At 53.6% G+C, this 113,441-nt stretch overlaps 2 protein-coding genes across 10 annotated transcripts; both read left to right on the top strand.

The window, feature by feature from the left end:
- The first annotated feature begins 4,470 nt into the window (after positions 1-4,470).
- CTR9 (CTR9 component of Paf1/RNA polymerase II complex) lies at positions 4,471-30,791 on the top strand. 2 transcript variants are annotated; one of them, XM_032958355.2, is made up of 27 exons: positions 4,471-4,621; positions 6,219-6,317; positions 6,963-7,202; positions 7,815-7,932; positions 8,080-8,169; positions 8,453-8,601; positions 10,284-10,391; positions 11,012-11,119; positions 11,947-12,183; positions 13,065-13,154; positions 13,797-13,925; positions 14,402-14,585; positions 14,951-15,039; positions 15,767-15,952; positions 16,234-16,321; positions 17,405-17,553; positions 18,035-18,151; positions 18,322-18,467; positions 19,558-19,629; positions 20,153-20,288; positions 22,787-22,936; positions 23,415-23,563; positions 24,897-24,929; positions 26,604-26,679; positions 27,134-27,249; positions 27,596-27,742; positions 28,121-30,791. In XM_032958355.2, the coding sequence occupies exons 1-27, from the start codon at positions 4,577-4,579 to the stop codon at positions 28,395-28,397; spliced, it is 3,528 nt and encodes a 1,175-aa protein (XP_032814246.2). In that variant the 5' UTR covers positions 4,471-4,576; the 3' UTR covers positions 28,398-30,791. The 2 variants fall into 2 exon arrangements, with proteins under 2 accessions (XP_032814246.2, XP_032814247.2); XM_032958356.2 differs by lacking the exon at positions 24,897-24,929.
- A 14,641-nt stretch (positions 30,792-45,432) lies between these two features.
- LOC116944627 (liprin-alpha-2-like) lies at positions 45,433-109,684 on the top strand. 8 transcript variants are annotated; one of them, XM_076068549.1, is made up of 36 exons: positions 45,440-45,503; positions 45,736-45,784; positions 61,807-61,897; positions 63,720-63,839; positions 65,404-66,051; positions 66,811-67,134; positions 68,186-68,275; positions 75,829-75,930; positions 77,937-78,101; positions 78,367-78,441; positions 79,324-79,422; positions 79,767-79,991; positions 81,106-81,252; positions 81,976-82,110; positions 83,279-83,362; positions 84,323-84,454; positions 85,024-85,086; positions 85,887-85,978; positions 87,193-87,328; positions 87,725-88,056; positions 88,337-88,631; positions 89,421-89,450; positions 90,086-90,219; positions 92,241-92,380; positions 93,648-93,741; positions 94,417-94,498; positions 95,558-95,758; positions 96,113-96,175; positions 98,670-98,696; positions 99,501-99,676; positions 101,316-101,413; positions 102,394-102,569; positions 103,126-103,194; positions 104,007-104,172; positions 104,927-104,995; positions 105,992-109,684. In XM_076068549.1, the coding sequence occupies exons 5-35, from the start codon at positions 65,962-65,964 to the stop codon at positions 104,983-104,985; spliced, it is 4,101 nt and encodes a 1,366-aa protein (XP_075924664.1). In that variant the 5' UTR covers positions 45,440-45,503; positions 45,736-45,784; positions 61,807-61,897; positions 63,720-63,839; positions 65,404-65,961; the 3' UTR covers positions 104,986-104,995; positions 105,992-109,684. The 8 variants fall into 8 exon arrangements, with proteins under 8 accessions (XP_032814253.2, XP_075924663.1, XP_075924664.1 ...); XM_076068551.1 differs by lacking the exon at positions 61,807-61,897; XM_032958362.2 differs by lacking the exons at positions 61,807-61,897; positions 63,720-63,839 and having other exon boundaries at positions 45,433-45,503; positions 81,118-81,252.
- Positions 109,685-113,441: the final 3,757 nt, after the last annotated feature.

Below are 113,441 nucleotides of genomic sequence, written 5' to 3'. Positions count from 1 at the left end.
GGCTGGATTAAAAAAAAACACAGTCGTTGAGACCTTCGACTTAACAAGTATTTTTTTTTTTATAAAACATAAAGAAATACTTTGTATTTATTCGCCCGGATGAAACCCGTTCGAGTAGTAAACTAAGACGCGTCGCATGGATATGAGTGAACAGGAAAAAAAAATCCGCATTTTAAAATTTAATAATCGTTACCACGGAAACGCATTCGCGTTGCCACGGCAACGGGCATTTAAAAATAAGGAAAACAAAAAATTCCAGCAAGGCCGTTATCGCTAAGAGCAACGACCTGCAACTGGATACGTCAAACAAACCATCGTGTTCATTTTGATTTAAAGCTTTCGTGACTGCAGTAATTCATATTCTTAGCTCTTTCGGTAAAGTTACGTAGAAGGGAAACAATAAAATAATCGACTGCAGTCGAAACGTCGTGTTTTATATTTGTATTTGTTTCCCTTCTACGTGACTTTACCGAAAGAACCAAGAATATGAATGCCTGCAGTCACGAAAGCTTTAAATCAAAATTTAAACCATCGTGTTGTCCATGCACACCACACCATAACACACTTTTATAACATTTTTGTTATATTCATAGTTTTTTCGGTATTTTGTTGTTTCTCTTCAACGTGACTTTACCGAAAAAACTATGAATATGAATTACTGTAGTCACGAAAGCTTTAAATCAAAACATTTTTGTTGTTTCGAGATTAAACTAGTTTTTTAATCGCGTTATTCCTCAATTATCCACGGTCTGCTCCCCTCTGTCAAAGGATTTGTCGAATCATGGCTGACCAACGCAGAGAAAACAAAACTCAAATAGCTTATTGAGGCACGCAAGGAGGAGACCTGACTTTGAAAAAAACTGTCATCATCACCGGTGAGGATTTATCCACTGCTGGATGAAGGCCTCCCGAAATCCGTGGCCGTCTCTCATGGTCTCTTGCACATGAGCTGCACTACGGGATTGCTGTTACTTCAATAATAATGTCAACTTGTAACGCGACGCCGCACCACAGTATTCACTCACTCTTGTAGAGAGAGAGGATGACTCAGAGGTGTGATGAGGAATCAGAATCTTTATTTTTATTGGAGGAATCCGAAGAGCTATAAAGCTCTTTTTCACAGGTGTCCAGTAAGAGCGTGTCAGAACGATAGAACAATAACACAGACGAGCGGGAAACGCAGCAGCCACGCGATGAGCCTGCGTCCAATCCCCCTTCCCTACAAGCTCTGCAGTCCTCGATGTATGAAGGTGTTATCGGCCAATTCATTGCACATGGGAGGTAACCGGGGTAACCGCAGAAAGCCCACGTGTGCGAGGGGGTAACACTCGATCACATACAGATCAAACAGGTGAAGTCCACATATTTGCTGTACCGCCTTTTGGCGAGCCAGGGTATAAGACATTCTCCTGCGGAGGGAGCTGGTAGGAACGTTGGGTTGCTCGGTCAATGGCCAGGGTCAACGGCGGCACCACGTGGTGTATTCCGCAAATATGCCCGGCTGTGAGGGCGGGCACAAGCCGGCGTGAAGGGTGGGGACCGTGTGGGGACCTGGGATGGTGGAGAGGAAAAAAAAGCTGTTCCTCAAAAAAAAGAGTACAATACCCACGACTTGGCGGCTTATAATGTAGAGATTGGAAGCAGCCGCATACTCCAAACGCATGTTGTTGATTCTCCACGTGGAGGGAAAAATGTCGTGAAGATGGCCGGACGTAGTTGGTGGCCACCAACCCCCACGTGGTGTGCCGTGGCTACTTTACCCACCCAGCCCCTCCCTCCCCACCCAGCCCCTCCCTCCCCACCCTCCCCTCTCCACCCAGCCCCTCCCTCCCCACTCAGCCCCTCCCCTCCCCACCCAGCCCCTCCCCACCCCCCCTCTCCACCCAGCCCCACCCCTCCCATTTTTGGATGCACGACGGACGGACACAATAACCCCCTGTGGGCTGGTGGAACCAGGAGGTTCCTACCAGTAAGATTCCTTCCTCCTAGACCCCCACGGGAAGGGAGTTTCACAATATTTGTGTGATCCAACAACCCTGACCTCCACAGTTCTGGATTACAGGCGTAGCCACCACCGCTGATTACTGATGGCCTCAAGTAATCAGTCATCCGACTAAATTTTGATTTAAAGCTTTCGTGACTGCAGGGATTCATATTCTTGGTTCTTTCCGTAAAGTCACGTAGAAGGGAAACAATAAGATAATAAAATATTGTTTTATATTTTTATTATTTTACAATTTTTTTTATATTTTTATTGTTTTATTGTTTCCCTTCTATGTGACTTTACCGAAAGAACCAAGAATAGTCATCCGACTGTTTACATTTCATGATTGGTTTTGTTTAATCGATTTAAGGAACCTGAATGTCAGTAAATCCTTATTGACCCAAAATGTAATTGATTTGTTAATTATGTGAGAGCCCATTGGGATTAATTCCGTTGTGAGCTGAGATTAAATGCCTTGCACAGGTTGAATTTATACAGCGTCCAAATGCCACCGCTCTCGTTCAGTAGATGCTGTACAAAAACAGTGGGTGTGTTTATTTTGCAGAGAAAGAGAAGCAAGTCAGTCATAGGCAGAGGGAAAAGGGAAATAATTGAGTCTGGATTTGAACAGCGGCAGGGCACCGACATCACGGTCTGATTGAAGTAAGGATCTTTTTTTATATACAACAGGGAGGGCAGCAGAAGAGAATGGGCCATCTCCCACTGAGCAATGGTTGTCTGGGTTTCTTTGTACGTGTCTGTCTATCGATATAACATTATTCATGCTTCTCAATGCGTGGAGGGGAGTAGAGTGAGATGAGAGAGGTAGGAGAGTGCGTGGAGGGGAGTGAGATGAGAGGGGAGAGGTAGGAGAGTGTGTGGAGGGGAGTGGAGTGAGATGAGAGGGGAGAGGTAGGAGATTGAGTGGAGGGGAGTGGAGTGAGATGAGAGGGGAGAGGTAGGAGAGTGCGTGGAGGGGAGTGGAGTGAGATGAGAGGGGAGAGGTAGGAGAGTGCGTGGAGGGGAGTGGAGTGAGATGAGAGACCAGCAGGTGGCAATACTTGCCCAGGCACTCCATATCTCCAAAGCCTGCTGCAAATGCTTGTGTTGAACCAATCCTGTTGAAACGATGCACTCCCAAGAAGGTCGTTGTGGCCGATGGCATGGGTTGAAATGTACTTTCATAATCTTGTTTTAGTTTTAATGACATGGAGCAAGAGGCGGGTTCTGTCTGCCGATGCAAATTCGTTAAGCCACTTCGTTGAGCTATCATTTGTGGCCAGGTCGCTTCTGATTTAGAGATATACTGTATAGCTCATAGACCTTTACCTTATAAAATATAAAAAAAATAGTTTAGTTCAGGGTGTTAAATAACAATGACGGTTGCCAGTGGGCCTTACCTGGTAAGATAAAAGTAGTTGTTTTATTTATATATTTTTTTCTGAAGATAGTTGTATATATTTCCTATACATTGCACTATCGTGCGTGTTTGTATTGTTGTTGTAACGGTTCTGACCACGTGCTCCTTAACGCACATCTGTGAAAGATGGGGGGAAAAAAGATCTTGAAAGCTCATCGGATTTCCTCCTGCAGTCTGATGTCGCCTGAAGCTATTTGTAATTACTGGCGAAACGTCGATCTCGGATTGCAAATTTTTGTGGATTTGCTCTCCAACACGCCGACGTTTGCTGTACCAGTAACGAATTGGCACATTCTGTTTACGTGACAAACCCCTTAATTGGGTGTGTCGGGTTGTGGCGGGTTCAACGACACATTTAACGCGATCTCTCACACAACAACACCTCTATTGCGAATACAGGGTGTTTAAAAAAAATGTTAACACTTCCGAGAATTTGCAACAACACCACAATAAATGTGTTGGAGAACACCTGCAGAAGATTCCAGACAATGATCGCGAACAAGTGGGAGACTAAATTTTTATTTAAAGCTTTCGTGACTGCAGTAATTCATATTCTTAGTTTTTTCGGTAAAGTCACGTTGAAGGGAAACAACAAAATAATAAAATATATATAAAACAATAAAAAATTCTCACGACGTTTCGACCATAACTCAAACGGTCATCTTCAGGTGTGTTGGTTTGCATAAAATAAATGCGCCGTTTAAAAATAAATTTATGCAAACCAACACACCTGAAGATGACCGTTTGAGTTATGGTCGAAACGTCGTGAGAATTTTTTATTGTTTTATATATATTTTATTATTTTGTTGTTTCCCTTCAACGTGACTTTACCGAAAAAACTAAGAATAAGTGGGAGACTCTTTGACTTTCTGAAGCTATCAACACACAATTGTTATCACGTTACAGCGTATCTTATCCGTTATTTTCATCAATTAAAAACGATAGTCCCATATAAGTATTAAAAACTTTTTTGTTATTGAAGGACCTTCTCTCTGTCTGTATTGGCCGAGAAAGCCTCGCGCTGCCCCTACGTAAGATGGCCGGCGGTATTGGGACGGCCGAGTGACGTCACATCCGGCCCACGTGACCTGCGCTGTGCTGCCACCCCCACCAACCTCGTCCTACCCACACGGCACCGCGCCAGCCTCGGGCCCGCACTTAGACGTCTCGAGATGTCGCGCGGCTCCATCGAGATCCCGCTCAGGGACACGGACGAGGTGAGCGGTGCGGTGCGTTGCCTTGTGAGGAAACTAAAACATCGAAGAGGGTTTTTGTTTATGTTAATGCGCGTGTGTACCCACCGCCACCCTCACGCCCCTCATCGCGCGGGATACATTCGGGAGAGGGCTCAGCGGGTGGCGACTGTAAAAGTGGACGCGCTGCGTCCGCGTTGTCTTCACGTGCTGGCGGCTGGCGGTGGACGGGGCGGGTGGGGGGGGGCGCCTTTCGCCCGATTTTAATTTCGTAGCTCCGATAAGAGGGGGAACGCGCTCGGGTCGTTGGCGGCCCGCCGGGATTGGCGAAAGCCGCGCGCACGTGGTCGCCTTGTGGGCCAATGGGAGGCTGGCGTTTGGGCACGCGTTCGCTTATGCAGACTAGGTAATCCAGTTTGCTCCCGAGGGTTGGGGGGGGGACTTGACATCGGAATCTGATGAGCTGTAAAGCTCTTTGTGGTGTTTTTTTCACGCAGAGGTCTAGTAACAACTACAACTACAAAATAGACGATAAGAGTGCAAAGTATAGGAAAGGTAAACAAATCGCTCATGATACCAAGTGTTTGTGGGTTAGATCGCGGTAATATAAATGTTGTGTCGTTAAATCCGCCACCACCCGACGCAGACAAATTGCTAAGGTTTGTCACGTAAACAGAACGTGCCTATTCGTTGCTAGTACAGCACACCGGCGTGTTGGAGAGCAAATTCACAACGTTTACAAACATATTGCTTACAAGAAATATATTACATACCAAACAAAACAAATGTTTGTTTATCTTGCCAGGTGAAGCCCACTGAGCTATTAACTTATTTTGCGAAAGCGACCTGGCCGCAAATGATAATGGTTTATTATTGCCGCGTGTCTTATCCTGGATTATAAGACGCTCCGGCAAGTAAGACTCTCCCCCAAACCAGGGCGATGACATAGGATTCAAAAACATGGACATTGAATGCTTGGAATTGCATTGATAGACAGAGAAATAGGGAAAGTCACGGACTCGAGAATGTGGGCATTGGACACCGCACCTCAACAGGAGGATGGTTGTGACGGGACACAACACGAGAAGGGATTATGGCCAATGGCTGAGACTAATTCCTGCCCACGGTCAACATCAGTGGCACGTCCTGTCACGAACTTGCCCTGGACCGTGTAAACAGCGGCACAGAGACATGATCCGGTGTGCGTGGTGCTAGTCACACTGCCACCTCGAGTGCTGACCCTAATCGGTGTTTCGCTAACAGCATTATCTCCGCAGTCTAGAATCCTAAACGTCTCGGTCGAAGAATAGAACCGGACGCCGCAGGTGAATTGCTGCGTGTGGGAAAGTTCATGAGCGCATTGTTCAATACAGGTTGGAGTTCTGGAAGAGGCTGCCCATACATCTTGTGAACATTGGATCACGGGGACTTCATGAAAAGCCTTAATGAGACGAGACAATGCATCTGCTACAAACAACCGAGAACTGATTTTTGTGTTTAGTTTGTTGTCTTGCCCCCACACCTCCGATTAGCACGGTTGTCTACGTACGGTGCGAAAGAAGTACAACATACATAGATAGACTGAATGACCCCCGTTCTCGTGTGTGTGTGTGTGCTGCAGGTGATAGAGCTCGACTTTGATCAGCTGCCGGAGGGTGACGAAGTCATCAGCATTCTCAAGCAGGAGCACACGCAGCTGCACATATGGATCGCGCTCGCTGTGAGACAAGGGCTAGACCTGGGGCTTCGCCATTAGCCACCTGCGTTGTCTTCTCCCACCCCGCGCGACTGTGCCCGTGACTCGTCTGTGTGAATGTGTGTGTGTGTGTGATTTGTGTTTAAGCATATACAGGTATCTGTCCATTTGTATGAGAAGCTGGTGAACTAACCTGCCGGTCACACAGGACGACTTTGTTTTTTGTATAGGTGTGTGCATCTGTATGCGCGTTTATGTGAAGGATTGTGATAGTATGTGGCTAGTGGGGTGGGGAATTGTACATCTTGGCACAGTATGAGGTTACAGCTGGTGCATCTAAGAATTATCTGAGTCAGCCAACCCATGGCACCTGCTGGGTCTGTCCTGTGACCTCGACCTGTCAGCGAGCCTTCGACACTTCACGTGGCCTCAAAAGTGCATCTGGCCTGGCACAGGCGCCATGGTGACGTCACTGTCACTTAGTGGCAAATGGCGGGTGTTGGGGAGTGTAGTGGTTAGCGCATTGTGCTACCAACCCGGCGACCCGAGTTCAATTCCCACTCGCGGCCACGACCAGTGACGATTGTGCCAGCCTTCATAGGTGCTCGGTAACCGCACTTGCCCCAACGGTCCACTAAGGCTATACTGGGAATCTTTGCCTTTGTGCAGTTGGAGTACTACCGGCAGGGCAAGCCGGAGGACTTTGTGAAACTGCTGGAGGCGGCGCGCGTGGACGGTACGCTGGACTACCGCGACCACGAGAAGGACCAGATGACGTGCCTCGACACGCTGGCCGCCTACTACGTGCAGCAGGCGCGGCGCGAGAAAAACAAGGATGTCAAGAAGGAGCTGCTCACCCAGGCCACGCTCCTCTACACCATGGCCGATAAGATCATCATGTACGACCAGGTGAGTCGTCCCCCCCCTGCCATGCTCCATACGGACGCTGGGCACCCGCCGTAGATTAGGGGTGAGGAACCCATTGTTCATGGGCCAGATGAAGCCCGCGACCTCATCTCAAGTGGCCCACGACTTCCTTGTCTCTTTACATATTCGTGCAATAGTCACCCAGTTTTTGTTCAACGTTGCTGTAGCATAATTGTCATTGTACTCTGCTCAGTCTGGAAATGATCTACCAAAGCGGTGTTACACTACACGTAATTTATTATTGTACACTGTTTAATGTTCCTGCAGTGTTTTCAACTTATCATGTGGCAGGTATTTTTGCTGCTTGATTGCTGTACTTCATTTGTTATTATTTGGTCTCCCAGATCACTCTTGCAAATACGAATTATCCTGGTCTCTTGAGTTGTCACCTTGTTCACCAAAACAACTTGACTTTATTTTTTCAAATCCACTCCACACAGCCAGTCTTTCTCTCCATGTCGCTTGTTCATCTGGCTTTGTATCGTTCACCATCGTGGACGCTCTTCGCCCCTCGCTAACCCGTCGCGGCGAGTCCTCCGCGCTAACGTCGCGACGCCACGGTCGCCTCTCCCTCTCGCCCTCTCCGCGCGATAGAACCATTTGCTCGGCCGAGCCTGCTACTGCCTCCTCGAGGGAGAGAAGATGGAGCAGGCGGACGCACAGTTCCACTTTGTGCTCAACCAGTCGCCCAGCAACATCCCCGCGCTGCTCGGTGAGGACTCTCAGCTGTGAGCGAGTATGTATGTATGTATGCGGAACTTCTTTTTGCACGGTATCGGAGGGTAGGGACGACTGCGGGTAGGAATGACTGCGAGAGTGTTTTAATTCCTGCTGAGATCGTTGGTGTCCCCGTGCGCAGGCAAAGCGTGCATCGCGTTCAACAAGAAGGATTTCCGCGGGGCACTCGCCTACTACAAGAAGGCGTTACGCACTAACCCCAACTGCCCAGGTAGGTCGCCCTCTTCACGTGATTGCCGTGTGGGCGCAATCACTCGGGTCGGTCACGTGATGAGTACAGATTAAATCAGGTTGCTAACACAGCAGCTGTATGGAGAACTGAGGAAGGGAACCCGCACACAAGGTGATTTGGTAAGATAAACGCTTGATAGATAAATGCGGCAGTGACATCGATCGCTGGCTAACGTTAGCGCTCCGCAGGCCACGGCCCTTGCACCAGCAGTCTGTTGAAGGCTACATGGGTGGGGGTGGCATCTCCGTGTGTGAACCGACAGCGGAGGTTCGTCTGGGCATGGGCCACTGCTTCGTGAAGCTGAGCAAGCCGGAGAAGGCGCAGCTCGCGTTCATGCGCGCGCTGGAGCTCAACCCCAAGTGCGTGGGCGCCCTCGTCGGCCTCGCCATCCTCGAGCTCAACAAGAAGGAGGTAGAGAGAGAGAGAGAGAGACGGGCGACGACGTGTGCCGGGTGTCCGCCGGGGCCCACATGCCGGAGGGGCCCATGCGCCAGGCTTAAGAAGTAGGGTTGTTAAATTCGGGGTTTTTTTTTCTTCGCATTATCGTTAACGACTTGAAAAAAGGGTATACGTGGAAATGTTGAGTTAAAGAGGACCTTGTCTCGTTCTCATGTTGGGTTTGGGCACCTTGTTGAAGCGTTGCCGGCTTTGTGGCATCACGTCCCTCACGTGAGAGAGGCTGGAGTCGCTGATCACGCATTACTCGTGTCACTGACCACGTGTTACTCGTGTCACTGACCACGTGTTACTCGTGTCACTGACCACGTGTTACTCGTGTCGCTGACCGCACGTTACTCGTGTCACTGACCACGTGTTACTCGTGTCACTGACCACGTGTTACTCGTGTCACTGACCACGTGTTACTCGTGTCACTGACCACGTGTTACTCGTGTCACTGACCACGTGTTACTCGTGTCGCTGTCCACGTGTTACTCGTGTCACTGACCACGTGTTACTCGTGTCACTGACCACGTGTTACTCGTGTCACTGTCCACGTGTTACTCGTGTCACTGACCACGTGTTACTCGTGTCACTGACCACGTGTTACTCGTGTCACTGACCACGTGTTACTCGTGTCACTGACCACGTGTTACTCGTGTCGCTGTCCACGTGTTACCCGTGTCACTGTCCACGTGTTACTCGTGTCACTGACCACGTGTTACTCGTGTCACTGTCCACGTGTTACTCGTGTCACTGACCACGTGTTACTCGTGTCACTGACCACGTGTTACTCGTGTCACTGTCCACGTGTTACTCGTGTCACTGACCACGTGTTACTCGTGTCACTGACCACGTGTTACTCGTGTCACTGACCACGTGTTACTCGTGTCGCTGACCACGTGTTACTCGTGTCACTGTCCACGTGTTACTCGTGTCACTGACCACGTGTTACTCGTGTCACTGTCCACGTGTTACTCGTGTCACTGACCACGTGTTACTCGTGTCACTGACCACGTGTTACTCGTGTCGCTGACCACGTGTTACCCGTGTCACTGTCCACGTGTTACTCGTGTCACTGACCACGTGTTACTCGTGTTGCTGACCACGTGTTACTCGTGTCACTGACCACGTGTTACTCGTGTCACTGACCACGTGTTACTCGTGTCGCTGACCACGCTACTCGTGTTGCTGACCACGTGTTACTCGTGTCACTGACCACGTGTTACTCGTGTCGCTGACCACGTGTTACCCGTGTCACTGTCCACGTGTTACTCGTGTCACTGACCACGTGTTACTCGTGTTGCTGACCACGTGTTACTCGTGTTGCTGACCACGTGTTACTCGTGTCACTGTCCACGTGTTACTCGTGTCACTGACCACGCTACTCGTGTTGCTGACCACGTGTTACTTGTGTCACTGACCACGTGTTACCCGTGTCACTGACCACGTGTTACTCGTGTCGCTGACCACGTGTTACCCGTGTCACTGTCCACGTGTTACTCGTGTCACTGACCACGTGTTACTCGTGTTGCTGACCACGTGTTACTCGTGTCACTGACCACGTGTTACTCGTGTCACTGACCACGTGTTACTCGTGTCGCTGACCGCACGCTAATCGTGTCGTTGACCACACGTTACTCGTGTCGCCGCAGGCTGACTCCATCAAGAACGGCGTGCAGCTGTTGTCCAAGGCCTACACCATTGATAGCAGCAACCCCATGGTCCTCAACCACCTGGCCAATCACTTCTTCTTCAAGAAGGTCCGTCACCGAGACAGTGTTGTATTAACGAGAGAGGTTATCCTTCGTCGGTGGCACGGGAGGGGAGTGGGGGGTGGGGGGAACCAGTGTGACACAGTGGTAGCACTCGTGACTCACGGCAAGAAGGGCCTTGGTTCGATTCCTGACTAGGGGGCCTTTCTGTGTTGAGTTTGTATGTGCCCCCCCCCTGTTGTGCGTGGGTTTCTTTACGATTCTCCAGTTTCCTCCCAAAGCAAAAAAAAATATCACCGGTATTGACCAAGCATCCCCATGCTGAAAAATGACGTGCAAATTACTCAATTGGGAATGCAGACAGCAAAACACCTCCCCCCCCCCCCCCTTATTGCGAAAACTTGACAGGACCCTCCTGAAAAGGATCTTAAGACATGGTAAGGCTTTCTGAAATCAACAAGCATAATAACAACAATCAAGCATAAATAATAATGAACTCGTCCCGCACCCTTCACTCAGTCTTAAATACATATCTGGTGCGATGTGTAAACATGACCAACGGGGCGACGAAGGTCGTGGTGCGAGCATCACTCGTTTTTCCTCCATAGGTGCTCGTTAACAGTATTTTGTCCGCTAAGGCTATAGGGGAAATGTGTGTGCGCGTGCAGGATTACAGCAAAGTGCAGCACCTGGCACTGCACGCGTTCCACAACACGGACGTGGAGGCGATGCAGGCCGAGAGCTGCTACCAACTGGCACGCTCGTTCCACGTGCAGGTACCACCGCCGCCGCCGCCTCGGTACAGCGCTAGCGGGTGGGGGATTGGGTGGGCGGGCGGGCGTACAGGCGGGTGGGCAGGCGGGTGGGTGTGCAAAAGGGCGAGTTTGTGGGCAAGTGGGCGGGCGGCAGGCGGGTGGATGGGTGGGCAGGTGAGTGGGCAGGCAGGTGGGCAGGCGAGCGAGCTGCCCGGCTACAGACTTCCTGTTGGATCCCAACGCGAGTCTCCGCAAGCCTCTTAACAAGAGTAGACGTTTTTATTTAAAGCTTTCGTGACTGCAGTAATTCATATTCTTAGCTCTTTCGGTAAAGTCACGTTGTTGGGATAGGCCTTGACTTTACCGAAAGAGCTAAGAATAAGTGTAGACGTGTTTACGATTATAACCAAGTATCACTGGGCAGGTAGCTCCGGAGTAGAGCGAGCAGCTCACATTGGAAAATTTGTGAGGTCAAATCCCTCTGGGGCTGATATAATTGAGTAATACTTTCTTCTAGTCATTGGGCCAGAGTATTGATGATCAAATCCCTCGCCCATATGCTGACAATTAATAAAATCGCTGGGTGGATGTTACAGGGGTAATGGTAAATCGTTAAACGCTTCCTTGGTGTCCTTCCGATCGTTTTGAGTAGATATCGCTGACCACGACATTCGTCAACCTTCCTCGATGTTGGCTCATGGAGCTGACAAATCGCTCGTTAAAAATCCTTACCGTCAAATCATTGGGTCGTTGTGGTTGTGAATTGTTACCTTTCTTCCTCGCGACGCCTCCCGGTCGTTTGATTGAGTCGACGTCTACTCTCGCCCGTGCCAAACTCTCCGTCCCAGGGGGACTACGACCAGGCCTTCCAGTACTACTACCAGGCGACCCAGTTCGCCTCGCCCAACTTCCTGCTGCCCTACTTCGGCCTGGGCCAGATGTACATCTACCGCGGCGACCGGGACAACGCGGCCGGCTGCTTCGAGAAGGTGCTCAAGGCCTACCCCAACAACTACGAGACCATGAAGATCCTGGGCTCGCTCTACGCCACCAGCAACGACCAGGAGAAGAGAGAGACCGCCAAGGTAACCGAGCGTTGTTGCTCAATTTTCTCACACGGTTACAGAGTCCTTGAAGAGCTGCGGTTTGGAGTAGGGATTATCGGCATGTACGGCCACGACCGCTACATTCCTCTCGATTTGATGTCAGGTTGCTCAGCGGTTGAGCGAGTGGCTTGGAATCGGAAGGTTGCGAGTTCTAATCCTTTTTGGTGGATTAACTTAGCCCAACATCTCTCTGGGGTCGATAAAATGAATAATACTTTGTGAAAAAGTCAACAGCGGTTATCCTATGTATAGACTCGCCCCTGCCATAGGAATGTGGAATTTCCCTCACTGGCTCATGGCTGTAAACTGAAGATGTTCGTTTGAGCAGGAAATCACTTGAACCTTTTTCAAATATATTCCTAAGATCCCAAGATGACATAAATAGTATAATGCAGACACAAAGACAGGGGAGATTGAAATAGCATGGCAAAATATAATAAATCCCAGAAGAGCGTTCCGGACTGTCCGGACTAAAATTCACAATTAGGGTACGAGGCCTCGTGCGTGTAAGGGGCAGCGTTCAATGTATTTTATTCAGAGCTGGGCTGTAAATTGATTAGTAATTGTGTGTGCCGCTGGACTGGAGTTGATGGGCTAGGCTTGGTGACATCATTGGTCTTACCAGTCGTGCCAGGCTTGCCTCGTAGTGGGTTTCCCTCCTTTGCGAGGCAGGGTATCTGGGCGGCTGTCATTTTTAAAAGGACCAGAGGCAACGATTAAAAGTTCAAGTCAATTGACTCTATCGACTTATCCTCCCTCCTGGGTCGAATGAATAGGTGCTCCCTAACAGCACTTGCCCACATGGTCTCTAAGGTGGCATCATTGTTGTCTCTGTTTTATGTGTTGTGTGCGGTTCATAGGGTCACCTCAAGAAGGTCACGGAGCAGTACCCCGATGATGTGGAAGCCTGGATTGAATTGGCTCAGATCCTTGAGCAATCCGACATACAGGTTCGTCAGTTTCATATTAATCATAATTTACATTTGTAAGGTGCATTTCATCCGTATATCCCAATGGTCCCCCCTGTATGGAAAGCAAATAAATAGAACCAGGATAAACTTCCAGAATTAGGAGCAAATGTTCAGTTAACAGAGGTGAGATTTCAAGACAGACTTAAATAACGATTGTCTTGTTAGCAAAGGCAAAGCTTTCCAAAGCTTGGGATCTGCATATAAGCAAAAGCCCAATGACCCCAGGAAGCGAGGCTTGACCTCCGAGTACTCAGATTAAGGCGATCCGAAGATCTGGGGGCCCTGGTTGGTGTATAAAGATGGATAAGTTCCTGTAAATATTGCAGTCAGCAGCAGCGACAGGTGTTTTATAGTTGGCCTATGAATTACAATCAAGGCTGCAGAAGCATATACGGTTAGCTACGTATGGTGCAAAATACGTTAACATACATGCTTACATACGTGCGTGTTTGTGTGTGATGGCCCACAGTGCTGTCGCACCCCACCTCCCTCGTGCGCCGTGCTGTCCTTAATAGGTGCAACTCGCCAACAGCGCTTGCGCCAATGGTCTGTCGAAAGGCTACACGTGGGGTTTGACTTTGTGACGGCCGCGTGCGTCTCCCCCCTGCTCCCCAACCCCAGGGCGCCCTGTCGGCTTACGGCACAGCAACCCGCATCCTGCAGGAGAAGGTGCAGGCCGACGTTCCCCCCGAGATCCTCAACAACGTCGCCGCGCTGCACTTCCGCCTGGGAAACCTCGGGGAGGCTAAGGTGCCGCCAGAGTCATCGTCGTCACCTTCATTGCAGTGACGGCACGGTCATCGTCATTGTTACGATCGTCGTCGTTGTTACGATCATTGCTGCCACCGTTTGTTCATTGACACAGTCGCCGTTATCGTCGTCATCGACGCTGTCAAATCGTCATCATTGTCGTCATCATAATATCGTCATTGTTATCTTCCTTGTTATGAATGTCGTTATCATTGCCAATGTTATCGTCATTGTCTCTGTATAGGACGGATATTAAGGGGTTAAATTGCTTGGCAGTCTGCCTGTGTGTGGACGCCTGTAGGTGTACACACTTGTGCTGTGTGTGTGCGTGCGTACACTTCTGCTCTTGCGCATACCCTTCTGCGTGCACACAATGTGTGTTTGGGTACACGTGCGTGTGTGCCTGTGTCCACGTATCCTCGTGTATGCACACACACTCAAACGTGTTGCACGTGCTCGCGTGTGCGCGCGAGCAGAAGTACTACGCGGCGTCGCTGGACAGGGCGAAGGCCGAGGCTCAGCATGACGAGCACTACTACAACGCCATTTCGGTGACGAGCACGTACAACCTGGCGCGCCTGCACGAGTCCACGTGCAACTACCACGGCGCGGAGCAGCACTACAAGAACATCCTACGCGAGCATCCCAACTACGTCGACTGTGAGTCCTCCCCCCCCCCACCCCCCCCCCCCCCTGTGCGTCCACCCAGTAATTTCTCTGCCCATCCGTCTGTCTGTCCCATCCATTGAGTTTGTTGTTCTCTGCGTTTGTATGTTCGAGAAATTGACTCAGCCCATCATCCCTCCAGGGTTCATAAAACTCGCGTCCGCTGTAACAATGTGCTCTTTCCACCACTGGCCTAGGGGCTGTAGACGGATGAAAAGCACCACCTCAATGCTCGTTAAATCCTAACCGCGAAACGCAGCACCTTCGTGACAGCCCTACGCAATAAGAAATGGGGCGAAGGCCAAATGTACGAACAGATTTGATTTGAACTGGAAATCCACCCTGACTTTGCCGCACAGGCTACCTGCGTCTCGGCTGCATGGCGAGAGACAAGGGGAACTTCTACGAGGCCTCCGACTGGTTTAAGGAGGCCCTGCAGATCAACCAGGTGACCCGTCGCGAGATGCTGTTCAGTTTATCGGCCGATAGCATCGTATTCTCCAGATTTGACTTATCACCCTTTCCCGTTCTGAGACGACTGCCAGTTGCCGGGTTGGTCCCGTTCACCGCTGAATCTCGGAACGCGCAAGCGTTTCGGCGTTAATTTTATTTACAGAGGCGTAGCGCCTTTGTTTTCAAAGACATCTTACTTACCGCAGAGAACTGTAGTGATATGACTGCACTCTATGATAGCTGGTGCCAAACTGTACTACACGCCCTCCCGCATGGCCTTGTGGGAACCTCGGTACCGATAACGTTTTTTTTATTAATGTTTTTCTTCTGGTTCCATTCATTGGTTTCTGGGTTAGGCCACGTAATGGCCTAAAGAATCCTCCACCACCCGACACAGCCAAACTAATTAAATTGCCCCATTTAACGACGCCAGTTATTATTGTTTCAGCTCACTCATTGGTAAATTGAAGAATAGTTCTCACAGATAGATTTGGCAATTATATACATGATGTTTCAATTGAAACAGCATCAGCCATCGTCAGGAGAAGGTCCAGGAAGTCAGGCATATTGGATGTTTATGAGCAGCACACACCCATTGAGCGTTTTGGTTAGTGGTCTAGACAAGGCTGAGAGCAATGTACACGCCTGCTACGCATGCCACGCGTGCACGGCATGGTGATGGTGATCGAGCACGCCTGTGCGTGCGGTTATTTTCCATGCAGGACCACCCAGACGCCTGGTCCCTCATCGGGAACCTGCATCTCGCCAAGCAGGAGTGGCAGCCGGGGCAGAAAAAGTTTGAGCGAATCCTGAAGCAGCCGGCGACGCAGAACGACGCCTACTCGATGCTGGCGTTGGGCAACGTGTGGCTGCAGACGCTGCACCAGCCCACACGGGACAAGGAGAAGGCGAGAGAGAGAGAGAGATGGATTGATGTTGATGCCTCGTGAACACGTGGTTCTTTTTGGTTTATGGCCATAGGAAAGTGGAATGTCCATCTAAATCTAAGGCCGCCTCGAGCTACAAGCACAATCGCACACTCGCTCTTTTGACTTTTGTCTTTGAACCTGTGTGTAGTGTGTACGTTTAACTCGGCTTATGCTTGTGGTGTACGTTTTAATGTGCTAGTTAAATGAAAAGTCAAATTAAGTAACAAGTCTGTGCGAATATTTGGCTGTCGTTTTTCCAGGAAAAACGTCATCAGGATCGTGCTTTGGCCATCTACAAACAGGTTCTGAGGAACGACCCCAAAAACCTGTACGCGGCTAATGGAATCGGTGAGACCATGGTTTAATCGTGGGCGGCCGAATCCAGATCCGAAGCCGGGACCTCAGTGGTGCTCTCTCCCTGATCTGACGTGGCCCTGATTAGGGCGTCACGGTGGTGTGATGTTAAATACCTCGCCTAGTATCCAGGAGGTCGTGGATTCGATCCCGACCCTGACTCCTGTATATTTGGAGTTTGCTGTGTCCCTCCCCCACTGTGCTCACGTGGATTTTTCTTCGGGTCCTCCGCTTTTTTCCCCTCCACATTTAGAATAAACATGTGGTTATAGTATTTGGCTGCTGTAAATTTCCACGTGATTATATGCCACTTCGTTGACCTATCATTCGTGGCCAGGTCGCTTCTGAAAAAGAGCTATATATATAGCTCTGTGGGCCTTACCTGGTAAAATAAATATAGTTTAGCTTAATTAACATATCCGAGCCGAGCCACCTTCATCACACCACGGGGTGGTTGTCCATTGGGCTATTTGCCAAGCCATTCCCCTCCGAACCAAACCGCTCGTTATGCTGGCCTCGCAAGAAGACGTCTCAATCTGGCTTGGGGCTAAGCCGGGCAAGGTGTGTGGGGAAAGCGACGCATTCGTTGCGCGTGGCGTCGGCGAGTTCTCTGCGAGGACTCGGGCGTCGCCGCGTCATTCGCACGCATCTGGACCCGTTCGCTGCGTGCGATTGCATGCCAGTGGCGCGGCTCGACTTCTGCGGAAGGAAAACAGCCTGGCAGGGGCCTCCTAAAGGCACGTGGGGCTGGCTTGGCGTAGGCCCGGCGCGGCTCGGTTGTACGGTGCACCGACGGACGTCGCACGCAGTGAACATTCCATTAGCCCTGTCCCCTGCTTGGCACTGAGCCAGCTTCAGATGTCTTGTAAGGCCAGCGTATTATGGTTCAGTTCTGACTCGGCACGGCATGTAACCAGTGGGAAACTACACATAACTACACTCGGGTTCTGGCTCGGCACAGAAGGTAGCCGGTGGAAAACCCACCTGTACGGTAAGGGCCCCGTGCCGGCTTCGCTCAGACGTGCCAGTGACAGGGAGGCGTGACGTGGCCATCGCGTGTGCGTGCGCATGTCGCAGGCGCCGTGCTGGCCCACAAGGGCTGCATCCGCGAGGCTCGGGACGTGTTCGCCCAGGTGCGCGAGGCCACGGCGGACGTGTGCGATGTGTGGCTCAACCTGGCGCACATCTACGTGGAGCAGAAGCAGTTCATCAGCGCCGTGCAAATGGTGCGGTGTGCGTGCGTGTGCACGTTCGTGCGTGTGTATGTGCGTGCGTGCGTACGTGTGAGTGTGTGCTAGCGAGTGACTGTGTACGTGTGTGGGGAACAGTATTACCTAGTACGGTGTATCAACATCAGCACTGGGGAGATCAGAATATTTATCCTGGAGGAATCTGATAAGCCGTAAAGCTCTTTTTCACAGATGTCCAGTCGGGGGGGGGCGGGTAAAAACATTACAACAACAAACAATACAAAAACATGATCGATGAAGGCAGCCGGCCGTGGTCCCGGCCACGCCAACACCTATTGCGCCTTCACAGCTGCTCGCTAGCAGCACCTGCCCCAACAGCGGGTGCAAGTGTCGATGTCGTGTGTGTATTTGCATCCTTTTCCGTCGTTATCACAGAGCTGAGAACCGCTCCGCATTCACCTGCGCACAACGGCGCTGCTGCCCTTGGTTGACCGTTCTTCGCGATTGATATCCGCAGTACGAGAACTGCCTCAAGAAGTTCTTCAAGTGTCAGAACACGGAGGTCCTCCTGTTCCTGGCGCGGGCGTACTTCAAGTGCGGCAAACTGGCCGAGTGCAAGCAAACCCTTCTGAAGGCAAGAGCACGCGTGCCCACACGCGCGCACGCACGCGGGAGGGTCCGCTGAGCTTTCCAGTGGCGACTCTTGACGTTCTTCTTCTCCTTGCTGCGTTCCCCCCCCACCACCGCTTCCCCCCCTCCCACCGCCCCCCCCCCCCCACCCGCTGACCCCGCCGACCCCACTAGGCGCGGCACGTGGCGCCCAGCGACAGCGTGCTAATGTTTAACGTGGCGCTGGTGCTGCAGCGTCTCGCCACGTCGGTGCTGCGTGACGAGAAGAGCAACCTCAAGGCCGTACTGAGCGCCGTCAAGGAGCTCGAGCTGGCGCAGAGGTGGGGGGGGGTGGAGCGGGGAGGGGCGGGGGGGGGGGGTGCGTTGGGGGGAGGCGGGGGCAGAGTTGTGGGTTTAATACGAGGTCTGGAAATGACGCAATAAGACAACTGTGTTATGCTTCCAGGATTGTATTTTGGCCACCTGGTTTCTGATCTGAAGATGCTTGGCTGGAGCAGTCTTAAACGGAGCGCCGTATCTCATTGTTAAATTCGGTAGCGGGAATTGTTCCTTCGCGAAACCGATAGGCGAGCTACAATAGTTATTATTAACGTGTTTTGGCAATGTCGGGTGGTGGAGGGGCTTAACAACAAACATTTGGTTGGATCGTTCTGCGGCCTAACTCAAAAATGTATTTGGAATCAGTATTGGTTCATGTTTGTGCACTGTTGTTCACTTCTGTAACAGGATTGTTTTTGCTCTTGTTTCTACTTAAGTGATTTGTTGTACATACTTAATCTTTATGTTTTTACCTTTGGCATTTCGGTGATCTAGGCCATTCTTGCAAATTAGACTCCTAACCTGGTCTCTTTAGTTCTCTCACCTGGTTTAAACAGTAATCTCGGCACTCAACAACTTGTTTAGAATCATTCGTACAGCACGAGCGGTCATTGCCCCCGCCCCTTGGGTCTCCGTGTGGACCAACCCTCCCTGGTCTCGGTGGGTCCCATTTGGCACGGGCTGCACGCTTTCCACCGCCTGATGAGTTTCCCCTCGCTTACTTAATGTGTCAGAATCGCTTTGAATCGCCCTGAATGTGACTGTTCCCTCTCGGATCTCTGAAGCTAAGGAAATGTTAAGCCCGGTTACTGCTATCGATGGGTGAGCACCAGGGCTTGCCGGGTGTGGTAGGCGTGGGGCTGTGAGGTGTGGTCAGGAGATAACGCTGTCGAACATTGTCCCCCCGTACGCGCGGTGGGTGTTATCCGGGCTCTCCCGAGTTTTCCTCCCACACAAAACCAAACTCTCAAAAACGTAGCAGGGAAACCCCCCCCCCCCCCTCCTTGTCACTCCTTGATATTTTCTTGGGTAAAATAATTCACATCGTTCTCTCACCTGGCTGCAAGCGGTGTGCGCGTTGTTGTGTTGCAGGTACTTCAGCTACCTGAGCAAGTCTGGCGACCGCATGAAGTTCGACTTGGCCCAGGCGGCAGCTGAAGCCAGGTCAGAGCTGAATTAATCACGTGTGTGTGTGTAGTGTGTGTGAGGTCGTGTGTCGATTGTGGATTGACAGCGTAGCGGTTAGCGCACTCCGCTACGGATCCGACGACCAAAGTTTGATGCCCGCTCATTGCCATAATTTTTGACGGATACCGGGACTATTCCTGGGCCTCTCAAATAAGTATTTGATGCGATGCTTAAACATCAAAACTACGGGAGATGAATGCGGCCGAACGTGCTTCTGGCCGCACCAGCCCATCATGAGCTGCATTGGCCTTCATCGGTGATCTTTGCTTACAGCACTTGCCCAGCCGCATGGTGAAGGCTATACGGGGGACTTGCCTTCGTCTTCCAATACTTTTGCGCATTCACTCCAAGCTACTTCCACACGAACGAACACAATAAACAACCCCTCGTGTACGCGTGGCATTGACCCCACCGTCACTCGCCCACGCCCTCCTGCAACCGCTCGACACCGTCATAACGGGCGCTCGCTAACACCCTGCGTTCGTGCGTGGGCGTGCAGGCAGTGCGCCGACCTGCTGAGCCAAGCGCAGTACCACGTGTCTCGAGCGAGGAAGCTGGATGAGGAGGAACGCTCTCAGCGCGCCAAGCAGGAGAAGGAGAAAGAGGAGCTCAAGCTGAAGCTCATGCAGGAGCAGGTGCCGCTCGCCGTCGCTTCCTCGCGCTTGCCAGCGCGCGTTGGAGGCGTTTTAAAAAATTCTGAGAACTGCTTTTTACGTTCAGTTTGTTGTCCTTCACCTACGTACGGTGTGAAAGAAGATCGACGTGCATGTTTTTCCAGAAGAACGTGTGGTTATTGCAGACTTGATGCCTTGCAAAAGGTATCTGTTGGGTGTATGAACATCTTAACACCTGTTTTGTTGCCATTTACGGTAAACCTATTGTTATTTCATCACACATAAGTTTACGCTGTCTGTCGGCCTTAGAAGCTGGGACAAGATTGTTGCTTATGGAGACTGCTGTAGATGTGAACAGGAAAGGTGGTGGTGTGCAGGGTGTAGGGGAGGAGGTCACTGAAACAGGCATAGCATTGGCACCCAGAGGTTAGCGACCATGGGGAAAACCTAAAGCCAGATGCGTGTGGTGGAGATGAGACTGTAAGAGTGGTCCTTGAGTCAATTCTTGTAACAGGGGAAGACCTCGAGTCAGATGTCGGTGGTGGCGGCGGGACGTTAAGAGGTCAGGCGTGAATCGTGCAATAGTTGTATGATTCGACAGAAGGACGGAAGCGAGGGGTGGCGGCATCAACGGCATTGACCGTGATGACCGTCTACTCGATCTTCACAAGGCGATGTGAACGTGACGACGTCGACGCTCTCGGTTTCCACGCTCTCACAGTGGCCGCCTGCTGAGCCCCCTGTGAATCTGTTATAGTTCTCGCACGTGAAGCAGCCCTGGTGGCTCGGAGGTCAGAGCCCTGAGCCGTCACCGCTGAGAGCCTGGGTTCGAATCCAGGGCTGTGACTAAACAGTTCTCAAGTCGAGCGAGTTTAGAATCTTTATCTTCGTTCGTTTTTCAATCCGCTTGCTTTTGTGAGGGTTGCGGCGGCAGCATATTGAGTAGGGGGGCGGTCCAGACCTCCCTTTCCCTGGCGACAGACTCTCGCTCTTCCTGGGGAATTTCCAGGTGTTCCCAGGCCAGCGACATAGTCTCGCCAGCTTGTCCTGGGCCGGCCCCGGGGTCTTTGCCTAGTGGGACGTGCTGCCCGGTAGAGTTCTAGGGGGAGTCTACTAGGGGCATCCTTCCCAGCCGCCCGAACCACCTCAACTGGCTTTATTTATTCTCGGGATCTTTATTTATCCTCGAGAAATCCGATAAGCTCTGAAGCTTTTTTTCCACGAATGTCCAGCATGGGCGGGTCAGTCCAGTAGGGGCGGGGTCAGTTGATGGTGTCAAGCGGGCCACCAATTTAATGTGGTTTGGCACCGTATGTGGCTGAGGTCCAGCTCTGGGAATTTGAGCTTTGGTTTGACTGTCATGCGGAGAACGTCACTGTCATCATATGCAGAGCGAGTGGGAAAGTACCGCCCTCGGCTGTGTGTGCGCGCATGCAGCAGAGGTCACTTGAAGGGATCTCTCAAGAAGTAGCTCTGTAACATCTGCTTCCGTGGGTTCCATTGTCTAACACGAAGGCTCGCGCCGCCCTGCGAGAGGTCCCATTGGACACTTCATCTCATAGAATATTTTTATTTTATTCACACTCGCCCACATTCTGCAGTTCCCATAATTATATTAATATTATTGATCTGCTTGTCGACCCGCACCTCCTATTAACACAGTTGGCTACATATGGTGCAAATAAGTTTCCACGTACATACAGTGCATTACCCGGAAGAGCCTTTCCGAGTCTCAAAACTCATTTTCAGGGAGGGTCCTGCCAAGTGTTCGCAGTAGTAGAGGGGGAGGGGGGTCGGTGTTGTCGTGTGTGTGACCCCAATTGTATCATGTGCAGTGTGAATCTTTTCGGCGCGGGGATGTTTGGCCAACACCGGTTACAGTGCGTGCTGTTTTTAATGACGACATCATTGTCTACGGCGGCAGGGGCCACACCACATCCGCTCGGCGCAGGCACTCGGAGACATCCCCGATCAATATTTTACTTTTTAATGAGATCGGCCGACCGACCAGCTCCTGAGTGGGCACAGTGGTGTCGGTAAAAAAAAAAATGCGTGCAAAATGAAACCAAATTCTGTGAAAGAGCGGCCAGGATTAGTTTGGGAATGGATAACCATGTTTCCCATTCGTCTGCCGAGTCCTTATCGCCTGACGGTGGTGTTGGTTGTGCTGCACGTGGCTGCCTGTAGCGCAGCACTGTAGGCGGTACAGCAGCAATGTGGACTCGTGACTAGAACGGACGGTGGCCGATGGTCAAAACTGCTAATGGAGTGATAGTCAAGGAATGGAACGCGTCCAAACGGACGTCAGCTGTAGAGATGGAGGAATGAACGATTCCACGTGCAGGTGACCGGGTGGATTGTTGCATCACGGAGTTTGCAAGAGGGGGGTGGCGGCTTTGGGGTGGGTGTTGGGGAGGCTTTCATCCAGCAGTTGATCCACCATGGCTGACTTAATAATGATGATTGATGGTGATGATGAATTTGATATTTTCTAAAGTGTTTTTTAATTTCACTCGCAGGAAGAAAAGCGGCGCCGGCTCTCGGAGGAGCAGCGCAAGCTCCTGGAGACGCGAGCGCAGTTTGTGGAGAAGACCAAGGGCCTGCTGGTGTTCAGCGAGCGCCCCGAGTCCCAGCGCGAGAAACGCAAGGGCGGAGGGGGCGGCGGCAAGGTGGGGGAAAGTGGCACTGCCCCTTATGGCGCCAGAATTGGGACCCGCGTGGTGCCCGCGTGGTGCCCGCGTGGTGCCCGCGTGGTGTCCGCGTGGCGCCCGGCGAGCGTCTTGCTCAACCCATAACCCCGCGACTACTTGCCAGCAGCGGGAGCCTTCCCGCGCTTCGCGTGATGGCTTCAAAGTGCACCTAGCCTGGCGCGAGCGCCGTGGTAAAGCTGCCGCCTCCAAACAGTGGCAAATGCCGTCTGTTGTTGGTTTTTGCTGCGCACCTGTGTCTGTGCGTGTCACGTCTTTGTGTGTAACATTGTCTTTGTGTGGGAAGTCAGAATAGCCGCGTGACCCGACTTGACTTCTCACTTGGGTCATTTACACGTCCTTGACCGGAACGCGGTTATGAATTGTGGTGTCGCGGGCGTAAACCTGTTTCGCGGGCGTCCTCAAACAGAACCTTGAGAGTCGGGGTCGTGTTCCGCAGAGGCGCAAGGGCGCCGACTACGAAGACTTTGTGAACGACGGCTCGGAGGACGACCTGCCGACGGCGCGCAAGAAGAAGCAGCGGCGAGCGAGCAGTAGCGAGGGGGAGGGCGGTGACGGCACCGACGGAGAGAGGAGGCGCAAGCGAGGGTCAGTGTCTGTGGGAGAGAGCGGGGCTCTGTGTCTGAGAGACGGTGGTGATGTGTGTGAGAGACAGCGGCCGTGTGTGTGTGTGAGAGAGAGAGAGAGAGGAGCGGTGCGTAAGAGGTAGAGGTTGTGTGTGTGTGTGAGAGTCTGGCCCTGTGTGTGTGTGTGAGAGAGTGGTAATATGTGTGAGAGACGGTCTGTGGGGAGCGGTGGTGTAGCGGTTAGCGCGCTGCGCTATTAACCTGGCAACCGATTCCCGCTCACGGCCAACACCAGTGACGATTATCTGAACCGGTCCTGGGCCTCCCCTAGGTCGACTCAGCCTGAAATGACTACCTGGTGCAATGTGCAAACATCGCCACTAGGGAGACAAAGGCGGCCGGGCGTGGTGTTGGTCACTCACCCGCTCGTGTGTTGTGCCGGCCTTTATAGGTACTCGCTAACAGCACTTGCCCCTACAGTCTGTTAAGGCTACACGTGGGGGTCTTTATCTTTGTCTTGTGTCTGAGAGACGGGGGCTGTGTGTGTGCGTGAGGGAGAGACTGGTGCTGTGTGTAAGAGGTAGAGGTTGTGTGTGTGAGGGGCTGTGTGTGTGAGAGTCTGGCGCTGTGCGTGAGAGGCGGGGGTTGCATGTGTGTATGTATGTTGAACTTATTTCGCACTGCGTAGCCAGCCGTGCTAATTGGAGGTGCGTGTGTGTGTGTGAGAGGGGCTGCGTGTGTGTGAGCGGTAGTGTAGTGGATAGCGCGTTGGCCTACGAATGCTGGCGACTCAAGTTCGATTCTCGCTCACGGCCAACATCAGTGATGATTATCTAAACTGGTCCTGGACCTCCCCTACGTCGACTCGGCCTCAATTAGTATCTGGTGCAGTGTGTACAAACATTGCCACTAGGGAGACAAAGGCGGCCGGGCGTGGTGTTAGCCACCCACCCCCTCGTGTGCCGTGCCAGCCTTCACAGGTACTCGCTAACAGCTCTTGCCCCAACAGTCTGTTAAGGCTAGTCTTTGTGTGTGTGTGTGAGAGTGGTGATGTGTTTGAGAAATGGGGGCTGTGTGTGTGTGTGAGAGAGGGGCTGCGTGTGGCAGAGACACTGCCCATGGTGGACACTGCCAGTGGTGGGTACTGGGGGAGCGGTTTTCCACCCCAGATGGCATCGACCAACCCCCTTGGCCTCTGGGCTAGTGTTGACGACGAAGGTGGTGGGTCTGTTATTACTTTGGTGCTGGCACAGACAGCTGCCTCTACAGCCATGCAATGTGACGCTCGCACTAATGGCGTGGTCTCTGTGTGTGGCGTGCGTGCGTGCGTCCGTGCGATGTTTTCCCATCCACAGTGGTCGTAAGGCCAGGAGCCGCCACCAGAGTGGGTAATCTGATTTGTTAACTTTTATTTTCATTTCTCCCCTGCACGTCTGTTTTTTTTCACCCGTTTGAAAGCCCCGTTCAGGTCAGAGAACTTCCCTTCGATACGATCGGTGCTGGCAGAACCTCACCTATTCCTGTCGGCAGTCTTTAACTATATCGGGGTGCGACTGCGCGTGCCACTTAGTCACCTGTTGTTGTTCTTGTTCGAGTCGCTCTCCTTCCACTTGGGCTCCCTGCCGACCGACAACACGCAAGCAGGGGACTGGGGGGGGGGGGTAGAAAGAGGGCGACTTGAGCAACAACTGACCAGAGTCACAGTCGCCCCTTGAATAAAGTTAAAACGTGAATTCTAATCAAGGTTGCGGAAATGTCAAATTCACCGAGGAGTCCTCGCCGATTGCAGAAAAACGTTTCGTAGAAGAAAAAAAGAGGATCTATAACAGTGTTTTAATTATATATGGCACCTCGAGATTCATTTGCAGTTAGACGCTCAAAATTACTCATTTGGGATTACACAGCACGGCAATCATTGCCCCCCCCCCCCCCCCCCCCCTACTGCGAAAGTTTTTCAGGACCCTCCTGAAAAAGAGGTCACAAGACTCAGTGAGGCTTTCCTGGGTGATCAAGCGGAATGCATAATAATAAAATAATAATGAGATGCTGTACGCCTTCTCTTTGTAATTGTAATTCCAGATACGCAACATGCTCTGCAACAGCGTGAAGCAAATTGCCAGTGCTGTCGTCGTAGGGTTTGTGAAGGGTCGGGGTGTGTGCGAGTCAGTCGGTCGCGTTGGCTCAAATTCATTTTGATGTCGATCGATCACGTAAAAACGAAGGGGGGGGGGGGGCGTGGGGGGACCACAGTGCACTTTTTCAGGAAGCAGCCGATGGTTTTTGCTCACAATGCGCAGAGGCCGGGCGCTGTTTTTTCCACGTTGCCGTGCGTCGTCCGAAACCACTTGAAATGACGTTTTTTTTTTTATGCGGGTTGCAGGCACCCGCGATTAAACCCAGGTGCTCAAGTGACGGCGAGGTGACGCCACAGCCGGGAATGTAATTTGCAGGGGAGAAAAATAATTCTAGTAATTCACAGTTGGCGGAGTCGATCTGAGAATTTTTTTTTTATCTCACAAATTTGCCTCACGAGTGCATTGTGGTGCGCACATTAACGCCGAGCTCAAATGTTCTAGGGACCCAAACGCTCTGCTCCGGTTATGTAAAAAACACTCGATGTGTCCGTTGCCATGAAGGAGGGCTGTTGCCCGAAACGTCACCTATTGTATATTTTTGACCTTTTAAGGCCACACGGTGTTTTTGACGAACGTGCCGAGTTCTTTTCATAATTAATTGTGCTCGCGCAAGCACTAAATAGTCCGGCAGGTAATTTGATTGGTTGGTCAGCTGCCTGGCTAAGTTGGTTCAATGTTAGGTTTCTTAGGCACGCATCGGTGGTGTTTGGTGGTGTTGGTGGTGGCCGTAGGTAGTTGGGGCACGGCACCGTCATGGGGGGGGGGGGGGGGGGGGTGAGTGGTGGCGGTACACGCTCGGGGACGCGGGGCCAGGCCGCGCTGCCACGTGGTTCCGCGTTGGTGCGCGTGCGTGTTGGGGGGTGAAACGCTTGAGCGTGCGTTAATCGTAGCGTGCACGTGTGTGTTTGCGCGCACGCGCGTGTGCAGGGGCCAGGATGATGGGGCTCCCCGTTCCAAGAAACCTCGCAAGCAGCCGCAGAAGAAGGAGCGGCAGCGCAAAGAGGCGAGGCGCAAAATGCGTAGACTGAAAAAGATTAATAATTGGTGGGGGGGGGATGGGCTGCGGGCAGCAGTGTTGGAGCAGCGGTTGGCGCGTGCCGCGCTATGAACCCAGCCACCGGGCTTTGATTCCTGGCCACGGCTGACGCGCGCGGTGGCTTGGCACGATAGCCGAACCGGTGCCGAGGTGGCACGCCTGCAGAGGTTCGTGGTTCGGCCGCGGCAGGCCGCCCCGGTTAATACTGCGATGGGCGTATCGACCGTGGGACGCCACGCGCCGTCTTCTTCACGGTGGACGTTCAGAATTTCGAAGACGTTGCGGGCCGGCCGTCATGCCCCGCGTTTGCCGAATTTTCTGGATTGGGATCACACCTAACATGTAGACCATAAGAACAGAGGGAAGTAGTATTTGCACATTACTATTATATAAAAATAACAATATTGTTGTCACTTGGCAGGAGGCGAAGGGCGAGCGCTTGTCGGCCGCCATGATGAAGAAGGTGAAGTCGAAGGCCATCATCTCGTCGAGCGACGACTCCTCGGACGACGACGCCCTCAAGATCGCCGACGAGGGGTCCGTGTCCAACCCTGTCCACCCGCTCGTTCACTCGCTCACCCACTCCTCCCGCTCCACCTGCTCACCCGGCCGTGACCTTACAGCCCCGTCCACCTCGTCACATGTGTAACTCTCCCTGTGTCTCTTTTTGGTGACGTCGCCGCCACTCGGTGGCGAATGGCGGCTGTTGCCGTGTTGTTGTTGCCTCTCCTCGTTTGTGTCTTTTTTCCTTGTCTCTCTCGGTGTCCCTGTCTCCCTGTAACATTCTCCCCACTCTCTTATCTTCTCTCCCCCTTGTTCCTCGCTCCTCATCCCTCTCCCCGTGTTCCCCCTCTCCATCTCCGTCCCCCTCTGCCACTGACAGGGGCAAGGCGAGCGGCTCCGCCTCGGACTCCGACGGGGATGAGGCTCCCAAGCAGCAGCGCCAACGCCTCGTGTCGGACAGCGAATCGGACGGCGGCGGCGGGCAGAGCCCCCGCGCGCCCAGCGACGCCGGCAGCCGTCGCTCGCGGTGAGACGGCGCCTCCGGCCAATCCGGGGCACTGACCGCGCTCCAGCATTGTCATTCACGAATGGAAGTAGAGATTTACGGATATATGTCTATGTTGGTAATAGAATTGGATGGCCCGACCGACCATCCAGAGCGACATGAGAGGTAGGAGAGTGCGTGAAGGGGATGCAGAGTGTGATCGTTGAGCTATCGTTTGTGGCCAGGTCCCTTCTGAAAAAGAGCCATGTAGCTTAGTGAAACAAAGAAAGAGAGTGAGGTGAGAGGGGAGAGGCAGGAGAGCACTTGGAGGAGGGGAGTAGAGTGCGATGAGAGTTGTGGACTAACCCCATTGTCGCGGCAGTTGAGAATTCTGACGATGGCAGCCTCTGTGTCACTCAGATCCGCCCACTCCTCATCGGAGGATGAGGGAGGACGCGCCGGCCGTGACGACGATGACGACGACGACGGTGGGAGACGCGGGGGCGGCAACTCCGATGAGGACGAGGAGGATGCGGTGGGGGGTGCCCCGGCAGGGCGGCGTCGCCGTGGCAACGTCGACGACGAGGAGGAGGAGGAGGAGGCGGCGGTGTCGGGCTCTGAGCGAGACGGCTCGGGCAGCCCCCCGGCCTCCGTCAGGTCGGCCTCGCCCGTCGACTCGGCCGACGACAGCCAGTGACCCTTTGATCTCGGGCTTTGACCTTGACCGTGAGCCAGCGACCCTCATCGCCACTCTCGCTCTGCCACCGAGAAGCCGAGCACGGGGCGCCGACTCGGACCCCAAACGCGACCCACGAGCCCCTGGCTCAGCGGCGCTGACCCCCCCCTCACCGCTGTCTGGTGTGAGCTTGACTCCTCACTCACATGGCAGCCACCGACTACTGACCCTCACCCTGACCTTGAAACATTGGGCTCGACCGTATCCCTGGGTCATGATACGAGCCCCAGCTGACGCTGACACTTGCCGATCTTGGCCGTCACCCCCCAAGACTTACCCTGGCACTGGTCCTCACTGAAACCGTGATCCTACCCTCTTTCGTTAGTCTTGACTGTGACACTTGGCTGACTTAGGGGGCATTCGCGAGGCCTTGACCCTGACCCTAATCCAGACAACCCCCGCATCTGACGCAGGTTCTCGTTGTGACGCTGACAGTGACCGTGATACCAGGGGTTGGATTTCTTGCATGACTGGGCCATTGCGTGAAGAGGCGATGAAAGACCGGCTACCGTCATTCAGCCACGCACGTTAGGAACTTCTCTTGTATCGGTGGTGTGTCCACTCCACCCAAGTACTGTGATCCACTCTGGTGGACCCCAACGGTCCCCACGATCCCCCACAAGAAAGCTATGACCAACAAACATTACCCCGACACAGTTAGCCATGTTATATACTACAGACATTAAGTACTCGCACCATCCATTGGAATAAGTAAATAAATGTAGGAATTCTTTGTCAGGGATTTTTATTTGCCTTTAGCGAAAGTTAAAATTTTGTGCGTATGTCATTGTTTTGGTTTTGATTTGTCCTGAGATCTACAACAAAAAACGCAGATCGCCCTTCCACGTATTAGCTACCGCTGGACAAGAGCAATGAACGTAACTTTTTTTGTTTACTGAGAAACGACGGGAGCTGCCGCAGTGGAGCAACGATGATCACAACGGACCCGCAACCCAGAGGTCGCCGCTCAGATTCCATCTCCCGGCGCAGCGGTCGGAAACAACGCGGCGAGTTTTTTTAAAATCCCCCACCGCCTCTGGTCCACCCAGCGGTGTTTAAATGGCTCCGGCACAGTCCGATCGGCAAGGTCGAGGTGTGGTGGGCAAAAGTGCGCGGGGGCCTACGTTCACGTCTCCAAGACGCCTGGTCGGCGTGGAAGAGTCGGACCGAATGCCCCTCGGCAGCTGCCTCTTGGCGGAGGCGCCGTCCGCCAGCGGTGGCGTGAGTGAGCCCAGGCGAAGCAGTTGCAGGCCCGCGCCGTTTTCCTTTGAATTGGGTGGTGCGGGTGAATGTACCGCAACGGTGACTTACGCTGCCGTGCGGTTCGTCGATTGGCTCGTGCCAATCGGTGCGTTCGTGACGACTAACATTACACCGGAATCCATGTACCGGTCGCTGGCTTTTGTAATCGGTAAGCGATTCGCATCCTGACCCTTACCCTGTCCCCCGACTAAACTATCCACTTGATGCTCGGCGAGTGACGCTGTGACCCTAAGCCCGACTCGAATCCGCACGCTGCCTCCAATCCTCGCCCTCGCTCAGAGCCACACGGACACAGCGCATCCTCTCTGTGTGGGCTTTTAGACTGTTTGGGCAAGTGCTGTTAGCGGACACCTATTAAGGCCAGCACGACACGCAAGAGGATTGGCGTGGCCATCACGGCGCCTGGTCCGCCTTTGTCTCCCTAGTGCTGACGGTGTTCACAATACCTCACTAAGTACTCTTTTTCAGCCTGAGTCTGCCTTGGGGAGGCCGAATGCAGGTTCACTTAACGATTGCCACCGTGGGCAGGAATCGGATCCAGGTTCGCCGGGTTCACGGAACCACGCAGCGAGCGCTACGCCACTGCTCCCAACACTTGTACAGAAAAAAAATCGCCGGACACGCACAGGTGGTACTTTGCGTACTTTTTTTATTTGTAGGCGTTGGATAAACGTATGGATTGGTGTAAAACGAGAAATAGTATTGTAAGCTTTCCATAAAACTAAATTCCCGGTCCTCTCCGGCTCGACCCTCACGCCACGCTCTTGTCCAACGCAATTGTTTATCAATGATGGTACGGTCATCGTCGTCGTCGTCATCCTCATCGTCATCTTGTGCTGAATCCACTGCCGGATGAAGGCCTCCCCCAAGGCGCCGCAACAATCCACACCTCGGGCGGCTGCACGGTGGTGGTGGGTTGTCGATAATAGGAAGCTGCGCGCCCCCCCTGTCTATAAAGACAGTTACCGATAAACTGTCTCCAGCTGTAAAACACGACGTCCGCCTACACGTTTTTACAGTTCCTGCATCGGTGACCATGCACAAGTGTACCGAGTGAAATCATTATTAAAAGAGTTATGTTTTTCTTCTAAATCAGTGGTGGAATTCCTCACTTGGAACCCCCGGACCGTATGCATGTGGAATTTCCACACTCCAAAACTTGAACATTCCGTCCCGAAGCGCGGGACTCTCGGGAATGGATTTAAATTTGTATTTTTGTTGTGTGTGTGTGTGTGGGGCGCACGAGCGAGAGCCGCCGTTGCATTTTGTCTACTGGAGCCTTGGCTGGCACGTTGCAGGTTTTCGCAGGCTCGGCTCAGTATCCCTAGTCCGGGCTCGGCCCAGGCTTGCCTCCGGCTCAAGTGAAGCCGGCTTAACTAAAATTAAGCTAAACTACTTTTTATTTTATTTTACCAGGTAAGGTCCACTGAGCTATATAGTTTTTTTTTTTCTTTCCAGAAGCTACCTGGCCACAAACGATAGCTCAACGAGAAGTGGCTTATCACGTGGACGTTTTTAGCAGCCAAATACTCGGAAACGTACGTTTCTAAATGTGGAGGGAAAAACCCGGAGAAAATTACACGCGACCACGGGTGAGAACAGGCGTCGGGGTCGGGATCGAACCCGCGTCTTCCGGTACACCAGGTGAGGTAGTTAACATCTTGACTTTGCGCCGACTCTTAAGCGAGCCTGAGCCAAGCCAGGACTGAGCCACTCGTACGGCTTTGGGAACCCAACTGAGCATCGTTTTAAGCCAGTCCAGAGCCAAGCCGCGACTGGGAAGACGGCCCCGAGTCGCAGAGGCCAGGACACTGCAGCGATTCGCACGGTTGGCTACGTACGGTGTGAAAGAAGTTCAGCACAGTACATGCAACCGCACAAGGGGCCCACAAGCTGGAGGGGGAACCCATGCGCCCTGGACTGCCGAAGAAGAGGGAGGAAAATTGGACACCTTTAATGTTTCATCATTTGACCTCCTTTGCCAGTACCAAAATGTAATAATAGGGGTTTTCCCCTTTTTTCTGGCAAGAAAACTGTACGCCTTTTGGCGTCATCTGGTCGAGCACCAATTGGGCCGAGGCTCAAAAGAAAGCCGTCCCTTGGTGTGGACCAATCAGTTTCAAGGACAATGCATATATTATCATAGTATGTTTTTTGTTTGCATTTTGACTGCAAGTATTGTGGTTAATGCGGACATGAATCCTTGTAAAAAAAGGTTTCAGTTTTGTTGCCAGAAAAAAAGGGGAAAAACCCTATTATTACCTTTAATGTTGTGCACCAGGCCCCATGGCAACCAGCGTGATGCCACCGACACTGGAGATTGTCAGATGGCGGTGGCCATGGATTGATCCTGTCCGCTTACCGCGTCTCGAGTGAGAATGTGAAGGACGCAGGATGGGTCACGATCCCCGCTTGCTGTCCTGCCGCCGCCACAACGCGACCCGGCGTGTTTGGGAGTCTTGGAACCACGCGGTGATCGCGTCGTGATTGGCCGAGACCATCTTCATGCCACTGCCAAAGCTGCGTCGTGCGAGGCTTATGGTTGAGTGATCAAAATAGCCAACAGGTTGTCGTTTTGGTCACGCGATAAATCGGATAACACAAACGTCGTCGGGGCAAAAAGAGTCTCGCGTTTGTTTCTTGCGCCGCTCCACGTGAGGGAGGTGACAGAGTGGGTCTTTGTGACGTCATAGGCATCAGCCACGTGGCTTGTAAGGGGGTTTCCCGCCATCGGGCTGCTCGTAATGGCGGAGCCAGGATTTTCAGGTGGAGGGGGGGGCAACCCCTCCAGCAATGAAAAATGATATAGGAGTTGTTAGTAAGTAAGGAGTTGTTAGTGAGTAAGGAGTTAAATTTTGATTTAAAGCTTTCGTGACTGCAGTAATTCATATTCTTAGTTCTTTCGGTAAAGTCACGTTGAAGGGAAACAACAAAATAATTTTTATTGTTTTATATATATTTTTATTGTTTTATATATATTTTATTATTTTGTTGTTTCCCTTCAACGTGACTTTACCGAAAGAACTAAGAATATGAGTAAGGAGTTGTTAGTAAGGACTTGTTAGTATGTGAAGAGTTAGTAAGTAGTTGTTAGTGGGTAAGGAGTTGTTAGTAAGTAAGGACTTGTCCCCTGCTTTTTGTTCGAGGCGTGTGCGGCGATGGCGCAGACGTCGATCGAGGGGTCGACTTCGAACCGCGTGGTGTGATCGGCATCGCGCTCGCTCAAGGTGCTGATGCCTTCAGGGAAGTCGTGGACTCTGTATACGCAACTGCGCACAATTCTGAGTCACTTATCACTGCTTTGCCGTTACTTATTGTCAATTATTGACTCAGACTATTGCCCTATCATCTCATAGAGTCCCTGACGCACAATATGTTACACAGTGGCAGTGTGGGTCGCAAAATGCCGATTTATTACGAATAAACCCCAATGATCCGATCGAAATTAGGGATTTCGATCGGATCATTGCGGGGGCACGTGCCACCCCCCCTCCCCCCCCCCCCCCCCCCCCCCCACTGCTCATAATAATAGTGATAAATATGAACGGACTCGTGAGTAATCGGCTACAGGAAAGACAAAAAAAGTTTTTTACAACTTTGCGTCAACCCAAATGACTCGGTCATCTGTCTGATCGCCCCAACTCTTGGCAAGGCTATGCACGTAGAATATTGTCTCTCTCTCTATCTAAACAAAACAAAAACCCCCTTGATTTATTTACAAAACTATAAAGGTGTTTAGGGGTACCGGGTTAACTTCTGCACCACGTGAATGTGACGTCACGCGCACGCTTGTGCCGAGTTGCATTGTGACGTCAGTGATTCGCTTCCCCACCCCACCCCCCCGTCTTACCCCCCCACCTCTCTCCCCCCGCGCGTGCGTTCCAGGGCAATGTTGAGTGAAGGAGCAGAGAGAGGGAGGGGGGTGGGCCGGGTTTAATACCCCCCCCCCTTACCCCGCCTCCCACCCCCCTATCTCTCTCAGACGGTTGCGGTGACCTCTGCAGAAGCCGTTGCTTTACTGCAGGCGGCAACGTTGAGCGAGGGAGGTCCTTAGACGCGAGTGGAAATTCCACATTCCCAATACGAGGGCCAGTCTCTCCGTAGGATGGTGACTTTAAAAAAATTTTTGAGCCATAACGCCAAGCGGCCAGCAACAGACAGCGCCGTTAAAAGTTGTAGTAGAGTTAATAATAAATAAATATGCAAGTTTATTATTGGAAGAGTTCGATAAAAATTAGACGTTGATCGGAGGATGAAATTCCGAAGTGGAGCAGTGCGAGGAAAGAAACTAAAAGAGACGATTTGTGATCTGAAGTGTGGCGAGTGGGTGAGTGAATGAGCGAGTAGGTAAGTGAGTGGGTGAATTAATGAGCGAGTGGGTGGGTGAATGGGTGAGTGGGTGAGTGAATGAGCGAGTGAGTGGGTGAGTGGATGGGTGAATGGGTGAGTTAATGAGCGAGTGGGTGAGTGAGTGGGTGGGTGAATGGGTGAGTGGGTGAGTGAATGAGCGAGCGAGTGGGTGAGTGAATGGGTGAGTGATTGGGTGAGTTAATGAGCAAGTGAGTGGGTGAGTGAATGAGCGAGTGGGTGAATGAGTGGGTGGCTGAGTGAGTGGGTGAGTGAGTGGGTGAGTGAGTGAGTGAGTGAAAGAGCGAGAGGGTGGATGAGTGAGTGTGTGGGTGTGTGGGGTGATTGAGCATTGCTTTGAGTGTGAGTTGTGACCGAACAACAACTGTACGATGGTTGAATTCGGTATGGATGAGACGAAGCGATCAGTGTGTGAGTGGATTCTTGCATCTATCTTTGCGGAGCTTGTGAGCGTCACCCCCCCTCCCCCTCGAATACAGCGTGGTGCTGGGTTTTCTCCGGGTTTCTCTCCCACGCGAAAGCCACGCTCTCATTTCTGATGGCATTCACGTTCCACGCATCCCAATGTAGCAGGACCATCCTGCTAAAAAAAATAAAACAAATGTACATTTTGAAACTCGGTGGGGCTTTTCCTGGATTAAACACGATGTGCAGGAGTGTATATATCCTACTTGCGGGCCAAAGGGAAGATCATATCACGCTCAGTGGGTTCCACCCGTTTCTAAATAAAGAATTCCATTGATTCCATCGATTTCGAAAGTCTTGGAAGGCGTCTGGCTGTGAGGACTTAATCTTGGCTGGGTCCCACACTAATGGAACGTGCACCCCGAAGCTTCCTCAGATTTCTGTATTCCACGTGACTCCCTTAACCGTCCTCTCTTAGATTCCATTCATTAAGCTGAGTGAGTACAGGAAATAATAACAGCACTCCATCGTTCTTTATCAATCTACTGCTGGATGAAGGCCTCCCCACAGGCCGAGTGGGTCCAGGTATTATTTTTGCCATACTTCACCACACTGGTCAATGCGGGTTGGTGAAGGGGGTTGGGGGGGTGCACCCGTTATTGGTTCGGACATTTCTGATGCCAGTAGTCGCCCAGGGATCGAACTAAGGACGCAGGGACCGGAGCACAGTGCGCTAACCGCTGCGCCTCCACTCTGCCAGGTCGATTCCATCGCTCCGTCTCCCGGGCGGTTTCGTCCTCTCGGTCGCCCCTCCGTTGTTAGTCTCGAAACATAGTCAGCTGTGCCCCCCCCCCCCAACCTTCGGGGCCATGGCGCGTCTTGACTAAGGCCCCCCCCCCGCTCACTTCTCTCAACCGATTCTAAGACGGCAACAGCGCAAGTCACCGTCATTATGTTTGGCATTCGCGCTCCGACTCACTCACAGACGAAGGAAGGCGCCGGGGCAGAGCTGCACGATCGTAGAACCGGCAAAATCGTCGATCAAGAGATTTGACCTCGATCGTCAGTGGAGATGAATTGCGTCCATTCCCACTCAGTCGACCCATACAGTGAGGGAAAAAAGTATTTGATCCCCTGCTGATTTTGTACGTTTGCCCACTGACAAATAAATGATCAGTCTATAATTTTAATGGTAGGTTTATTTGAACAGTGAGAGAGAATAACAAATAAATCCAGAAAAATGCATGTCAAAAACGTTATAAATTGATTTGCATTTTAATGAGGGAAATAAGTATTTGACCCCTCTGCAAAACATGACTTAGTACTTGGTGGCAAAACCCTTGTTGGCAATCACAGAGGTCAGACGTTTCTTGTAGTTGGCCACCAGATTTGCACACATCTCAGGAGGGATTTTGTCCCACTCCTCTTTGCAGATCTTCTCCAAGTCATTAAGATTTCGAGGCTGACGTTTGGCAACTCGAACCTTCAGCTCCCTCCACAGATTTTTTATGGGATTAAGGTCTGGAGACTGGCTAGGCCACTCCAGGACCTTAATGTGCTTCTTCTTGAGCCACTCCTTTGTTGCCTTGGCCGTGTGTTTTGGGTCATTGTCATGCTGGAATACCCATCCACGACCCATTTTCAATGCCCTGGCTGAGGGAAGGAGGTTCTCACCCAAGATTTGACGTTACATGGCCCCGTCCATCGTCCCTTTGATGCGGTGAAGTTGTCCTGTCCCCTTAGCAGAAAAACACCCCCAACGCATAATGTTTCCACCTCCATGTTTGACAGTGGGGATGGTGTTCTTGGGGTCATAGGCAGCATTTCTCCTCCTCCAAACACGGCGAGTTAAGTTGATGCCAAAGAGCTCCATTTTGGTCTCATCTGACCACAACACTTTCACCCAGTTGTCCTCTGAATCATTCAGATGTTCATTGGCAAACTTCAAACGGTCATGTATATGTGCTTTCTTGAGCAGGGGGGCCTTGTGGGCGCTGCAGGATTTCAGTCCTTCACGGCGTAGTGTGTTACCAATTGTTTTCTTGGTGACTATGGTCCCAGCTGCCTTGAGATCATTGACAAGATCCTCCCGTGAAGTTCTGGGCTGATTCCTCACCGTTCTCATGATCATTGCAACTCCACGAGGTGAGATCTTGCATGAAGCCCCAGGCCGAGGGAGATTGATAGTTCTTTTGTGTTTCTTCCATTTGCGAATAATCGCACCAACTGTTGTCACCTTCTCATCAAGCTGCTTGGCAATGGTCTTGTAGCCCATTCCAGCCTTGTGTAGGTCTACAATCTTGTCCCTGACATCCTTGGAGAGCTCTTTGGTCTTGGCCATGGTGGAGAGTTTGGAATCTGATTGATTGATTGCTTCTGTGGACAGGTGTCTTTTATACAGGTAACAAGCTGAGATTAGGAGCACTCCTTTTAAGAGTGTGCTCCTAATCTCAGCTCGTTACCTGTATAAAAGACACCTGGGAGCCAGAAATCTTTCTGTTTGAGAGGGGGTCAAATACTTATTTCCCTCATTAAAATGCAAATCAATTTATAACATTTTTGACATGCGTTTTTCTGGATTTTGTTGTTATTCTGTCTCTCACTGTTCAAATAAACCTACCATTAAAATTATAGACTGATCATTTATTTGTCAGTGGGCAAACGTACAAAATCAGCAGGGGATCAAATACTTTTTTCCCTCACTGTATAATAAACGAACGTCGAAAAATAACCGGGGGGGGGGGTTAATAATTATATCATTCGCGGGTTAATCACCGCGTCGATTAATGGCCCATCGATCCATGGATCGAGTAATGATGTGACCCCCCCCCACCCCTTCATTTCATTGGCTAAAATCAGCGAGATCGGTGATTCCGTCAGAGTCCGCTTCCATTGCTACCACGACGCCCGCTGTGTTTATGCGGACACGGACTGCGATTGGTTCCGAGGTAGCTGAGGGTGGTCGTGTTGCGTGCTGCTCGGCCTGTCGTCCCAAATGAGCGACAATTTTACGATGTAAATGTTGGTGAAATTTGGCAATAAAAAAATGTTGACTGTGACGCCGATACACACGCATACATAGCGGCCTACACTCTCCCCCCCCCCCGCCCCCCTTCAATCGACGTCCACGGGACTCTTTAAACGGCCACCGCAAAGCAGAGGGCGCGTTGTGAAAAATTGGTTAACCAGGGAGGCCTACAGGATTCGAACCGACCTGAGGATTGTTCTCTAATCCGTGTGTTCTTCTCTCGCTTTCTCTCTCTCTATGTCTCTCCGTGTAACTCCACGGACGCATCTCTCAGTGAGTTTCAGCAAATGGGGTGACCGTAACATTAGCAAAAACAACAACATTTAGTTTTTTCATTTCTTTCATTTCATTTTGTTTGGTATAGCCCTGTGAGCCATTCTGTGCAACCGCAACAAACAAAAAAACAAAAACATGAAGAAGAAAACATCTTAAAGTGACTATGTGCCTTCGTGCAAACAGAAAATCCAAGAAAAGACAGCAAAATATTGCAGGAAAAGCACCGTACACCAGGTCTCCCTTGCAGTGATAAATAACAAATCTCAAATGGGCTCACGCCTAGTTAAATAAAGACCGTGAATTGCAATGATCCCATAAATATTAAACAGGAAGAGCCACACCGATGGCTTTGCATGTCTGCCGGATAAGGCACGCATGGCACCAAAATGATGTCACGTTTGAGTGTAAACTCACGCACGTGTGAAAAGACAACTCAATACAGATAATAAAAAAAAATGATTGGTTAAGTCCTCCGTTTCAACTGAACCTCGAGACTCTTTCTCTCTCAGGAGGGTCGAGTGATCGAACTGATAATCGGCAGAGTAATCGATTGCTTGAATAATCGGATGGCCCAGCGTAACAATAGTGTTCGAATAATAATGTGTAAAGGCGCAGCCCTGTAATTGCTCGCTGGCAAACACTGCTGGGGGAAGGGACTCCAGCTAGAGGGAACTTGTGTTGATATATTGTGAGCGTCCTTGCCTACAGACGCCTGGTTGTTCACCAACATTGCTTGCCCGCATCTCCGATTAACATGGTTGGCCGCGTACGGTGCGAAATAATACAGGTTTTGTGGGTTAGATCGCGTAAGTATATAAAAGTGCCGTTAAACCCGCCACCACCCGACACAGCCAATTAGTAAGGTTTGTCACGTAAACAGAACGTGGCCAATTCGTTACTAGTACAGCACACCGGTGTGTTGGAGAGCAAAGCCTCAAACATTTACAATCTCAGTTTGTCGGGTGGTGGCGGGTTTAACGACGCTTTTATATATTTACGCGATCTAAAACACCCAAAAAAAACCCCTGTATTATGGATGATGTTGGTCGCGAAAGCCCACGTGTTAAACTGTTGGTGCGAAAGAAGTTCAACATACACACAGACACACGCGCACGCACATTCATACCGCTGAATGAACAGAGGCGGTGGAGTTGCATTTACGAAAATCGCCTTCATCGTTTTCGACTGCCGCACCGGATTAATCGAATCGAACTGGCGACCTCGGCATCAGCAGGCCCAGTTCGATGCCCATCGTCAATAACCCAACCGATCGGTGGCCTCTCGTGTGGAAGCGTGGCGACTCGAGACGGTGATGTTGGCAGTCGCGGAAGACTCAGGAAGGCGGTGAGTCATGACGAGCAGACTTTGGCTTGTGTGTCGGAACAAGCATCCGTCTTTCAATGTATCCCTCGAGTCTCAAGTCTCGTTGCTCGGAGGCTTCTGGCTTTGGGATGCTTGGCCATGCTATTGATATACTCGCCTCTCTATTTGCCTCGTGTGTGTGTGTGTGAGGAAACTGGTGTGCCCGGGGAAAACCCCACCTCCGCATACGTGGGGATACCACCCGCAGGTCCAAACAAACGGGTTCGCGGACTCGCCTTCTGTACTTGCATGTATTTGATCACCCTTTTAGTGCCCCCCCTCCCCCCAGCGGGTGTGGGTAGTGTACACAAATCTCCGCGTGATCCACCAACCCTTGCCCCTCCAAAGCAAGCTGTCATGGGTCGACTGACTGAGATGACTGGCCGATGCACCACATGTACCCCTACTACGCCAACTTGCTGTGCTTTCGCCAACCGGCGCTCCGCTCGTTGTTGTGAGCGTCGCTCCTCTGCCCTCCGTTGTTGCTGGAGGGCGACTGCCTCCAACTGCTCAGTAGCAGCAGCAGCAGCGTCCTTCACGAGCCTCCTCCACAAAACAAAACAACCCCCTGCCTCCTCGTTGGTGCCAGACGTGAAAGCTGTGGTGAGCAGTGCCACGTGGTGGAGGACCAATTTTAATTGGCCATTCCCCTCATGGCGTTTGTAGCCACCACGGTGGCCAAAGAGGGCTCTGGACGGGTGCGAGGGGACTGGTAACCCCGTCCACCTTTAACCCAAGGACCACCAAGGCACGTGAAAAGAGGCGCTCACACACACGCGTGCGCATTGGTAACGCGGGGCTGGACGAGAGCTGTTCGTGCACGCTGCTGGAGCCGCCCTCTCGTGTGATCTTCCAGGGCCGTTCCCCTAAATCTTCTCAAGAACATTGCGCGTGTGTGGCCTTAAAAGGGACATTAATGGGCGATGTGTTTAGGGATATTGCCCCTCGTCGTAGCACGTAAATTGTTATAAAAGGCACCGTTAATTGTGGTTGTCTTGAGGAACGTGCATCGTAAATAATGTACAGTTTTGCATTAAAAGCAAAAATGGAGGGGTGTTGCTCGAAACGTCGCCTATGAAATAATTTTCCTTTCAAGCCCACAGTGATGATAGGCAACTTTTCGGGCAATGGTCCTACATCACAACACATACTATATTTTTTTCAATACATTTCATGCGCTTTGAATAAGGGTAATATCCCGAAACGTCGCCTATTTCCTATATATAATTTCATTTTTCTTACGGCAACAATGTCAATGACGTAATGTGTTGAGTTGTCGTGTTGTTGGTACAATAATTGTGTTTCAACAACCACTCCCCAACGCAGCAGCAGCATCAACACAACATTTAGTTCAACGTGTCGCTTAAATGTAGGCTACTAGTTCCGTTACGGCCCTCCCCCATAGTATATACACAAAGACAAAGATCTCCCGTATAGCCTTAACAGACCTTCTGGGGCAAGTGTTGTTAGCGAGCACCCATGAAGGTCGGCACGGCACACGACAGGGTTGGTGGTTGACCAGCACCACGCCACCAGGTCGTCATTTGAGACTGAGTCAACCTAGAGGAGGACCCCAGGACCGGGACCGGTTTAGATATTCGTCTCTAGTGTGGGTGGCTGTGAGCGGGAATCGAACTCGGGTCGCCGGGTTTCACTACCGCTCCCCACATAGACACACACACACATACACCGGGGGGGGGGAGGGGGACTCACTATAATTTATCATTTAACAAGTATGCTGTGTGTGTGTGTGCGTTTGTGATGTTATGCGTTTACAATTATTTATTCCTGCCAGCCGGGGCCCTAGCTAATGGGCGGTCGCTGTCCATTTCAGCACCCACCACTTCCACCCACCACCAGCACCACCCCCGCGCACTCCTCACTCGCCATTGCTGCCGCATTCAAGACCCTGACGTCACCCTCTCTTTACACAAAATGCAAGTGATGGGGGGGGGGGGGTGTTCGGAGGGGGTGAGGGTGGGTGGATTGTGTGGGGCGGGGGGTGTCAGGGAATCGAGTCCTAGAATCGCTGTGATTCAATGGGTGATTCCCTCCCTTTTTTTTGTAATCGATGCTGCGATTCGGAGAGCGCCGCGTGTGTGTTTAATCCGCGTCTTATCGATTCCCTCTTATTGCAACAGCAACATCTAACGGTGGCTGTCTTGCGGAATATGTATTTAAAATTGTTTCTACGAGTATGGCGAATTTATGTGGCAAATCTTATGTTTACCTCGACTGTTGTTAGATGTGTATTTCTTTATTGTTGTTGTTGTTGCGAGCACACTATTTGTATTCGGCTACATGATTAACTTAACGTAATTATTTGGTGATGTTGATTTGAGGCTTTCGTGACTGCAGGAATTCATACTCTTTGGTTCTTTCGGTAAAGTAACGTAGATGGAAAAAAATAGATCACATGATTATTTTTATTTTATTCATTTTTATTTTCCATCTACGTGACTTTACTGAAAGAACCAAAGAGTATTTGGTGATGCTGCTGCTGCGTTGGGGCACAATTAACAACAACAAAAACACTCAACCCCGCTTTAGTCAACGCTACTGTGGCCCAGAAAAGGAAAACATTTACAGGAATAGGCGACGTTTTGGGCAATGATACTACGTCATAGCCCATGGTGTTCAATGAAGGAAACGTCGCCAATTTTCTTTTTACTTTTAGGGCCAGAGTGCTATTGACGAAGGTGATACTTTTTTTTTTAAATCAAACTGAGTGGCTGGTTATCTTAATGACATCAGTGATTCGTGAATGATTCGCCCTGCTGATGATTCAGAAAAAACCAAAGACGTCTGCTTGTAATACAGGACTCCCATTGTTTTTGGTTTGTGAGGTCACGCATTGCTGATGATTCACAATCAGTCCAAGCTGCGTTTACCACCAATGCATCTAGTGACATCCGTCAGTGTGGCTATGGCCTGCTGATGAGTAATAACAAGTGTGGAAGACTCCTGCTCGTAGCATCAACGTACCTATTTGGTGTTTAAGAGGCTAGGGTTTGCTGATGATACCTAATTAAGTCACAACCCGTGACGTCCATGCCCACAGTAAACACATTCCTACGGAGGGAGCTGGTAGGAACGTTGGGTTGCTCGGTCAATGGCCAGGGTCAACGGCGGCACGTGGTGTATTCCGCAAATATGCCCGATTGTGAGGGCGGGCACAAGCCGGCGTGAGTAGGTTAAACGTTGAGATTTATAAGGGCACCACGGGATGACCAGCCCCTCCCCACCCAGCTCCACCCCTCCCACCCCCCACCCAGCCCCTCCCCACCCTCCCCACCCAGCCCCTCCCCACCCAGCCCCTCCCCACCCTCCCCTCTCCACCCAGCCCCACCCCTCCCATTTCTGGATGCACGACGGACGGACGGACCCAATAATCCCCTGTGGGCTGGTGGTGTAACCAGGAGGTTCCTACCAGTATCAAGTCAAGTGGCATTGGTTAATTAGACCACGCTTTGCCGATGAGTCATGAGAAATGTAAAATATATTACATTTAGGCATCTAATGTCATTGGTTTACAAGACCTCAACTTGCTCATGAGCCTAAATAAGGTCAAAGCGTCTCCCTACTCAGAAGAACGTATCTCCACTAGTGGCCTCGGTCGGGTAGGTTTTGGAAAATCCACATTATCATGACGAGGGCCTGTCCAAGTTAACAACGGAGCAACTGTTGGAATACCCAGGAGGCGGTGCTCATTTTATCGACCCCGCAGAAATGGTGTGATGATGATGGGCTGAGCCGACCCTCCTCGATCCGTGATCCTGTAATCGAGTTGACGAACCGAATCGAGCCCTCCTCGGAACAGATCAGCTTGCGGTACTTGCTGTGTAGAGTGTTGCCCAGTTGCAGGAATGATCATTTGAACAATTAAAATGTGAGAGACGCCACAGTAATTATGCGGTGGCATTTGCAGCGGCAGTGATGATTACTCGCTGAATCATACGTGCGATGAGCATAATTTGAAGACAGTGTTACTGTTGAACTGTACTTAATAATAATAAGCCAACTTGTAAGGCGGCAGTGCCGTGTTTCACTCGCTATCGTAGAGAGAGTTCGACTCAGTAGCTCGAGGAGGAATCGCAGACGAGCGGAAAGGCGGCAGCAGCAGCTGCAGCCACACGGCCGGAGCCGGCGCTACCGACGATTATTGCCCGAGCTCTGCGCTCCTCTAAGGCTTTCGAGTGTGATCCGCCAATTAACGATGAGATGTTTATGCGTGCGGGAGGAAACCGGAGCGCCAGGAGAAACTCTCTCTCTCGTACAGACGTAAGAAGGTGGAATCCACATTTTTTTGCAAATTGAATATTTGGAGCAGGAGGGGGAAGGGGTCAATTTACGTCACATGGGGCCGTTACCTGGGCAACGAATAAAAAAATATATGGCTGCCTTAACAACGTGATGGCATTTGAATAGAAAATAACTTAATCCTTGTAAGTGTTCACTCATAATTGTTTTTTTTTTATTTTTTAACGACGGAACTGTTTGAGTTATAGAGTTATAATCGATGACATTTGACGACGGATTTTTGATAGGATATTATTATTCTTTACTGTTCAGCGTGGTGAAGTATGGTCAAGCATCTCCCATAGCCAATACTGCCTGGATTGGGAAGGAATTCACCCAGCAGTGGACTGAGCGAGGGTTGTCATTTAAATCATTTTTGTTGAGTTGTGTCATTGCCAATACGAGTCACGGTCACCGGCCCTTCTCCACCCTGCACACCGCGCGTCCCACCCATCACTACCTCCTCCTCCTCCACGCGTCCCACCCATCACCACCTACTCCTCCTCCACGCGTCCCACCCATCACCACCTACTCCTCCTCCACGCGTCCCACCCATCACCACCTACTCCTCCTCCACGCGTCCTACCCATCACTACCTCCTCCTCCTCCACGCGTCCCACCCATCACTACCTCCTCGTCCTCCTCCACGCGTCCCACCCATCACTACCTCCTCCTCCACGCGTCCCACCCATCACCACCTACTCCTCCTCCTCCACGCGTCCCACCCATCACCACCTACTCCTCCTCCACGCGTCCCACCCATCACTACCTCCTCCTCCTCCTCCACGCGTCCCACCCATCACTACCTCCTCCTCCACGCGTACCACCCATCACTACCTCCTCATCCTAACAACATCCAAAACGATACAGTATGTATACGCCACGTTCTAGTACTATTATAATAATAATAATCTATAATGATGTTACTGTACCGTTAGTTTAAATACATACTCTAATTATTATTAATAATTATTTTTTCTACCTACGTGACTTTACCGAAAGAACCAAAGAGTATGGATTCCTGCAGTCACGAAAGCTTCAAATCAAGTTTAAATAATAATTTTTTTCTAAACATCTTACTTCAATATATATCTTAATCTCAGCAAATGAGCCTCACTAATAAGTTTCAAGACGGTCCTGCATATGACGCTTGGCCAATTCCTTAAGGTTTATAATCGAGCGTATTTGACGCTTCTTTCCGATTTGTGGTCCAATTAATCGCATTGCCACGGATAATACTGTGCACACGTGCGCAATCTCAATAGGCGCTCGCAAACGACATCCATCCGGAGAGTAAATTCCCTCGAATTCGCGTGCTCCTCATTCTCTCGCTCTCAATGCAATTCCAGGCGCCAATCTCACGGAGCCGAGAGGGAACGGCGCCCGCCCTGGAATCGTACAATGGAGTTAAACAACAACAACGAGTCAATGAGAGAACACACGCGGGCTAGAGTGAGAGTGAGTGGGGTTTTGGTCGAGGCTATGTGCGGAGTGGCAGCGTCTGAGATGGCCCAATCACCCGCCTGGAGGGAGATTGAGCGATGCGTGTAAGAGCAAAGGCTTCGGGGAAGGAGAGGTCTTCATTCAGCAGTGAATAGCTGCTGCTGCTGCTGATGATGCTGCTGATGCATCATTAGAGAGTCGTTGTGGATAACATTGGTAGCAACGTAAACCAGCAGACAGTACACCTCATTCCCGTCCCGTAAACTATCCCTATGCATTAAAACCACACGTGTATACTGTACGTAATATTTTTGTACACATCTCATCAGGCACGTATTCCTGAAATGCTACGACATCCCCCACCTCCCCATCAGTATTCGGTGTCTCATCACCCTGACTATGTTGTTGCTGCTGCTGATGATGATGCTGTTGCTGCTGCTGATGATGATGATTAGATTTTGGGGTAATGCCTTGGGGGGTGGGTGGGTGGATGTGAGGGGGGGGGGGTAGTCCCCCCCCCTCATCTCCCCATCTCATATAAAAGAATCTACACGGAGGAATCGATGTTGGTTTGAATCGTCGGAGCGTGGAATCGATCCGGACCCAACAGCGCCGGCTCGGTGGTGAGAGCCAACCCGCTGCACAGATTTCATGCATTGTGTTGTTAAATAATAATAATCTTATTCTTACCATCATCACCATCATTGTCGTCGTACCCCCATCGGCTATCAATCGTCTACCAATGCTGTTCTGTAATAATAACAATATGATGTTTATTCATATGACGGCTGCGATTCTAATTGTGGCGATGCGGTGGTGAATGGCGTGTGTGTGGTGGTGGTGGTGGTGCCCCAGCCTGTCTGCCGGAACGAGGAGCAGCAGGAGGAGGAGAGAGAGAGGGCAGGTGAGTGAGAAAGAGAGAGAGAGAGAGGGCAGGTGAGTGAGAGAGAGAGAGGGCAGGTGAGTGAGAGAGAGAGAGGGCAGGTGAGTGAGAGAGAGAGAGGGCAGGTGAGTGAGAGAGAGAGGGAGAGAGAGGGCAGGTGAGTGAGAGAGAGAGAGGGCAGGTGAGTGAGAGAGAGAGAGAGGGCAGGTGAGTGAGAGAGAGAGAGAGGGCAGGTGAGTGAGAGAGAGAGAGGGCAGGTGAGTGAGAGAGAGAGAGGGGGTGAGAGAGAGAGAGAGGGCAGGTGAGTGAGAGAGAGGGCAGGTGAGTGAGAGAGAGGGGGTGAGAGAGAGAGAGGGCAGGTGAGTGAGAGAGAGAGAGGAATTGTCTCATGCCACCCGGCGTGCATGTGTGTGTGTCTGCACGTATTACGCGCCTGTGTGTGTGTGCAGAGAGGTGCACGTTTTTATATATGCATTTGTGTATGTGCGTACATTTGCCTTTGTGTATGTGTGCATACATGTGTGCGCATGTGTGTGTGTGTGCACAGAGGTTTGTGCATGTGTGTATGAATGTTGGACTTCTTTCGCACCGTACGTAGCCAACCGTGCTAATCGGAGGTGCGATATGTGTGTGTGTGTGTGCATGCTAACAGCACTTGCTTCAACAGTCTGACAAGGCTATACGGGGCATATTTGTCTTTTGACAGTATGTGTATGTATGTACATGTGTGTATATGTGTGTGTGCATTGATGTATGTAGGTACGTGTGTGTGTATACCTTTGCATTGTATACGTGTCAAAATGTGTGTGTGTATATGCCCATATGCTAATGTGTGTGCGTGTGTGTGCACGGGTGTATACTAGGCGCTCGTTCACAGCACTTGCCCCAACAGCCTGTTAAAGGCTATACGGGGGACCTGTGTCTTTGTGCATAGCTGTGGGTCAATATTGCGTACAGTACGTGATTGCACTGTGTATGTGTGTGTACATGAGTAGTGTATGATGTTTACATTCAGAGTATTTTACAATGTATGTATTTCACAATGTATGTATTTCACAATGTATATGTATTTTACAATGTATGTATTTTACAATGTATGTATTTTATAATGTATGTATTTTACAATGTATGTATTTTACAATGTATGTATTTTACAATTGATGTATTTTACAATTGATGTATTTCACACTTTAAGGATTTGTGTTTTGTTCTTGTGTATTTTCTTGATTACTGTATTTGCATGCCAATCCACCGTTGGGAGGGGGGGGGGGGTTACCATACTTCACCACACTGGTCCATCGCGGCTTTGAAGGCAGGTGGCGTACATTGAAGTACAGCACAACATTGCCTTTGGCTGCACTGCCCGCTGCCTTGTTCACTTCGCAGCCTATAGCACATGTTATGCGTGCGAGGGTTGACCATCAAAGCGTTCGATCCAGGCTCAACAATTGCTTAGCTTGCCGACCGCTGATTAAATCAACATGTTGGCTGTAGTTTTGGGCGGGGGGGGGGTTAAATGATAAATAAATGTGCATCTTTAAGATTGTGTATTTTTTTAATTATAAGCCACAAATCTCAATTATGGATGTGCCAGATTTAGGCTTTGTTTGTCCCCTTCTAGGAAATAAACTAGACTAAAAAATTTAACTTTTAATTCATTTTATCAGGTCAGAGCCCACTGAGCTATATAGCTCTCTTTTTCAGAAGCGACTTGTCCACAAATGATAGCTCAAAGGAGTGGCTGAACACGTGGAAATGTGCAGCAGCGAAATACTCTAAACGCGCGACGTTGATTCTAAACACGGAGGGAAAACCCCGGGAGGACCCGGAGAAAAAAAATCCACGGGACCGCGGGGAAAGAGGGAAAGAGACACGCAAACTCCAAAATACACAACGCACGACCTCCTGAACACCGGGCGAGGGAGTCAACATGTCGCCATTTGCGGCAGTCACTCATGGGGAGAGAGAGAAAGAAGGGGGGGGGGGGGGGTGCTGCGCATGTCTGGAATTATTACAATCGAGGGGACAGAACGAGAGGAGACTCCCACGTGGAGTCAGAGAACAAGCGCCGGTTCGAGACCTCGTGGTTTATTTGACCGCTCAGGTGACCACGTGGACTCGAGCAGGACACCTCCTCGCTGCGGAATGAATGAATGGATGGGTGGTGGTGGTGGTTGGTGGTGGCGGTAGCTCCCGGTGGTCAAGACTAGCGGTGGAGTGGCAGCCAAGGGAGGGAATGTATCCTCTGGCGACAAGAGCACTTCACTTAAGCCACGAGGAGGTTGGGGGGGGGCTATCGTAGCGCGCAGAGGGAAATTGTAACAACAGCAAGAATCATTACAGTACAGTACTGAATGTCATTATGTTTGTTAATTTTTTATTATTTAATGTGCGGAATATGATTGCATTATGGTAGTGTTAGCAAAAAAATTATATTATTATACTGTACTTTTATGCTACCACGTCTCTACTACACCACCTTTCACTTTCAACAACTCACAACTGACCATCCCTGGTTGAAGTATGGTCAAGTAGCCTACCTGGTTGAAGTATGGTCAAGTAGCCTACCTGGTTGAAGTATGGTCAAGTAGCCTACCTGGTTGAATTATGGTCAAGTAGCCACCCTGGTTGAAGTATGGTCAAGTAGCCTACCTGGTTGAAGTATGGTCAAATAGCCTACCTGGTTGAAGTATGGTCAAGTAGCTTACCAGGTTGAATTATGGTCAAGTAGCCACCCTGGTTGAAGTATGGTCAAGTAACCTACCTGGTTGAAGTATGGTCAAGTAGCCTACCTGGTTGAATTATGGTCAAGTAGCCTACCTGGTTGAAGCATGGTCAAGTAGCCACCCTGGTAGAAGTATGGTCAAGTAGCCTACCTGGTTGAAGTGTGGTCAAGTAGCCTACCTGGTTGAAGTATGGTCAAGTAGCCTCCCTGGTTCAAGTATGGTCAAGTAGCCACCCTGGTTGAAGTATGGTCAAGTAACCTACCTGGTTGAAGTATGGTCAAGTAGCCTACTTGGTTGAAGTGTGGTCAAGTAGCCTACCTGGTTGAAGCATGGTCAAGTAGCCTACCTGGTCGAAGTATGGTCAAGTAGCCACCCTGCTTGAAGTATGGTCAAGTAGCCACCCTGGTTGAAGTCTGGTCAAGTAGCCTACCTGGTTGAAGCATGGTCAAGTAGCCTACCTGGTCGAAGTATGGTCAAGTAGCCACCCTGGTTGAAGTATGGTCAAGTAGCCACCCTGGTTGAAGTCTGGTCAAGTAGCCTACCTGGTTGAAGCATGGTCAAGTAGCCACCCTGGTTGAAGTATGGTCAAGTAGCCACCCTGGTTGAAGTATGGTCAAGTAACCTACCTGGTTGAAGTATGGTCAAGTAGCCACCCTGGTTGAAGTATGGTCAAGTAGCCACCCTGGTTGAAGTATGGTCAAGTAGCCTACCTGGTTGAAGTATGGTCAAGTTACCACCCTGGTTGAGGTATGGTCAAGTAGCCTACCTGGTTGAAGTATGGTCAAGTAGCCACCCTGGTTGAAGTATGGTCAAGTATCCTAACTGGTTGAAGTATGGTCAAGCAGCCTACCTGGTTGAAGTATGGTCAAGTAGCCTACCTGGTTGAAGTATGGTCAAGTAGCCTACCTGGTTGAAGTATGGTCAAGTAGCCACCCTGGTAGAAGTATGGTCAAGTATCCTAACTGGTTGAAGTATGGTCAAGTAGCCTACCTGGTTGAAGTATGGTCAAGTAGCCACCCTGGTAGAAGTATGGTCAAGTATCCTAACTGGTTGAAGTATGGTCAAGCAGCCTACCTGGTTGAAGTATGGTCAAGTAGCCTACCTGGTTGAAGTATGGTCAAGTAGCCTACCTGGTTGAAGTGTGGTCAAGTAGCCTACCTGGTTGAAGTATGGTCAAGTAGCCTACCTGGTTGAAGTATGGTCAAGTAGCCACCCTGGTTGAAGTATGGTCAAGTAGCCTACCTGGTTGAAGTATGGTCAAGTAACCTACCTGGTTGAAGTATGGTCAAGTAGCCTACCTGGTTGAAGTATGGTCAAGTAGCCTACCTGGTTGAAGTATGGTCAAGTAGCCACCCTGGTTGAAGTATGGTCAAGTAGCCTACCTGGTTGAAGTATGGTCAAGTAACCTACCTGGTTGAAGTATGGTCAAGTAGCCTACCTGGTTGAAGTATGGTCAAGTAGCCAGCCTGGTTGAAGTATGGTCAAGTAGCCACCCTGGTTGAAGTATGGTCAAGTAACCTACCTGGTTAAAGTATGGTCAAGTAGCCTGGTTGAATTATGGTCAAGTAGCCTACCTGGTTGAAGCATGGTCAAGTAGCCACCCTGGCTGTAGTATGGTCAAGTAGCCTACCTGGTTGAAGTATGGTCAAGTAACCACCCTGGTTGAGGTATGGTCAAGTAGCCTACCTGGTTGAAGTATGGTCAAGTAGCCTACCTGGTTGAAGTATGGTCAGTAGCCACCCTGGTAGAAGTATGGTCAAGTAGCCTAACTGGTTGAAGTATGGTCAAGCAGCCTACCTGGTTGAAGTATGGTCAAGTAGCCTACCTGGTTGAAGTATGGTCAAGTAGCCTACCTGGTTGAAGTGTGGTCAAGTAGCCTACCTGGTTGAAGTATGGTCGAGTAGCCTACCTGGTTGAAGTATGGTCAAGTAGCCACCCTGGTTGAAGTATGGTCAAGTAGCCTACCTGGTTGAAGTATGGTCAAGTAACCTACCTGGTTGAAGTATGGTCAAGTAGCCTACCTGGTTGAAGTATGGTCAAGTAGCCACCCTGGTTGAAGTATGGTCAAGTAGCCTACCTGGTTGAAGTATGGTCAAGTAGCCTACCTGGTTGAAGTCTGGTCAAGTAGCCTACCTGGTTGAAGTATGGTCAAGTAGCCTACCTGGTTGAGGTATGGTCAAGTAACCTACCTGGTTGAAGTCTGGTCAAGTAACCACCCTGGTTGAAGTCTGGTCAAGTAGCCTACCTGGTTGAAGTATGGTCAAGTCGCCACCCTGGTTGAAGTATGGTCAAATTGCCCCCCCCCCCACCACGATTCGTGTGGGGTAGGGAGCTCCCCTCATTCAGCAGTGGGCTCTGCATACAACCGCCATTCGCCACGAGGTGGTGGTGACGTCACCCCGGCGCTTGTGCCAGGCTAAGTACACTTTAGCGCACGCGCGCTATGCACGCGTTTGTGGCGCGTCCGTCAGCCGTCTCGGTCAGTCGACCCCTGGCACCTGGGTCTGTGCCGTAACTCACCGTGGCCCTTCTTCAGGGTGCACCGAGCCTGGCACGAGCGCCGTGGTGACATCACCGACACTTCGCATTGATACCTCTTTTTTTAGTTTTGTCCCCGTGAGATGCGATTTTGCGTACGCGCGTGATTGCGTAGATGCGTGCGTACACGCACGCTGTGTGATGATGATGATGAAGATGATGATGTCCGTAGGCGCGTGGTTAGCTACGTACGAATGTGCCAGCGCTCTTCACACGTACCCTATGGGCGTTCATCAGTCCCGTTTTACACGTTGGCAAACGTGCAGAATTGATGTCTCGCCATTCCACTTGTTTGTGGACCACTGCCGTTCTAGAGTTGTACGTGCATTTTTATGTAGGGTGTCCCATAAGTCTGGAATCATAAGAAAAATAATACAAAAAGGCAATAATAACGCTTTCATTCACAGAACCTGCTCAATGAGTCCACCATTGTTCCTGAGTCATTTTTCCCTATGATTCCAGACTTATGGGACACAGTCTAGTATGTATACTATTATATCGGATTGTAGAGTACGTGGTATTTGCACATGGATCACATAAACCACTCTGAAATTGCAACAAATTGCAACTTTATAGTGTTCCAAAGATGAGCGTTTCAAGGCGCGGGCCGTGTCCGTGCGGATGTGTTGGGTCAGCCAATCCGGGGTTCGACAAAAGGCAAATTTAGAGGCTTCACCTTTGGCCTCTGTGTGCAGGTGACTCCCCGGGATTTCGTGGCGGCAGAATTGTGGTGGGGGGGGGGGGGGACTTGATGGAAGTTCAGCAGCAAGTGCCGTCCGCCGTCGCCGTCGCGAGAGATGGGAAGGTTGCCCTTGACGGGGGAGGGGGGGGGCAGGATAGGAGGAAGAACGTGGAAGTCGGGAACAGCGTTGTTCCATGTCGGCGTCATCATCGTAGATCAAGAAGGGGAGGAGGAGGTTGTGGTGGACAGAGAGACACGCGCTGTGCCAGGGTAATTGGAGGGCACGTGACCGAGACGGGATTTTGTACTCAGAAGTCGATGTAACAGCGGGAAAGTGATAAACCCAGATGGTGGGGATGACGTCGGAGTGGAGAGCGGTGGTGTAGCGGTTTAGTGTGCGGTGCTACGATCCCAGCGACCCAAGTTCGATTCCCGCTCACGGTCAACACCGGTGACGATTATCTGAACCGGTCCTGCGCCTCCCCTAGGTCGACTCAGCCTCAAATGAGTACCTGGTGCGGTGTGTAAAACATCGCCGCTGGGGAGACGAAGGCGGCCGGGCGTGGTGCTGGCCACCCACCCCCTCGTGTGCCACCGTGCCGGCCTTCATAGGTGCTACTCGCGAACAGCACTTGCCCCTACAGTCTGTCAAGGCCACACGCGGGATCTTTGTCGTTGATCACGTAAGAGTTGATTCCTTGAAGGCCGCGTTGACGGCGTAACAATGGGGGACGAGCTAACGCCAGATGGTGTTGAACGTGAAACTGCGAGAGCGACCGTTCCAGAACCGTGCCCGCTGTGCCACGTAAATCGTACCAGGTGATTGACGTTTGAACGCCGACCACCTTTGTGCTGAGTCGAATGTTTTTTTTGTTAATCTCGTAATGAAAGTGTGTGTGTGTGTGGGGGGGGGGGGGGCGGTGTGTCGAAAAGCCAGGAGATGGATTCTCGCAGCAGAAAAACTCCCCCTCTCCCCCCCCCCCCCAAATACAACCCCCCAAATCCGTGGCACGTGGCGAGAAGAAACACCATCAGCTGCGGAGTGAAACGCCACCGGCGGCGTTGGCCGCCGGTGACCGGGCGACTCCGCGGGGACCCCCTCAACTTTTTTTTGTCGTCGACGTCCATCGAACGTCCGTCGAGGAGATTGTGCGAGACGTCGTGATGGGGCGCGCAGGCCGAACGAGGTGCGGCTTTACCCATTCGCTCGCCACGAGGCCCAAGCAGGCGTTTGCTTCGTCATAATAATCCATCACTCTTTGGTTCTTTCGGTGAAGTCACGTGGGTGGAACAGATGTCACGACGTTTCGATGGCAACACAAAGCGGTCGTCGTCGGGCGGAAAAAATAATAATCCACCTACAGTGACTTTACCGAAAGACGCAAAGAGTATGGATTCCTGCAGTCACGAAAGCTTCAAATCAAGACGTGATAATAATAATACTCCGACGTTTGTAACTCCGCTCAAAGATTTCCTGAAAGTCGGAACGATCATTCGCGCGCGTGGTAACGCGAGGGACTCTCGAGGCGTCTTTCTTTCTTACTTCTTCTTAGGAAATGGGATTGTAGATTAGGGGCCGTACATAAATGACGTCACGCACCTATGTGGGGGGGGGGTCAGACATTTGTGACGATGCGTGACGAGGGAGGGGGGGGTTTGAGAAATGTGACGTCACATCAAAATGCGCAACATTAAATAAATATAGACGACACGTTCTGCTTAATTAAATAGACGTTTTAATAAATGTTTTCTCCTACAACATCAGAGTGCAGCGCCACATTAAACACGCACTACAATGACAATAGTTTAAAGTGATTTGAAGCATGTTTTATTTTTTTTTGGGGGGGGGAGGGGGAAAGCTTTGTGACGTCATATTTGAGGGGGGGGGGTCTGACTTTTTGTGACGCCGTGTGACGAAGAGAGGGGGGGGGTCAAAAATCGTCCAAAATCGCGTGACGTCATTTATGGACGGCCCCTTTTGTATTAATTAGATCGGTGTTCCCGAAGCTGAAGAGCTGCAATGCCATTTATGCTTGGGCACATTACAAATTCATGTCGCGTCAGCGCGCGTGTAGACGAGTCCTCTGTCGATCCGCTGCTGGATGGCCATACTTCACCGCTCTGGTCAGTGCGGGTTTGGTGGAGGCGGCGGCGGGGGTGGAAGCATTGGCGTGTGAACACAGAGGTCCAGTGACGACAAGACGGCACATATTTTCTTCTCTCTCTGCTAACAAAGACAAAGATGTCAACTGTCCTCTGCTGCCCCCGCCTCTACCCCTCTAAAAAAACCCCATCTATAACCCCGCAGCCTGTGGCACCTGTTACACACGGCGGTCACTCATCCCAGTACGAGATCGGGGCCCCTTGCCCGGTTGACTGGGGCTGCCTCGTGCTCACGTGACACGGTCACGAGTGAGTCAAGGAGGAGCAGTCAGTCGTAGTCATACTGACAAAGGCAAAGATCCCCCCGTATAGCCTCAACAGACTGTTGGGGCAAGTGCTGTTAGCGAGTAGCACCAACTATGAAGGCCGGCAACGGTACACTACGGGGTGTGTGGGTGGCCAGCAACCACGTCCGGCCGCCTTTGTCTCCCTAGTGGCGATGTTTATTACACACCGCACCGGGTGCTCGTTTGAGGCCGAGTCGACCTAGGGGAGGCCCAGGACCGGTTCAGATATTCGTCACCGGTGTTGGCCGTGAGCAGGAATCGAACTCAGGATGCCGGGTTCGTAGCAGGGGAGATACATAAAAGCCAGCTGGCGTGGACTGCATGAGAATTCCGGGTTTTGGCAGAGTGAAATGGAGTGATGATGATGACGACCACGTGTGGCGGCATATATGGCTTGGCTCACGATGACCTTGTGACCTTGATGCCAGCAGCCCCGCAGCACTGGCCCCGGCTCAAAGCCTCGGCCGCAGAGGCTCTTGGGTTTGAATCCAGGTTCAAAGCTGCCCGTGGTTAAACCGGATTCTACAATCGTAGCGAATTGATCCGTGCAAAAGCACCGCCCTCGATAATGAAAGTTGTCTTTTTCGCTCTCACGTTTGACGAATGCCAACATTGAATCGATACAGTTCAATCGCCACGCGACGGGCACATCTACGGCAGGGCGTGCGGGAAAGTGCGGCGTCCCGCGTTGCGGATGAGAAGGATCTCGGGAGTGGCTCTGGGATGTCCACTTCCGCGGGGGAGGGGTGGTCTATAACTCACGGGCGGACGCATCGCCCCCGCTAGATTTCTGAATGGACGCTTCGTTCCTTGGCGTGACGCCAAGAGCACAATCAGGAGACAACTAGAGGTGGTGGTGCGGGAGTGGGGGGGGAGAAGTAAAAATCCATACAGATGGGTCAGCAACCCACTTTCCCGACTGCCCCCATACACGGATAATGAACGCAGTAGAATTTGCGCCGTGCAGTGCCCTGATGGGGTAATGCATGCCGGGGTCACAGGGCGAGGGAAACGTTTCACTCTTTTTGTTGTCGGCAGATCCTCACGTCATCGAGTCTGGGAACTGCCCCCCCCCCCACCGAAGATGGCATTACGAATTTCACTTCAATCGGAAACGATTACAGAAACAAAGTCAAGCAATTGGCTTTACGCCTCGTTTCAATATTTGTGTGTCTCATATTAAAAAAATAGAGGCTCCTTGCCTATTAAACATATGGCAGGCCATCAGCATTTCTCGAAGCGAGTCTGAATGCTGATGAGACACTAAATGGCAAAACCTCCTAAACTATAAACATCAGGCAGTTAACCAGCACTGCTTGAAGCGAGCATGACTACTGTTGTGCCACTGAATGTCAAAACCTCCTAAACTATAAACATCAGGCAGTTAACCAGCACTGCTTGAAGCGAGCATGACTGCTGATGTGCCACTGAATGTCAAAACCTCCTAAACTATAAACATCAGGCAGTTAACCAGCACTGCTTGAAGCGAGCCTGACAGCTGATGAGACGCTGAATGTAGAAACGTTCGTCCAGAGTTTGCTTGTGTGAAACCAATGCTGCTGAACGTGTGCACTCTCAGAAGGCCGTGTGTGTGGCGGATGGGATGTAGACACATTTGAAATCTTTAAAAAAATGTATTGTGGAGATACATATGGGAGGCATTTTTTTGTCAACTTGCATATATATGTTTTGTTATACTTCAACTGGATTTCACAGGTGCCCGCTGCTGGTGATGATGTATGCCAAGGCCTGGAGTTGAACTTGTGTTTTGTTCTTCGTGTGAACCACCGCAACACTGATCCCGGTATACATTGCAATCAAGGCCGTAGCCATGGAGTCAACATATATATTATAATTACGGCCTTCATTGCAATAGATTGGAAGGCCAACAAGTACGATGAGCGAACACCTCTGAAGGCCGGAACGGCACGCGAGGGGCTGGAGTGGCCATCCACCACACCCGGCCGCCTTTGTCTCCCCAGTGGCGATGTTTACATACTGCACCAGGTTCTTATTTAAGACTGAGTCGGCGTAGCGGAGGTCCAGAACCGACTTAAGATATTTGTCATCGTTATTGGTCGTGAGCGGGAATCGAACTAGGGTGGCTGGGTTTGTAGTTCAACGTGATAACAACTGCACTATGACCCCACTCACACATAGGTACTCATTTGAGGCTGAGTCGACCTAGGGGAGGCCCAGGACCGGTTCAAACAATCGTCACTGTGGTGTTTGCCGTGAGTGGGAATCGAACTCGGGTAGCCAGGTTCTCAGTTGCAGCGCGCTAATCGCGACACTACCGCTCCCCAAACACGCACACGTTGACATCCAACACACTGACTCAACGTGTTTCCGAAAACTGAGCATTTTCCCAACATAAATATTGTAAGCATTCATTGTGAAAGGGGTCTGAAATGTTGCAGGCAGTACTACTGTACATCACAATGTATCATGGGGAGCACGCAGCCATATCCATAGGGATAGTCGTCGGATGTTTTAATTCAGTTCCGTGTGTGTGTGTGCTGTTTCCACTGCGTCGCTGGGTGTCTCTCGTGTCTTTATGCTGGGTGCCGTGTCTGCTGGACACTGTATCTGCTGGACACTGTGTCTGTCTGCCGGACACTGTGTCTGCCTGCCGTGTCTGCCCGTAACAACTCCCACTGCCGTGGGCACGCGTTCCACTGTCTGCATCCCCCCCCTCCCCAAATGTATCCTCACATCTCATCACTGTTTGGCTCTCTCTCTGTCTCTCTCTCTCCTCTCGTGACAATTGTCTCTGTGTGTCCGCGTCTCTTCTCCATCCCTTATTCTCTCCGTTTTGTGCGCATCGATGTCTCTCGCTCGGCCATCCGGTTGAAACTCGGAAGAATTGTCGCTCAATCCATTAAAAAAAAACAACAATAACAACGACAATAATGTTTTAGTTTTGTTACAACATGAAACACAATCATGGAGAAACTGCGGGTCTTGTTTAGAATGCATCATCACGTTTGTGAAGCGGTTATAATACGTTAGAATGCGTTCCGTCCGTCTTACAGACGCTGCCACTAAGATCAGCCACACTTTGTTCGTACAAAAACGCATTAATTATAAACGCAACATCTGCATCCTCCCCCACCCACCAACCCCCCACCGTCTTTGTCTCTCTCTCTTTGGTGGAGCGTTGGCGCCATGAACCCTGTAATATGAGTTCAATTCCTGGCCACGGGGCCAACGTCAGCAGCAACGATCTGATCCGGGCCCTCGGTCTCTCCCCCAAAGCTCGACTCAACATCACATGAGTGCCTGGTGCGGTGTGTAAACATCGTCACTGGGGAGACAAAGGCGACCGGGCGTGGTGCTGGCCACCCACCCCCTCGTGTGCCGTGCAGGCCCTAATAGGTGCTCGCTATCAGCACTTGCCCCCGCAGCCTGCACGGATATAGAGATGATCTTTCTCTTGGTGTGTCTCTCGTCATCCAAGCTCTCCCTCCCTATTGCTGCTTGTTTTCCACTGCCCATTAGATCTTGCTTGCTCTCTCTCTCTCCCTCCCATGCTCTCCCTCCCTCCCCTCCCTCTCCCTGCTCCCTCCTTCTCCCCTCTCCCTCCCATGCTCTCCCTCCCTCCCCTCTCCCTCCCATGCTCTCCCTCCCTCCCCTCTCTCTCCCATGCTCTCCCTCCCTCCCCTCTCTCTCCCATGCTCTCTCTCCCTCCCCTCTCTCTCCCATGCTCTCCCTCCCTCCCCTCTCCCTCCCTGCTCTCCCTCCCTCCCCTCTCTCTCCCATGCTCTCCCTCCCTCCCCTCTCCCTCCCATGCTCTCCCTCCCTCCCCTCTCTCTCCCATGCTCTCCCTCCCTCCCCTCTCTCTCCCATGCTCTCTCTCCCTCCCCTCTCTCTCCCATGCTCTCCCTCCCTCCCCTCTCTTTCCCTGCTCTCCCTCCCCTCTCCCTCCCATGCTCTCCCTCCCTCCCCTCTCTCTCCCATGCTCTCCCTCCCTCCCCTCTCCCTCCCTGCTCTCCCTCCCTCCCCTCTCTCTCCCTGCTCTCCCTCCCCTCTCCCTCCCATGCTCTCCCTCCCCTCTCTCTCCCATGCTCTCCTTCCCTCCCCTCTCTCTCCCTGCTCCCTCCTTCTCCCCGCCCTGCGTCTCTTTTTTACCATCAGAGGAAATAAGAAAGTGTAGTCGGCACTTCGCTTCGTTCATTATTTTTTCAATGTTTTGCTTTATGTGCCCCCCCTTCCCCTGTTTAAATGAAAGATTTCACGAAAGATTTCACGCTCTGCTCTCCTCCTTCTTACCCCTTCCCTCTCTCTCTACCCCCTCTCTCTACCCCCCCTAACTCTCTACCCCCTCTCTCTACCGCCCCCCCTAACTCTCTACCCCGTCTCTCGCTACTCAATGTCCTACGGCCTCCTCTAGCGCCCACTGCTCTCATGCTCTCTCTCTCTCCCTCCCCTCTCTCTCCCTGCTTCCTCCTTCTCCCCGCCCTGCGTCTCCCGCTCTTCCTGCCTCTATCACCCCTGCGGCTCCCTCCTCTCTCTCCTTGCTTTACTCTCTCTCCCTGCTCCTCTCCCCCCGCTTCTCCTCCCTCCCTCCCTCCCCGCGTCTCCCTCCTTCCCCTCTCGCCTCGCTTCTCCTCCCTCCCACCCTCCCTCCCCGCGTCTCCCTCCTTCCCCTCTCGCCTCGCTTCTCCTCCCTCCCTCCCCGCGTCTCCCTCCTTCCCCTCTCGCCTCGCTTCTCCTCCCTCCCCGCGTCTCCCTCCTTCCCCTCTCCCCCCGCTTCTCCTCCCTCCCTCCCCGCGTCTCCCTCCTTCCCCTCTCCCCCCGCTTCTCCTCCCTCCCTCCCTCCCCGCGTCTCCCTCCTTCCCCTCTCGCCTCGCTTCTCCTCCCTCCCACCCTCCCTCCCCGCGTCTCCCTCCTTCCCCTCTCGCCTCGCTTCTCCTCCCTCCCCGCGTCTCCCTCCTTCCCCTCTCCCCCCGCTTCTCCTCCCTCCCTCCCTCCCCGCGTCTCCCTCCTTCCCCTCTCGCCTCGCTTCCCTCTCCCTCCTCCTGCCTCCTCCTTCCTCCCCTCTGCGCCGCTGTTCCGCTGCGTCTCCGCGCGCTCCAACTTCTTCCTGCGCCACCGTGCAGGTGACGGTGGCGCAGCAGCGCAGTGGGAGCAGCGCAGTGGTCACGGTGACACGCATCGATTGGGTCGTGCGCGTGACGGTGCCTTATTGCGGCTGCACGTTCGCAAAACATTGCTCGTGCTGAATTATGCAAACTTGCTTTAAGCCCACATTGTAGGAGCGGTGGCGCAGCGGTTGACGCACTTGCGCTGTAAACTCGGTGTGCTCTTGTTGAGCTCAATCCCTCGCCGCGGCTAGCATCAGTGGCGAGGACCCCCCCTCCTCCTCCTCTATCCCCTCCTCCGCCGATCCACACTGACCGGCGTGGTGAAGTATGGTCGAACGAGCCCCGTGCCCAACGCGGTTAGGGTGGAGGCCTCCATCCAGCAGCGGATTTGACAAGAGGCCTGTAAATAACTGCATGGCGCGCACAGTCGCGATCCTGGCTATGCGGCTCATGTAAATCTCGAACGATGTTCAGAGTCCCAATCTTTGTTTAGATCGCAGGAGCAATCCGATGGGCTCTGATGCTCTCTCTTTCACGGATGTCCAGGCCGTGGACGGAAGCTCTGTCTCCAAGGGCTCGAGAGATGAAGCTTTTGCACAGAGGGGTAGTCAAGCCGGTGCGTACATACCTAGGCGCATAACAGGGTGACCGCCTTCGGGAATTTGGGTTCCCCTTAAAGGTTCTCAAACGTCGCCGCGGCTGAACGGTTTCACCGACAGGGCAGGCTCAGCCCAAAGCTCCGCGACAGCGCTGCCAGTCCACGTCCCACTCGCTCCGACAGCAGCATCGGTGCACGCAGTGCCGGATTGTTCGTGTAGCAAAAAAGTAGCTACACGTGTAGTAGCTGCTACACGTGTAGTAGCTGCTACACGTGTAGTAGCTGCTACACGTGTAGTAGCTGCTACACGTGTAGTAGTTACTACACGTGTAGTGTAGTAGCTGCTACACATGTAGCTAGTGTAGTAGCTACACGTGTGTAGTAGCTACTGCGTGTGTAGTAGCTACTGCGTGTGTAGTAGCTACATGTGTAGTAGCTACACGCGCAGTAGCTACTGCAGTAGCTGCTACTTCAGCAGTAGCTACTGCGCGTGTAGTTACTGCATGTGTAGTAGCTACTGCATGTGTAGCTGCTGCACGTATAGTAGCTACTACATGTGTTGTACTAGCTACGGGCTTCGCACTTTCAAGGGCCCCGCGCTAAATGCTTTCAAGCTATCAATTCCGGTTCAGTGATTCTGCACTTGCTTTATTACTATAGTACTATACCGCCTTCAACTTTTATGAACAACCGGGTGTTTAAGGTTAGCGATTTGTCGTAGTATCTGGCTTATAGCAAGTAAAAAAAATACAAGTAAAAAATTGGTGTTATAATATTGATGTGTTTAAAAAAAAAATTAGGGCCCCTTTATAACATATGCTACAGGCCCCGCCACGAGCTTCATCCGGCACTGGTGCACCGAGTAATTTGCCGCATCCCAAGGGGAGTGCGATTCCCAAGCCGGGGGGCCAAGTGTATGGCACTCCAGAAGGATGGGATTTATGGAGAGCGGTGGCGGTGGTGGGGGGTGAGAGTCGGTGATCGTCTCGAGTTGCTCCGTTGATTGCACGCAGCGCGGAACATAGTGTTCACCGTTCTCACAATGAGCCCTCCATTAATACCGTTGCCTCAGCAATAATGCGATAGAATGAATGTAAGTAGAAAATAAATAGAACTTCATATGCAGAGACCCGGCGGTGCGGTCAGCATGCCCGCAGTGGGAATGTCGCAAGTTAAACTCCTGGTTGGAGGGGGTAAGGAGTGGGGGGGGGGACAACAAACTAAACACAAAGAGCAGTTCTAAAGAAATTAGTTTGTCCGTCTAGACGATTTGAAAGTGCACGGCTCCCAGCGGCTTCCTAATATCGGAATGAAGAGCGCGCGATGCGGTGACCGTCTTGTTTTGATGGTTAGGCCTCTGCTGCTGTTGCGAGGATGACCCGGAGTCCGCGCGGTCGATGGTTTATGCTGCTTTTGACGAGATCAGCAGTTTGACCGCAACGCTTCACGTTGGCCAGTGCGAGTTGGTCAAGGTGGGGGGGGGGGGCTACGGGCTGTCAAGATATCAGCCGCCACTTCACCCCCCGCAACTCTGCACGAGTAATGAAGTGGTTCTAGAGAAGATTGTACCTGGACAATTTGCTCAAACCCAGCTGGGGTTTGTTTGGCAGCGGAGGTGCTCGCCCTGAATGTGTCGAGCGGCATTATCTTTCATTCGGCTGTGCGGGTGACGCTGTGGGAAGCTGCCTGATCTCTCCGTCAGTTTGAAGCGGCATTGTCTTTCATTCGGCTGTGCGGGTGACGCTGTGTGGAAGTTGTCTGATCTCTCCGTCAGTTTGAAGCGGCATTGTCTTTCATTCGGCTGTGCGGGTGACGCTGTGTGGAAGCTGCCTGATCTCTCCGTCAGTTTGAAGCGGCATTGTCTTTCATTCGGCTGTGCGGGTGACGCTGTGTGGAAGCTGCCTGATCTCTCCGTGCCTTCTTTACGCTTGCGAAACGCGGACCCCCTCCCCCCTTTTACAGAAGCACACTGCGCCGACTTGAAACTTTCCGGCTTGCCCGTGATTGATCCATCCCTGGGTTCAACCAGACTGGATTAGCATAAGTGATTTCGGTGAGTCAACCCACGGCACCTGGGTCTGTCCCGTGACCTCATGTCGAATGCAGCGAGCATTCGACACGTTCACGTGGCCTCACGGTGCACCTAGCCTGGCATGAGCGCCGTAGTGACGTACGGAGGCTGTTGTATATGTGTGTGTGTGTGGGGCGGAGGAGCGGTAGTGTAGCGGTTAACACGCTGCGCTGCGATCCCAGCCACTCAAGGGTTCGATTCCTGGTCACGACCAACATCGGTGATGCAATATTCGAACCGGTCCTGGGCATCCCCTAGGTTGACTCGGCCTGAAACGAGTAACCTCAACATTTTCGGGTTTGTAAACGTCGCCACTCGGCAGACAAAGGCGACCGGGCGTGGTGTGTTATCCAACCCACCCCACCTCGTGTGCTGTGTCGGCCTACATAGGGTGCTCGCTGAAAGCACTTTGCCCCAACAGTCTGCGAAGGCTACACGGGAGGGGGGGGAGGGGTAATCTTTGTCTGCGTGTCATCCCTATACACGTGACAGTACTCGAGAAATGTAACACACTCGTGCGTACCATGAATTTTAAAAGAGGATATAAATTTTCCCGTCTGGCCTCGACTTGTCTGCGTTTGAATCGGAACGACCAGGAATAGTGCGCGGCTGTTTCCAAGAAAATGAACACGTGCGCGCGCGTGTGTGCGTGTCTGGGTGTGCGCGTGTCTGGGTGTACACACTCAATTGTGTGTTTGTGTATGCACGATAATTATTATAATAATTCACAGCACCAAATTCTATATCGTCATTACATCGTGGTCGGGGGGTTGCTGAACGAATGATTAAAAAAAATACTTTAAACACTGGAGTGTGTGCTCACGTGCGAGTGTGTGACCTGCCAGCCGAGCCTTCGACACTTCGCTGGGCCTCGGAGTGCACCTAGCCTGGCACGAGCGCCGTGGCGACGTCACCGCCGCTTAGTGGCGAATCACGGCTGTTGTTGGAATAGGGAGCGGTAGTGCAGTGGGTGGCGCATTGCGCTCCCAACCGGGTGACCCGAGTTGAACTCCCGCTCAGGAATATTTGAATCGGTCCTGGGCCTCCCCTGGCTCTATTCAGCCTCAAATGAGTATATGGTGCGGTGCGTGGTCAACATTAACCACGGGGGAGACAAAGGCGGCTGTGCGCGGTGCTGGCCACCCATCCCTGCCTGCCGCCTTCATAATTGCTCGCCGACAGCACTTGCCCCCAAGCGGCCTGGCTCTACCGGGTGAACTTTGTCTCCGTGCGGGGGTCCGTTCCATGGCCCGCCGTCAGCGAGCCCTCCTTCCACAACTTTGCGCGCACCCAGCCTGGCACGAGCGCCGCGGTGACGCCGCAGACACTTGGTGGTGGTGAACAGCGGCTCATTGTTAGTACGGGTTCGGAATGCCGCCCGTAAATGTTTAATGACGCGCGTGCTTGTCCAGCGCCAGATTTCGGAGAGACGGTGCCACTACGCCGAGGCCTGTAGCGATGCTCGAGTTAGAGGCGCATAAAACCGTGGTGGTGGTGGCGGCGTGGAGGGGGGGGGGGTCAAAACGTTTTTCTTGAACGTTCACGGAACGTTCCGTGAGATGGGACGGGGTCACGAGGAAGGTCACGGAGAGCAGACCCGAAACGCTCTGCCGGGTCGCCCGAATCACGAGCCAGGGAGGAGCGGGCTCACGTGGTGGGGTGAATGCCCCTGCTCCTCGCGAACCCGAGTTCGATTCCCGGCCATGGCCAACATCAGTGGCTTTTTCTTGTATCTGAAGCGGTCCCGGGAATCTCCGAGGTCGACTGTTCCACTTTTCTGATAATGTTCTACGTTTGCGTACAGGTATTACGGTTCAGGAGCTAAATGCCAATGTCGAGGTCTGCCAGCCACAACGAGAGGGCTTCAGGAGAGAGTTGGTGCAGTTTTGATGGTCCTCCGCCATTGAGGAAGCAGCGACTATAGGTGGGTCTACTGTATGGGTCCGTAGTCTGGGTTGCATGGCCAGAATCGCACTCCTGTGGCTTTGTATCCATTAAATTGACAATTACGAAGGAGACGCGGCACATCGGCCTGCTGCTGTTGATGTCCTCATGCGGTTGATGGTTCCACCACCGGTGTCTTCGAGGAGGAGCAGGGGGAGCGTCAAAGCCAGGAAGAGGTGCGACGCTGTTTGGGCCTGGAGTGAGGTGTTTTTTTCCGTGAGAGTGGATTACCTTTTTTGTTGCTGAATCGTCACAGTTTTAAGGGTCTGTGCCATAACCGTGGCACGCGTGTTGCTCCCAATTGTTGCTCGTGGCCAAAGCCTTCATAACGTGCAGCTTCTTCCAATTGACTGCTCGGAGGGAAAGTATAAAAAGGACTTGTACCATGCGCCTGCGGCAGTCAGCGTGGGTGAGGGCCCATTGAGCTCCGCCCTCTCCTCTTTCAATTAATAAAATCCGCGTGAAGTGACAGAAGGGATATGGACAAGAGATGGAGATTCAGTGACTTGACGGAAGAGAGACGTAGACAAGACCGCAAACGCAGTTTTCGCACCGATATCGCGATCCATTCGGCCACGTAGCAACGACCTGGCCGCCAATTCTGTGCCGTTTAGTTCCATCCACCGCCCGACGCGGCCCAACGAGTTAAATTTGTCACGCGGTGAGCCAAGCATTCTAACTCACCGGTGCTCGGCTCACCGGTGATCTTGAGGATGCACTTCTCCGAGCCGCGCGCGGGCGTGTCTCTCGATCGCATTCGTCGCAGGCTCCAGGGGCACCGCGTCTCTGGTGCCCCGTCTCCCCGTCTCGTTAGCGTGCCTCGTTAGGAGGCCGGATTAATTAAACGGGCGCGGGCTCTCCGTGATCGATTATCGGGACGTGGCTACGTATCGCCATCGATCCACCGCCGTCTAATAAATAAAACGCGCTCGATGGGAAAGGGGTGTTTCGGTCGCGCGGCATCGTCAGAAGGTGCCCACAATGCCTTGCAGAAGTTCGCCCTCTGGAACCTAGGAACTCGCGCTGCGACTGGGAAGTGTTTTCCGTTTTGTCGCTGGCTTGTTTTATTGTTTTTCCTCCCGGGTGATGGATGCTCTCGATGGCCAGGGAGTAGGTTAGATCGTTAATTCTGCCGCGTTTGTGTCAACATCCTTAACCGCCGTTTCACTCAAACGCTCGCCAATTGACTCGTTCGGTCACTCACTCGTTCGCGCGTTCAGTCACTTGCTCATCTGTTGACTCACTCGCTCAGTCGCCATCCACCCACCCGCTCATTTACTCACTCATCTGTTCACCGGCTCACCATTTCACTCATTCACCTACTCACTAACTCACTTTCTCATCTCTTCACTCACTTGCTTACCCACCCTCCTATGTAGCCAACCACTAACTCACCCACTCACTCACTCATCCAATTATCCACTCACTCAGTTACCCACCCTCCCATTCACTGTCTCACCCGACAACCCACTAACTCACGCACCCACCCACTCACTTATCCCTTATCAACTCACTCTCTCCCCATCTTCTCTTCTGTGTGCTAGGGAGGGCGGCTAATCAGCTGCACAGCACGGAGGCAATGAACCAACAAACAGTCGAACGATAGCGAGCGGACGACCAAGTGAAACGGACGCGCTGACAATCTCCACGGGGCGAGCAAACGGGATAACGAGCAAAGCCGACGGAGGGGGCAGTCAAACGGGCGGATGCACGGACGCGCCGGCGAGCGACACGAACGAGCGGACGGAGGAACGCGCGCGCGCGAGAGGAGAGGGCGAACGAACCTTCAGGCGACGCGGGAACAAGCGGGCCACTGATCCGCGTGTCGGTTCGCTCGCTCGCAAACGAACGGGCGGTAGAACGCGAGGCACCGACGAGTCGCTGCAGGCTAATCGTCGGATCTGGTTCGAGCGACGGAACGGTCGGACAACGGGCGAACGGGCGGGCGAACAAGTGACCAAACGGGCCGATCAAACCGGCGGCGACAGTGGAAAGCGGGCGGTCGACCGAACGGAGGGACGGGCCGGCGACAGCGCGGGCGGGCGAAGGAGGAAGGCGAGGGAGGCTGACGCGATGGCACTCCCGGTGATGATGGTGGTGGCATGATCTCCGCCGCGTCAGTCTCCGCCGGCACGTGCAGCCTCTCCACCACTGCGGTGTCTCTCCTCGCGCCCGCAGGCATGATGTGCGAGGTGAGACGTCTCCTCTCTCGCACCTTCGCAAGCCTTCTCCCTCCTCCTCGTCATCCTCCTCCCCCCTCGTCGGTGTCAGGAGACAAAAGTCTGCGGGTGAATTCCCGCTCGGAGATGTGCAGCGTTCAGAGGCGGCGCTCTTCTGCTGCTCACAGCCCCGAGGAAGTGGTGGAAATTCCACGTTCCAATAACAATAATAATGATGATCATTTGGTATTTGCGCCTTTCTTAGAGCCCCGCGGCTATCACTGAGGCGCTGTGTTTCAAAGATGGTATCGTTTACCGGCAGGGAGCCACTTTGCTGCTGCGTGTAAACCCAATTGAGTAAATGGCGGTGCAATTTTTGTCAAAAAATTTCCAAACGTTCACATTTTGTCAAACTTGACTGAATTGCCGCGCGAGTTGCTCGATTTGGGTCGTGCGCGGCAACCGCCGCCGCACCACCGCGAAAACTTGGCCGGACCCTCCTGAAAAAGAGTCACGAGGCTCGGTGAAGCTTTCCTGCTTCAACTAGCACAATGATGGAACAAAAACATTGAAATGGTGATAATGGACGGAGCCACGAATGCGCTCGCGTGCGGGAGCTCGACGGATCGTTGCGTCGCGAGACCGTGGCGACGGCTTGGTGAGTTGCGGTGGGGGGGGAGGCCTTCATCCAGCTGTGGATAGACCGTGGCCGGCGATGGCGACGTGGCGAGCGCGCTCGGCCGCTTTTGCCGGGCGACCGAGGCCTAACGCAGGCTCCGTTCCCGCCGCCAGGTGATGCCCACGATCTCCGAGGACCCCGCGCCCTCCTCACTGACGACGACGACCTCATCGTCGTCGTCGTCCTCCCCTTCGGCCGCGACGACGGCGGCGGGGGCGACGGCGGGAGGGCCGGCGCCGTCCTCGTCAGCGGGGTCGTCGTCGGGGCCCCTCGCCGCGGGGGTCGTGGCCGGGTCGGCGACGGGCCCCCCCGGGGCGCCCGTGCCGGCACCCCGGAGGGGCTCGCAGAACGGCTGGGAGGACGCGAGCCTGGAGCGGCTCATGAGCAGCATGCTGCAGGAGCGCGACCGCCTGCTCGAGACGCTCAGGGGCGCGCAGGTGCGCGCGTGTCGGTGTGTGTGTGTCGGTGCGTGTGTGTGCGTCAGTGTGTGTGTGTCGGTGCGTGTGCGTCAGTGCTTGTGTCGGTGCGTGTGTCGGTGCGTGTATGTGCGTCGGTGCGTGTGTAGGAGTGGTGGTGGAGCGGTCAGCGCGCTGCGCTACGGACTCGGCAACCCGAGTTCGATTTCCGCTCACGGCCAACACCGGTGACGATTATCTGAACTGGTCCTGGGTCACCCCTAGGTCGACTCAACCTCAAATGAGTACCTGGTGCGCTGTGTAAACATCACCACTAGGGAGACAATGGCGGTCGAGCATGGTGCTGGCTACCCACTCCCTTCATAGGTGCTTGCTAACAGCACTTGCCCCGACAGCCTGTTAAAGGCTATACGGGGGATCTATTTTTTTTGTGTCAGTCTGTGTGTGTCAGCTGGTGCATCTGCCAGTCATGTCGGTCAACGCATGGCACCAGCTAGGTCTGTCCCGTGACCTCCTGTCAGCGAGCCTTCGACACTTCACGTGGCCTCAAAGTGCAGCTGGCCTGGCACAGGCGCCGTGGTGACGTCCCCGACGCTTCGTGGCGAATGGCGGCCGTTGGCTGTTGTAGTGTCAGTGGGGTAGCGGTCGTGCGGCGGTTAGCGCGTTCTGCTACAAACCCGGCGACCCAGTTTAGATTGCCGCTCACGACCAATAACAGTGACGAATACCTGAGTCGGTTCTGGACCTCTCCTAGGTCGACTCAGCGTCAAATGAGTACCTGGTGCGGTGTGTGAACATTGCCACTGGCGTGGTGCTGGCCACCCACCTCACCCGACGTGCCGTGCCGGCTGCTCGCTAACAGCGCTTGCCCCAAAAAGTCTGTTAAGGCCATACAGGGGATGTTTGTATTGTGTGCGGAGCGCTGCGGTGACACCCACACGCGTCTGCCTGCGTTCACCTGTCTGTTGTGTCACCTGTCGCGTCTGGCGTTCGGTCTGCCCCGTCTGCCCGTCTGCCTGCCCTCCAACCTGTCCGTCCGGTGTTTGCTCTGCCTTGCTTGCCATTGTCCCAGGAGGGGTTGTCCCAGGCCCAGCTGCGGCTGCAGGAGGTGACGCACCAGCGAGACTCGCTGCACCGCCAGCTCAACGCCGCCCTGCCACAGGTGGCACCCGCGAACCACACCGGGGCCGCCCCCCCCACCCCCCGCGGCATCCCTCCGGCCCCAGTAATAACCGGGGTGGCCTGCTAGATTCAAACCACAAAATCCTCTGCAACAAAACGTATCTTTGTTTAACTAACCAAGTAAGGCCCACTGAGCTGCGTAGCTCTTTTTCAAGAGTGACCCTGGCTATCGCAAGTGACAGCTCGACGAATTGGCTCATCATGTGGGGCATTTTAGCAGCCAAATCACTCCTCAACGCCACATTATTGATTCTAAATGTGGACACACGTGGGGTTCTGGCCTTGCCGAATTATCCAATATTCCGAATTGTGTACAATGGTATTCCCCAGTACCTCCTGCCCCAATTACTTTTTTTCTTCCCAATTTGTTTGCCAAACTCTTCACACACCGTACGCATTGACACACACCCTGCATCAATTATTTCCAAAACTCGCAGACTAAGGGAGTACCTGGTGCGGTGTGTAAAACATCGCCACTGGGGAGACAAAGGCGGCCGGGCGTGGTGCTGGCCACCCACCCCCTCATGTGCCGTGCCGGCCATCATAGGTGCTCGCTAACAGCACTTTCCCCAACACTCTGTTAAAGGCTATACGGGGGATCTTTGTATGTGTTGTACGCGTGTGTCTGTGTATTGTGTCCGTTTGGCGTGTACGTCTGTGTATGTGGGCGCAGGGTCTGGAGTGGGGGGCCGCATGTGTGTGTCTACACACGTGTGCAGGCATGTCGGTGTCTGTGTGTCTGTGTGTCTACACACGTGTGCAGGCATGTCCGTGTCTGTGTGTCTACACACGTGGGCGGGCATGTCCGTGTGTATGTACACCCCCCCCCCCCTGCACCCCCACGCCCGTGCTCATCAGGGGGGCTTGCAATCCCACCGTGGATAATCCTCTGATTTCATTTTGTCCACCACCACCACCACACTCCTCCGCTCTACCAATGGTGGTGGTGGGGGGGGGGGCTCTGCCGTTATTTTATTTCCTTTTATTTATCTCCCCCGCTGCTTTTACAACCGGCGTTATCTTGTAAGTCTATAATTCACCCCCCCCCACCAACCTCCTCCTGACAACCCCCCCCCAACTCTCCTCCTGTGTGGTCAGCAAAAGCAAGCTGCTGGACTCTCAGCAGCAGCAGCAGCAGCATCGGCTCTGTGTGTTCATATAAGGCTGTGCCCTCTTGCATAATTGTATCTGCTGGAGTTGTCAGGAAGGTTTGAGAGCGATATTAGGTCATCAGCTGTACCTTTTTTTTACACGCACTTTTTTTTACTTTCCGTGTTGCCTGTTTTACAGTCTTTAGAATCTTTTGACGCTTAATATCTTCGGATCTACGAAGCCTAACGAGCTTGACAATTCAAGATTTCGTAAAAAAATAAATAAACCGGTGCAGGTCACGACCATCGTGGTCCTATTTATGTTTTTAACAAAAATTTACTCATTAATAATCGTACATTTTACCACCCCCTATGACGGAAAAAGTCTGGTCCAATCACAGCGGCTGTTGCTGGCCAGCCCGTGACCAATGAACGGGGCGCTTCTATCGCCGCTCGTCATGCCGCCGGAGCGGCCGCTGTGCTGCGCTCTTCCTTAGCGCGAGAACAACAATTACACTAAATAATTCGGTGAAAAAAAACTATATTTCCAATGCACACGCTTTCATCTGCACTCAAAAGTAGAAAATTAATTATTTTGACCCCGGAATTAATCAAATGTTGAGGTGCTCAATAATAGTGGGTGGCTTCTTTTCGATCTGTTTAATTGGCTTTATGCGAGCCACCCACTTTTATTGAGCACATCAAATTTGATTTATTCTGTGATATTTTGAAATGTACCTAGTTTCAATGAGAAAACGTGGTGTGCATTCGTGTCATTCCTTCACGTAAAGTCCTGGTCACAAAAGCAAAGTTTTCGGGCATAAGCAATAAAAAAATAACACTACCCAGGGACAAAAATCGCGTTGCATAGTGTTATCATAGTTAACTTACTCACCGCCATCATCAAATCATCATCTTCACCACCACAATCATCGTCTTGATTTGATCGTGTGGATGGCAAAATATCCGTTTTCCAACCGATACGCTTCACGGCCTTTTGGAGAGTGCCAGACTTCAGCAGCGTTAAGATTTCCAGACAAGCAAAACTCTGGCGCGGTTTCGACATGCGGTGTCTCATCAGCAGGGTCAGCGCATGCTGTGTTCACGATGCCATCGATTCATCGACTGAACTCGATCCGTGCGCTCGCGATAACTTGCATGGATTTCATGTCCATGCGAATCGATTATAATAATTAGCATTTATAAATCGCCCTTTAACAGTAGTTCTCAGGGCGGTATCTAAGAACATTGCATTGGAGTGTTGCATTGAGGAAAAACAGCGGTGACCAGAGTGGTACAAATGAGACTTCTGCACCAGAGAAACGGTCTGAATGAGACGCCAAACATTGGGCGTGTACATTCGACCGCCGATTGGAACCGCGGGGCCTCGAATCGCGAACGCTCCATCGAATTGCAGGGCCGGTGAAGCAATCCCTGACACGAACCCTAAATTGTCAAAAAATACGGAGAGGAAAAAAAATAAAACACCAAGAAGTGTACAAGGAAGCAGCGGAGAGAGATGCCCGCTCGGAAATTTCCATCGAGAGACAGAAATGGGGGAACACGCGAGTTTAATGAAAATAATAATAATTTAAATTTATAAAGCGCCCTTAAAAATCGTTCTCGGGGGGTGCTAGAAGACGCACATACGGTCAACGACGAGACATCGTTAAGACCATCAGGGAGAGGAGAAGGAGGTGGGGGGGGCGGGGCTTGGGCAAGGAGCGTGCCACGGCTATGGGGAAGGAACATTTTGCTGGCTGCTCGAGAGGCCGGGAGCAGAGCACCGGCCATGGATCGGAATCGCGGCCGAGAGGGCGCCACCACCGCGTAGGAGACGGAGCGGCGACGTGGGCTTGTGCGCGGGAGCTCGGCGGACTCGTGGAACCGCGGGGTTGCGAGAAGCGGCAGCGGTTTGGGGGAGGGGCCTTTCATCCAGCAGTGGATGGATCATGGCTTGGGGGAAGGCCTTCATCCAGCAGTGGATAAATCATACTCTTTGTTTTTTTCGGTAAAGTCACGTAGGTAAAAAAATAAATAAAATGTAACAAATAAAAACTACATTTATTTTATTTCATTAATTTTTTTACCTACGTGACTTTACCGAAAACACCAAAGAGTATGAATCCTTGCAGTCACGAAAGCTTAAAATCTGGATAAATCATGCCTGCCGATGGTGGTGACAGTCCTGAGAATTTCTGTTCCCTCTGTGTTTTTTTTGGCCGTCCAGGGTGCGAGTGATCTTCTTGTCCCGGACTTTGCGTCGCTCGTTAAATGTGACAAACCGTGCCATCAGATATTACATGTATACAAAGGGAAGAAGAAGAAGAGGGAACAAAAGCGCTCACACGCAGCCGTGTTTGTTGCTGAATTGTAATGTTGGTTGAGAACCATGTCCAAGCGTTTAGATGTCTGTTCGTAAAGTAATGTTTCGGATGGTACACGTGCCTAACCCCCCCCCCCCGCTCCCCCACCGTCCCAAAAAAAGGTAGTTATTTAAACTTGACTTGAAGCTTTCGTGACTGCAGGAATCACTCTTTGGTTCTTTCGGTCAAGTCACGTAGAAAGAAAATAAATTTAAATAATAGAATACGACGTTTCGATTGCAAGCACAAGCAACCGTCATCAGGTAGAACTAAAAAAACATATCTTATTTGTACGGTTGTGTCTGCTCCGTGACCCAACACGTAAGCTGAACACGTCGGCCGCGGTCAATCCACTGCTGGATGAAGCCCTCCCCGACCCGTCGCGGCCTCCCCGCCGCCCTGCGACGCGACCACCTGCCCGGCCCCTGCGCGCGAGCTCATCGCTCCGCTCCGTCTCCGCTCGCGCACGTCCCTCGCCGCTCCGTGTCCGCCCCTTCGGGCTGCCGCTCCGTCTGCGGTCTCGACCGGCGGCCGTCGCTCCGTCGCAAAATCGCTTCCGCTAATTTGTTGAGGCGCCCGAATGGCCTTCGTCCGCGTGACGTGGACCTCGGCGGTCGTCGTTCGTTTCGCGAATGTCCGCGTCGGTACCCGGCCCCCACAAGCCGCGCCGCTCGCTCTCTCGATCTAAGTGGGCGTTCGCTTGACTGCACTCGCCCAGTATTCTGGGAGCGGCGGCGCAGCGGTTAGCAACCCCGCGCTGCGAACCCCGTCGGTTCCGAGTTCGATTCCTGACCACTGCCCGCATCGGTGGCCAGTGTCTGAATCGATCGCGGGCCTCGAAGGAGCACCTGGTGCGGTGCGTGAACGGCAGCGCTGGGGAGGCAAAGGCGGCCCTGGTGCGTGGCGCTGGCCACCCACCGCCTCTTGCGCCGTGCCACCCTTCATAGGTGTTCGCCGACGGCACTTGCCCCGAACAGCGTGCGTAGGCTACACAGGGGACCTTTGGCTTGGCTGTGTTCGCTCCAACCACAGGAAGACGCGTCCACTGCGACATTGACCGCTGATGAAAAAGATGAATCACGTTTTTCCCCCCCCCTCCCCCAAAACTCATTCGAGTGGCTATTTATTTATTTATCTCTGCCATGCATTAATGAGTCGCGCCCCGTCATTAAAATTGCACCAGGGTCATTAATCTGGCCGTTAAATCTGTCACCGCGCAGGAGCATCCGCGCATCCGCCCGCCCGTTCGTTCGTTCGCTGTCTCGCTGGCCCGCTCGCTCGTTCGTCGGCTCATTCGATTGATTCATTCATTTCTCATCCGCCGGTGCAGGCGAACGCGCAGACGCACACGCGGTGCACAGCGCCGGCTGGCTGGCTGGCTAGCAGGCGGCCCCGGCTCAAAATAGCAACGTGACCTCATCGCATCCCCGACGCTAGCCCCGTGGACACGAATCCTGCCCACAGCACGTGCCCACTGCTGCGCACGCAAGGCGCACTTTGTGCCAGCCGCCCCCCCGCCCCCCCCCCCTTTGTGGTTAATCCGCTGCTGGACGTGGGTCCTCCCATTGCCGTGCGGGTCCCGTGCGAGTTGCGTCGGCAGTGTTCGTCGTAATTAGTCATGCACCCAGCAAACAGTCACAGCGGTGAGACTCTCTTCTTTTTTTTGTTCCTTCTTACAACAAAAGAGTCCCAAAGACTCTTGGTTTTTGTTGTTGTTGTCAGGAGGTTTCCTGCTGCGTCGGGATGTTTGGGCCAACGGCGGTGACGTTTCGACGGCGTTCTTAGCTCTGGGAGGAAAACCCGAGAAGCCATGCAGAACAAGGGGGGGGTGGGGGGTGGGGGGTTGGGGGGGACATACAAACTCCACAGAGACAGAGGCCCGAGTCGGGCATCAAACCCCCAGGCCCTTCTTGCGTGCTGGCGCGAGGCCGTCGCCACCCATTCCTTCGGCCGCACTGGTTCCGCGCCGGTCGGCGAAGGCCGGGAGCAGAGAAGTGGCAGCTTAGAAGCACAGTACAACGGCGCAGCCTGGATCACCTGTCCGTGCATGGCGATCACCCATGCAGGCTCAACACCTGCTCAGCTTAGAAGCACAGTACAACGGCGCGTGTGTGCCTGCACTGACTGCCCTCTGCTGCCGCAGCAGCAGCAGCAGCAGCCTGTAACACCTGTTCGTGCATGGCGATCACCCGTCCAGGCAGCTATCCAGGCTCAACACCTGCTTAGCTTTTTGAGATCTGATGAGATCGGAAGCATGCCAGGTGATGTGGCCATAGGCCAAGGGGCACTGAAGTACACAAAGACAAAGATCCCCCGTAGAGCTTTAACAGACTGCATGGGCAAGTGCTGTTAGCAAGCCCGCACGGCACACGTGGGGGGTGGGTGGCCGGCAGCACGCCCGACCGCCTTTGTCTCCCCGGTGGCAACGTTTACGCACACCGCACCCAGGTACTCATTTGAGACTCTTGTGCCTTGGGCGGGATTCGAACTCGGGCTGCCGGGGTTCGTAGCGCAGCGCGCTGACCGCTGCGCGTGCACGTCCTGTAGCACGTGGAGTAAATTGATAACAAAAAAACAACAACAACCCACGCGACTTTTATTTGGCGCAAGATTGTCATTTATCCCCCAAGCAAATGCCCTGCGCACAGGAGGCCACGAGGTGGCTCGTAAACGACGGCGCTTAAGCTGCAGTGAACCCACGGCGTCCAAAAGAGCCTCTAACGAACGGGAAAAAAACAGCCCCATAGCGATCCATCAGCCACTCCACTCTGCTGTCACACGCGGCGGCGGCGGTGGCAGCAGCTGCCGGCTTCTCCTTCCCATCATCCGCTGCCCGAGAGTCGCCCGTCATTCCACCGCTGCCCGTGTCGCGTGTTGCCTGGCTGCGGTTTGGTCCCAAAGACGCGTCCCCTGAACTCAGCCACGCACTCAACCACCCACCCACCCACGCTCACCCACTCACTCACCCACTCACCCACTCATTCGCCCACGCACTCAACCACCCACTCACGCATTCACCCATCCACCCGCTCACTCATTCACCCACGCACTCAACCACCCACTCACGCACTCATCCACTCTCCATATTTTTTTCAACAGCTACACACTGTAAGTCACAACTCACTAACTCAGCCTCTAACATGCTCACCTACTCACCCACCCACATACCACACTGCAGGTCACAACTCACTAACACACCCACTAACACACCCACCCACCCACTCACCACACTGCAGGTCACAACTCACTAACTCTCCCACTAACACACTAACCTACTCACCCACTCACCACACTGCAGGTCACAACTCACTAACTCACCCACTAACACAATCACCTACTCACCCACCCACCCACTCACCACACTGCAGGTCACAACTCACTAACACACCCACTAACACACTCACCTACTCACCCACGCACCCACTCACCACACTGCAGGTCACAACTCACTAACTCACCCACTAACACACTCACCTACTCACCCACGCACCCACTCACCACACTGCAGGTCACAACTCACTAACTCACCCACTAACACACCCACCCACCCACTCACCACACTGCAGATCACAACTCACCCACTAACACACTCACCTACTCACCCACCCACCCACTCACCACACTGTAGGTCACAACTCACCCACTAACACACTCACCTACTCACCCACCCACCCACTCACCACACTACAGGTCACAACTCACCCACTAACACACTCACCTACTCACCCACGCACCCACTCACCACACTGCAGGTCACAGCTCACTAACTCACCCACTAACACACTCACTCACCCACCCACCCACTCACCACACTGCAGGTCACAGCTCACTAACACACCCACTAACACACTCACCTACTCACCCACCCACCCACTCACCACACTGCAGGTCACCTCGCTTCTCTTTCTGCTTCTTCCCTCGTGCCGCTCCACTTGGGAATTGCCAGTTGAACACGAAGGCTACCGCGACCAATGTCATCCGTAACCGTTCACCTGCACATTAGCGGGCGCGGCGGTGCTATTGTAACACGACGGCGCTTGCCGTCGGTTTCGCTGCCGTGTTTTTGCGTTTCGCAGGAGGTGGCGGCTCTCACCAAGGAGTTGAATTTGTGTCGCGAAACTCTGCTGGAAAAGGACGAGGAGATATCGGAGCTCAAGGCCGAGCGCAACAACACTCGGGTAAGGGCGGCCCTGACGGACCCCCCCCCCCCCACCCCACCAACCTGTGGCGGGCGCGATATTGGTCAACAACAACAGCAGCAGGAACAACAACAACAACAACGTGGACAACAATCAACACGCGAACGTACTGGCGGTACGCCGGTGGTGCGCGGAGGGAAAAAAAAAAAAAGATTCCCGCGATTCGATAACCCGGGGCGGGAAAATCGTGCGGGGTTGGCGGTGCGTCACAATCAGCTCTCGTGATGGTCCAAGAAAGTCGGTTCAGATTTAGATTCTTCGACTGCGTTAGGCGGACCGGTTTGTTGCGCTGCAGCGGTGCCCCCGTCAAACACGCCCACGCCTCCATTCGCACGTCGCGACTTTATCACGAAACGAGAGGATCCGCCCTCGGAAGCACGCTGCACAATTCCACGAAACGTTTCGATGACGATCCGAAAAGGGAAAGCGCTTGAAAAATCGCCTCGAGAAGCGGGAACGCATACGGACGTCCTGACGCTCGTGATGAGCCCCCCGTGCGAGGAACGGGGGGGCTCAGGATTCGCATGTCTTGCTTAAACGTCTCAGAATCCCAGAGTGCCTTGCGTTCCCGTCTCACCCCAGGCGTCACAATGCCCGACCGCCTAGCCTAGGGTACACGACCACCACCACCACCACCCCGCCGCTGCGATGGCAGCTGTCCCTGCGTGGCACAAGACGTAACGCGGCTCAGGGCCGCAACTGGCCACTGGGGCGCCAGTTGGGGTGGGAGGGGTGATGGCGATGCTGAAATTGTTTTTTGCCGATCGAGCAAGTCGCGGGCCATTTTTTGTCCAAGTTCAGAGAATTTGGACCGTGACGCCGGCGTGTAAATGTCCGATTGCTCTCTCGAGTGACGCCGTGGGATCTTTGATTTTTTTAGTTTTTATTTATTAGGATTTTATTAAACAACGACGACGACGACAACGTAGGCCCCGTAACAGCACGTTAGGTGACAGAAAAACCGTGGGCGGGGGGCAAAATGGGGGGCCCTCGGAGCCGACGCGAGCGGTCTAAGTAACACGGGGGAATTTAACCGTCGGGGAGCCGATGCGCTTCTATCTGGGTGGAGGTGGGAAGGGGAGGGACGGTGAGGGGAGGAGGGGCATGGGGGCGGTGGGGTGTACATTCAACTTACATGAGAGGTAGCCCCAGTCCCGCAGGGGGAAACAAGAGCCGCTCGCAATCGGGAGCAGCCTGCGACTTCAAATCTTGCTTGTGAGGGGGTGTGATGGGGAGGTGGGGGGGGTGGATCGACTGAGCACATCGTCCCTGCGCGGTCGGTAAAGTCAACGGCGCTTACGGGACGCGGAATTCCCACCGCTGGCTCCGGGGTTGTGAAACGGGGAGGCGATCGCGAATGCCTCAAGGGGTAAAGCACTTTGAGCATTCGCCACGGTGGGCGTGGAAGTCGAACCGGGGACCACCTGCGAACCCTCCACAAAATGTTTAGACCTCTTGTGGGGATCTGGCGGAGGGGAGGAAGCGTTGGCGACGAGGTGGCGGTCGTGGCGGTGGTGGTCGGTAGTGCAGCGGTCAGCGCGCCGCGCTATGAACCTGGCGACCTGGGTTCGATTCCCGCTTGCGGCCAACACCACAGTGACAGCGATTATCTGAACCGGTCCTAGGCCTCCCCTAGGTCGATTCGGCCTCAAATTAATACCTGGTGGAGTGTGTAAAATTCATTGCCACTGGGGAGACAAAGGCGGTCGGGCGTGGTGCTGGCCACACACCCCCTTGTGTGCCGTGCCAGCCTTCATAGGTGTTCGCTAACAGCACTTGCCCCAAAAGTCGTGGTGGTCAGTGACATTGACCGTGGTGACGTCCTCGTACTGGACATCTGTGCAAAAGAGCTTTACAGCTCATCGGATTCCTCCCCGTATTAACAAAGATTCAGATTCTCATTCAGAATCCACGCGCGCATTTGATCGCCCCTCTCCTCGTTTCTCTCCCCCCTATCTCATCGCCTCCTCTTCCGCCGGCGGCAGCTGCTGCTGGAGCACCTGGAGTGCCTGGTGTCGCGGCACGAGCGCTCGCTGCGCATGACGGTGGTGAAGCGGCAGGCGCAGTCGCCCGCCGGCGTCTCCAGCGAGGTGGAGGTCCTCAAGGCCCTCAAGTCGCTCTTCGAGCACCACAAGGCGTTGGACGAGAAGGTGGAAGCTCTCACGCTCGCTGGCTCTCGATCGGTTCGCTCGCTTCGCCTTCGTGCCGCGCGCCTGCGAACGTGTCCACGTCTTTCCACAGCAACCCAACAAAGAACAACAACAACAAATACATTCCCATCCCGGGAATTGAACTCGGGCCACCTGGGTGCTCGGCCGCACGGGGGGAGTGAACCCCGCGCGGTGATGGGACGCGTTGCGTTGGCGGTGGCACTGACACGTGGCGGCACGTTGCGCGTGTCGTTGTGCGCGCCAGGTGCGCGAGCGTCTGCGCGTGGCGCTGGAGAGGGTGGCGGCCCTGGAGGCGGAGCTGACGGCGGCCAATCAGGAGGTGAGGAGGGCGATGGGGTGGACGATCGAGCGATATCGCAAGGAGGCCCGTCGAAAGGACAGCAGCAAGGCTGCCGGAGTGGCTTGTGTGGGGCTGTTTCTCCCGCGACCCACCGCCGGATTGAGAGACCTTCCAACCGGGCTGATGTCATGCCGGCATTTGCTCGTTCGGCCTGTGTGGTTTTTTTTTCTTTCTCGTTTCTTTTTGAAATAAAAAAAAAAATTCCGTCACTTTTTTGTAACACGTCTGCTGAGCCCAGCGCCGAGGGCCCCAGAACGTGAAGCGGGCGGCAACAAACGGCACCGTCAAAGTCGTAGTGGATGCGAGTGCAACAAGTTTGTTGAAAATTGAGCAAGGTTTTTTTCATTGTTATTATGAGAGCTTGGGGGGGGGGGGGGAAAGAGACGATGGTGGTGGTGGTGGTGGTGATGGGAGGAGGGAATTCCAGAGTGAAGTAGCGGATATGAGAAGTGTTTGTGACCTGCGGTGTGGTGAGCGCGTGGGCGGTTGTGGCCTGGAGTGCCGGTGGCAATTGAGCTGAGCGTGGTGGGCGAGACGAAAACGGCCGGCGTCCAGTGTGTACGTACGTTGAACCTCTCCTTTTGCGCCGCACGTGGCCGACCGTGCAACAAGGGCGGAGGAATACGTCAAGAAGAAGTTCCCGGGAACGGTAGCCATGGCAGTCGTAGCAATAGACAAGTGACAAGGAGGCGGGCCGATTGCCACGGCCGAGCGAGCGAGCGAGCGTCAGGGAGTGCATCGGTGAACGCTCGACCATCGACGGACGGCGTCGTAGTGGCAACGACTTTTGAGAGAGTGATTTCACTTGAAGGTCTTTTCTTTCTTTCCCCCACCGTGTGCGGGCATTTTCTCCGCTCGTAGATCTTGCTGTGGCGGGAGCACAGCGGGCGGAGCCTCCCTCGGGTTGGCGGCGGGGATGGAGCGGAGTCGGATGCCAGCGGCCAATCAGACGGCTCGCAGGTGCTTGCTCTCTGTCTCTCTCGTATTTTCCTCCACCTCTATGGTCCCCGGCGTGCCGACTGAGCACTGACGGTGGTGCTCACGCGTGCCGGCCTTGCTACGCCGACGATTCCTCGGCACGCCGCGACAAACCACCCGACTTTGTCGCGCGACTGACCCCGTCCCGCGTCACTCCCGACGACCCGCGCTTCACCGAGCCCCCTCCGTATCCCAACGACCGTTCAACCGGCTCGCCCTAGCGATCCCGGCCGCGTCACGCTGGCGATCCCCAACCACGCCGCGCCGACCGCTGGTCCGTCGGCGCCCCCACCGTTCCGTGTCGCCGCGTCGCCCCGTGCGCGCAGGCGGCGCCGCTGGTGTCGGCCGGCCTGGCGGAGGGGGCGGCCGCCCGCCTGCGGGAGCTGCAGGAGGCCGTGGAGCGCCAGGGGTCGGAGGCGGCGCAGCTTCGCGAGCGCCTGCTGGGGCTGTCGCGCCGCGCCGCCGAGCTGGAGGGCGAGCTGGAGGCGTCGCGCCGGGAGCTGGCACGCGCCGAGGACAGCAACGCCCGGCACCAGCGCGACATCCGCGAGGTGCGCGGCGGCGCAGCGGGGACTCGCTGGCGCCGGCCAACACCGGTTGATGACCACCGGTTGACGGCGGCCGATTGACGACGCCGGTTAATGACCACCGGTTAATGACCACCGGTTGACGACCACCGGTTAATGACCACCGGTTAATGACCGCCGGTTGACGGCCACCGATTGACGACGCCGTTTAATGACCACTCCTTTTTTATTGCTTTAAAACTGATTTTAGTTTTTGGTTTGTTGTCCTTCCCCCGCACCTCCAATTAGCATACATACACTGGTTAGCAACGCCGGTGAACGACGCCGGTGAACGCCACGCGTTGATTTCACGCAGGTGAGAGATGGCCTCAGCGGACGCCGGCCAACGCCGATGGACGGCGCTTTCCGCGTCCGAATGGAAGGCCGTGAACGCGGTGGCAACGCTGCCGCGCGTGAGCGTATCCGCGAGCAGTAACACGGAGAAGGCTTTCGCGACCAATATCGCCCATAATAGAGGTTATTTTGGGTTAGATCGCGCTAAAAATATAAATGTTGTGTCGTTAAACCCGCCAACACCCGACACAGCCAACTAGCAAGGTTTGTCACGTAAACAGAACGTGGCCAATTCGTCACTCGTACAGCACACCGGTGTGTGTTGTAGAGCAAATCCACAACATTTACAATCGTAAACGTTGTCTATTTGCTCTCCATTTACGATTGTAAACGTTGTGGATTTGCTCTCGCGTTGAACGACACGATGAGATTTACGCGATCTAACTAAAAAGAAACCTCTATCAAGGATAGTTGGAACGAATTTCGAAGGAGCAGCGGTGCAGCGTGGTGCTCCGCGTCTACGTTTCAAGGCCACGGCGTCGTTGACGAGCTCGTCCGGCGGCTTTGTTTCCCCGTGGCCGCGCACCGCTGCCTGACGCAGCGTCGCCAGAGCGCTCGTCCGCGCGCGTATGTATGCTTGCACGCTTACGTGTGTGTGTGTGCGCTTGTGTGCGTGTACATGCGTGCGTGTGCGTGCGCGCGTTTTTGTGCCCGCGTGTGTTTGTGCGCGCGCCCGTGTGTGCGTCTATGTGTGTGTGCGTCTGTGCGTGTGTGCGTCTGTGTGTGTGTGCGCCTGCCCCGTTAGGTGATGGCACAGAAGGAGGACATGGAGGAGAGAATCACGACCCTGGAGAAGCGCTACCTGGCCGCTCAGCGCGAGGCCACGTCGCTGCACGACCTCAACGACAAGCTGGAGACGGAGCTCGCCAACAAGGAGGCCCTGCACAGACAGGTGGGGCCCCGCACGCGACCGTCACCGTGACGTCGCGAGTGAGATCACCGTCGAGATCACTTGTTGCATCGCTGGGTGAGATTGTGAGTGACGTCACGAGTGACGTCTTACTGGTGATCTCGCTAGTGTGTGACCCCCCCACTAGTTGTTGGGGGTCACGGTGAACGCGAGAGCGGGGTCGTTGGGGGTGACAGTGAACGCGAGCGCGGGGTCATTGGGGGTCACGGTGAACGCGAGCACGGGGTCATTGGGGGTCACGGTGAACGCGAGAGCAGGGTCGTTGGGGTCACGGTGAACGTGAGAGCGGGGTCGTTGGGAGTCATGGTGAACGTGAGAGCGGGGTCATTGGGGGTGACAGTGAACGTGAGAGCGGGGTCGTTGGGGGTGACAGTGAATGCTAGCGCGGGGTCGTTGGGGGTGACAGTGAACGCGAGAGCGGGGTCGTTGGGGGTCACGGTGAACGTGAGAGCGGGGTCGTTGAGAGTCACGGTGAACGTGAGCGCGGGGTCGTTGGGGGTGACAGTGAACGCTAGCGCGGGGTCGTTGGGGGTCACGGTGAACGTGAGAGCGGGGTTGTTGGGGGTGACAGTGAACGCTAGCGCGGGGTCGTTGGGGGTCACGGTGAACGTGAGAGCGGGGTCGTTGGGGGTGACAGTAAACGCTAGCGCGGGGTCGTTGGGGGTCACGATTTGCGTCGCCCTCTCCCTCCCCCCTCCCATGCAGAGCGAGGAGCGCGGGCGGCAGCTGCAGGAGCGGCTGGAGACGGCGGAGCAGAGGCTGCAACAGACGCTGCGCAAGGCCGAGACGCTCCCTGAAGTCGAGGCGGAGTTGGCTCAGCGCGTCGCGGCCCTCACCAAGGTCCGCTCGCCACGCGCACGCACGCAGCCAAAGGGCCTCCGTGTAGCCCCGCGCGGCCCGCCGAGGGCTGGTCGGCACGGCACACGCGGGGGGAGGGGGAGGGGGGTGGCGGGCGCCCGGCCGCCTTCGTCTCCCCGGTGGCGACGTCTACAATTCTGAGGCTGAGCCGACCTAGGGGAGGCCCAGGAGCGGTTCAGATATCCGTCACCGGTGTGGACGTTGGCCGTGAGCGGGAATATAGGATTCTGGTGGACGGGTCTCGCACGCGCACCAACAGTAAGACACAATTGTCGCAGCGCGCCACTAAAGGTTGCTTTTAATCCCGATTTAATTTGCCCAAATGTCTCGGCTCGCGGGGGGACTTCGTAGACAGCGCCGATAAAACGATCGGAGGAGGAGGAGGAGGAAATCGCCATCACAGGAGGAACGACATCTCGTCGCGCCAGACGCTGCCCACACGTCCCGCAGCATTGCTCCTTCACCCTAACGACCGAGGACGTTCGGTCTCTGCGCTGTCGTTCTTGTAGCACGAGGCTCTCACGAATGGGGGGCGGGGTGGGGTGGGAGGCGCTGCCCCGTCTTTCGCAGACGCAGACAGCGGTAGTTTTTGTTGCATAATAAAGGTTCGCGGGTTAGATCGCGCAAGCGTAAATGTTGTGTCGTAACCCTCCGCCACCCGGCACAGCCAGTAAGGTTTGTCACGTAAACAACGCGCCAATCAGCCCACCGGTGTGTTGCAGAGTAAAGCCACAACATTCACAATTATTATGAATAATATTGGTCGCGAAAGCCTAAGTTTAATTGCAGTTGGGGACGGGCGGGTGCAGGGCGGGGGGGGTGGGGGCGCTGTTACCGCCGTGCGTGAGCCCAAAGTGAGTAAATTGGCAGTCTAATATTTTTGGCCAAATTTACAACTGCGGAACGTCGGCTGCACACGATGGCCTCTGCTCCTGCGGATGGCTCGCCGCCGAACAAAGACGGCAGTCACCGCATCGTCGCTCGCTTTCCCGACGCGCTGCTGCGGCCGTCTGGTAACCTCGATTGACACGCTAATTTCTTCAGAACTGCTTTATTTATATTCAGTTTGTTGGCCTTCCCCACCCCCGCCACCGCCACCCCGCCCCGAACCCTGACCCTGTCGCTCTTTCCGCCGCCGCTGCCGTCGCAGGCGGAGGAGAGACACGGGAACATCGAGGAGAGGATGCGGCAGCTGGAGGGGCAGCTGGAGGAGAAGAACCAGGAGCTCCAGCGGGTGCGTCGCTCCCGACGTGCACCGCGAGTCGCAGACGAGCGGGGCCCACGCGGCGGTCGAGCTCCGAATCCCCTTCGCTCCCTCGGATCGCCCCGCCCCTCCCTGCCCCGCCCCTCCCTGCCCCTCCCCTCCCCTCCCCGCCCCTCCCCACCCCACCCCGCCCCGCCCCTCCCCACCCCACCTCGCCCCTCCCCACCCCGCCCCGCCCCGCCCCTCCCCTCCCCACCCCACCCCGCCCCTCCCCACCCCGCCCCGCCCCTCCCCACCCCACCCCGCCCCTCCCCACCCCACCCTGCCCCTCCCCACCCCACCCCGCCCCTCCCCACCCCTCCCCACCCCACCCTGCCCCGCCCCTCCCCACCCCGCCCCGCCCCGCCCCTCCCCACCCCACCCCGCCCCTCCCCACCCCTCCCCACCCCACCCCGCCCCTCCCCACCCCAACCCTCCCCTCCCCACCCCACCCCGCCCCTCCCCACCCCTCCCCACCCCTCCCCACCCCACCCCGCCCCTCCCCACCCCACCCTGCCCCTCCCCACCCCACCCCGCCCCTCCCCACCCCTCCCCTCCCTACCCCGCCCCCCGCTCTCGCGTCGCCAAACTTGTGGGGCGCCCTTTTAGCCCTTCCGCCGAAGGGACGTCTCTCTCGCCTGTGGTGTTGCTGCTCACCGTGTCCCCTGCGTTCACTTCCTGATCAGACTCCGCGTTGAGCGTAACATTCCCTCCTGCTTGTGTTTTAATGGGGCCTCAAACCCTTTCCCGCTCCGATGATGTACATGATTGCCGCTCGTTAAGAGGTTGCCGCTCGTTGAGAGGTTGCCGCTGGTTAAGAGGTTGCCGCTGGTTAAGAGGTTGCCGCTGGTTAAGAGGTTGCCGCTGGTTAAGAGGTTGCCGCTCGTTGAGAGTTTGCCGCTCATTGAGAGGTTACCGCTCGCTCGCTAAGCGGAACGGCCGCGTGCGCAGGCTCGCCAGCGGGAGAAGATGAACGAGGAGCACAACAAGCGCCTGTCGGACACCGTGGACAAGCTCCTGTCCGAGTCGAACGAGCGCCTGCAGCTGCACCTCAAGGAGAGGATGACGGCCCTGGAGGAGAAGGTGCGGACGTCGCTGGCCTGCGGTGTGCTTTACTGTCGTCGTCCTTGTTGTCGTCCTTGTTGTGGTTGTCGTCGTCCTTGTTGTCCTTGTTGTCGTCGTCATCGTCGTCGTCCTTGTTGTCGTCGTCGTCCTTGTTGTCGTCGTTGTCGTCCTTGTTGTCGTAGTTGTTGTTGTCGTTGTCGTCGTTGTTGTTGTCGTTGTTGTCGTTGTTGTTGTCGTTGTCGTCGTTGTCGTCCTTGTTGTCGTTGTTGTCATCGTTGTTGTCGTTGTTGTTGTTGTCGTCCTTGTTGTCGTCGTTGTCGTCGTTGTTGTCGTTGTTGTCGTTGTCGTCCTTGTTGTCGTCGTTGTCGTCGTTGTTGTCGTTGTCGTTGTCGTCGTCGTTGTCGTCGTTGTTGTCGTTGTTGTCGTTGTCGTCCTTGTTGTTGTCGTTGTCGTCGTTGTTGTCGTTGTTGTCGTTGTCGTCGTTGTTGTCGTCGTTGTCGTCGTCGTCGTTGTCGTCGTCGTCGTTGCGCTTGTTTACCCTGGGAATGCTCACCGAGTCTCAAGGGTCTCCGCCTCTTTCTGCACAGAATGCGCTGACGCAGGAGCTGGACAATGTGCGAAAACACCTCGAGGAGATGCAGCAGGACAAGGCAGGAGGAGATGAATGATCCCGCGTGCTTCTCAATGATGTCGCGTGCTTCTGAATGATGTCGCGTGCTTCTGAATGATGTCGCGTGCTTCGGAATGATGTCGTGTGCTTCTCAATGATGTCACGTGCTTCTGAATGATGTCACGTGCTTCTGAATGAAGTCGCATGCTTCTGAATGATGTCACATGCTTCTGATTGATTCCATGTGCTTCTGAATGATGTCACGTGCTTCTGAATGATTCCATGTGCTTCTGAACAATGTCACGTGCTTCTGAATGATGTCACGTGCTTATGAATTATGTCACGTGCTTGTGAATGATGTCACGTACTTCTGAATGATTCCATGTGCTTCTGAACAATGTCACGTGCTTCTGAACAATGTCACGTGCTTCTGAATGATGTCACGTGCTTCTGAATGATCCCACGTGCTTCTGAATGATGTCACGTGCTTCTGAATGATCCCACGTGCATCTGAATGATGTTGCATGCTTCTGAATGTCACGTGCTTCTGAATTATTTCACGTGCTTCCGGTTGCTCCCACTTGCCTGTCATTGATTCAGCATGCTTCTGAATGATTCAACATTCCTCGAGTTTATTTCACTTATCAGTGCCTCCACATGCTTCTGAATGCTTTCACTTGCCTATGAATGCTTTCACGTGCTTCTGAATGCATCCCCATGCTTCGGAATGCTTCTTCCTAGTTCTCCCACGTGCTTCTGAATGATTCCACTTGCTTCAGATGTCTTCCACGTGCTGTTGATTGATTCCACCTCTCAATGCTTTTGTGTCTGTGTGTGTAGGAGCGTCTGATGGAGGAGATGGAAATTCTGCGCTCGGAGGTGGAGCAGTGGCGGCACAAACCTTCGGGGTTCACGGAGACCTTGATGCCCAGGTGCTCGCTACCGCTTGTGTGTGTCGTGGCCTCGCGTGCCCAGCCACCAGGTGCCCAACCACCCCATACCCAGCCATCTTGTGCCCAGCCACCACGTGCCCAGCCACCCCATACCCAGCCATCCTGTACCCAGCCACTCCGTACCCAGCCACCCCGTATCCAGCCACCCCGTACCCAGCCACCCCGTACCCAGCCACCCGTGTCCAGCCACTCCGTACCCAGCCACCTCGTACCCAGCCACTACGTACCCAGCCACTACGTACCCAGCCACCACGTGCCCAACCACTACATACCCAGCCACCCTGTACCCAGCCACCCTGTACCCAGCCACCCCATGTCCAGCCACCACGTGTCCAGCCACTACGTACCCAGCCACCCCGTGTCCAGCCACCATGTGTCCAGCCACCCCTTACCGAGCCACTACGTACCCAGCCACCACGTGCCCAGCCACCCCTTACCGAGCCACCGCATGCCCAACCAGCTTCTGTTTGTCCAGATAGAGGGAGCTAAAAGGGCGCGGCACGAGCTAGGGAAGAGGTGGAAGAGGATTTGGAGCTGAGTGGAGTTGCCGATGGCTGGTACAGGCAGTATCAAGATCGGCCTCTGTTGAGGAGGAGGTTCGTGAAGGACGCTGCTGGGCAGTTGAAGGCAGTCGCCTAGGAGTGACGCTCACAGCAACAAGTGGAGCACAGTAGGGAGCACGGGTGGTGCATCTGTCAGTTATCCTAATCAACTCATGGCATCTGGGTCTGTCCTGTGATGTCTGGCCAGCGGCCTTCGATACTTCACTACCTCAGCGTGCACCTATCCTGCACAAGTGCTGGTGTGATGTCACCACCGCTTAGTAGTGAATGGTGGATGTTGTTGTTGACTGGATATGCATGTTCGTGTGTGTGTGTGCGTTTATGCGTGGGGATTGATGACCGAATGGTTAACGCACTGCCCTATGAACACGGCGACCCGAGTTCGCTTACGGCCAAGGGCCAACACCAGTGACGATATCTGAACTGGTCCTGGGCCTCATCACGGTCGACTCAGCCATAAATGAGCAGCTGGTACATCAGCACTGGGGAGACAAAGGCGGCCGGGCGCGATGCTGGTCACGCCACCCCATCGTGCGCCGCGCCGGCCTTCACGGGCGTTCGCCAACAGCACTTGTCCCGATGGCCTGTGAGGCCTACACGGGGGATCTTTGTCTTTGTTGGGTGTGCCAGGTCCCACCGGAGCAACGCGGTGGACGCGTCTCGCTTCTCGCGCGGGTCGCTCACCCTCGACCCCGTCGATCATTACTCGACGCTGCGCCGTGCCAAGAAGGGACGACTCCCACCCCTCCGGGACGATCCCAGCAAGGTCGCTACTCGTCCGCTCGCCGGCTCGCTCACTCGGTCACGAACTTGCCCACTCATCTACTTTTGCGCGTGCTCATCTGCCCACTCACTCACAAGCTCACCTGTGGACTTACTCCCCGAATCAGGCACTCACTGACTCGTTCACTCAATCGCTTTCTAGCTCGCCTGCCCACTCACTCACTCAGTCGCCCACCCAAGCCCGTTTACCCACTCACTAAATCCCTCGCTCGCTCACGCACTGGAACAACCGCTTACTTCCCACATTCCAGAGAAGGAAATACTCACAATGACATTGGCCGAGGATCTCAATCGGGAGGACCTTCCCAACACCCCACATCCCGGTCCTCACTCGGTGCTTCCCCTCCACGGTTCCCCCTCCCCCCCCCCTTCCCACCAGGTGCTCACCGAGCAGGGCTGGGACCTGGGCGGTGGAATCGGCGGGATGGGAGGAGGAGGAGGAGGCGGTGGAACGATGGGAGGAGGTGGAGGAGGAACGCCATCGCTCCTGGGCGGCTCCACTCGCTCGCTGGACCCCGACGGGAGCCTCAGCGATCAGGACAACGGAGAGGCGGGGCGGGATGGCCGACCCCGCGACCTCTGCCCCTCCGACTCGCTGCTGCTGTCTCCCGGCGCAGGTGGCGGCGGCGGCGCGGGGGCCGGAGGCTCGGACGCCCAGACGCTGGCGCTGATGCTGCAGGAGCAGCTTGACGCCATCAACCACGAGATCAGGCGAGTCGCAGGCTGCCGCCGCCGCCGGGCCGCGCCGGGCCACGGCGGAGGCCGGCGCCATCGGCCGCCGTGGCCTCCGGCTCACGAGCGAGGGAGGCGCTGTCGCGGTCTTATAAGAGCGTCTTTTTGAGTTGAACACATCGTGGGGAGGAGGCTTTCACGACCTCTGTTATTCACAACAGAGGTCTGCCCCTAAACCCGAACACCACTCACCACCTCGTCATCGTCGTCTCGGCGCCCCCCACCCCCCCACCCACCCCTTCCCCGCCCCCCACCGCAGGCTCATCCAGGAGGAGAAGGAGTCGACGGAGCTGCGCACGGAGGAGCTGGAGTCTCGCGTGAGCTCGGCGAGCCTGGAGTCGCTGGCGTTCTCGCGCCTGCGCTCCGCCTCCTCCATCCCCGGCTCGCTGGGCGGCGGCGGCGGCGGCGGCGGCGGCACCACCGCCACCGCCTCCTCCTCCTCGTCGCTGCCCCCCAGCCCCTCGCCCCCCGTGAGCGGCCGCTCCACGCCCAAGGCGGCGCCGCCGCGGCGCCCCGCAAGAGACCTCGACCGCATGGGGGGGGTCATGACGTTGGTGAGCTGGCGCCGGGGGGCGGGGGGGGGGGCGGGGCGGGTGGGGCGGGCGGGTGGGGCAGTGGGGAGGCTGAGGTGGAGGTGAGAGAGAGGGCTGCAGGTGAGGTGAGGTGGTGAATGGTGTTCGGGTTTAGGGGTACAGATAGAATGAAGGGTAGAGGTGGGGTTAGGGTTGAGGTTAGAGTTTGGTTAGCGTTGGGGTGAGGGACAGTATTGGGGTTAGCGTTGGGGTGAGGGACAGTATTGGGGTTAGGGTTGGGGTTAGGGACAGTATTGGGGTTAGGGACAGTATTGGGGTTAGGGTTGGGGTTAGGGACAGTTTTGGGGTTAGGGTTGGTGATAGGGACAGTATTGGGGTTAGGGTTGGGGTTAGGGACAGTATTGGGGTTAGGATTGGTGATAGGGACAGTATTGGGGTTAGGTTTGGTGATAGGGACAGTATTAGGGTTAGGGTTGGTGTTAGGGACAGTTCTAGGGTTAGGGTTGGTGATAGGGACAGTATTGGGGTTAGGGTTGGTGTTAGGGACAGTATTGGGGTTAGGGTTGGTGATAGGGACAGTATTTGGGTTAGGATTGGTGATAGGGACAGTATTGGGGTTAGGGTTGGTGATAGGGACAGTATTGGGGTTAGGGTTGGGGTTAGGGACAGTATTGGGGTTAGGGTTGGGGTTAGGGACAGCACTGGGCTTGTACCCTGAGCCTGCCGTTCGGGTTTGTTGATTCGGCCTCCGGTACCAAACCCATCGAGTGACCGGTGTCTCCGTGTCTCCGTGTCTCCATGTCTCCGCAGCCGAGCGACCTGAGGAAATACCGCCGGAGGGTGCGTAGCAGTGCCCCGGCTCTCACAGCCAGCGCGGCGCTCTTGCCGCGCCGTGACACGCGTCGCGCGTCCTGCACACTCCGGCGCGTGTCGGTCGACCGTCGATCCCGGACGTTCGTTGAGCGGGCCACCGGTCGTGTCCCGCCGCGCTCCGCCCGCTGCTCCGTTGGAGGCCTCCCAGAGGCGTCGCCCTCGTTCGCGATCCGTCGCGCGTCCTGCGCACGGGCCGATCTCGTCGCTCCATCTCTGCCCTTGGCGTCCCCTCTCGCGCGCGGGCCCCCGTTTGGCTGCCACTCCATCGTTGGTCTCGACCACCGTCCGTCATCGACCCTCCTAGCGACGTGTCCTGCCTTCAGCCCGCTTACTTTCATGGGCAGTCGCTGTGATGTCTCCAACTTGCATTTCTTCTGCGCACTTCCCAGTGCTTCTTTCGCGCACTTTTTTTCCGTTGTTGTTTAACTCTCTTCGAGCAACGTACGAACGTGCGAACAGGCAAGGATGTATATCAAAATGCGAATACGCGCTTGTACGCCGAGGCCGCGTTTGCCGCGCGTTCGCAGCTCGCTCGCCGGCCGCGCGCCTCCCCACCGTTCCTCACGGCTGTCCTTGCCCGCGCGCGTATCGGGTTCGCGCAGACGATGGGCGGCGAGGAGGAGCGGGAGGACAAGGCGACCATTAAGTGCGAGACGTCCCCGCCGCCGTCGCCGCGCGGGAAGTTCCACAAGCTGGCGCACGGCATCAAGGCGGTGAGCACGGAGGACATGCGCAGGTACGAGGGCCCGTCGGGCGAACGGACGGAAAGGCACGAACCGCAGCGACGCTTAAGACGCCACGAGTCCCAGCTGCCCCGCCGGGAGGTCGAGCCACACGTCGGGGTCCCGGCGGCGGCCTCCGCGGCCGTCATCGCTCCCCTGCTGGCAGGCTGGTGCACGCTCTTAGGGCCAGGCGTCAAGTTACCTGGCGCCGCACGGGGACAGCTCCCGCTGGGGGTGCCCCCGTCCAAATGTGTTTTCGGGCGAGAGGTGGCGCGAGTTTGCCTATCGCCAACCTCTCCCTTCCCCCGGTGTATTTGTCGAAGATCGTTCCCTTTACTAATATACAGCAGAACCCCTCTTAACGACCACCCCTTAGAACGACGAATCACTTAACGACGGGCCTCCATCGAGGCCAAGGTGTAGTGTATAGTAGTGCAGTGTATAGTAGTGTAGTGTATAGTGTAGTGTATAGTAGTGTAGTGTATAATGTAGTGTATAGTGTAGTGTATAGTAGTGTACGGTATAGTAGTGTAGTGTATAGTGTAGTGTATAGTGTAGTCTATAGTAGTGTAGTGTATAGTAGTGTAGTGTATAGTAGTGTAGTGTATTGTGTAGTGTATAGTAGTGTAGTGTATAATGTAGTGTATAGTGTAGTGTATAGTAGTGTAGGGTATAGTAGTGTAGTGTATGGTGTAGTGTATAGTGTAGTGTATAGTAGTGTAGTGCCTCCATCGAGCCCAAGGTGTAGTGTATAGTGTAGTGTATAGTGTAGTGTATAGTAGTGTAGTGCCTCCATCGAGCCCTAAGTGTAGTGTATAGTGTAGTGTAGTGTATAGTAGTGCAGTGTATAGTGTAGTGTATAGTAGTGTAGTGTATAGTGTAATGTATAGTAGTGCAGTGTATAGTATAGTGTATAGTAGTGTAGTGTATAGTGTAGTGTATAGTGTAGTGTATAGTAGTGCAGTGTATAGTGTAGTGTATAGTAGTGCAGTGTATAGTGTAGTGTATAGTGTAGTGTATAGTGTAGTGTATAGTGTAGTGTATAGTAGTGCAGTGTATAGTGTAGTATATAGTAGTGTATAGTGTAGTGTATAGTAGTGTATAGTGTAGTGTATAGTAGTGTATAGTGTAGTATATAGTAGTGTATAGTGTAGTGTATAGTAGTGTATAGTGTAGTATATAGTAGTGTATAGTGTAGTATATAGTAGTGTATAGTGTAGTGTATAGCAGTGTATAGTGTAGTATATAGTAGTGTATAGTGTAGTGTATAGTAGTGCAGTATAGAGTAGAACCTCTCTTCATGACCACCCATGTTAACGACTAAACGCTTAGCAATCAGCCTCCGTACCAATGTGTTTGCTTACCGACCATTCCGCTGTTAACGACGGGCAGTAAATGTTAATTAATGCATTTATTAACCGTGTTTTATTTTAATATTGTCTTTATAATGTTGTTAGCATCTTTTTCTATGAATATCCTTCGTTTATATATTTTAAAGTAAGTTTTTTGGGTGGAAAAAGTGGTAACTTTCGATGCCATCGGAATGAATTAAGTCTTTAACGTGTATTTCCTATGCTCGCTTAACAAGCAAATCACTTAACGACCGGTTTCATGGAACCAATGAATTACCGTCGTTAGGAGGTTGTTCTATTTTACACAAAACACTGCGCTGTGGTTGTCTCCCTTCTCCCTGCTACACGTGACCCCGCCCCCACCCCCGACCCCCCCGACCCCACCCCTGACCCCCCCGACCCCACCCCCGACCCCCCCGACCCCACCCCCCCCTCCACCCCTGACCTCCCGACCTAACCCCCGCCCTCCCACCTCACCCCTGACCCCCCGACCACACCACCGCCCCTCCACCCCTGACCCCACCCCCACCCCTGACCCCACCCCCGCCCCCCCACCCCTGACCCCACCCCCGACCCCCCACCCCTGACCTCCCGACCCCACCCCCGACCCCGCCCCCCCACCCCTGACCCCCCCTCCCCCCACCCCTGACCCCACCCCTGACCCCAACCCCCCTCCCCCGCAGCGCTTGCATGGAGGGGGGTGCGGGCAGCTCGGACACTCTACGCAAGGCGCAGAAGAAGCGGGGCCTCAAGTTCGGGCTCCTGTTCCGCAGGAAGAGTCGCATCGGCCAAACGGGCAAGGAGGCCGGCCTCTCGTCGCAAGGTGGGAGCGGCTCGCGTCCTCGCCGATAAACCATCGTCGTCGTCATCAACAGCAGCGACAGCGTTTCTCTCTTCATCATCATCATCAGCAACAGCATCTGTCTTCAGTGTCATCATCGTCAGCATCATCATCAGCAACAGCGTCTGTCTTCAGTGTCATCATCGTCAGCGTCATCAGCATCATCAACAACAGCGCCTCTGTCTTCAGTGTCATCATCGTCAGCATCATCATCATCATCAGCGCCTCTGTCTTCAGCGTCATCAGCATCATCAGCAACAGTGTCTCTGTCTTCAGTGTCATCATCGTCAGCATCATCATCAGCAACAGCACCTCTGTCTTCAGCATCATCATCAGCAACAGCGTCTCTGTCTTCAGTGTCATCATCGTCAGCATCATCATCAGCAACAGCGCCTCTGTCTCCAGCGTCATCATCGTCATCAGCAGCAGCATCATCATCAGTGACTCAATGGAGATCACACAGAGCAGTAATCATTGTCGCCTCCTACTGGCAGACCGATGCCCCAGGTCACTCTGTCGTGGTCTCCCGAGTTCTCACCCCCTGCTTCGACGAAATAAACTCAAAACGTGATCGGCGCTGGGCCCGGCGGTCTGTGCGGCGCTATATGGCGCTGTTTGTTGCTGGCCGCCTGGTGCATTGGGCCCAGCAACTGCGTCATTGTTTTTAGAATAAATACAGTCGGCGATCGATTTTATTACAGATCATCGATTATCCGACCGCTTTGGAGGGGGTGGGGGAGGTGCGGATAACCACTAATCATTATTTAAAATAGATTATTTTTGCACATTTTTCAATGACGTTACGTTTTTAGGTGTTGTTATATGTTTAAAAAAAGTTTACTCTTTGAAATTCACGTAACTAAACGTACGAATAGACGAAAATAAATAACCTACTTAAAAACGTTACGGTATTTTACTGTACCCTACTTAACACTCCAATCTCGAAGACTCTGCACGGGGTGATGCATCTACGTGCAGTATTTTCATTGTTGCAGCTGTACGCAGTTGTATAATGTACTGTATATAATATTAAACACTGAAATCAAGCGAAGCGACGACTTCTTCAGTCACGCTACACGGTGTGCAGCTTTTGGAGCGGTTTTGCCGGAACGGCCCAGGACCTGACCCTATAATGTTGGCAGCAGCCGGATAATCGACGATTGACTGTAGTAATAATAATAATAATAACAACAACGATACAGGCGATCTTTCCTTCATGTCTTCATCCTCACCATCTGGACGCGACCAGGAAGTTCATCGGACTCCGAGGTCACCACCCCGGACGTCATGGGGCTGGGGCGGATGGGGGCACAGGCGGAGAGAGACCGAAGACTCCGCAAAAAGTGAGTGGCCGGCAGCTCGCTCGCTCGCTAGCGTCAACATTGGCCCAACGTTGGGCTAACGTTGTCGGCACGCGGTCGGGCACCGTTGGGGGGGGGCCCAACATTGGCCCCCCCCAACGTTTTGCTCAACGTTCCGTGTCTGCTGAGAAGATGGTTACAAACCCCTTTTTTCGCTCGCTGCTGGATCGGGGGTTGCACGGCTTGGCGACGGTTCTTCGCGTGCACTGGCACCACGCTTGGCCACTACGGGTGTGTGAATGTTGGGAGCGTAGACGCGGGAGCATAGAAAGTACAGCACAACGACGGGGATTCTGCTACGGTGATGCCTCTGCTGCCCACAAGGCAGCCCCGCGCGGCAGCCCATAACATCCCGGCTGACGTGGGGCTCGCCCATCCAAGCGCTCTCCAGGCTCAACCCCTGCTTGTCTTCTGAGATCTTTAGCCAGGTGGTGGCCGTGCACGGCTGTGATCCGGCACTGTGGAGGCAGCGAAGGTCGGTGGATCACTGCACAAACGATGCGAAACTCCCTTCCCGCGGGCGTCGAGGGGGAGCCGCGTACCCTGGCTCGCCGGCAGAAGGCGGTGCGGCAAAACTGTCGACGCCACCTGTCCCGTCTGTGCGGGATAGAGTGTTTCCCCCTCGCGCGTGTGACGCTGTGGTCTCCCTGCTTTCAGGCACGAGCTTCTGGAGGAGGCTCGCAGGCACGGCCTGCCTTTTGCCCTCTGGGACGGCCCAACTGTCGTGGCCTGGCTTGAGGTGGGTCACTAACGACACCGATGTTGAAAATAATCTCTGCCTTGATTTTCCTGGCTGGCTGCTGGCTGGGATCCTTTCCACCCCCCGACAATAATTTTATTGTGCGGGGTGTCATTGAAGCCAGCTGGGTAAGTGGCTAAACGGGATCTTTCATGCAACAAATGAGACATTGATTTGAATTGAAATGGCGGACGGAGAAGTTTAGAAGACAACTAATGACAATAAGAGATAGCTACACCGAAGAGGTGGGAGTACCAAATACAGAAGACTGACCACGGTTCAAGTAAAATCGCTCTGACTTTTTTTAATCTGTGCTCCTATTAACGTCATTCTTTTCGCCGGAATATTCTTTAAATCCTAGCGGATATAACACACTACGCTAGTATCCGGCGATTTTATTACGTAGACAAGCAGATTACTGTTCGTGCTCTGATTACAGATGAGCATGACAATGACGGCTTTCTCGTACTTTCCATTGCCGAGCAATTCCCTCCTGGTACGACGACCACTACTAATAACTACTACTACTACTAAAAATAATAATACAATTTTTGCGAGGGTATGTCGGAGCGCTTTCCACGCAAAGAGCGATTCGCGTCACAAGTGACGTCAAACAGCTGTGCCCTGCGCGGTGCCGAGTGACCCAGCGCCTGGCCCGTGGGCGGGGCGGCAGCCTGCGGCGATCGCTGCCGCGTGCAGTCGTCCCCCACGGCGGGACATTTTTTGCGGGTGATCTCTTCGAATTTGGCCCGTTTGGATCGCAGCCGCCGACGCACGGGCGGTCCGCTCTCCTCGAATTACGTCGTGCGACTCGACCTCCCGACGGCCCACTGCGAAGCAGTCGACACCCCCCCCCCCCCACACCTCGCAGGGACTTAACCGGGGCGGCCCGCCAGATTCCAACCTGAGAAAAATCGGCGACGAGCGGCGAGGGGAGTGGGGGGGGGGGATGGCGCGGTACCCGCTGGGGCCGCCGCTCCGCCTCCGCCCGCTCCTTCGGTAGGCCGAGTAGCCGGGCGCGACTCGCTGACGGGGCTTGCCGATCTGTGCCCCGCGCAGCTGTGGGTGGGCATGCCGGCGTGGTACGTGGCCGCGTGCCGCGCCAACGTCAAGAGCGGCGCCATCATGTCGGCGCTGTCGGACACCGAGATCCAGCGCGAGATCGGCATCTCGAACCCGCTGCACCGGCTCAAGCTGCGCCTCGCCATCCAGGAGATGGTGTCGCTCACCAGCCCCTCGGCGCCACCCACCTCGCGCACGGTGCCCACGCGCGCACACACGCGCACGCACACGTGAGCGCACACACACACACACGGCGCCATGTGTGTGTACGTGCTCGCACACACACACACACGCACACGGCGCCGTGTGTGTGTACGTGCTCGCACACACACACACACACACGGGCAGCGTGACGGCCCTTGCTAACGGCGCTTGCCGCACGCTGTCCACAAGTCTAAGCGGGGAACTCACTGTCTCTGTCGTGTGTGGTGCGTCGTGTGTGGTGCGTCGTGTGTGGTGCGTCGTGTGTGGTGCGTCGTGTGTGGTGCGTCGTGTGTGGTGCGTCGTGTGTGGTGCGTCGTGTGCCGTGTGGTGGCCGTGCGGTGCGAGTAGCCCACGGGGAACGTGTGGCTGACCCACGAGGAGATCGAGAACCTGGCGGCCGCCCAGAAAACGGTACCGCTGCCCCGGCGCCGCCACGACACCTCCTGCAACCGCGATGCGCTTTCTTTTTTTTTTTCTTTCTTTCTCGTTCTCATCAGGAGCCGTGTGTCACAATACATAAGCCGATCCCTTGACATGAAGAGTAATAGTCAGCGTTTTTTAAACATTGTATGTTTTGCCAGGTAAGGCCCGCTGCGCTATTTAGCTCTTTTTCATAAGCGACCTGGCCACAAACGATAGCTCAACGAAGTGGCTTATTATCATCAACATCATCATCGTGTGGAAATTTATAGCAGCCGAATGCTCTAAATGCGTGATGTTGATTCTAAATGTGGCGAGAAAAATCGGAGGACCCGGAGAAAAATCCACACGACCACAGTGAGAGGAAGAGAGAGAGACACGCAAACTCCAAATATACAGCAGGCCTCAGGGTCGAGATCGAACCCACGACTACCTGCATACCAGGCGAGGTAGTTGACATCTCGGCCACATCCCATTCACGTGGTCTGGGCGTGGTGCGCATGGGGTTGGCAGGGTGGGTGACGCAGTGGTGATGCTCATGCCTCACAGCACTAAGGACATGGGTTCAATTCCCGACTAGGGCACCTTTGTGCCTGGAGTTTGTTTGTTGTTTATATGTTGTTTGTATGTTGTTTGTATGTTCTATCTCGCCCTGTTCTGCGTGGGTTTCCTCTGCATTATCCGGTTTCCTCAATGTAACCGGTCCTGGCCAGACATCCCAATGTTCAAAAATATTTCGCAGTGAATTACCCAATTGGGATCACACAGCAGCAGCAGAAACATCATCGGGCCCTCCCTGCTGCGAAAGCATGGCAGGACCCTCCTGAAACATGAGTCTTGAGACACATTCGCCGAGGTTTTCCTAGGTGAACGAGCAGGGTAATAACAATAATAAAGCAACCGCATGCGAACATCACGCAGCAGGTGCGGCGGCCACCGATGGCACAGCTGGGAGGTGAAAAGCAGCCCCCACTCTGCCCACCCCCGCCCCCGTGGCCATCAAAGCTAACGCTTGGAGCTCATCGCTCCCCGGCAGCATCTCAGACGTTCGCAACGTCGCTCGGACGTTCACAACGTCGCTCCCCCAAGTCCCCCCCCCCCCCCTCCCGGCTCCCCCAACCTCCACATGGAGCCTTGCTAGTCGCCCGGCCTAGACGAAACATTTTAAAATCGGCGGCGCTAATCAGCTGCTGTGCTATTTTGTGTTATTGGGACCCCTTTTGTAGACGTTTTCGGTTTATTTAATGGCACGCGGTTGCCCCCCCCCCCCCCCCCCCAACGTTGCCGTGCCGTTGGGCCGTCGGCGTCGAGTGATCGCGAGAGACGGACATACCTGTCAACCCATACGGTTTACGTCGTGTTGATGTGCAGGGAAAGTGAGTTTTCAGGCTCATACGGCGTACAGCCGTTTCAATACGGGCAAATAAAAAACAACGTCTTCTTTGGTTCTTTCAGTAAAGTCACGTAGAATGAGAATAAAATAACACAATGAAATTCTCACGACGTTTCGGCCACAACAAAAGTGGCCTTCTTCAGGTGAAAGGAACAAACCTGCCTGGACGACAGAGCTTCATTGTAGCTCTGTCGTCCCGACAGGTTTGTTCCGTCCCGACAGGTTTGTTCCTTTCACCTGAAGAAGGCCACTTGTGTTGTGGCCGAAACGTCGTGAGAATTTTATTGTGTTATTTTATTCTCATTCTACGTGACTTTACCGAAAGAACCAAAGAAGATGAATCCTTGCAGTCACGAAAGCTTTAAATCGAAAGAAAAAAAAGTGCCTATTTATTTGTGTTTCTCCCTTGTGATGGGACTTTGTAGGATGCACGTTGAGATTTATAAGGGCACGGGGTGACCAATAGGGTCTGAATTGGTCTGTAATGAGGCAGGGCACTGGTAAGGGGTTGACAGCTACGTATGGAGAACCCCATCCGGATTTCCCCGCAGAGCAGTGATGTTCGCGGAAGCGAACATCGCTGAGCTTCTTCTGAGAGATCCCTTTTCAAGTGACCTCTGACCCTCAGAGCAGAGGGCAGCACTTTTCCCACCCACCCTGCAAACACAGGGAGCACTGCTCGTCGCATGACTGCAAAGCGACATGTTTAACTTTCATAGAGCTGGAACTTCGCCACATAGGTTGCAAAACTGATTTTGATGCGGTGGCTTTTTTGAGCGGTCATTGGTGACCGAGCTTGAGACCACCAGCTCACTGCACTCGAGCTCCTAGTTGAATCTCACTCGGCTAGGACGATTTTCATTTTAACCTGGTGCGGTGTGTATTAAAAATCGTCACTGGGGAGACAAAGGCGTCCCGGCCTGTGGCTGGCCACACCGTGCCGGCCTTCGTAGGTGCTCGCTAACAGCACTTCCCCCAACAGTCTGTTACAGGCTGCACGGGGGACCTTTGTCTTTGTGTGCGCGTGTGTGTCTTTGCATGCGATCGTGCTAATGGTAATTGTCTTGTCCAAATGTGGCATGCGCACGTAAGGAGGAGGAAGAGTTGGCCTGGGCCCAGGTGGGTGGTGTTTCACTCCATTGTCATCACAGTCATAGTCAACAGCTCCATCATTGTCATAATCCGTATCATCATCTTCGTCAACATCGCCATCAGTGTCATCATCTTCGTCAACATCGCCATCAGTGTCATCATCGGGATCGGAATGATAATTTTCGCCAAAGCTGAATGCTGTGTGCATATCGCACTTGTCCACCCCCCCCCCCACACCTCTGATTATTAGCACGGTTGGCTACGTACGGTGTGAACAGACATACACGATACAGGGTGCTTAAAACAAAATGTTAACACTTATATGGGTCTATCGTTTTTAATCGGAAAAGAACGGATAATACACTGTAACGTGATAACAAATGTGTGCTAATAGCTTTAAAAAGTCAAAGAGTCTCCCACGTGTTCGCCATCGTTGTCAACGCGTGGCCTGGAATCTTCTCCAGTCGGTCTCCTGAGCCCCGAGGCAGCAGCACATGTCACGTGGTATTGTTGAACATTCTCAGAAGTGTTAGAACACATTTAAAAGCACCCTGTATACATGCACTCTTCTCTGTCTCTGACAAGGAACTAAATCTGTGCGCGTTGCACGCGCGTGCGGATCACACTGTTTTCCTCCTCCCACCGCGCCTCCGATTGTAAATTAGCACGGTGGCCTACGTACGGTGTGAACAATAGTTCAACGTACACACATACAGACATGGTAACGAGCCTGTGCCACTGGGTTTCTGTGCGTCTTCCTCGTCCACTCCCCCCCCCCCCCCGCCTCCACCACTCCCTCCTCCCTTCTCCTCTCTTCGCTGTCCGCATAAGACCCTGGGCTACGGAGACATGAACCACGAGTGGATCGGCAACGAGTGGCTGCCCAGCCTGGGCCTCCCGCAGTACCGCAGCTACTTCATGGAGTGCCTGGTGGACGCGCGCATGCTTGACCACCTCACCAAGAAGGACCTGCGGGTCAACTTGAAGATGGTCGACAGCTTCCACAGGTCACGCACGCCCCCTCGGCCTTCCTGGATTTGGGACTACGCCTCCTCCAGAACAATAATAATAATAATAATGATGATGCCGTATTCAGTGGGCCCCCTCGGTTAACGGCGTTAGTTGGTTCCACGAAAACAATCGCTAATTAGAAATTATCGTTGATCGAATATAAGAAATCCATGTTAAAGGCTTAATTTGTTCCAAGACGATCGGATGTTGACCTTTTTCACCATAAAAACACACTCTATAATATTTAAACACGCAATTGTTTTTTAAATAAACGTTATAAGAACACATTAAAGCATTAATATTATTAGAAACATGGATAAAGAATACATAGATCATAAAAAGGTGCATAAATAGAAGATAAAATAAAAATTATTGACTGAAGTTAAAAGGATTCAAGAGAGCTGTTTCCATAAGCAGCACACATCAAACATTGACAATCTAGCACAGCCAGCTCCTCTCAAACACGCTCATAAAAGGACGTCGCTGATTGGCTGAGGTCTGCCGAGTCCACTTTAGGAGCGCTCCGATTGGCCGAAATTGGCTGCCATGTGATATCGTTAGAACACATCATTAATCGAACGTTCTTTGGTTTAACACGTAGGCTTCCGCGACCAATATTATTCATAATAAAGGTTTTCGGGTTAGATTGCGTTAGTATAAATGTGTTCGTAGCCCTTCGCCAACCCGACACGGACAGTAAGCTTTGTCACGTAAACAACGAACATTTATACTGGTAGGAACCTCCAGGTTACACCACCAGCCCACAGGGGATTATTGTGTCCGTCCGTCCGTCGTGCACCCAAAAATGGGAGGGGTGGGGCTGGGTGGAGAGGGGAGGGTGGGGAGGGACTGGGTGGGGAGGGTGGGGCTGGGTGGGGACGGGAGGGGCTGGGTGGGGAGGGGATGGTCACCCCGTGGTGCCCTTATAAAACTCAACGTTTAACCTACTCACGCCGGCTTGTGCCCGCCCTAACAGTTGGGCATATTTGCGGAATACACCACGTGGTGCCGCCGTTGACCCTGGCCCATTGACCGAGCAACCCAACGTTCCTCCCAGCTCCCTCCGCAGGAGATGTGTTTGTTCATAGAACCAATGGGGGGGGAGCCTATGGGAGGCGAATCGTTAATCGATGGCATCGTAAGCCGAAGGACCGCTACATAGTTTGCACACTACGATATCAGTGGGATCTTTTTGCCAGTACGATGCTGCTCGACCCGAGTTACAAGTGCCCCGATGCTCACCTTTTGGCGTCGTTCTCTGGTCTAACAATGGTGAGACGGGCCCAGAAAGAAGGCTGCTTTCCCCGGTGTAAGCTAATCGGTTTCAAAGAACAACGCACATTATCGGAGCACGTTTGTTTGCATGTTTTTGCCACAAGTACGTGTGGTCAATGCCGACTCGATGCCTCGCATCGGTGTGTGGACATCTCAATGCCTCCTGTTTAATTGCCGGAAAGAGTAAAGCCTATCCTTGTTTTTCTTTCGGTTCTTCTCGAGCACAGGCCCGAAGGGCCGATACGTCGAAGCGGCACGGGAACAAACGGGCGCTCGTCAGGGTTGGCTCCGAAACGTTCGTAACAATGACGACGGCGTGACAACGGTAACAATCACACTTTGCGTCCGTTGCCCGCGCAGGATGAGTTTACAGTTCGGGATCATGTGTCTCAAGCGACTCAACTACGACCGCAAAGAACTGGAGAGGAGGAGAGATGAAAGCCAGCACGAGCTGAAAGGTGAGCACGGGAGTGGAGCGGACTCGGCCTGCGCACGCTGCGCGCGCAGGCGCGTGTGTGTGTACGCGGTTGGCACAGTGGGGTGGGTACAGCAGCTGATGGTGCATCTTCCGGTCATCACAGTCAGCCAACCCATGGCACCTGCTGGGTCTGTCCCGAGACCTCCTCCTGTCGCCAGCGAGCCTTCGACACTTCGCGTGGCAGCCTCAACGTGCACCTAGCCTGGCACAGGCGCCGCGGTGACGTCGTCGTCACTTAGTGGCGAATGGCGGGCGTTGGTGTTGGTGTGTGTTTATCACGGGGAGCGGTGGTGCAGCGGTTAGCGCATTCTGCGCTACGAACCCAGCGACCCGAGTTTCGATTGCCGCTCATGGCCAACATCGGTGAGGATTATTTGAACCGGTCCTGGGCCTCACCAAGGTCGACTCGGCCTCAAATGAGTGTCTGGTGCGATGTGTAAAACATCACCACTGCCAATGACGCTGGTGACGCCGGTGCTGCTGATGATACTGATATTGCCGATGACGTTGATGTTGCTGATGACACTGACGATGCTGATGGCACTGGTGATCATGCCGATGATGCTGATAACACTGATGACGCTGGTGACGCTGATCATGCCGATGACGCTGATGACGCTGATCATGCCGATGACGCGGATGATGCCGATCACGCCGATGACGATGCCGATGATGATGCCGATCACGCCGATGACGATGCCGATGATGATGCCGATCACGCCGATGACGATGCCGATGACGATGCCGATCACGCCGATGACGATTCCGATGATGATGCCGATCACGCCGATGACGATGCCGATGATGATGCCGATCACGCCGATGACGATGCCGATGATGATGCCGATGATGATGCCGATCACGCCGATGACGATGCCGATGATGATGCCGATCACGCCGATGATTCTGGTGTTGCCGGTGCCGGCCGGCGCTCTCCGCGTCACCGCCGCGGCGGCGCAGACGTGCTGGTGTGGAGCAACGAGCGCGTGACGGCGTGGGTGGCCTCCGTGGGCCTGCGGGAGTTCGCCACCGGGCTGCAGGAGAGCGGCGTCCACGGCGCCGTCATCGCCCTCGACGAGATGTTCGACCACGCGAGCCTCGCGCTGGCGCTGCAGATCCCCACGCAGAACACGCAGGCACGGCGCGGGCGCGGGGGGGGGGTCGGCACGCACGCACGTAAAGATCCCCCCCCCCCCCCCGACCGTATCACCTTTAGCAGGCTGTTGTGTGTACGGTGAACTTCTTTAGCACCGTACGTAGCAAACCGGCGCTAATCGGAGGTGCAGGGGCGAAGGGCAACAAACTAAACTATATATATTAAAAAAAAATCGGTTCTAAAGAAATGAGGTTTCACTCTAGATGATGATTTTTAAAGTGCATAGCCCCAGTGACTTCCGAACATCGGAAGGAAGAGCGTTCCAGACGGCCGCAGAAGCGCATCAAACACACGAAAGGAAATACGTGTATAAGCACACACATATGCAGGTCTCCCCCGCCTGCTCCTCCCCACCCCCCGCCTTGGCAGGACCCTCCTGCAAAACAGCCTTAGAGACTCAGTGAGCCTTTCCTATAATAATAATAACGATAGAGCTGAGTGGCAAAAAAAAATTCCACGATTTCAACTCAGCCACCTCCTGAGCACGATCGCCGAGCGTCAGCGACTAAGTTGGACTTCTCCCTCCTGTGTCGCAGGCCAGACAAGTCCTGGAGAGGGAGTTCAACAACCTCCTCGCGCTGGGAACGGAGAGGAGATTGGACGAGGTGAGTTCCGCGGACGGGAGACCCCCACCGGCCGTGTCATCGAGCAGCGCGTCGGTAATCTTCCCGGAGGACGGCCGTCCATAGCTGTGCCCTCTTCTCCCGTTGCTGATTGAAGCCTCGTGCCTGCAGATAGCTTACGCAGATTTCCTCGTCCGATTGATTGAACAATCTAACCGGCAATCGGCAGAGCAATCGATTACTCATATAATCGTCACGGTGGCTGTAGTTGCAACCGGTCCGTTAGGGCGTTGTCCAAGACGTCACGATTGCATTTTTGGTGAGGCCACGTGACGGTCTGGCACAATTTAAGCCGTGAAACCCTCCACCACCCGACAGCCAAATTGTCACGCATCAGGCAGCTTAACTTGCGTGGCTTTGTCGGGTGGCATAAATTGAGCCAGATCACTGCATAGCCTAACCAAAACAAAACAAAAAATATGAATCACGACATCGGCTGGAAAAACCGACCCGTCAAGGTCACGACATTGCTCCCGCTACACGAATTCCCATCCAGCATCTCACGTCCTCCTCCTCGTCCTCCGACTGACTGGAAATCTCGTGTCTGGCTCAAATTGGCCCGCGACCGTTTCTAACGACAGAATTAATGCGTTTCGCCTGCGAAGGATGGAACGATTGAATTCCCAGCCCATCGCAGAGTGGGAAGGGTCACCGTGACGGGCTTGAGCGTGCCGGCGCTGACATTTGTCGGCACGGGACACGTCCACCCGACTTCACTGCAGCCGGTATCATCGCCGTCGTCGTCATCATGTCGTCGTCGTAGCGAACGCGGTGCTGGTGCTCTTGCGTTGCAGCACGCCCCGTCGTGGCGCAAGCGCTTCCGGCCAAAGGACGCGCACGCGCTCTCGCTGCTCGCCGGCTCCTCGGAGACGCTGCCGCCCGGCTTCCGCGTCGCCTCCTCCGTGGGGCCCCCGCCCCCGCCGCTCCCCGCCGGCAAGCCCCTGCCCCCCGCGCCCGACGGTAACGCACGCACGGGCACACGCACAGGAACACGCACGGGCATACGCACGGGAACACGCACGGGTACACGCACGGGTACACGCACGGGTACACGCGCGGGAACACACACGGGAACACGCACGGGAACACGCACGGGAACACGCATGGGTACACGCACGGGCGCACGCACGGGGTACACGCACGGGAACACGCACGGGCACACGCACGGGCACAATAACAACAAACAACAGACGTCGTTTGCTGCCGAGTGGCCGTGACGTCAGCACGTTGCTTGCGTCAGGCTGGGTGCACTTTGAGGCGATCGCGAGTGAAGTTCTCTCCTGCCGGCACGAGGTCACGGGACCGAGCTGGCCGATAAACGTCTGGCGGCTGACCGACATTGGTTCACGCGAGCCTGACTGCCGATGAGACGCTGAATGTCAAAACCGGTCTAGAGTTGTGCTTGTGTTGAACCAGTGCCGTGGCAATTATGCACTCCCAGAAGACCGTGTTGCTGGTGGCATGTGTAAAAATACTTGGGGTCCACTGCTGGATTAGTTACTCTGATTTTAAGAGAGGGGGCGGGGGGTGGACGCTGGCACACTCGGACATCACCAAATCGTCCTTGCTCCTCGATGTCTCCTGATTGCCGTGATCTGTCTTGCGCGTTCGTTCACTCGTCCTGCTTGATAGCGTGTTCGTCCGAACGATGCGGAGAGGCGGCCTTGTAAAGCGACGTTCCATTTCCTCCTCGGGCGGATTCTTTTCTTTCTAGGCAGCTCTTCGGGCCCTCAGAGGATGGACCCCTCGGCCGTCCGCACATATTCCTGCTGAAGTTGCACCGGTACGTTCTCTCAGCTCCGCTTGCTTCTTTCTTATTCATTCATTTGCAGCTTGCACCGTTTTAGTTCACACTCTCAAGAGAGAGAGAACGATTCGGAGGCGTGGGAAACTACGGACGAGCGGGAAGGCAGCCAGAGCCGGCACCAGTAATTGCCCAAGCTCTGCGGTCCTACATTAGGATATTTGGGCGACTCCATTGACGATGGCTTGTACGTGTGGGAGGAGACCCGGTGCACCCGGAGAAAAGCCACCGAGGGAGGGACGTAGTCCTCTCTGTGCCCCAATCACGTGGGCTACAGCTGGAAGTTAACGCCTCTGCTGGCTTGCCCTACCCTGGCAAGCGGGGAGATGGCGACCTTGGCGCTTGTGCACGCGTACGTGGTGCTGGACACGCACCCCGTTGTGTGCCGTGCCCACCTTCATAGCTGCTCTCTCAATCTTCATTTGAAGCTTTCGTGACTGCAGGAATCCATACTCTTTGGTTATTTTAGGTAAAGTCACGTGGTAGGTAGGTGGAAACGATAAAATATTTTATTTTATTTTACCGAAAGAACCAAAGAGTGTCGGTGCTCGCTCATAGCACTTGCCCCGACAGTCTGTTGAGGCTATAGGGGGGGATCTTTGTCTTTTGTGTGTGCGTGTGTGTGTGTGCGTGCGTGTGTGTGAGTGCGTGTTGTGGGGAGCGGTAGTGTAGCGGTTAGCGCTACGCTGCGCTACGAACCTGGCGACCCGGGTTCGATTCCCGCTCACGGCAAACACCAGTGACGATTATCTGAACCGGTCCTGGGCCTCCCCTAGGTCGACTCAGCCTCAAATGATGACTACGTGGTGTGTAGTAAACATCACTACTCGGGAGACAAAGGCGGCCGGGCGTGGTGCTGGCCACCCACCCCATCGCGTGCCGTGCCGGCCTCCATAGGTGCTCGCTAACAGCACTGTTGAAGGCTACACGGGGCATCTTTGTCTGTGTGCGCGTGCGTGCTCATTCACTTCACAGGTGAGCAGCTCCCAGACGCGCCGCGCGACCAAGGATCCAGGGGAGCGGCGCGGCTTGCCGACGAATCAGCGTAACGTCAATCAACCGCCGACATTTAAACACACACACGCACACGTTTCAAACGGGACAACAACAACAACAAAAACACGGTCGAATTAATCGGCACTTCGTTTTATTTACTTTTGGTTGGATGGCGGTGGGGAAGAGCAGGAAATGAAGAGGGTGGCGGTGGGAGCGGTGAGAAAACGAAAGAAGAGATGGAGGAGGAATGAAAGGGAGCAGCGTGGGAAGGGGGACAGGGAGAGACTCTGTGGTGGCCAGGAAGTTGGGGAGGGGAAAGAATGAGAACACGGGTGAAGGAACAAGAGGGAGAAAAGTGGCGAAGGTGGCAGAGGGGGACGTGAAATCGACGAGAAGATGAGGGCGGTGGGGGGTTGGGGGCGGGACGCGGTGTAGCCAGAGATGTGGACAGCATCGATGGAGGATATAGGATGGGGGGGAGGAGGCCAGGAGGAGGCTCTCGAGTCGCAGACGTGGAGTCCGGCACCTGCTGAGATATCCTGGGTTCCAATCCAGGTCTCGGCCACTGCCTGCCGTTAATCCGGGTTCGCAAGTGCGGCAGTTTGACTGGCCTCAGCTCGCTCGCTCGCCGATGAATGTCAAACAAAAAATGTTGAATCCGCATCGCTTCAATTGGGCAAATGCTCTGAGAATTATACTTTTTTTTATTTTTGGTTCGGCACGGCGTTGAACACCCCTGACAGCGCGGCGTGTGGGAAAAGTGGATGAGAGGTCACTTGATCGATGGACCTCGGAAGTAGGTCCATCGATATCGCCCTTCCGCGGGCCGCTCTGTGACGCGCGGAGCGATGCGCCCGCTCTGCGGAGGTTTGCGAATGTATTCTTCGTCGCGCGGCGCCGATGGCACAACCGGGATAACATTCAGAAAAAGATACCAAAATGAACAATCTGAAATTTACGTAGAGGCGGTGGTAAATGATGACTCGCAGCAGACGCATGGAAAAGGTGACGAAAACGAAGGCACCCTGCTTTGATAATGATTCAGAGCGGTCGGTATTCACGCCGCCGTTCTTTCAGCACAAGGCTCTCGCGAAGGCGCTGTGATTCTCGGGCAGAGTTTCACGGCAAGAGAGCGGTGCCGCCGTGTGTGTGCGTGCGTGGCGTTCGTTCGTGTGCGTAGTCTCAAACGATTCGTTCGCGGGTGACTTTTCAAATTGTTGGTAAATTTGGCCCGTGACGCCGGGCACACGACGGCCTACTCTCTTCAGAACGATGCCGCGGGGATCTTTTAACGGCCGCTGTGAGTGCAGCAGGTGGCGCGTGTTTTTTTATGTTTATTTTTTATAATTAGTATTAGTATGATTTAAAAAAAAAATTACAGTTCACACGCCCGCAGCAATAACCAGGGCGGCCTGTCGGACGCAAGCCGCGAGCCTCCGCTAACGAGCGGCGAACGGCGCCGCCGCTGGGCCCAGGCCGATGGGTTTCGTGAAATCGAGGAAGACGCGGAGGGAACGGGCGGCGGAGGAGATGCCGGGAAGGCGGAAGGGGCCAGGGAGGAGAAGATGATAGTAGGAAGTTGAAGAGGAACGTCCAGGAGCTGGAGTTGGACGTTGAGAGAAAGGAGGGAGGACAAAGAGAAGGCGGACGAGGATGTTGAGGAGGCCATGGAGCAAGCTGTTGGGAGGACATACGGAAGGTTCTGCGGGAGCTGCGGACGGCGACGTGGCGCGGAGAATGCGGAGGGGAGACTTTACACCGTCGGTCAAACAGTAATCCGGAGGGGAAGTTTGTGGCTCATCCTAAGGAAAGGGAGGGGAAGGGGTTTCTCCTACAGGCAAACGTGGCGGTTCGCCGAAACGCCTCGAGGTTCGAACGTCGTTATCCGCCGTTACGTTTCGGAGCAGGCGCCGCTCTCGAAGCGCAGGGCTAATCGCGAAGAAGGCGCCGCGTCTCACGGACGGGTATAGCCTTGCGGTTGTTCGGCATTCGGGGGGCGATGTCGCGACGACGACGATGTCGCGACGACGACGATGTCGCGGTGTGGCTCCTGCCCCCCCTCCCCCCAGCCCCGTTGTGAAAGCACCAACGGGGCTGTCGTTTTACAGATTTCGCCAAAAGCGGTTGGAACCGTGACGCCGGCAAAACCACGTGGCCCACTCACGGGATCCGTGAAGTCCCGCTGTCAAGCAGGCGGCGCTTAGTTGTTTTCCGGTTCACGATATGCGCGCCCCGCGAGTACTAACCGGGGCGGCCGCCGGGCTCGCGCCGTGAGTACTAACCGGGGCGGCCGCTGGGTTTGCACCACGAGTACTAACCGGGGGGGCCGCCGGGCTCGCGCCGCGAGTACTAACCGGGGCGGCCGCTGGGCTCGCACCGCGAGCCTCTGTGACAACAAAGCGGTGATGCGCGCTACCGCTCGGCCGCATCACCTCCCACCCCCCCCCCCACTGCCCCTCCGACAGCGGTCAAATTTCACCGCTCAAATGATACGTGGGAGATGACGCACAACATGGCACGCGTGTAAGAAATGTTCACGCCAATTTGAGTGCACAAAGCAACAAAGGAGACGGGGAAGGAAATAAAAGCGAGAAACGGCACACGTGACGTAACTCGATACGAGACGAGGAGGAATCCCAACAAGTGAGGGGAACATTTGTTTTGAGACGGAGCTGAGAAGAGACAAACAGCACAAATGATTCGACCGGAGTGCAGACGCAAGAGACGATACGAGACGGTGCAAACAGGAAAGTGTGTAAACCAGACCTAAAAAATATCAACGTATACAAATTACTTGCGCAAGACGACACGGGCAACACAAATGGAGGCGGCTGACGTGAACGAGAGACAAAGCCAACAAGCCAAACAGCGCAAACGAGATCGAACAAACGGGATCGTGGGAGTGAGACCGAACAAAGTACAGCACGTGAGACAATTAACATCGAGCCAGGTACAATCAGGACAATGAGACAGACAATATAGAGAGAATAGACAATGAGACAGACAATAGACAAGAGAGACAATAGACAATGAGACAGACAATAGACAGACAATTAGACAGAAATAGACAATGAGACAGACAATATACAATGAGACAGACAATAGACAATTGACAGACAATGAGACAGACAATAGACAATGAGACAGACAATAGACAATGAGACAGTCAATAGACAATGAGACAGACAATAGACAATGAGACAGACAATAGACAATGAGACAGACAATAGACAATGAGACAGACAATATACAATGAGACAGACAATAGACAATGATACACAATAGACAATGAGACAGACAATAGACAATGAGACAGACAATAGACAATGAGACAGACAATAGACAATGAGACAGACAATAGACAATGAGACACACACTAGACAATGAGACAGACAGACAATGAGACACACAATAGACAATGAGACAGACAATAGACAATGAGACACACAATAGACAATGAGACAGATAATAGACAATGAGACAGACAATAGACGATGATACACAATAGACAATGATACACAATAGACAATGAGACAGACAATAGACAATGAGACAGACAATAGACGATGATACACAATAGACAATGATACACAATAGACAATGAGACAGACAATAGACAATGAGACAGACAATAGACAATGAGACAGACAATAGACAATGAGACACACAATAGACAATGAGACAGACAATAGACAATGAGACACAATAGACAATGAGACAGACAATAGACAGACAACAGACAGACAATAGACAGACAACAGACAGACAATGAGACAGACGATACAGAACAAGCGGCCGTGAGTGCGACGTTACGAAACGGGATTGATTGATTCCCGGGATGGACTCGCGATCTGGAATCATGCGAACCGGTAGATTCTCGGACGTGGCGAGCGAACGAACCAGTGAGTGGTTGCCGTGCCTCGCAGACAACCCGTGCCACGTGGAGCTCAGCGACTGGGATGCTTCCCTACTGACCGTCACCCTAAACCAGGGGTGGGGAATGTCCGGCCCGCGGGCAGTATGAGGCCCGCGAAATCATTTGGGTCTCTGGCCCTGCCAAGGCAACCGCAGACGGGGCTCGAAAATCAATGAATCTAGGAGCAAACCTGGAAAAGCAGTTGCGAGTAGCAACATCGTCAATACCGGCTAACATCACCACGCCTCACCAAAGAGAAGCAGTTCCAGCCCATCGAATTCGGGACGAGTTAATGAAATGTTTGACCAAATATAACGGGGCTATTTTTGAAGTTGATAATTTTGTATGGCCCGCGAATGATGCTATATAAATATCCAAATGGCCCTTGGCAGAAAAAAGGTTCCCCACCCCTGCCCTAAACCATAAAAAAATATATTTTTACCAGGTTAAGGCCCCACTTGGCTACTGTACAGGGTGCTTCAAAAAAATGTGAACACTTCCGATAATTTGCAACAATTCCACGAGAAATGTGCCACCTGCGGGTTCTGGAGACCACCTGGAGAAGATTCCAGGCACGCGTTGACAACGATGGCGAACAAGGAAAGACTCTTTGACTTTTTGAAATTATTAATATCCATTTGTCATCATGTTACAGTTTATTATCCGTAAATTTTCCATTAAAAACGATAGTCCCATATAAGTGTTAGCATTTTTTTTAAGCACCCTGTATGATAGCTGTTTTTCAGACCTGGCCATCACAGATGATAGCTCAAACGATGTGGCTTACCACCATCACGTGGAAATTCATAGCAGTAGCCAAACACTCTAAACGCGTGACGTTGATTCTCAATGCGGATGAGGGAGGGGGGGGGCGAAACCAGTGGAGCCGGAGAAAAATCCACGCGACCACGGGTGAGAGAGAAACTCCAAATATACAGCAACAGGCGTCAGGGTAGGGTTCGAACCCACAACCTCCTGTATACCAGGCGAGGTTGTTAACATCTAGCCACCGTGGCTCCCTCCCCTCCCCATACTGAAGGTGTAGCAGGCCACGCATGTTGACCAGCCGAGAAAGGACTGACCTCAGAGACTCCACTTTCGGTGGGGAGCGATTGGCTTCCGGCTACGACCATTGTTCCGCACGCTGCCGTCACCGAGCCCCGTGTTCAAGTTGACACCGAGCTGTTCAAAGGAACGAGACTCTTTGTTTTAGTTTTTTGTTCGGCCCTGAGTGTGAGTGAGTGCGCGAGTGAGTGTCAGAGTGAGTGTGTGGAGTTTGTATGTTCTGCAGCTGTCCTGCAGAGTGTGAGTGAGTGTGAAGTTAGTATGTTATTTACCTGTCCTACAGAATGTGTGAGTGAGTGTGTGAAGTTAGTGTGTTATTTGCCTGTCCTACAGATTGTGTGTGAGTGAGTGAGTGTGAGAGTGTGGAGCTAGCCTGTTATTTACCTGTCCTGCAGAGTGTGAGTGAGTGTGAGAGTCAGTGTGTGTGGAGTTAGTACATTCTCTCACTGTTCTGTATGGGGTTCCTCCGGATTCTCCGGTTTCTCTTCCATAGCTGTAAAAAAATGAATACAAACATTGTAATTGGTATTTGGCAAATACCCCAAGGCTTACAAATTACGTGCACATTACTCAATTGGGTATCACACTGAGAAACGTCGCCCATCCCGCGCAGCGAAAACCTGAAAAATGAGTCTGGAGACTAAATAAGGAATATATATTATTTCCGATAAACAAGCGTTATGATAATAATAATCAGCATTCCCTGGTTTCATGTAACTGCTGAGTTCATGGAAGGTAAATCCATAATTGGACAATTTCTCTATAAAATGTAAAATCCGCATCCTCTGAAGTGCCGTACCATACGTACTTTACGCACGTACGCACCATGAGATATATATCTATGTCATTGCATTAAAGGTAATTTGTTTGCGTCTAACGCACTGCATAGACACGGAGCAAAACCCTTTCACGGGGTTGATGACAATTATCCTGGTCTGCAGTGTCGGTGGCGTTCCCGCGTGCATGTGTGTGTTGTGTGTTCATTGTGTATCATAGATGCTCTCTTCTTTCATCCGAAGTCGCTACCGTGTGCGACTTGGTCGGGAGCGAGCGAGCGAGCAGAGCTCCGTTCGGAGTGTGCCACACTTTTGTCTTCAATGGAAGATGTACAAAAGAGAAACGAGGAGACGCCTGAACGTTTGCAACAAAACCTGAAAAATTGTCGAGGGGCAGGCGGGAGTGGAAAATTCGTTTCAGGAATTCGCCGTTGGGAAAGGCGAAATTAAATTACAAATTGTAGTCGTCGCGAGCGCTTCGGGAATTGTGATCCTTCGGCGCTGAGACGCGGAGAAATTCATCTGCGCGTTGGAACGTTTTTAGCGATGGGGGGGGGGCGGGGGGGGGGGCGTTGCTCCTCGTCGTCGTGAGCGCGCGAAAGGCAATTGAAAGATGCAGAGCAACAGCTGCGATTTCACGTTCATGTGGTCAAGCCAGATGACCGCGCCACAGAGCGGGTGGAGTATCACCGCTGCGATGTCTCCTGTGCCGGATTATCCTCGTAGCAAAAGTAGCTACTACATATGTAGCTACGGGCTCCGCACTTTCAAGGGGCCCCGCGCTAAATGCTTCCAAGCTATCAATTCCGGTTCAGTGATTCTTGCACTTGCTCTATTACTATAGTACTATTCCGCCTTCAACTTTTCTGAACGACTAGCGTGTTTAAGGTTAGCGATTTGTCGTATTATCTGGCTGTATATCAAATGAAAAAATGCATTTAATTGACTATAGAAGTTAAAAATGTGTGTTTAAATTTTTATGTTATTTTTTTTTAATATAAGGCCCCTTTATAACATATGCTACAGGCCCCGCATTAGCTTAATCCGGCACTGGATGTCTCCTTCGCATTTGTGGATCGGGGCATTGCGTCGTTTTGGACGTTGGCCACGGTCCCTGTTCTGGATGACCGCGGTCGCGCTACCACGCCCGAGGAGTTTTGTAATTCTCCGCGCGGGCGTCAGCGATGAATCCGCAACTACCGCCCCGACGGTGCGCGCAGCGGACGCGATTTTGGGGGGTTGTACCCCGCATGAGTTTCGTGGAAAATCAAATCCCCGCGGTCGGCTCTTTCACAACACGAAAAGGCGGTTGCCTTAGTTTTGTTTTGAACTTCCTCGAGGGCCAACTTTGGCGCAGTGGCGCCGAGGTGGCGCTTCTGCTGCCCGTGGCGTGCATCTGGCGCTTGCTTTGCCTGAATCCTTCCACGGATTCAGAAAGCGCCTCGCATTTTGCTGCTCGTCTCAATTTAAAAAAAAAATCTAAAAATGTTTTGGAACGGCAACCACCCAGGTGGGTAACTCTATCCCCTGTTCGGCGGCGCGAGGGGGGTTGTTTGTCAGCTTTTTTTTATGCCGGGGTTGTCACTGGACCCGCCAGGGCTGCGTGAAACTCGTTATCGACCAGGTACGGGGCGGACTCGATTATTTTCTGATGTGTTGTGGATAGTTGACA

This window comes from Petromyzon marinus, chromosome 21 (genome assembly GCF_048934315.1).
Source record: "Petromyzon marinus isolate PM22_M1 ecotype Great Lakes invasive population chromosome 21, UKy_Petmar_22M1.pri1.0, whole genome shotgun sequence".
NCBI lineage: Eukaryota > Metazoa > Chordata > Hyperoartia > Petromyzontiformes > Petromyzontidae > Petromyzon > Petromyzon marinus.
The sequence above is the reverse complement of the archived record's forward strand: the minus strand, read 5'-3'. Positions and strand labels throughout refer to the sequence as shown.

What these genes read in the sequence shown, in the direction of transcription:
- CTR9 (XM_032958355.2), top strand. Translation starts at nt 4,577, where the DNA reads ATGTCGCGCGGCTCCATCGAGATCCCGCTCAGGGACACGGACGAG. An exon ending in CGCTCAGGGACACGGACGAG is followed by an intron (nt 4,622 to 6,218) that starts GTGAGCGGTGCG and finishes TGTGTGCTGCAG; the next exon opens with GTGATAGAGCTCGACTTTGA. An exon ending in CAACATCCCCGCGCTGCTCG is followed by an intron (nt 7,933 to 8,079) that starts GTGAGGACTCTC and finishes CCCCGTGCGCAG; the next exon opens with GCAAAGCGTGCATCGCGTTC.
- LOC116944627 (XM_076068548.1), top strand. Translation starts at nt 65,962, where the DNA reads ATGATCTCCGCCGCGTCAGTCTCCGCCGGCACGTGCAGCCTCTCCACC. An exon ending in GACCGAAGACTCCGCAAAAA is followed by an intron (nt 93,742 to 94,416) that starts GTGAGTGGCCGG and finishes CCCTGCTTTCAG; the next exon opens with GCACGAGCTTCTGGAGGAGG. An exon ending in CTGTCGTGGCCTGGCTTGAG is followed by an intron (nt 94,499 to 95,557) that starts GTGGGTCACTAA and finishes TGCCCCGCGCAG; the next exon opens with CTGTGGGTGGGCATGCCGGC.